The sequence below is a fragment of the Prunus avium genome, chromosome 1 (assembly GCF_965620075.1).
Source record: "Prunus avium chromosome 1, drPruAviu1.hap1.1, whole genome shotgun sequence".
NCBI classification, from domain to species: Eukaryota; Viridiplantae; Streptophyta; class Magnoliopsida; order Rosales; family Rosaceae; genus Prunus; species Prunus avium.
The window spans coordinates 58,772,060-58,882,047 of NC_142284.1; the positions used below are offsets into that span (position 1 = coordinate 58,772,060).

General features: G+C 36.4%; 10 protein-coding genes and 1 long non-coding RNA gene across 15 annotated transcripts; 8 read left to right on the plus strand and 3 right to left on the minus strand.

Moving 5' to 3' along the window:
* Positions 1 to 23,558: 23,558 nt before the first annotated feature.
* Positions 23,559 to 25,036, minus strand: LOC110756004 (ethylene-responsive transcription factor ERF021-like). Its single transcript, XM_021957372.2, has one exon. The coding sequence runs from the start codon at positions 24,700 to 24,702 to the stop codon at positions 24,181 to 24,183; it is 522 nt and encodes a 173-aa protein (XP_021813064.1). The 5' UTR covers positions 24,703 to 25,036; the 3' UTR covers positions 23,559 to 24,180.
* A 5,840-nt stretch (positions 25,037 to 30,876) lies between these two features.
* LOC110755968 (Nuclear transport factor 2 (NTF2) family protein) lies at positions 30,877 to 35,025 on the plus strand. The gene is made up of 5 exons (XM_021957315.2): positions 30,877 to 31,276; positions 31,875 to 31,989; positions 32,095 to 32,176; positions 34,254 to 34,305; positions 34,721 to 35,025. The coding sequence occupies exons 1-5, from the start codon at positions 30,923 to 30,925 to the stop codon at positions 34,781 to 34,783; spliced, it is 666 nt and encodes a 221-aa protein (XP_021813007.2). The 5' UTR covers positions 30,877 to 30,922; the 3' UTR covers positions 34,784 to 35,025.
* Positions 35,026 to 36,604: 1,579 nt separating this feature from the next.
* On the plus strand, positions 36,605 to 41,814 carry LOC110755981 (uncharacterized). Of its 4 annotated transcripts, XM_021957326.2 has the most exons (8): positions 36,605 to 36,986; positions 37,620 to 37,815; positions 37,985 to 38,279; positions 38,429 to 38,470; positions 38,792 to 39,259; positions 39,427 to 39,576; positions 39,882 to 40,330; positions 40,993 to 41,814. In XM_021957326.2, exons 3-8 carry the CDS (start codon positions 38,021 to 38,023, stop codon positions 41,605 to 41,607), a joined length of 1,983 nt encoding a protein of 660 aa, XP_021813018.2. In that variant the 5' UTR covers positions 36,605 to 36,986; positions 37,620 to 37,815; positions 37,985 to 38,020; the 3' UTR covers positions 41,608 to 41,814. The 4 variants fall into 4 exon arrangements, with proteins under 4 accessions (XP_021813018.2, XP_021813019.2, XP_021813020.2 ...); XM_021957327.2 differs by lacking the exon at positions 37,620 to 37,815 and having other exon boundaries at positions 38,014 to 38,279; XM_021957328.2 differs by lacking the exon at positions 37,620 to 37,815 and having other exon boundaries at positions 38,017 to 38,279.
* Positions 41,815 to 42,190: 376 nt separating this feature from the next.
* LOC110755982 (alpha/beta-Hydrolases superfamily protein) lies at positions 42,191 to 48,933 on the plus strand. Its single transcript, XM_021957329.2, has 13 exons — positions 42,191 to 42,492; positions 42,905 to 43,021; positions 43,170 to 43,196; positions 43,840 to 43,930; positions 44,295 to 44,338; positions 45,404 to 45,502; positions 45,839 to 45,896; positions 46,014 to 46,066; positions 46,155 to 46,256; positions 46,739 to 46,804; positions 47,255 to 47,376; positions 47,712 to 47,883; positions 48,484 to 48,933. Exons 1-13 carry the CDS (start codon positions 42,370 to 42,372, stop codon positions 48,538 to 48,540), a joined length of 1,131 nt encoding a protein of 376 aa, XP_021813021.2. The 5' UTR covers positions 42,191 to 42,369; the 3' UTR covers positions 48,541 to 48,933.
* Positions 48,934 to 53,806: 4,873 nt separating this feature from the next.
* On the plus strand, positions 53,807 to 54,497 carry LOC110756005 (ethylene-responsive transcription factor ERF020-like). The gene has a single exon (XM_021957373.2). It carries the CDS (start codon positions 53,863 to 53,865, stop codon positions 54,361 to 54,363), a length of 501 nt encoding a protein of 166 aa, XP_021813065.1. The 5' UTR covers positions 53,807 to 53,862; the 3' UTR covers positions 54,364 to 54,497.
* A 3,602-nt stretch (positions 54,498 to 58,099) lies between these two features.
* Positions 58,100 to 62,053, plus strand: HSD5 (hydroxysteroid dehydrogenase 5). Its single transcript, XM_021957379.2, has 6 exons — positions 58,100 to 58,460; positions 59,292 to 59,484; positions 60,663 to 60,748; positions 60,854 to 60,985; positions 61,220 to 61,384; positions 61,554 to 62,053. The coding sequence occupies exons 1-6, from the start codon at positions 58,278 to 58,280 to the stop codon at positions 61,854 to 61,856; spliced, it is 1,062 nt and encodes a 353-aa protein (XP_021813071.2). The 5' UTR covers positions 58,100 to 58,277; the 3' UTR covers positions 61,857 to 62,053.
* A 3,381-nt stretch (positions 62,054 to 65,434) lies between these two features.
* On the minus strand, positions 65,435 to 68,748 carry LOC110756018 (cyclic nucleotide-gated ion channel 1-like). Its single transcript, XM_021957389.2, has 7 exons — positions 68,498 to 68,748; positions 67,789 to 68,266; positions 67,418 to 67,627; positions 66,987 to 67,270; positions 66,782 to 66,893; positions 66,402 to 66,650; positions 65,435 to 66,149 (listed from the first exon to the last, which is right to left on the minus strand). The coding sequence occupies exons 1-7, from the start codon at positions 68,647 to 68,649 to the stop codon at positions 65,628 to 65,630; spliced, it is 2,007 nt and encodes a 668-aa protein (XP_021813081.2). The 5' UTR covers positions 68,650 to 68,748; the 3' UTR covers positions 65,435 to 65,627.
* A 1,412-nt stretch (positions 68,749 to 70,160) lies between these two features.
* Positions 70,161 to 76,734, plus strand: LOC110755987 (putative serine/threonine-protein kinase At1g09600). Of its 2 annotated transcripts, XM_021957335.2 has the most exons (9): positions 70,161 to 70,725; positions 70,837 to 71,617; positions 71,996 to 72,280; positions 72,900 to 73,217; positions 73,566 to 73,793; positions 74,782 to 74,879; positions 75,435 to 75,549; positions 75,636 to 75,923; positions 76,140 to 76,734. In XM_021957335.2, the coding sequence occupies exons 2-9, from the start codon at positions 71,141 to 71,143 to the stop codon at positions 76,266 to 76,268; spliced, it is 1,938 nt and encodes a 645-aa protein (XP_021813027.1). In that variant the 5' UTR covers positions 70,161 to 70,725; positions 70,837 to 71,140; the 3' UTR covers positions 76,269 to 76,734. The 2 variants fall into 2 exon arrangements, with proteins under 2 accessions (XP_021813027.1, XP_021813028.1); XM_021957336.2 differs by having other exon boundaries at positions 70,161 to 71,617; positions 75,639 to 75,923.
* Positions 76,735 to 77,665: 931 nt separating this feature from the next.
* LOC110755988 (electron transporter, putative (DUF179)) lies at positions 77,666 to 82,372 on the minus strand. Its single transcript, XM_021957337.2, has 3 exons — positions 81,534 to 82,372; positions 79,690 to 79,835; positions 77,666 to 78,577 (listed from the first exon to the last, which is right to left on the minus strand). The coding sequence occupies exons 1-3, from the start codon at positions 81,793 to 81,795 to the stop codon at positions 77,897 to 77,899; spliced, it is 1,089 nt and encodes a 362-aa protein (XP_021813029.1). The 5' UTR covers positions 81,796 to 82,372; the 3' UTR covers positions 77,666 to 77,896.
* A 15,752-nt stretch (positions 82,373 to 98,124) lies between these two features.
* On the plus strand, positions 98,125 to 101,766 carry LOC110756019 (lysine histidine transporter-like 5). The gene is made up of 9 exons (XM_021957390.1): positions 98,125 to 98,163; positions 98,280 to 98,345; positions 98,454 to 98,641; positions 98,913 to 99,296; positions 100,030 to 100,429; positions 100,547 to 100,652; positions 101,096 to 101,187; positions 101,451 to 101,519; positions 101,668 to 101,766. Exons 1-9 carry the CDS (start codon positions 98,125 to 98,127, stop codon positions 101,764 to 101,766), a joined length of 1,443 nt encoding a protein of 480 aa, XP_021813082.1.
* A 2,970-nt stretch (positions 101,767 to 104,736) lies between these two features.
* On the plus strand, positions 104,737 to 106,995 carry LOC148298088 (uncharacterized). Its single transcript, XR_015834733.1, has 4 exons — positions 104,737 to 105,046; positions 105,949 to 106,300; positions 106,630 to 106,674; positions 106,799 to 106,995. It is a non-coding gene; the product is annotated as an uncharacterized LOC148298088 (long non-coding RNA).
* Positions 106,996 to 109,988: the final 2,993 nt, after the last annotated feature.

The following is a 109,988-nucleotide window of genomic DNA, read 5'->3' on the forward strand; positions in this document are numbered from 1 at the left end:
TAACAGTTGATTACAAGACTTTGAATCCTTACGCTTTAGATTTTATTTTTTTTACTTGATCAACTAGACCACAAAGCTTTATGCCTCCATTTATTTTGATTCACACTCCTTTCTTCTATTTGAACAACCATCAATTTATTTTTTAGGCCAATAAAGAAACTTGGACTCGAAATCCGAATCCAATGTCACTTAACCACAACTTTTCTCTTTTCTTTCACTCTTTGAGTGAAGTTCTTCTTTTTTTCTTTTTTTCTTTTTTCTTTTTTTTTAAAAAAAAAATGTAATATCTCTTCCCAAACTTAGCATAAAAAACACATCCAAACTAAAGCTCATGAGTTCCTTAGAAAGGTAAATTCTTGTTTTTCAGGCTAAGGCTAAGACTAATAATTGGTTAAATGAAAGAAAAGGCTTACATGTAGGCTCAAAGTGGTTACAATGGAAAATCATGCTTAAGCATGCATACGGTTAGTTTGAAAGGCACAAACGGTTCAAAGAGGGCCTTAATATCATTTCTCAAATGTCATGTAATCAAATTGCACAAGAATGAATGTTTTTTTAAGTGCTCAACCAAGTCAATGAATAATGAGATCAAACAACAACTTGGATGACAAGAAAATAAGAATATGTGTATAACACTCATGAAATGAAGCACAAGGCTCAAAGCTCACATTATATGGTTATACAAGTCTAATTCATGCTTGATACAATTCTTTGGATCATGCAAGTCCCTTAACTGGAGAATTATGAAACAAATGGCAAGTGCATAGAGTGGTTCAAACATATCATGCTAGAACGATGCCATTCAGTGAATAATTTTTATTTTTATTTTTATATAGACATTTTCAATCAAGTCATGTAAACATTCATCATAATCTCATCTTATGTGTCCGGAAAGTGACTTGAAAACAAAATGACTCAAAACTGAAAAGAAAACAAACTAAAAGAAAGCAAGAAATTAAGTGAAACGAAAATAAGACTCGCTATCCCTTCCCAAACTTAGAAATAAACATTGTCCTCAATGTTGAAAAATTTAGGCATCAGCAAAGTTATAACAAGAAATGAAAGGGATTTAAAGTAATTAAATAAAAGAACAAACAAGAATTAAAACTAAAATTTAGTTGCAAAAACAAAACAAAATCAAACGGAACAAAACCAAACCAAATACAACAGTAAGCCCTAACAACAGTTCTACGCACGCAGAAATCCAACCCATGAGATCGTTCAAATCAATTGAAAACCCAACCCAACCCAAACGAAATCCCAAACACTTCTTTTATTATTATTATTATTATTAAAAATTAAAGAAAACAAAGAAGCGTTGTCAGAAGCGCAAGGAACGAGATTTCTGAAAAGAGAGAAGAGGGGCCGGATGTCTCGTTTACTGATAGGTCACGGGCCAAAAGAGGTGAGGGACGTGTCAGCGTGCAGAGGCCGCTTTTACATCCCCCAAGCCAGAATTATTGGCTTCGTAGGAAGGCGCGGCGACTTTTTATTTCTTGAAAGCGCTGAAAGGCAGAAATACATTTAAGAAGGTTGGGGGACGGGTGCGGCAGAAGGAGATAAGCTGTAGGGGCGTGCGAAACCCAGAAGCGCAGCAGCTAGGGTTTAGAAAAAATTAAGTCTATAAAAGGCAGAGAAAAAATGAAAAACACAAACTCCTAAACACACAAAAGAGAAAAGAAAGAAGAAAAGAGAGTGAAAAATCAAAATGGCCTCTTCCTATCCATTTTCGTTACATCTTAACTTAGCTCCACCAACTCAGACTTGGGGCCAAGCAGTGGCACCAGTATGGGTGCCCTACTTTGCCTCCGCACGGGGGCCTGTAACAGTAAATGACTCAAAACTCCTGGACAACGATGTTGCTATTGGAGTTGCGAGAAATCTAGTGACTCCTAAAGATATACGTGTGCTGGGCACAAGGGATGACAATCGGGTCGTGAGCGACTCCCTGGCACTGAGCGTGCAGAGTACAACATGTGTCGCAAGTTTGGGTCATCGCCTACTTGCGAAGTCCCATGAGGTAGAGGTGCTGAAAGGTCAGTTGGCGGCGGAGCGAAGTATAGTTTAAGATTGTCAGAGTGTTATAAAAAGCTTGAAAAGGGAGAGGTCAAGGATAGTGGAGGTGAATCGACACCAGCTAGAAGTATTGCGGGACGAGAATAAAAACCTATCAAAGATGGTAGAGTTGTACTCTCGAGACATGCGAAAGCAGCTGGAGGACCTAGACCGACCAGGAAAACGCAAGCAATCAGATCGTGAGAGAAGTTTTGCTGAAGCGAAGATTGCGATCTTTGGGAGCTCAAGTGATGAGCCCCAAGAGGCTGTGCGTGAAGACCCTGGAGAGGACATCCAGGGGGCCAAACTCAAATCTCCTATGGTCGAGACACCAAGCACTGTGAAAAAATAATTTCTAATGTTTTATTAGTGTGCTTGTTTGTTTCGCCCTTCCCCTGTATTTTTCATTTTCATTTTGTTTCACTCTTTTTTTTTTTTTTTCAGAAATAAAAGAAATTAAGTTGCAAAAGAAAGAGTAAGCACACTGCCCAAACTTAAAATAAAACAAAGATGACAGCCGAAAGGGAAAACACACTTCCCAAACTTAAAATAAAACAAAGCAAAACACAAAGCACCAGAAAATGAAAGTAACGGGCAAAAACATAAAACACCAGAAAACACGGAGGTAAAAAGAAAAGTAAAGTGAAAGTAGAAATGCTCCCTTCTAAATGCATGTGACCGCAAAATCCTCGTGAAGCGTAAGGATCCGAGAAAAAAGGGCAACGGCTGGATAGCAATCTGGAGATCCGAAGTGGATGTCGGCTCCCTCATCAGTAGATGTCTATTTAAACCGTGCATTGGTTAAGTGTTGGAGTACCCTTCATTTCTTCCTGCTAACTCAAGAAAAACCATCAAATAATTCAGAAACAAAGCAATGGCATCCTCATGCGCTCACCTTGATGATCTCAACCTTGAATTGTCCCTTGCACCTCCGAATGCGCAGATAAGGGCTCCTTCAAACCCTGTCTTCCCAAACTCTACATATCATCACGGCACGGCCTCAAATTTTGCTGAGGCAATACCGAACTGTGCTGAGGCAAGGCCGAACAGAGCAGTGCTGCTGGGAGGCATGATTGGCAGCAAGCTCACACTGGCAGATCATTGGCATATAGCACACAGGTCTGACAATGTGGCAGTGGATGAGTCCCACACTTTTACCGCGCCCCAAGCGGTCTCGGCCACAAATCTGGGCTTGCGCCTACTGGCGAGGACGCGGGAGTGTTCAGCACTGAGTGAGGAGGTGGCCTCCTTGAAAGCTCTGGTGGCGGATTTGCAGAAACGGCTCTACTGTGCCAACCAGAATGTAGAAGCACTGCAGAAGAGAAATAATGATCATGTCGAACTTTTGCAGGTTCTACAAGTAAGAGCAAATAGAGGCAATTAGCATGATGCCTCAGGTGGCTCAGAATCTGGAAACAAACATGTGATTGAGAAATTTATGTATGCATTTTCACATTTGTGTATGTAATCACATGTTTATGAAATGAATAAGTTTTTGAGCCAAATTTCTAAGTGTGCAATCTTGAAGCAATCTACTTCCCAAACTTAACAACAAATTAAATACATAAACAAGTAAAAGAAAGAAAGAATTACAGTAATAAAAACAAAGAGAAACAAGAAATTCGGAATTATCTTAAAAATAAATAAATAACAAAACAAAACTTCTAAACCTTACCCCCGAACCTAAATCAAACATTGTCCTTAATGTTTCAAAATAAAAGCATAGCAAATGTATGAAATAAGAGGGTAAATGATATAGAAAGATAATACCTGGAAAATATGCGTGCCAATCCCTTGGTATTTATCCATTGCAGAATAAAAGACAAAAATAATAAATAAATAAAAAAAATCCAAGCAAAAATAAATAAAGACCCAAAAAGAAAACTAAAATCTATACAAACACGAAAAGAAAAAAAAAAATCACTCATGAAGAAAAAAAAAATTAAAAAAAAAATAACCACACAAATAAATAAGCAAAAATTATATATATATATATATATATATATATATATATATTTTTTTTTTTTAACACTCAGTAAAAAAAAAAAACTAATACTACGTAAAAAAAAAAATTAACTTATTTTAAAAACACACAAATATACAAGCAACTCACGGATGACCAGTTAAGGGCCTCAGAAAACACAGCCAGGGGATCCGGGAAGGTTGGAGGGGTCACAATGGTCCCGCTTAAAACCCAAACTTCTTAAACACCGAAGGTGTCACCTATAGAACTCCTAGACACTGTATTGACGAAGACACTCACTGAAGTTACCAAAAGTCAGCTCATATGAAAAATCTTTTTTTTTTTTTTTAATAAATAAAAAATAAAAAATGTTTAAAATAATAATAATAATAATAATAAAATAATAATAACAATAACAAAACAAGAAAAGAGAAATGATTGGAATGCTCCCTCTTGAAGCGATTAGGTCGAGCATGGATGCATTTGGAGGTCGCGACTTCTCCTACTACTTCATACTTCTCCTCCTTATGATTAGAGTTGTCTTCTTTTCCTTTTTTATTGATACCTGTACAAACAAGCACATAAAGTTCAAGCAATAAGCACACAAATTGACATAAAGAAAAAGAAATGAACTTTCTTAAAATAAAATAAAATAAAATATAAAACTTCTTCCAAGTCCAAGGCTGCACCAAAAGAAGCTTTGATTATATAACTGAAACAAAGAAGTGAAAAATTAATACACAATGATATTACAATATAAACAAGAGAATTAACATTTTCTTTTTTCTTTTTTTTTTAAAATTTAAAAAAAATTAATTTCGTTTTTTTTTTTAAAAATTTTTTTTTAAATAAAAGTTTAATATATATTACAATAGAAACAAGATAATTGAAAAAAAATCTAAATTTTTTTTTTAAAATTTTAAAATTTCGTTTTTTTTAATTTTTAAAGTTTTATATATATTACAAAACTAAATTATAACTAGTGGAAGAATTTAATTAACTAGAATTTGATTAGTTTTCCGTTGCAATCCCCGGCAACGGCGCCAAAAACTTGTTGTTCCTCAAAAGAGGTGTTTTAAAATTTATAAACTCGCAAGCGCACGAATCGAATATAGCATAAGCGTGTAAGAGCGAGATCGTACCCAAGGGATTGCGTGTAAAGATAGAAAACCAATTATACCCAAGTTAATTTCATTGCCAACCTAGTTGATTTAAATGGTGATTTGTTTGTTCATAAAGAAAATTAAATAAAGCATAAAACAAATATGGAAATGAAAATAAACTAAAATTAAGATTTACATTTATGAGAAAAATAACTGAGGTATTAGAATCCACACCATCATTCCATAAGATCCTAATTATTTATCTTTCAATTCCCATGGAGTAGCAATCTAGAAATCAATCTACTGCTTTCTCAAGATTTATCAATTAAGCTTGTAATTTATATCATAAGTAAATTTTCCTTCCCTTCATAAGTACAAATTCTAAGCATAAAATGTAAACAAAATTATTTAACTACAAAGGATCAAAGTTTCCTAAGCATCCTATGTGAAAAAGTTCATTTGAATAACAACATATCAAAGAAATTTGTAAATTAGAAATAAAAACCAAGGGTGAATTAATAGATTAATCCAAACTCTTAACTACCACAAATACATGTTATATGTCACAATACATGATAGAAGTGGTGAAAAGAAGATTAATCTATTAATCATGTGAAGTGAAAATTATAATCATTGAACACCACAATATTTGAGAATTGAAAATAAAAACTAGAATTCTATTTAATAATGGTGTTTCATCCAACCTTAGTTAAGTAATTTAAATAGACATAATTAATATTTAAAACAAAACAAAGAAACTAAAATACATAATTTACATGAGAACTAGGAAAGGAAGAACAAGTTTAAAAGAGTTATTAGCTCTTGGTTCTTTCCTTTCCATCATTGTTCTCTTTCTTCCTCACTCTTTCTCTCTTTCTCTTGCCGTGTGTTTCTCCTGAATTTCTCTACCTTCTATTCTTTGAGTTGCTGCCTATTTATAGAAGCATGAAGTCCCTTTCATTCCAGCTGTATGTGAAATCTGTCCCTCATGAACCTGTCTTGGTGTTTGACAGCCTGTGGATTGAGTTTTTATCCAATTGCTCCAATTTTTGGATATGTTTTAGTCGACATCTTATTGAACAAGTGTCATGAAGGATATTTATTCATTTGAGCATGGGAAAATTTGTTTTTCAGGTCTGCAAATGGACTGTACAGCATGAGCTGTAAAAGGCAAAGTCATCAAATCCAACTTGAGTTCTTCCTCTCTTTTTGCAACACATTGCTTATTCCTCCTCCTCCTCATGCCATTGGTGGAACACACTTAATATCTACAAACAACCACTCATTAAATACAAAAACAAAGATTGGAAATAACCAATACAAATACTCTAATAGAATTACATAATACAAAAGAAAATACTAACAAATATAAATGTAAGGGTAAAACTTGTATTAATTTTGTGCTCATCAACGGCCTGAACTACAAGGCCGTTGAGTGGTGGTGTTGATGATGGGTTTTTGGGCGGTGCTCCGGCGTGCGGCTCAATGAGCGGCGGTCGTATGATATATGGGGTGAGTGAGCGAATAACAAGAATGGTGCTCCGGCGCCTTGAAATTCAAGGGTCGTATGATATATTGATGAATGAATTCTCCTTACAAACTAACACTACTCCTAGGAAAGCAAGTAAAATATTGAAGGTGCATTACAGAAAAATATAAGTTGCTCCGTTGGAGGCTTTTGTTTGGTGTTTGAACCTTTTGAATGTAGCCTTGAGCCTTGTATTTATAGGAGGAGTTCCTGGATGAGTAATCGAGGCTGAAATCCTGCATAGTGGAGTCTGACTAGAGCAAGTGGGCAGTCCAATCGACATTTGGGATCGTGAAGTATGGTGGTGTGACCCCATGAATCCCGGTGAATCTTGGCCGCCGCCCTAATCGTGGTTTCTGCACTTCTGGCCGTGGAGACACATTTATTGCTCTGATAGTTAGCCACCCAATCTCCCAAGCTGCAAGAATTCTTGTGAGAATGTCTGCATCTAATCACTCTGTCTCGTGACGCCAAATCCTGACTTCAGTCACTTCCCACCTTCTCTCGTGCATTAAATGTTTATTCGTGGCCAGTGGGTCTGTTGCAATAAACATGCACTACTTCATTAAATGAAGTATGGGGCCCTGCTATCACGTGATGATCTGAATTTATTGCCTTTGGCTGCGACTTTGTTTCGGCCTCGGCCTCGGCCTCGGCCTACCACACCGTGGTTAGGAAGGCCGCGATGTTTACCAAAGTGTCTGCCGCGCAAATCTCATGGCCTGGGGTTCCGGGCCGAGGGGACATACGTGGACATGCGGCTCCCTGCTTTTTCCTTTGTCTTGAGGGAGGCAAGATATCTGAAAAACGCCAAGTCTTGGTTCGCGAGCAAGTGCTAGGACCGAGGGAGAAAAATCCCCTTCGTCCAATTCATGGCCGTGATTTATTAGGCACAAACACGCATTATTCGTATTACTCCATTCATGTGAGCTTCACTTGGTTGATGCATGAATTGGCTTACCATACTCACAGTATAAGCTATGTCAGGGCGTGTGTGGGATAGATAAATCAATCGCCCAACTAACCTTTGATACCTTTATTTATCAGTAGGAGCTTGATCTGGATACATTCCCAATTTGTGATTCTGTTCAATAGGTGTGTCAGCTGGCTTGCAATCCAGCATTCCTGTTTCTGTCAATAAATCTAACACATACTTTCTTTGAGATAGAAATATGTCATGTTTATATTTAGCAACCTCAATGCCAAGAAAATATTGTAACTCACCCAGTTTCTTCATCTCAAATTCACTTCCAAGGAGCTTATGTAGATTCTGCATCTCTTCATTGTCAGTACCGGTAACCACCATATCATCTACATAGATGATCATGGCCGTAAGCTTTCCACCACGACGCTTTAAGAACAATGTGTGATCTGAGCTACTCGGAGTGTACCCGAATCGCTTCATGGAATCAGTAAAACTCCCAAATCAGGCTCGGGGTGATTGCTTTAGCCCATACAGAGATTTTCTTAGCTTGCATACGGTATTAGGACCTGATGTCATAGGAATTCTTGGTGGTGGATCCATATATACTTATTCTTGTAAGTCCCCATGAAGAAATGCATTCTTTACATCATATTGCAGTAGTGGCTAGTCAAGATTTGCAGCCAAGGATATAAGAACACGTACAATATTGATTTTGGCAACTGGTGCAAACGTCTCATGGTAGTCAATTCCATATGTTTATGTACATCCCTTGGCCATTAATCGAGCTTTGTATCGGTCTATGGATCCATCAGCTTTGTATTTAACAGTGTATATCCACCGACATCCAACTGGTTTCTTCCCATGTGGTAAAGGAACAATTTCCCATGTAGAATTCTTTTTCAAAGCTTCCATTTCAATTGTCATTGCTTCAGTCCATCTAGAATCAGTCACAGCATCCTGCCACTTACTTGGAACATATACAGTAGATAATTGATTGACAAATGATGCATATGACTTTGACAATCTACGAGTGGACACATGGTTATTGATAGGGTATTTAGATTTAGCATTAAGGTCAGGGCAATATTGAGGTTTAGGTTTTCCCCTAGTGGATCTAGGTGGAAGTGTAAATGGTGCAACATTAAGTGGCTCAGTGATTACCTCAAGTACTTCTTCATCACTAGACGAATGATGCTGTGGCAGGACAATATGGGTTGTATTTTGTAGTTGATCATCTGGGGCATCTGGATCACCTTATGGTTCCATAGTCTCAAGGTCTTCACTGAGGTCAGAACTGAGAAGATCAGGATTTTCAGGATTTTCAACTCTGTGAAAACGCGACTGGTCGCTGGATTCTTCGTGACTGGTCGCCTGTGGCACTTCTCCATTTTTTTCAGTATTTTTTTCGATCGTCTCTTCAAATGACGAGTCCTTCTCTTCACTCCCCCTCTCCCCTGAAGAGAAGGGGTCTTGGAAACCACAAAGTAGACCAAATCTTCATGAATAGTGTTAGAAATGTGCCCTAAGAGCCAATACATTTGATGTAATCTCCTTAGAACACATTTCGTATATGATAAATAAAGGGCAATATTATTTTGTTATCTTTTATGTTGCGTAAAGAAACAAAAGTCCAAGGTGTACTAAATAAGAGATAAAGTAATCTAAAGAAGTTTAGATTCAGGAGACCTTTAATCTCTAACTCTAGTATCCCAAAATGTTCCTAATCATAGGGTTATCAAATGGGCATTGATAAACCGTCAAGATTGGCACATACTATGTATGCTCAATAATGAGGATGGTTGGTTTCAAACCATTTGTGTAGTTGACACTAATACAAGTATGTGGGTGCTCATTAGTGAATGAGTACACTGAACGCGATCAATTGCAGTTCTCGTATGGAGTATCTATCTATATGTCAAACGAGAACTCATAGTTGCAATAATGCAAATTAGTCCTTAGACTTGAGCCATCATGGTTGTCTTGTGATGCGTTATTGATCTTTGATAGCTCGCAAAGGCAAGTCGTAAAAGATTTTCCTTATGTGTTATTGGGATCTCTTAATTCATCATGGAGGCATGTGAATGTACAATAAGGAATCTCTACCTTTGATAAGAAAAGAAGAATGTTTCAAGATATGATTCTGTGAATCTTCGGCCGAAGTACTTGAACATGATTAAGAAAGTAGTTTTTAATTATGTTCTATTGAATCACATGAGGTTAATCATATTAGGGGTTTGACATGATCAATCCGTACCCTAACAATATGATTGCAAACATTGTATAAGAGAAGGACCGTATTGCATTGCAATTCCAACTGAATAGGTTCTTCATCTATTCTAATTAGCTTGGGTAGCCATGATATATTGCTAGACGTCACTCTTGGCTTGTGGAAGTCCTAGGATTGATTGTGATCGATCCAAATAAAGGAAGAATTAAAAGGGGGTTTTAATTCCAGTTGGTTAGAAAGAGTTCTAATGTTTTCCCAATGCCTTGCTAACTTAGAACCTAATGGATTGCACACCTTAAATGGTTAACTTTGAGTAATACAAATGAGAATGAGGAAATCAATTTGATTGATTTGATGTGGATGATTTACTACGTGTAAAAATGTATTTGGGCCTCGGTAATAGTTAATGAGAAGCCCAAATGATTGGGTATCAAACCCAAGGACTTAAGACACCTAAATTATGGTTTAAGTGTAATAATGCCCATTTTTGGAAGCCCAATGGGGTTTGGCCGAAAATGCTTAAGTATATGTGTATGGAAATTGTTTCCATAAGCTCATTTACACACAAACACAATCCAACATCAACCAAATAGGTTTGGGAGATCAAAGAGAGATAATTGTGAGTTTTCAAGAGTGAAACACTATCATCTTTCAAAGGGGTTTAGATTGAAACCAATCTTGAGGATCTTGCACTAGCATCCTTGTATTCTCAAGATACTTCTTCTCATCTCAAGGTTCCATTGGTGTGGAGACTTAGAGGTCATATCCTTTTGTGGCTCACAAGGAGGAGAAAGATCAAAGAGGAGATCAACAAAGGGAAATCATCAAGAGAAGACCAAAACACAACTTGGTTCATATTATAGCTTCAAGGGTAATGAGAACTTATCCCTTTCTCTTGTACTTTCACTTTATGAAATCATATCAATGTTCATGGCTTAAGATACTTGGAAGAAGTTTTGTTTTGAATTTAAACAACCACCATATTCTTCCGCTGCGATTAATTTGATTAATTGTATGTTTAATGTTCAAATGAACTTCTTAAAAATGTTTTAAAACCAACAAAAAGTGGCATCCATAGTGACAAAGAGCTTTTGAGTAGGAGGATGATAACACTTGTATCCTATTTTATTCAAGCCATATCCGACAAACACACATCGGAGGGCACACGGATCCAGCTTACTCCGTTGATGAGAAGGAACATGAGCATAAACAACACAACTGAACACACGAGGAGGCAACTTGAGGATGGTAGGAAGAGAGATGTGATTAGCCAAGGTATCTAGTGGAGTTTGGAAATCCAAAATACTACTAGGCACTCGATTAATCACATAGACTGCAGAGAGAAGAGCATGACCCCATAAGTGGTGAGGAACTGATTTATCAAGCATGTAGGCACGGGCAACTTCAAGTAATTGGCGATTCTTCCGTTCGGCGACACCATTTTGTTGTGGAGTGAAGGGTGTGGAGGTTTGATGGATAATGCCTTGGACCTTGAAGAATTGAGCCAAGGCACCATTTACATACTCCCCACCATTGTCGGACCGGAACACTTTGATGGATGCTTGGAACTGAGTGGTGATCATAGCATGAAATTCACAGATTGTGGTAGTAACATCACTTTTATGGGCGAGCAAGTACACACATGTCATGCGGGTGCAGTCATATATAAATGTAACAAATCTTCTTTTGCCATTAGAAGAGATTTTAACAGGACCCCAAACATCAAAGTGAACCAACTCAAAGGAAATTCTGTTTTATTATCACTTGAGGGAAATACGGCACGATGGCTTTTGGCCAATACACACGTTTCACATTGAAATTTTGATCAACTAGACCTCAAAATAAAGATGGAAACAACCGGTGAAGATAAGCAAAAGATGGATGTCCTAAGCGATGATGCCAGAGCCAAATCTGTTGGTGAGCATGTGAGTTTGGAACATGAGTATGAGCGACACGTCGTGGTGGTGGTGGTGAGACTGTCAAGGAATACAACCCCCCCTCTCCATTTACCATGCCCAATCGTCTCGTGAGTCAAAAGATCCTGAAATGTACAATGAGAAGGATAGAAGGTGGCATAACAATTATGTGAATCAAGTAATTTTCCAACTGATAATAAATTGCAATTAATAGACGGAACTAAGAGTGTATGGGGTAAAACTAGAGAAGGGGAAAGTGATATGGTCCCTTCTCCAGCAACATTAAAAGGGACCCCATTGGCACTAGTAATGTAAGAATGACGGGACTGAGTAGACAGTTTAGAGAAAAGGTTAGAGTCAAAAGTCATATGATCAGTGGCACCAGTATCAATTATCCATGTAGAGGGGTGCGTACCTGAGTTAGGGTTAGAGTCGAAGAGCAAGGTAGGAGTGTTTGTGCCTGATAAATCTCGGCCATGAGCTGGCCGAAGGAGCCCTTTCTCTCGGCCTTGGCACTTGTTTGCAGAGGCTGAAACGCAGTGTTTCACCAGGGTATTTCGCCTTCTTAAAAATAAAAGAAGGAAATGCTAATGCATGATCATCTCGGCCTCAAGCATAGGCCGAGGCCGAGGCCGAACAAATTTGCGGCCAAGGCATTAAAAGCAAATCATCACGTGACAGCAGGGTCCCAGGCTTCATTTAATGAAGTAGTGCCTGTTTAAAGCAGCAAAACCCATTGGCCACAAAGTAGCATTTAATGCATGAGGGAAGGTGGGAAGTGACTGAAGTCAGGATTTGGTGATGAAGATCAGAGTGATTAGACGTGGACATTCTCACAAGAATTCTGACAGCTTGAGATGTTGGTTCACCAGCTATCCAGGCCATAAATGCGTCTCCACGGCCAGAGGTTCAGAACCAACGATCGAGAGCGGCGGCCGAGATTCATCGGGATTTCTGGAGTCTTACCACCATACTTCACGATCCCAAATGTCGATTGGACTGCCCACTTGCGCAAATCAGACTCAACTATGCGTAAATTCAGCCTCGATTACTCATCCAGAGACTCTTCCTATAAATACAAGACTCGAGCTACATTCAAAGGGTTCAGCACCAAAACAAGCCTCCCACGGAGCAACTTATTTTTTTCTGTAATGCACTTTCAATATCTTTACTTGCTTTCTTAGGAGTAGTGTTAGATTGTAAACAGAATCCATTCATCAATATATCATACGACCCTTGATTTTCAAGGCGCCGGAGCACCATCCTTGTTGTTCGTTCACTCACCCCATATATCACACGGCCGTCGCTCCCTGAGCAGCGCGCCGGAGCACCGCCCAAAATCCACCACCAACACCATCACTCGACGGCCTTGTAGTTCAGGGCGTGAACCTAACAGCCGAGACCAGTTCCTCTCTCGGCTACAATCGTTTGACTAGGAAGACAGATCAAACAGGCGCACCATTCATCCATCCAAAACTCATCGAAACATCAACGCACGGTAAACCGTGCAGGCACGCCCGCGCACAACCGCACCGCACCCAAAAGCAGGAAACCCCGTGTTAACGCACATCCCCTCGGCCCGGAACTCCAGGCCGTGAGATTTGCGCGGCAGACAAGGAGACGGGGATACATCGGTAGTCATGACATAAGCAGTTTTGGGTGTCATATTGCGGGTCTTGTGTGTATCCCACCACTCAGGATAACCATGAAGTTTAAGGCCGCGATGGGGCAGCACGGAGGAATAACGATGGGGTGCCCGATAGGGCTTGACTGCCATGGCACTGCTACTTCCAAGCATGGAGGATTTGCGACTATCTTCCTCCATCACAAGTGCATAAACTTCAAGGACAGGTGGTATTGGATTCATAGCAAGGATCCGGCTACGGACTGAATTAGGCCTGAGCGCGGATTGGTTTGGAACGGTAGAGGGCTCTTCCGTTAACCAAACCAAAGACTTTGGTAAACCATTTTCTCTTCCGTTAACCAAACCAAAGACTTCAGTAGACTTCGGATCAGTTAACCTAACATTCGGTTCGGAATGGGTCGGTAAGCCGGTACTACCGTAATAAAAACATACTAATAAAAATACAATTTATAATAATTTCACATGGCATAAGTTCTTGAACAAATACACCAAATTATCCTTATCAAATACAAAATCAAATAACTTAATTTTAAAGTTACAAACGAACATTGAAACTACATAATAAAATAGCAAATAACGTTACAAAACAATAAGAAATTAGTTTAAACACTTCAAAGAACCAAAAATTGCAGCGTAGAGGCCTAGAAATCTTCAATCCAAATCTGATTTGTGTACTGTAGCCAAAGAAAAACAGAGTTAAAGAATAAATATCAAGTACATGAGCTTGTTATTTGAGATTAAGGAAGGTTATTAATCACTATACCATTCAATATGTAGTCAAGATGGACTAGCAACCACTTTCTCTTTCATTTGAGAACTAGAATATACCTCTACATCATTAAACAAATTATGAAAGTGAGAAAATAAACATATGTCATATGAATGCAATTGAAAACCAAAAGAAATATAAAAAATTAAAATTACTTACCAGTCTCAATTTTCTCCAAAGCATCATAGAACTCAAGTTCCTCCTTAGTTGGATCCTTGTACAAGGAAAACTCCTCAGCTTTCAACCAATCACTTGTGCAAACCAAGGCTTTCACCATTCTTGGAGTCAAAGAAGCACGAAAAGGATTTACAATTCTACCACCCAAACTAAAAGCAGATTCTGAAGCCACATTAGAGATTGGAATGCCAAATACATCCTTAGCCATTTGGGATATAACTGGAAACCTTGGACTATTTTCTTGCCACCAAGCCAACAAGTTAAAGTTGGGATTTCTAAGATTTTCAGGTGGCTCTAACAAATACTTATCCACTTCATTTCTTATCTCAACAACATCCATCACTTGTCTCAACTTCATAAATTTAGACAATCTTTCCGCTTCAACATCATCTTCATTATTTACCATGCATAATTGTATCCCCAATTCTCTCCAAATTGATATTATTATAACTTTGGGCAGCCAATGGGTCAGCTCCTTTATACACATTATACATGTGGATTAAAAAATCCTTGACTCCTTTTTGTAACTCATTAACCTTGGAGGGATTGGATTCTATATCAGAAAGGCTAAATAAGAGATACTCCATTTTGTATCGTGGATCAAGAACAATTGCAATAAGCAACAATTTGTTAATGTCCTCAACCTTCCCCCAATACTTGTCAAACTTTCTTTTCATTGATGTTGCTACGCTTTTCATGAGAGAATCCTCACTTCTGCAAAACTTTTGCAATTGAACAAAAATAGCACACATTTGATGGAAAGCTTGGTGAGAAGTCACTACCTTTGACCCACTAAATTTCAAAGTGGCTTCGTAGTACAACTTCAAGAACTTGATCAAGACTTTAGCACAATCCCAATCATTTGAGGCAGGAGGCCCCACTCTTTTTTTCTTCTTCTCAACATCATCATCCATAAAATAACCCACAAAGTTGTTAGAAATGTGCCCTAAGAGCCAATATATTTGATGTAATCTCCTTAGAATACATTTCGTATATGATACATAAGGGGCAAACTTATTTGTTATCTTTTACATCGTCTAAAGAAACAAATGTCCAGGGTATGCTAAATAAGAGATAAAGTAATCTAAAGAAGATTAGATTCATGAGACCTTTAATCTCTAACTGTAGCATCCCAAAATGTTCCTAATCATAGGTTATCAAATGGGCATTGATAAACCGTCAAGATTAGCACATATTATGTATGCTCAATTGGGAGGATGGTTAGTCTCAAACCATTTGTGTAGTTGACACTAATACAAGTATGTGGGTGCTCATTAGTGAATGAGTACACTGAACGCGATCAACCGTAGTTCTCATATGGAGTATTTATCTACATGTCAAATGAGAACTCATAGTTGCAATAATGCAAATTAGTCCTTAGACCTGAGGCATCATGGTTGCCCTATGATGCGTTATTGATCTTTGATAGCTCTTAAAGGCAAGCCGTAAAATATTTGTCTTAAGTGTTGTTGGGATCTCTTAATTCATCATAGGGGCATGTGAATGTACAATAAGGAATCTCTACTTTCGATAAAGAAGGAGAATGTTTCAAGATGTGATTCAGTAAATCTTTGGCCAAAGTATTTTGAGCTTGATTTAGAAAGTTGTTCTTAATCATGTTCTTATGAATCACATGAGGTTATAAATCATATTGGGGGTTTGACATAAACAATCCGTACCCTAATAATATGATTCGAAACATTGTATAAGAGAAGGACCGTATTGCATTGCAATTCCAACTGAATAGGTTCTTCATCTATTCTGGTTAGCTTGGGTAGCCTTGATATATTGCTAGATGTCACTCTTAGCTTGTGGAAGTCCTAGGATTGATTGTGATCGATCCAAATAAAGGAAGAATTAAAAAGGGGTTTTAATTCCAGTTGGTTAGAAAGAGTTCTAATATTTTCCCACTGCCTTGCTAATTAGAACCTAATGGATCGCACACCTTAAATGGTTAACTTTGAGTAATACAAATGAGAATGAGGAAATCAATTTGATTGATTTGATGTGGATGATTTACTACGTGTAAAAACATATTTGGGCCTCGGTAATAGTTAACGGGAAGCCCAAATGGTTGGGTATTAAGCCCAAGGGCTTAAGACACCTAAATATTATGGTTTAAGTGTCATAAGGCCCAATTTTGGAAGCCCAATGGGTTTTGGCCGAAAATGCTTAAGTAAGTATGTATGAGAATTGTTTCCATAAGCTCATTAACACATAAACACAATCCAACATCAACCAAATGGGTTTGGGAGATCAAAGAGAGATAAAAGATAGTTTTCAAGAGTGAAACACTTTCACCTTTCAAAGTGGTTTAGATTGAAACCAATCTTGAGAATCTTGCACTAGCATCCAAGTATTCTCAAGATACTTCTTCTCATCTCAAGGTTCCATTGGTGTGGAGACTTAGAGGCCATATACTTTTGTGGCTCACATGGAGGAGAAAGATCAAGGAGCAAAGATCAAAGATCAAAGATCAAAGAGGAGATCAACAAAGAGGAAATCATCAAGAGAAGACCAAACACAAATTGGTTCATATAATTGCTTCAAGGGTAATTAGATCTTATCATTTCTCTTGAATTTTCATTTATGAAAAACATATCAATGTTCATGGCTTAAGATACTTGGAAGAAGTTTTGTTTTTGAATTTAAACAACCACCTTAGACTTCCGCTGCGATTAATTTGATTAAATGCATGTTTAATATTCAAATGAACTTCGGAAAAATGTTTTGAAAATCCTACAAAAGTGTGGGTCTCCATCATCCTCCAACATCCTTTCAAAAGCTTTTTGATACTTTAATGCCCCTTCCAACAATAAATAGGTGGAATTCCATCTTGTACACACATCTAAGGACACAAGCCCTTTGATATCAAGTTTCTCAAAAGCAACACATCTTCTCCAACTCTCCAACCTTGCGGGTGAAGAGTGGATGTACCTCACCGAATTAGTAATAGCCATAATGGAGTTATCCAATTCTTTCATCCCTTCAAACACAATTAAATTCAGAATACGTGCACAACATCGCACATGTAAACAATCACCACCAAACATAAGTGTCTTGCTCTTGGTCAACATACCCTTCATATAACTTATCATTTTATCATTAGGAGTAGCATTATCAACAGTAATAGTAAACACTTTTTCTATACCCCAATCATTCAAACAATAATCCAAAAGTTTTCCAATAGTTTCACCCTTATGGTTTGGAATGACACAAAAGCTTATAATCCTTTTGTGCAAGTGTCAGTCAACATCAATAGAGTGAGCCGTGACAACCATATAATTTATCTTTTGAAGAGATGTCCATGTGTCGGTGGTAATAGACACTCCATGTGATGGGTGACTTAACACACTCTTGAGTTTACCCTTTTCTAATTGAAAAAGTTTCCACACATCTCTAGCAATTGTCCTACAAAATGGTGGATCAAACTTTGGTTGGACTTCTTGCATTAAATCTCTAAACCCCACATTCTCTACATGGCTAAATGGAAGCTCATCACGAATAATCATCCGTGCACATGCAAGTCTAGATCTCTCCTTACTAAAGGACCAACTCACTATACTACTTTTATCCTCCTTGCCAAACGATAAGAGTTTTTGACTTTTGGCATCTCTAAGTGGAGATGTCCTACATGTAGTCTTTAAATGATACCATAAGGAAGAAGTACCATTACGGGAGTCACATCCATAATCTTGCTTACAATACTTACATATGCACCTAGGTTCTTCATCATTTGTACATTCTTCCTTCTTTATCTTATCAAAATGTTCCCACACATTAGACCGAGCTGCAGCTTTTCTTTTTAAGTTATTCTGTGGTGGAAGTGAGGAAATAGCATTTGATGAAATATCCACAGTTTGTGCAGAGGTTGGTGTAGGAGTTGAACTTACGTTTGACATAGGACTAGTAGATGAACTGAAGGTTTTTGCAATTGAAACACAAATTAATTAAATTAAACAAAAAGACATGAATGATATTACATATAGCTTTCTGCAATTGAAACTAAAGATTAAAGCTAAATGATTCATTTCTTACAATATTTAAATACTAAGATTCCTTGTGCACATTTGAATAGTCAACATCTGTTCCAATTCATATAGCTTTAATCATTGTATTTGCCACATTCTGTACCAAAAAAGAAAGAAAAGTTGCAGGTCCCTCTGCAACTTCTCATCTCCTTTTCGTTTTTTTTTTTTTTTTTTTTCTGCTGGGCTAAGAAAAAATAAATACATTTTAAAAAGCAAAGTACCTTTGGGAGCGATTGTAGAAGATAAGATAGCGATGGTTGCTGTAGAAATCAGTGTGAAATGATAAGAGTTCTTCTTATGCCTAATACCCTGTGAATAAAAAATTTAAACAATAAGAGTTCTTCTTATGTTGCCTCTGAAATCAATGTGAAATGAGGCTGGGTCTTACAAAATGCAGAGTCAACATACCTGCTCAGAGAGATGAGAGCGATGGTTGTGCGGCTAAGCTAACAGAGAAAAGAGAAAGTTAAGATGTTTGAGGGTTAGAGGATGGCTGGATGAAACTAAAAGATGGAAAGTCAAATTTTAGGGTTAATGTAGGTAGTGTTTCAGTGTTTCGCAGTCTACAATAACTGAATATCCAGTCACTAATAAATAGATACATATATAAGTACTTAAATAATAAAATAATTATAAATATCGGATTGGTACGGGTTTCTGTCGGATAAGGGATATTGTTAACCGTTAACCAAACCAAACGTTTCGGTACGGATCGGATCGGAATAATTAAAATTAAAAAATAATTCTTTAACCAAACCAAACCAAAGGTACGGTACGGTCGGTATGCGGATAATTCGAATGAGATGCCCACCCCTAGACTGAATCATATTGAGGATCGAGTCCTCCCAAGAAATCGTACACCCGATCAGCATCGAGTGCTTGTTGGTGAAGTGCCACACCATCAGGATTGGTGTGCTTGCAAGGACGAAGGTTAGATGCAATTTTTCATAAATAAAAAACACTCATAGGCTCACCATTCTGAGAGGTGGTAACTGACTGACGGCGGAGCTGGTACAACTTGGAGCTATTCTGAGTAACAATATAGGTTTTCGGAGCTGCTTCCCACACCATACAATAGCTGGGATCATCAATGACAGGGGCAGATTTTTTACCATTGATGAAACCAGCCATACGCCGACTAGTTATGGCCAAACGAACACTACGAGACCATGCAGAGTAGTTGGACCCATCCAACTTATCTGGAGTGATTTGAGAAGGGTAATCGTGAGAGGAGCGGACTAATGGAGTAAAGGAGTTAGCCTTGGAGGAGTCGTTGGCGTCACCCATGAGATAAGTAGGGATAAGTATATGCAGCGGAAGGATAAAATAACAAAGGGAACTCAACACAAGTTTTGTGTTGGAACAATATATGAGTAAAGAAGTAAGGGCAAGATTAAGTAGAGGCAAGGTAAGGCAAGATTAAGTAGAGGCAAGGTAAGGCAAGAACAAGGTACTAAGAACAAGGTAAAACGAGGTTATGTAGAGGCAACCAAAATCGATTGCTCTGATACCATGCCAAACAAAGTGTAGAGATTTGTGTAGAGATTTTCTGGTTTAGAATTCTTTCATATGTCTTACATTACTTACAATCAACACATATATATATACAAGTTCCTAAAACATTAATTACAATAGTCAAGGCTCCCATGTTAGGCAAGCCCCCCAAATATGGTAGGCTACCAACCTAGTCAAGCCTCCCAAATATTGTAGATGCCAAACATTAATTGACTATTACTAGCCACATTAATTGACTAATAGACAACATAATTAACAGAAACGGCCTGGGAAGAAGAAAAGATGAAGGAAGAGGGAAAAAAGAAATGGGCCAGGAAAGAAAAGGAAGAAGAAAAGACACGAGGAAGAAGAAAGAAAAAAGAGAACAAGGAGAAAAGAAAAAAAAAAAAAAAGATAAGATATTTTTAGTCTTTAAAAAATATTAGAATTTTTTTTATTTTATGTCCAAAATCCTTAATTAAAATTAAATATTAAACTAATTATTTTTTAGTCCGACACAACACCAAACATAGGTCTTCATTATTTTTACAATCGAGCTTCTTAGTCCGACGCAGCACCAAACATAGGTCAGTACTTAATCCAGCTTAGTCCAATCCGAGCTAATATAAGACAATCCCAGAATTTAGTCCAGTCCGTCGTACCAAACAACCCCTTAGGGATTAGTAAACATGCCATAATTACTAATTATTAGAAATAACAAATGTTGAAATTACAATTTCTAATAATTAATTAATTTTTTAAATAATAAAAAATTTCATCGCATTTCCAACAAAGGCTTCATCATCATCAATACTTTCCCACAATAATTACTATTTATGACAATATATGGGTCGGAAATAAATTCACATAGTCGTTTTGAAATCCCATTTCCGACAGAAATTTAATCAATATCGATGGCTCACAGTGGTTAGAAACGAAGTATTTACAACGGAGTGGTCGGAAAAGAAGTATTTCCAATAAACAATTACCGACGACTTCCAACATAAGTTTGTCCTTGCAAAAGCGTATTTCCGACGGGAAAAGCCCTTTATCGACCCTAAAGTGCCCTCGTTAAAGGCATTCCGTTTTGCAATGAGAATCAAGCAATCATAAGATCTTCATCAATGTGATGCCATGGATTTAGGAGGTTTCAAAAGGAAGGAATTTCAAAGGAGCTTATCTCGGGCCATTTAATGGCCAACCCATGGGCTGGTGGATGCCTTATATATAAACATCGTCGGACGAAGGGAGAAGACACACAAACCTATTTTTCGTCTCACACTTTTCTTTTCCTACATTTAGGATTTTACTTTTCAAGCACGTAGACTAGACAAGTTCTTCCTTTTTCTTAGTGTAAGTTTACTCTCTCGCAATTTACATGGTCTTGCTTTTAAATTCAAGTTTATTTCAGTTGCTTTACTTTCCATTGCTATCAAATTTTCATTAAGTTTAATTTAGTTTATCATTCTTGTTTTGTTCTTGCTTTATTTTGTGTTTATTTGTCACTTTGATCTATTTTTCTTGCACTTTAATTATTGCTATTAGTTTAAATCACGTTTTAATTTAATTGCACTATTCTTACTAAAAATCACAAAAACATGTCCATACAAAGCCTAACCATTCTCGAGTCGAGCCCGAGAAAGTGAAAGAACCTAGGAAAAGACGAGGTTCCTTGCTTAGCCGATCAATAACTTGATTAGAAGTCACAAGCTCAACATATCCATCATATCCTTTCCATCCAAGCCATTTGATGGCTTTGTGGTGGCACTCCTATGCAACTCAAGAGAAGAACTACCAAAAGTTCATTCCCTCGGCCACCTCAGTCCAAAAGTGGGAAACACCAACAAAAAGAAAATGAAAGAAAGGAAAAATAAAATTAAAAGGGTCTTGGAAGTTTGGAACCTGAACAAGGAAGAAGATTAATCTGAAAGGGAATTCAAATTCCTTGCTCAAGGATCACCTGGGACCCTTTTGCCATACAGAAGGTCAGAGAGTGGAACATAATATTGACTGGTTACTTATCATTTACTTTTTTTTGAACTTTATTATTTCATTTTTGCCAGCATCACAGAGGAACAATTTGCAAGAAATTATAAAAGAAACTTTTTCATGTAATGTGCCATGTAGAAAGGACACATTATTATGTTCATTCCTTTGACAAAAAAAAAAAAAAAAAAAACTGTAGACTCATTAAGTTAAGTCACAAACCAATCAAATTGAACAAACTAGTGGTAGAATGAGGTGAATGGTGTGGTGGGCTTCGCTACAGGACTGAAGGTTTGAGAAATATTTAAACCTTGTAGTTGATGAAATCTTTTGGTACCTAATCGAGCTTTGAATCCTCCGAGGGAGCCCATTAGCTTTGTACTTGATTCAATACACTCATTTGCTACCAATGACATTTTGGTGAGGTTGTAGAGATGGGGTGAGTGTTTAAGGGAGGTTGGGAATGTTTGAGATGAGAAGAGGTATATGTGAAGGGGAGGAGCAATCTTTTTCATTACTGTGAATGTATGAAAGAATAGAAGAAATCGTGGTGTGTGGCATCCGCGTACAGAGGTTTTATCCACTGTACAATGAAGAATATGTCTTATTCCTTCGTACAGTTGGAGAAGGCCAGTTGGCTTTGATTTGGGTGTGCTGATCAATATATTCTTCCTGAAAAATAGTGGCCCTGTGCGGTGGCACCATTGCACCATGCCAGGGCCACACCTGATCAATATTGTCTTCCTCATGCAAGGGTGTGCTGGTCATTTTGTTCGGTCACATTATCTTGGATTCTTGGCTATTACTACTATTAACAAAGTCAGGCTCCACCTTCATTTTTCATGTTATTTCACAAGTGTAAATTGCAGATTGAAGGGCATGTATATATGGGATAGTAATAAACTGTATGGCATCTTGGCCTCAATTGCCGCTTATATGTGTTTACCTCACCAAATCTACTCCAAAATATGTTTCAAAAAGCCAGACACATACAAGTTGCAACAAATTGGTTTTTTTGTTCGGTTCGGTTCGGTTCACCGGTTCACCGGTTGAAATACCTAACCCTACTCCCAATTACTGTTTTCCGGCATTTTAAATACTAAAATGAAAATCTTTCATTGGCATCCCTTAAGGCCCCGTTTGGTAGGCTAGACTAGACTGGTTAGGATTAGGCTTGAAATGTTAGACTGGACTGGCTTGGATTGGGCTAGACTTCAAGTCCTATTGAGTTGTTTGGTAGAGCACTAGACTGAATTGGACTTAAGTCCAGTCCATTGTTTGGTACAAGGCCACATTGGATAACATTGGACTTCATTTTTTTTTTCAAAATTAATTTACTATTTATTAGATTATTTAACATCATAAAAAATTAATTGTTTTTCTGGTTGGAATCATAAATTTTTAATAATTAATTAATTAATTAAAAACGCATCAAATTACATAACCAATATTCATATACAAAAAATTATAGAACCAATACATTCACCGAGATTGGGACTTCAATAAAAAATTTATTTATAAAAAATAAATAAAAAGAAAAGAAAAAACAAGAGATTGGGTCATGAACACACAGAGAAGAAAACTACAATACGAACTGCAACTTAGAAACTTTTTACTATTGCTTATTTCATTTACTAAATTTTCTGAACAAACAAACAGAACCCATCATCTTTGATAGAAAAAATAAATAAAATATAGAACTCATCATCATAAAGAAAAGGGACAATGAATTACATAACCAATATTTATAAATAAAAAAACACAAATCTGAGTTTACAAAATAATAAAATATAGAACCCATCATCATAAAGAAAAGGGACAATGAATTACATAACCAATATTTATAAATAAAAAAACACAAATATGGGATTCTTTCGTAAAGAAAAGGCGAAAATTCTGATTAGATTAACAACACATCACACGAACCATATTATAAATACAAAAATCAATGGAAAGTAAGATCGTACGTACACTCTTATTATTAATTCATTAGTCTGAATGACAAATTATCCATTACATCAAATATATAAACAATGGAGGAAAAAAAAAATTAAATCACACAACACTCTTAAAAAGCTGTTGTAAAAAGTAGCGAAAGAGTTTGTGGTCCTTACACGACACAAAATCAATAACACCTACTACGACACTAGTACTTAGATTTTTTTAGGTCAATTCAGTAGTACTATATATTATTATTTTTATTTTAAAAACAAACAAAATAATGAAACCGTGGAAGACTTATTTGTATAGGTCAAACTACGTCCCACATAATTATAATAATCAAAATAATTGTAATATTATAATTAATTTTTTTAAAAAAGTATTGTCTATCATTTGTCATTTGTATCTTGTAAACGTTACCTAAGGATCCCAGAGAGAATCATTTTGAATATCCTCCCACTGATCCTCAAGGCCACCAGAGAACATCATGGACTCAGACATTTGCATCCACATCTTGGGCGAGTCCAAGGGTGACTCGTTAATGGCCTGAATTTGACTCGGCGACAGCCTCACCGTGACGGGCCCCACGTTCGAGCTGGAGCTCCCAGCCTCATGAGCTTCAGCAGCGGGGCTACTTCTCAACCTCAAGGCTGCTTCATGTGCTGCCATGCGAATGTCCTCCGCATTTGAGCTCGCGGGGCGAGGCAGGCTGTTCACCAGTTCGGGGAAGTTGAGTCTCGCCTCCCGTCCACGGAAATGTAATGCAGCAACATCATAGGCGGCTGCTGCCATCTCCGGGGTCTCGAAGCTGCCTAGCCAGATTCGGGTTTTGGTCCCGGGCTCACGAATTTCGGACACCCATTTGCCCCATTTTCTCTTTCGAACTCCTCTATAGGAGGAAGAGGCAGCTCCATAGGCATTGCTAGAATTGGGTTCTCCCATGCATGCACAAAACTTAATTGGAGAAATATTTTTTGTTTTGTTTGAACTTTGAAGCAATAAAAGACATTGGTGAAAGATTGTGTGATCCAGATGTATTTATAGATGTGAATGCAATGATTTTGACTGGAATTTGGTCACTTAACCTGAAAGAAGTGTGAGCTTCCAAGTAGTTGCCCAAGTGCAAAAGACATGAATATGAGTTTGTGCATGCCTGCAAATTAACATATTTCTCTTCTCTAATTGGTTGAACCCTAAAAAGATTTAATCAGAAATTAAAATTTAAAATTGGGGAATGGAAGTTCATGATCAAAAGACTGGGGATTATTTTATGCCAAAATTGGGGGGGATTGATGCAGAGAACCTAAGAAATTAATGGATAAAGAAACTTGAGGATTTTGTTCCTGTTGAGGACGCGGTTTGAACCCAGGTGGCATGAGATTTGGACCCCACTGATCCTTTGTCATAGAAAGCTCAGCATGGCGACTATGAGATCAACCAGGAGATTTTTTAAAGTTGATTTTCTCAATAAATATAAAGTGATACTGGAATACAACCGCATGATATAATTTATCCACGTGTTTAATAGAGAGGTCCATTTAGTGACTTCTTTAGTGACCAACACGGAAACCTCCCAACCACAAAGTGTACATTTTTTATTGGGTACCAACTCAATGGCATTATATCCAAATGAAACCCATACGTGTGCTAATTTCAGGTAGATTAGAGAGTCTTTCTTTAGAGTAAAACAGCTGGATCAAGCTTCAATAATGATATATTGATAAAGAAAGCCACGTTATACAGTTATATATAATAACTTTCAATAATCAACGTCGTCATCAATCTCTTCTAAACCTTTGTGAGATTAATGCATGCCATGATATTGATGTATACATGTCTATATATAATCTCCGCTACGTGTATATATACTTTACATACATGTTGATTTTTTGGAGTTCTGTTTGACTCAAGAAAAGAGTATTGCTATTCTCACCGTTTATCAAATTTTAAGACCTAATTATCATTTCTTTCCACCCCGTTATGTCTAAAAGACCCTTTTAATGTACCAAGTCAAACAGTTCACTCATCACTATCATCTCTCCCCTTTTTTTGCTTCGCTATTTCCCATAAACCCTATCACGTCTCTCTCACCAAAATCGAAACCCATGATTATTTCGTGCAACAATGTTATTTCGTGTAACAATGTTATTTCTTCAGATTTGATCAAAAGTTTCATTCTTATTGGCTTATGTCTACTGCTGTCGTAGACTTAAAGCAACTTTGATTCTCTATCAAAGCCTGATCAAAGCAAAGCCGCGATCTGCAGTTTCAATTTCAATTTTTATATGAACTTACTGTTAGGACAGAGAGCACATATATGATGTGATTTCAGTTTGCAAAGGAGAAATCAAATATTTTATTATGAAAAACTTGGGTGAAATAAACATATTAAAGTATGGGAGATAAAAAGATGAATTATAGGGCTTAAATGATGTAGGTGGGGTTAGGTAGGGACATGAGTGGGTAGAGTAGGATCATTATGAATGTCTTTAGACTTTTTTTTTGGGAACCTTCTTCCTTGTATGTATGTCACATAATTGTTCATGAATACGATTATATGCATAGTTAGTAAATTCGCATATAATATTCTTAACCTAGGTATGTACACGTCTCAAAGACACAGTAATTATAGTTACATCCTTGTTTCGTCAATAAAAGGGATTTTCCTTGTAGTGTACATTTCTTAAAATCAAATATACAATATACATAATATACACGTACGTATTTATTTTTCACATATTATTAAATGTAAATAATAAAAAATTAATTTTAATTAAAACCAATATTTTTAAATATATTTAGAGTAAGTAATATTGATTATTGATGGGAAAAAGTACAAAGTTCAAGCAACTAAGGTACTGAATGTGGGTAAATCTTCTCTACCGACCAAATGCACATAAAGCTAAATTACTAAAATCCCCGAATGTGGGTAAATCTTCTCCACTAACCAAACGTATTGGCATAAGACATAGATCCGTACCAAAAACTTAAAGCTAAAAAGAAATAAAAACCTGACAAAGAGATACAAAACACAACAAACTATTAAAGAGTTTTTGACAATTATTAGATAAAAACAAACTAAGAAGCAGTGCCACATCTCCACATATTCTCGACATCCCGAAGAGATCCATAGCGCCATATTGGCTAAACCCAAACCCGATGCAACACAACAATGTCCACACCTTGCACCAAACCCATATCAAAGGCTGACAACTTTAGCCAAATGCTTGTGGTGGTTGTGTACGTGGGCCAAAACATAGCAATCAACTATCACGAGGACAACGTTTCACAAAGGTTGCTTTCACACCACAAAACCAAAAAAAAAAAGACGGGAGAGCAGAGGGGAAGGACTGGGAAGGGGAACTGGGAAGGACTGGGAAGGGGAAGGGGTAAGGGTAGGGGGCGGGAGGCTGAGCGGCGTCATAAGTTTCTTTCCTTAAGGTTTTTTCAAGTGATAAATCTATCTATATATATAAAGCAAAAGGCAAAGAATTATGAAACATTCAAAATACCAGAAAATGCCATCGGTTAATGCAAACATTAAGAATTGATATTATTAATTAAATGAGAATAATATGATAAATTCACACCTTTTTATATTTAAAAAAAATTAAAATTAAAGCAAAAATCAGATAATGGATCCTATTTTTATGGAACACAACTACCCATTATTATTTTTAATTCTAATATATATATATATTTTTTTAAAAACCTCTCACAGGCACGAAAGCGCGTGTGGAGAAGCTAATGTTATATAATGGCTGAAATTTTCACTGTATTTGAAAAAAAAATTCAAATACTATATCCATGTCTTTTTTTTTTCTTTTTTTTCCCCATATTTCACTAACTATAATTATATGCGAGCAACATGTGTCTTTTTTTTTTTTTTGGTCAAAGAGATAGCAACATGTGTCTTTGCAATCAAAAAATAAAAAATGACGGAAATCATAATTTGATCATCAACCATTCTTAATTGTTGAAAAAAATATTTAAAATTATAGGACCTAAAGTGGAAAACTGCTCAAACTATGGGGCGAGAAGTTTAGTTTACACAACTACTACATTTGAGGTGGATTATCTAATTGACCAACTATTTAGGTCAAAGCAGAATCTTTAATAATCTTAATATAGCGTGGTTAGGCCAGTCTGTCCCATTTACACCCAAGTTCAATCTCTTTCTAATAAATTAATTTAGAATAATTTAGACCATAACATGTATTTTAAAAATAATAATAAAAATCTTAGTGTAAGAAGCCTCATTATAGCAACAATTCATGACGCCTTTATCTATACTCTACAAAGCATAGAAAATTTCTCTGAATTAAGCTAAAAGCCTACAATTCTTTTGTTTCCATTACCCCCAAAAAATAAAGCCTACAATAACATGTGGGTAGGTCAATTGCTATAGGAGGGTAATTTCGGTGACGTCTCACTCTAAGTAGGTAAGAAAGCAGCTCCACCCGTTTGATCATGGTTTGACTGTTGGTGAATTTTTGACATCAAGATTTTAGATAACCATGCCAATCGAATTGTTTTACCTTCATCTAAATTCCATCACTGAATATAATTAAAAAAAATTGAATTTTATAACTCAAGTGATTAAGAACATTTAACTATGCACTCGAGGAACTGACTTCGATCAGCCTTGAAGGGACGGAATTCGATCAGCCTTCAAGAGATGGTTTATAAGTCAATTCCTGGTCATCATCTTGGTTCACTGAATGAAAGAACAAATGCCAAACACCGACAACTTTGGCTTTACCAAAAACATGGTAATTAACTATACATAAAAAATAAAAATAAACACATGAAAATTAATTAAAGATTGAAGTTTTCAAACATAAATTTGGATTCATAAGCTGCATCCACATCCCGTTTCATTGGAAAGGGAGAAGGGACCAAATTGATTGACCAATGTTTTGGTCATTATTATGTTAAGGACTTAAACTCCTAGGATTAGATTAAAATAATTTAATTAACGAGGTTATAATTGAGTAATGAGGAAAACAGCTGCAACGCATATATCCAATGGGTTGGACTTATATAAATACTTACAAATGACATTATTTTACTTTTGACTCAAATGAATTAAATAGCAAAAGATCGATTGGCAAGTGTTTGCATTGCAATCTTTTGGATTGTGGGACAAAAAAATTGTCAAGTGCCGGTGGCTAAAGTCAAATTGCACTCTTTGACTGCGGTCAGACAGAAATTGATGGAGACATAATCTTTGGAGTGGAAAGGAACTATGGAAGGATCCTGCATGCTGGCCAGTCTGACAAGCATTATACTTCAAATTAGTCACAACACAACTCAGGAAACAATTGAAACTTTAATCATATTGCTTCAGATTTAAGAATGAGACCTAATAGAGTTCAAGGTAATATGTGTAAGCAAGTTTATAGATGGGAGGAGAAAGCCAAAAAAAAAAAGAGGAAAGGTTAAGGCAAGCATGTTTTTTGAAATTATAATGATCAACTCTTGAAGGAAGTTGAGGTTCCATCCTAAAATCAATTGTCAATGAGGGGAGTAGCCCAACTCCTTATAAATTCAGCCTAGGTCCCTTAACTACAAACGCTTTCAACATGCCCCCGCACATTTGACGAACTTTCAAGCCTAACACATGGACAACATATATTGGGTGACGTAGGAGCACGTATGGCCATTGAGCCTAATATGTGAAGCCTTACTCTGATACTATGAAAGAAGTAGAGATTCCACCCCTAAACCAATTGGCAATGGGGGAAGTAGCACAACTCCATTATAAACCCATGCTAGATCCCCTAACTACAAACACTCTCAACAACTCTTCTTAATGCTATAACACATCGGTATGTTTTGACGTTGAATAAAAACTTGGATTTTTTCTTAAGTGGATAACACTATGACTATTAAAAGAACAAACTCATTATGAAAGTACGACTTAGATATCTAAGAATCCACTTCACACCCTTACAATGTTTGCATGAATTACAATTTTTTTTATAAAGAAAACACCATTTACGTGTGTTATGTACTATGATCTTGAGCATACCATAGTATACATTAGACTACCTATGGTTGAGGAATATAGCATCAATCCCCCCCCCTTTTTTTTTTTTTTTTTTTTTAAAATCACTTGTAGGACTTTGATTTGAACGAAGCAAGAAATGACTGGTAAATGAAGTAGAGAATGGCTTTGTTCCATGAACCAAACGATGTCGTTTTGGCACAGTCAAATTTTTTTAACATCACCTAACCAAAATGACGTCGTTTTGAGCCAAGTCATTTAAAAAAATAAGAAAGTTTTCCTTCACCTTTCCCCCGCCCCTCAAAGCCCATCCGATAATCACCCCCCAAAACCCCCAATTTCTATTATTCTCTCTTCAAACCCTAACCCTAACCTCCCTAATACCCACCTACTATAGTGCCGTTGATGTGTTGCCACTGCCATCGGAGTTATGCCGCCGTCCACCACCTATTATTGGGTTTTGGTTAATTGGCATAGGTTTTGTTTGAAATTTTACAAATTGAAATCACTATAAAACATAAATTGAAAAAAATGACAGATTGAAATCATTCAAGTATATTGTCCAAGAAAGGAATAACATTTGGAAAAGAAAAAATAGATATTAAAAAAACCCTCTCTTAAATTTTCTTTGGAACATTTACACCATGACCACATGGGATTCGGATCCTGGATCCATCACTACATACTGTACCAGTACGCCTTCGAACCTGAGACCAATGATCTGTAAATCAAAATCCTTTTTTAGAAGGCTACACCCATAGACTATAACATGCCCTTAATAGATTCAAACAAAACTAGAGCTAAAAGGAAAGTAAACAAATAAAAACTTATTTGGAGTAATGACGTGGTCCATCCATATCAACAACACAAACCAAAGTTTTTTCCATTGGCCTCCATGCGTTTCGTAAAAAAAGCTTACAAAATTGTAGTCTAATAAGTTTTTTTTTTCTTTTAATTTTAGAACAGTATTCTAAATTATTAGCCGGTGCAGTATTCTAGTACTGACTAATAAGACCCTCTATTCCAGTCCAGTCCAAGGTACTACCAAACGTGGGCCTAATCTTTGACCCTAAGAAAACGTGGGCCTAATAATTCTTAATAAGATATTAGCACAATATTTGTGTAGCTGCGGTCATCAGTAAAGTACCAGCCATGCTGCTGACGATAAACTCTTCAGTCTCCTCCCTCCTCACCAAATCTCCTTCCATTCCAATCACCACTTCCAGCTTCCCCAATTCCAACCCAGCAACTGCCGTCAGAACCCCAAGATGGACCCCGCAGGCCCTTCAATTTCGGGTCTCGTCGTCCGCCAATCAGACGGTCGAGGTCGCATCACCGCCGGAAAATGTCGGTGGAGCTGATTGCGCGGCGGAATCTGGAGTGGACATCGTGAGGAAATTCTATGGAGGAATCAACGGCCAGGATTTGGCTTCTGTGGAGGAGCTCATCGCAGAGAAATGTGTGTACGAGGACCTGGTTTTTCCTCGTCCTTTCGTTGGCCGCAAGGTACTCTTCTGTATCTGTCATCTGCTTCTCTCTTTTGGTATGCGCTCACTTTCATGGTTTATATTAGATTGTAGTTTAAATGTTAAAATAAATAAAATAAAATTATGTAATGGCAAAATTCTACCACTGAGTTGGAATCTGCATGTATGTATCTATCTATCACATGCCGGCATGTGGATTATTATGACAACAAACAACTCTATTTGTACTATTTTATTAGATTTTAATTTTAATTTCTTATTAAAAAAAATTTATGTGTAGATTGGGTATGAAATTATGCTCAAATATTTCTAGGAAATGGATACACTTTAAGGATATTATCAACAGTTTTAGCTAGTGCTAATTGAATCAGGAGGGTTGTGTCTGCAAAAGTTAAATTGATATTTGTAAATTTCAAACATTTTTGGTAATAATAATTCTACCAACCCATCTAGCTTGATAGTACGTCTTCTCCATAGATTCAATTCCTACTGGAGTAGGTAATTGAACCAATTTAAGTGTGCTTGTGTAGAAGAAAAAAAAGTGTAAGCAGTTCCACATTTATTGTTTAATTTTGTTTAATTCTCAAGATAAAGTTTTGGCTTCAATCAATTTGCAGGATATACTTCAGTTCTTCAAAAAGTTCAACGATTCTGTTGGCAAAGACCTTCAATTTGTTATTGATGATATATCCACCGAGGATTCCACAGCAGTTGGGGTGACATGGCATTTAGGTATGTTGATGAAAATTACAGTATGTTTTTCATCTCTGCCATAGGATTTTTTTGGTCGAACTCTGCCATACGATTATCCGTACTGAGAATAGGACGTATTTTCAGAATGGAATGGGAAGCCTTTTCCGTTTAGCAAAGGATGTAGCTTTTATCGGTTGGAAGTCGTCAATGGCAAGAGACAAATAATGTAAGGATACCTGATTATATTATTGCATGAACATTCAATTTCGTTCCGATATTTCAGAATTTTTTTCCTGTTACTTCGGTATTTGTTGTTCAGAAATTGGTTGTTATTGCTCTGTTCTTGTACTTTGAGATGATATTCCTGGTCTAACTTTTGAGATTGCATTTAATAAAAGTTTCATTCTTCTCAATTTTTTAAGCAGTTTCTTTCCATGAAGAAAAGAATCCGTAAATATCAAATTCATGCAGTTATGATTAGGAGTTTCAGCATGTTAACTATTTTCTCAGTATAGGAAAGAAGATGTATCTCATCTAATTGAATAGAAATGTACACATTTTTCTCTGAATATACTTAAGTTTCTTCCTTTCATATATGTCCCATTAAACAATCCTATGAAACATGAAGCTCAAACAATTTTAGATTGCACGGAGTATCTGATATGGATATGACCCCGATATGCCTCAACATGTATCTTTGCATACTTTCTAAAAACATGTCCGATTGGCTTTTTGAAAACTCTGGCTTTTGGATATGGAGTGGTGGTTTTTAGTTTCCTTTGAAAGGAGTTTTGAGGGTAAATTAAAAGGTTTATATCAGTATGTGCACCTCACATTCAAGGTCCATAGAATTTTACACCAGCCCAACAACTATTTTTTCTGTTATCTTCTTGGCTTGTGTGAACTATTCTCAACTTATTCAATTGGGTTTATCACAAGTATTTCATTTATTAATATAGTCTTTATGAATTTCAGCATTAGATAAAAAAACACTTACATACTATTTGAGTATAATTTCCACTAAATTTTGTTCTTTCTATTTCTAATTCCTAAAGGAGTAAAAATCTAATCAAGAGATGTACTTCAGTATTAGAAGCATTTTGAATTGTTCCTGCAGTGTTTGAAGGTGTGCTTAGTTCCAATACATCCATATAAGCAATTTAAATCAATAATCACAAACACATGAACACCAATATTTTTACATGGTTTGTCTACCTGTATACATGCATTCAATCCTGCCTTCCTTGGTTGAACCTAAACACTTCGTTATATGAAAATATTATAGGTTAACCCAAAAAATTTACAATCCTAAATGTGAAAATCAATTTTGTTCACATTTGGTCTGAAACCTTCGCTCAATCCTCCTCATAAAACTGAAATCTCAGAAGATGTATGGGTTCTCTAGACTACACTCCTCTAGACTCTAGAGTTATATAGGAGGAGCCTCCGTGCATGTCCAAGTGTGTTTAACTACATATGTGATGGCCAATTGAAAAACGACAATAGAATCACGACAAAGAGGAGAGAAAACCTAACTGAGTTATCTTTTATGTAAGACTCCATTGTCACCAAGTGGGAAGGTGGGTAAAACCCATTAAATCTTGCACACCACCTCACATGGAAGCACTGGGCACTCCACGGCCATAAGGGGAACGGAGATAACCCCCTTTTCTGCTAAAGCCTTTGTGCCTCCCAAAAACAAAGGCTCTGAGACTTACTCTCACAGGAACTCTCTCTAAAAGCTACAGGGGTTTCTATAAGCATGAGAATTACTGTCAACTCAGAAAATGTGTTGAACATTTGATTTCCTACCGTCTAGGTCGATTGGGGTAAGTTCTAAATCGACGCTAATGGTGTAGTTCCTGCAAAACTCGTAATGGGTAGAATGAGGTATTTTGGGGTTTTGGGAGGTTTCAGTCTACTGCCAGGAATTCTCAATCTACTCTGTCATCTTGATATGCTAGGCTAGTCTTAGCCAATTGGGTCTTCATATCATGTTTAGCAAGACTATTGAACTCGAGACAAGCTTACATCTACTAAGTTTTCCTGTTTTGACTCTACTCTTCTTTATTCATAAAAGTTCTAGGTATGATATAACATTTCAAATTATGTTTGGACTGTTGTAGACCTAGGCAAGCTTATACCTACCTTAATCTTAGCAGTACTTCACTAGTAGCGAGCTCATTTACTTTATCAATACTATTTCTTAATTTTGTTAGAACATGCCTGCACAATGCTACATTTTTAAATATGTTGAGTGCAAAGAATTTTGTTGGTAGACTAACTTTGCCTTTGTAAAACAGCTATGGGCGAGATAGTGTTGAGCCTGCTATCAAGCCTGGGGATACTGTGTTGGTAAGCATATTACAAATGCTTTAGATGCTAGGTGCTATCATTTATTGGTTCAAGGTGACTGAAATGAAAAAAGGATAAAAATAAAACAAGAAGGATAAACATAATTTTTTTTCCCTCTCTCTCTTGAGCAATATTTGAACCAAAGACCTTGTTTGCTTTTAATTGATAGATATGTTTTCACTAAATAGTCAAATACTAGACGTGGTGTCCTTATTTGCTTTTAATTGAATGGATATGATGATATCTCTTCCCTGCTCACGTAAACATTTAAATATATCTCCGGTGTGGTTGTCCAATTTCTAAATTTCCTTTTTAACCTAATGGACACAAAAATTAGACATATGCTGAAATTGTAAAATTAGAATTGGTTCAATTACTGGTTCAATTTTCTCTTAAATTCGTATTTGATTTACAGGTTGCCATCAGAGGTGTGGCTTGGCTTCTTCGACAGTTCCCTCAGCTGGCTGACCGGTTTTAAAGTTGTTTTTTCGGCTCACTTTTTCTTATCTTACAGAGATATATACATAATCTACAGTAGTCTTGTATGAGCAAGCAAAAATGTATATACACAGATGCACATATATATAGTATCCACATGTAAGTATGTTCACTTAGTTTGTTGCCGATCCCATTTACATAACAATGGTCTAATTAAAGAAGGCATAATTATTTGAGGAAAAAGAAAGACAAAAATCCTCATATTGGGAAATTTTTTGTTTCTTTTTGGGGTTTCTTTCTCCATCTATTTCTTCTTATTCAGTGCTTTTTTTTTCGGTCGTTTCCTTCCAACTTATTTTCAATTCTATACTTGTGTGCTTTCTTGGTCAGATACTCTGTTTACATACAGGAGAGTTGTGCCAAAGATCAAATCTTGCATTTTCTGTTTATCCCTGGAAATCTTGGTTGGTGTTGAATGTTCAAAGTGTATTTTGGTTAATTGTGATAAAATATGCTAACCAAAAAGAAAAAATTTGTGTGCACTTTTCTTATCATAAACTGTTGGCTGTTGTCTCTCCCACAAGAAACCGATTACAATTATGACATGTTTCCTTGTAAGTAAAAGAAACAAGATAAACAAAGAATATGAATAAGATCAATTATTCATTCCTAGTTAATCTATTTCTTGGTTTTTTGCGTATTTGACTAAGAATTTTAAGTTAATCTACTTCTTGGTTTTTGGTTATTTCTTGTTAATCGATTACAATTATGTGTAAGTAAATGCATGCTAAATCAGGAAGGGAAATTATTTCATTTCTTCTTATTCCCATTACTTGTAAGCAAAACGTGGCCAAAGTTAATATTTGTCAATGGTTGAAGTTGAGAGTGAGAGAGGTGATATGCGTTATCCAAACGGAAAAAAAAAAACGTGAAATGGGATGTTTTGGAATTTGGATTAATTACAGCATACTTGAGTTTCAGGGTCTGTTAATTCAAATTCAATTATGTAGTCCTCATACCTTGCTTCACTATTGTCTTTGCCATAAAATTCTGTCAACTTCTTTGTTAATTTTAATGGTAAATCAGTAATCTGATTTATCATTTTTTTAAAAACAAAAAAATAATGATAAATCATTGCGTCTTCAGCAAGGATGGTGCTTGCGGAGCTTCATACTAGTTCAGCAAAGAAGGTGCCGAACGACGTGTTCGAAGATGCTGATCAAAAGGGTGTCGAATGGCACTGAGGATATGCTGATTGACATAAGGAAATGGAGAACGACAAAGGCTTCTTTGTGCCGATTCATATAAACGGCGCCAAACCCGAAATCGGACATAATATGTGAGATGTGTGTGTCTTCGGCAGGCAAGTGCCTTCAACTTGTTTGTATGTGCTTTTGGCAGGCAAGTGCATTCGGCAGGTGAATATGGATGACAGAGATAAATGAACAACCATTCAGAGGACAACAGATTTACATTGTTCACCCGAATAATTATGATTACATAGTATAAGTGGTAGAGTCCTCACTTGCAATATGGTCGATGTGAGACTTCTTTGCCTTGCCTGTAGTTTCTTGGCCAGTTACGGTACCAACACAAGCAATATTAGGAGAAGAAAATTCGAACACAAAACCTCAAGTGCATGAACAACTGCTCTTAACCAAGTGCTATCAAACCCTTGCTTCATGATTGCAACATTTAGTTAAGGTTTATGGTTGGACCACTTGTTGGGTACCTTTTACTGGAGGGATGATAGAAATTGACAATATCATATCCAATCACGAGATGTGTGGGGTCTACTTCAATAGTCCGCCAAAAGACACATCCCCTTAATTAATGTCCCACAAGGCCTCACCCACAGGACTGAAGAATTTCTCCAAGTCGACACACGTTTTCACCCACCACAGATTTCTTTCTCTATTTTGGCCTGCAGTTGACTTTTTCTTAGACAATGACTTCAGTTGATGCAAGGAACTGGTTTTCTGAATAGTTCAGTCAAAAAAACTCACAAGCACCAGTTTCCAATCCAAACCACTTCCTTTGAACCCATGACATTTTCTGTGACTTCCATTTATCTTGTGTTTCAAAGTAATTCTGTTGACACACCATGAGGATTATTTGCACCCGCAGATAGTGCTTCAATAATCTTGCAGCACTTCCATCGAAAGTACTTTTGGGTTCTGTACTGGCAGATTCTCCAAGGCCCTCGAGCTTGTAGCATCTAACTTGGCTTCAAGTTTTTAGAGGTAAATATATTTTGCAGAACTGGTATATATCATGCATGATTTTGATGTTTGTATTAATAATGCAACAATTAAAGTAGCATTATTTGTGGAGACAAAATTAAGAGTAATTTGTATGTACATAGTTTTAAAATCTAATTCAGCAAAATCACACAGCTTGTTGAGCCATACATTTACATTCATATATTCTATACACGTTTCTTGGTTCACAAATCTTTCTGGAGCTGAAAATTCTTCCTTGCAAAACTATAAAACAAATGAACATAGAAAGGGCTTCTTGAAATTTAGGGGTGACTGTATAGTGTCATCTATGTAAGAATCTTTTGACCGTACGAAAGCTTAGCCAGATTTAGAGATCCTGCCATGGGAGGTGTAAAATGAAAAGCACCAATTGTTGCTGCAATTTACTTTTAGCATTTTGGTAGCATTTTGTTCTTTTACGAAAGATAGTGAAAGAAAATGATAGAAAAGTAAGAAATGAGATGATATATTTGAAAGGAAGAGAAAAGAATGTATAGAATGCAAAATGAAAAATTGTTTTAAAGACATATTTTCTGGGAGCATTTTGTTCTTTCTCATATTCTTCTACTCTATTTCGACTTCTTTAACTAAAATTTGACCACCACATGTTTAAAGGTTACTAAGGGCATGTTTGGCAGTGAGGTAAAAGATCACAAAGTGCTTTTAACAACGTTAAGTACTTTTCTGAGTTTATATAAAGTTTTGGGCTCTCTTTGGGGATACGGTCTTGCAATTTGTTTAATTATGTCAATAAGTTGATGATTGCCTGAAGTGATGAAGCAGATGAATTTTCTTCTCCTATCAATACAAGGTAGGTATTATTAAGTTTTCTTGATCCTATTCTGTGAGCAGTTGCTGGTTAGTTCTTCTCTTTCTGAGCTCTATTATATACTGTCCTTTTTTCAACTCTGATAATTAATGATTATGCCATTTTTCTTGTTATATATAGTTCCCTATTTTTTTTTCTTTCCCCTATTTAGGTTCTACATCTTTTGCTGTGACCAATAAGGAGGATCATGACAGAAGTGGAATCTGCACATGAAACACATGGATCATTTGTGAGCAAGGCTACAGGTCATCCATTGCCACCACCAGACCACGGGACACCAGTTATAGCACTCTTCAATAGTTATCGTCAACCTCAAAATTTACAACCCATACCAGCAATACCACCCAAACTTGGTAAATGGGATCAAAGTGCTCCAGCTCAAGTACATACAAATGTATTCACTGAAGTATTAAGAAAAGATCAACAGGATGCTACAAAGATACTAGGTAAGTGTGAGCCTAATAAAACCTCAATGTTTTGGGTCCATTTCAAGTACGTTAACGTTCTTGTAGTTTTGTTTTGTTTTGGATGTACGAATCTTATCAGTGGCTGTTTTTGCTTTTGTGCCCTGTTGCGCTGCGAAATTGTGCTACAGAAACACCAAGCAAGGACGTAGCCAATAACGTTCCAAATTCAGGTGATCCTCATTCAAACTTCATTTCATGCACGTTAATTAATCTTCCAACTTTTATAAATGTCAAATGATTCTTAGCAGGATTCTTAAATTATGTTGACCGATATTTATTGTCTGCTGAAACACTTTTGGGATGATATTGTTTATTTATACTCTTTTTGGAATTTGTTAGCGTTGTTTGATTATATTGGCAAGGAATGGAATCTGCGTTCTAAAAATATATAGTTGGGCTAGCTAAATTGCTAATAATATGCAGTTTTTTTGGATGAAAATTCACATGGCATGTTTAAAGCTTGTATGTCCTGATTGTTTGGGTCTTGGCAGCGTTGACAAACACCAACCTAGTTCCCTATGTCATCCTACATCTTGCTGCTCTCAGTGGTGACTGGGATATTGCTAGAAAGTTCTTGCAATTAAAGCCACAAGCTGTAAGGGCTAAGATCACAAAGGGTTCAGAAACTGCTCTTCATATTGCAGCTGGGGCCAAACGTACAACATTTGTTGAAGAGCTAGTTAAATGGATGACATCAAATGACCTTGAATTGAAGAATGATGTGGGAAACACCGCTCTTCATTTTGCTGCTGTATCCGGTATAAAAAAAATCGCTGAGGTCATGGTGGACAAGAATCCAACACTACCTCAGATCCGAGGTATCAAAGATTTAACACCTCTACATATGGCCACCTTGCTTGGGCACAGGGAGATTGTTTGGTATCTATACGATAAGACCATTTTGATGGACCGTGACCATATGGGGCTTCTTATTTCTGCCATAACAGCAGATCTTTATGGCAAGTGTAGTATATATATATACCTTTATCTTGGTTCCGATAATCTCTTTCCTATGAATACTGTTTTCTGTTGAAACGAATAGAAAAGGACTTAGTATTAGGGTGACCACTTTTGTCATCTAGGATTTTATTTTGCGTTCCTGACAATTCTTTCATGGTAATAACAGATGTAGCACTGGATATAATTCAAAAGAACCCTCAGATTGCTTTTGCTCGAGATGAAAATGGAGAGACTCCACTTCATGTAATGGCTCGAAAGCCTTCAGCGTGTTATAATGGAAGTCAACTGGGATTCTGGCAACGATGCAAAGATTCATGTGAGTAAATGACATTTTTCTGTTGACATTCTATCCTGCTCTTTTACCATCTAAAATTTGTTGGATGTTTCTTAATAGATCATATGTTTCTTACTGAGATATCAATAATTTATCGACACATTATTGACATGTTATCAGTACGTTATTAATGTGTTACAATATGTTATTCATACGTCTGCCATGCAATGAGAATCTCAACATATGTATGTAATCTGAAAATCCCCGCATCGCATAGCCCCCCAATAAATTATAATCGTCCTTTGCTTATAAAAACATGGTTTGGATACCATTGCTGTTTTATGCAGTACTCCCCCATACAAACGTTCCTTACGAAAAAAAGTTAATGCATATGCAAGCCCTTGAACTTGTGAAGCAGCTCTGGGAGAAAATTCTGACCTTAAACAGTGACTCTGCGATAAGTGATTTAATTAGAAAGCCTTCCAGCTTATTGTTTACTGCTGCAGAATTGGGCAATATTGACTTTCTGATCATACTTATGAGATCATACCCTTGTCTTATTTGGCACGTTGATGAACAAAATCGAAGCATATTCCACACTGCAGTGATTCACCGGCAGGAGAAAGTTTTCACTCTCATTTATGAATTAGGTGGTCTAAAAGAATTAATAGCTTCTTATAAAGATAACGACAATAATAACATGCTTCATTTGGCCGCAAAACTTGCACCTGCGATTCGACTAAATGATGATACCGGGGCGGCTTTGAAGTTGAGAAGAGAGTTGCTTTGGTTTAAGGTGATATTTTTCCCCTCACTGATTGCTTTTTTAGTTAATTTTTCGTAATCTGTCATCTATGTTATTGGAATTTAGTTTGCTCATGCCATGCAGTTATCTAACTCTAAACTTTTTTTTAGGGGAGTGATTGGCTGGTACTAGATACCAATGAACAATGCCTGGTACACTAAAGTTATTGATCATAAACCCACATAATATAAAAATCAATCTTAAAGATCATCAAGTACCAAGTACTGTGTATTGGTTACTAGTTTCAAACAATCTTTATCTTCAAATTTCAAGTAAAAGATCGACTTTACTTTTTTAGTTAACGGGAAGAGAGGATTGAACTTGGGACCTCTTCTAATATTGGGAAGAGAAGTAGCACAAGACTAGCTAATTGCTAGTGGATAAGATGAACTTTATGAAAGAGCGTTGCTCGAATCATAACTTGATTAGTTGTTGTGATGTGAAACAGAGTCCTTGGACTATACATCCATTTATCAATGTCATTAGTCCAATACTAGCATTGGCACATAATGATTTCTTATTCTTTAAAAAATTAAGATTCAAGTTCAAATTTACATAATAGCTTTTACAGAGTTAAGTTCGTATTATTATGTGTTGGATGGTAAATCCAGTTTTTGGTATTTGTCATACTGATACTTCTCAAACAAATTTAGGAAGTGGAGAAAATCGTCCAGCCATTGTATAAAGAAATGAGGAACTCCATTGGGAAAACACCTCAAATTCTATTCACTGAGGAGCACAAGGAATTATTACAAGAAGGAGAAGTGTGGATGAAGGGCACTGCATCATCATGCATGGTTGTTGCAACGCTCATTGCAACTGTAATGTTTGCTGCTTTCTCCACTGTCCCAGGGGGCAACAACAATGACACTGGTATTCCCATATTCCTTCAATCAAGGGCCTTCATCGTTTTTGCCATATCCGATGCTGTTTCGCTCATCTCCTCCGCGGCTTCCATCTTGAGCTTTCTGTCCGTTCTGACGTCGCGCTATGCCGAAGGAGATTTCCTCCATTCGTTACCCAACAGATTGATCGTAGGGCTTGCAACTCTATTCATCTCCATAACTGCCATGATGATCACATTCGTTGCCACAGTATTTATTGTTCTTGGCTCCGAATTTCATGGCATAAAAGTCCCAATTGCTTTGGTTGCTGGCGTCCCAGTTGGTTTCTATGCCTTGCTACAATTTCCCCTTCTTGCAGATATGATCAATCATGCTTACATTTCAAGAGTATCTTTTCGTCCTAGCAACCACCTTTTGCACTAGTTTTCATGTTTAAATTACTGAGCAGCACTAATTATTCAATGCATTTGTCTTAATTTGAGTTTTTGTTTTTACAACTATGAACCGAAATTTATGTTTTGCATTGTAAAATTTTAAGCTGTGCAAGGACTATCAAAGAAAAGTAAATCGACTCTAAATCGATATATATAAAACGAGAAGTAGAGAGTGGTAAAATTTTCAGTTCATAAACGTCCGAATCACTTGTGAGAAGAAGTGCCTCTGTGCTTCTTCCCAAGCTTATTTAAAATCACTCCGAACGAGCTCAGAATCACTTAAAGTGGTTTTAAGTACGAGCTCATAAAAGTGGTTTTAAGTGATTTTATGATGCTTCTTCCCTTAAATAATTTGGGCATTCCCCGAATTACTACCACATTTTTTGTTTTAAAAGTTTGAGAATGTATATGAAATTGCATCTGCGCAAACCACCAACCATACACCAGTTGAGAGTGGACCCAGCATCAGAGGCCCATCCACGTGGCACGATTACAACACTCGGTGGGAAGATCACAGCTCAGCAGAGCCAAATAGGCAGTTTGGTCATTTCCAGAGCACTTGGCAAAAAACTCAAAACCCAAACTTTTGACCCAAAAAATAAAAATAAAAAAACCAAAAACTTGTCCGCGGGACACCGACTTGCTTCCTTCGGTGTCTCCGCCACCAGTTCCCTCTCCTTCTCTTTTCTGGTCCCTTTCTCTCCGCCCAAATTCCTTACATCTCCCATCGCAAAACGCCGTCGTTTCTACAATGGCGGCGATTTCGAATCTTGCCGGTTGTAGTCACGGCGGCAGCTCAGTCAATTTTGGAGAGAGGAGGTTAACGTTTCGATCAACTCCCGCATTGAAGACTCGGATTTCTTGGCCCTCCAAGGTACTTTCCACATTCATATGACTTGAGTTTCAGTACATTTATATGTATATATATTATGATTGTATATTTCATCTCAATTATGTAAATATATATATATACATAAGTATTGTTAGACTTCCCACTTGAACAATGCTACTTTGCCAGACTGTCAATTTGAACAATTGATTGAGCGGATGGTTGTTTCCCAAGTTTCAAGTGTTGCAATTTTTTTATATAAATTTTTTGTGTTTTAATCAGAAAAATTGGATCACATTAAAAACAATTTCAAGCAATGAAGGATTTTTTACTTTGAGCTAGTTTTGGTGTGGACATTCTAGTAATCTTAAGACTTGTCTATATATAAGACCGAAATCTGGTTTAATGGTCGCTTTTTTTTTTTTTTTTAAACTCCTTTACCCTCTTCTTGTTGTAGAATCCATTAGCTGTTGGTCACTTGGGCAAGGGACATAAGAATTCTGGTGTTCGTATGGCATTAGTTGATGAGAAGCTGGCTAGAAGCGGAGCTTTGCCCAAGCCTTCTGACATCCTGGTATCTAGAACTGCTTGTTTCACACAATGAATTCAAATAAGTAGTAAATATTGGTCCTTTTTCGAATGTAGGTTATGTTAGTCTGAACTTTCAGATTACTTCAGAGAACTTTTACCTAATTAACAGTATTTTTTTTTTTTTGGAGCAGGCATTTGATCTTGTTCAAGGAGCACTTGTAAGCCTTTGTATTCCGTAATCTCCTCATAATATGATATGTAGTGAGTTATGATTGAGAACTTGATGCCACTGTTGTTTGAGATTATAAAAATTGGAGTTTGACATTTTGAGGAATAGTTATCAGTGAAGAATTGCATTTTCAGAAAAAATTGGATGTTATAAAAAAGGGAAGTTTTTTAAAATAAAAAATAAAAAAATTCAAACATGAGCCATGAAAGATTGGCTTGTAAGCACAGGAGTAATTTCTGGGGTCTGAACCTCAGCTCTTTTGGAAAGTTTCTTATCCGATTAAATTTATCTTTCCGTTTCACAGCAATGCGCAATGTAGTTTACAGAGGAAATGACATCCCCTCATTCTCCTTGGCAATTTAAATTTTAAAATTACACATCACAGTAATCTATTCTATCATGCTGCATCCTTAAGTTTTCAAATTTATTTAAACTTACATAGTAACCAATAAGAGTCTACCTTTTTCAATTTTAAAAAACAACTAAAAGTTAAGGAGCAATCTCACATGCACTAGGGCTTGTCAGGGAATATAAGAAGTCATGACGAGGACATGGGAAATAGCTTATTTTTCTCAGTATTACTTCAGTGGGCAATGGGCATAATCACATAACTGAATAGTTCCAGTGTGCAGGTAAAATGGAGTTCGGTTTCGGACAGGTCATTACCTGAGCCTCCAACAGCTGTTTTTCTGCATGGTATTCTAGGGTGTAGGAAGAACTGGGGTACGTAGGTTCTTTTCACTTGCTAATACCTCCACACTTCTTCAAAATTAGAAGAGAATGATGGGAGGAACATTTTGGATTCATCTTGGTTACTGGTCAATGCCTTGAAATTGTGAATCTTGTGCATTTTTCTACTCCTTGAAATTGTGAATCTTGGATTCATTTTGGATTCATCTTTGCTTTCTTCTATTGTTCTCCAGTAAAAGCTCCCCTTTTTGTACTCTTCCATAGCCTATTTCTTGAATGTTTCTTTTCCATGCCAGATCTCTATGTTATTAGCAACAAAGGGGTGATAGTGGGATTTTCTATTTGTTTCCTGCACATAAATAGTTTGGGAGTCATTACGTAATTTCTGATATTGCAGGAACCTTTACGAGGAGATTGGCACAAGAATTTCCGACATGGCAGGTATCATCCTTTTGCGTTTGTACTTTCACTTAGATTGAATGGAACATGTTTTATTTGATAAAGCTCATAAAATTTAATTTTCTTACAAAAGTTCTGTTCACAACACTCTGGGATGTTTCCTGTGCAGTATTTTGACCAGTTGATTAACCTAAGTGATGTTAATGATTAAACCATTATGCATTTAATTTTATGTGTATTATTAGTGGTCCCCTAAATCCATTGTGATTCTCTAACGACCCAAAAAAAAAAAAAAAGCACCTGGCTTATTTTTCGAATATTCCAACTCTTAGCTTTTATTTCAGTTGTTTTCTGGTCCCTGTGATAGTTAAAGTCCACCTAAAATCCGAGAGCCAAACCCTTAATCAGAAGCTGTAAAATGGCAATTCTACAGCTCAAAGTATACAGTCCTAATGCTAAGCCCTAAACCATTCTAAACCCTACACTATCAAGTCTCCATAACTCCTAATAATCGTTTAAAAAAAATTTATTTAAGAACAATATTGTAATTTTCTCTTTTGTTTAAAAGCCAAGGGAGATTCACTATTATACCCAATATAGGAGCCCAAATTATAAAAAAAACCCTATATGAAATGGACTTTAGAAACACACCCAAAGCCCATTTACAACATAACAAAAAGGCTTTTAACTTCTTTTAAATTACGAAACTGCCATTGATTTTTTAATACAGACCCAACCCCAAAACCTCATAAAAAAGCCCAAAACACTCAATAGGGCATCAAAGTAATTTAATAATCAAAATTAAATTCAATAGGGCCAGCTATTATTTTTTGGGTTTTTTTTTGGATTTGTTTATAGAAATTAAATGGTGTAGGGTTTATTTATAGTTTTAGTGCTAAGAATGGGTACATGACTAAATATCTCAAAAAAGAAAACCAAAATCCTACTAGTTTTACCAGTGATTCTTTAAGCGTATTTGCTGTTTCATCTATTGTCATTTTCATTATTTCTGCTTGTAAAGCAGGTTTTTAGCTATATTGCACATGGCATTTTGGTATTTGGACATGGTGAGAATCTTACTTGTTCCTCTTTTGTTTGTTGGCAAAGTTTCTGTTAGTGGACCTGCGGTGTCATGGTGATTCAGCATCAATTAAGAAAAGGGGACCCCATACTGTTTCTTCCACTGCTCTTGATGTCTTAAAACTGGTACATGTTTCCTGAGTACCTACCATTATTTTTGAAGAACAAGTTTGTCCCCATGGTCAACATTAAATATATTTTTCTATTTTGAAGTTTCATTTATGGTTGTGAATTAACTTGAACCAAAATTTCAAAGCCTTCATTTGTGATTCTTATGCCTGTATTTCTGTATCATACATACTTGCACACAACTTTATAATTTTAACATGGCTTGCACGAATAGTGTTGTATACACAGCATTTGAACACCTCCAATGTATGTTTGTATATTCCTGTCTTGGACCTTCCCATGCTTGAGACACTATTTATGTCTTCTGTAATTTTGTTTCTTCTTCCTGTCTAGGTTCGACAGCTTAGATTAACACCTCGGGTTTTAGTTGGCCACAGTTTTGGAGGGAAAGGTAACTTTGGTTAATTTGGCACGTTGCATACCTTTGCTGAGAGTGCTAGTACAACAGTAAATCTACACCCGCTTAAAATGGATCTGATTCGTAATAAGCTTTCTAATTGTCATGTAGTTGCCTTGAGCATGGCAGAGCAAGCTGCAAAGCCTCTTGCGCGACCAGTCAGGGTATGTAATGGCAATATTGAATATATCGTGGAATGTGTGTGTGTGTGGACATTATCCTTCTCTTCCTCTTACCAGTTGATTGTTTTAGGTTTGGGTTCTAGATGCTACACCTGGAAAAATTCGTCCTAGTGGGGATGGGGAAGACCATCCAGAAGAATTAATATCTGTCCTAAGCACACTGCCACAAGAGGTGAATCCATAATCAAATGTTGTTTCCTTTTTTCTTAATATTTTTGGTGCCTGTTAGAGTCAGTCCTTTTATTTTATTTATTTTTGAGAGGATTCCTTTATGATTTATGATCTTTTGTATGCTTTCTCAGCCTTTTTTTCTACTCTTTCCTCTCTCCATTTAGAATTCTAACTCTAATTTATATAAGTCAACTTGTTATCAGATCATTGTAAATCGATCTGTTGCTCTTTCTTTGGGTCCTAATGAACTAAAGCTACATATTTTGTCAACATTTTATTGTAGAAAGAGAGGGGAAGGTAAAGGTGGTGTGCACCTCCCCTAGTTTTCCAAAACCCAAATATTGTTTCAATCTCACTGTGTATGTTGTAGAGACAATTGTTAATGTGTATCATGCCAAACCTCATTTGTTGAAAAAATGCTTCTATCTTCATTTCTTTCTTTCTGTGTATGATTTTAATTCTACTAATTTTTCTTCTAAGCAGATTTCCTCAAAGCGGGATGTTGTGGATGTTCTAGTTCGAAAAGGGTTCTCCAAAGATGTGGCACAGGTATGTCGAACTGTGAGACATGCTTGAATGTACTAATTTGAAGTTTGGGCTCTGAAACTTGTATGTATTGATCATTTTGTTTTTTCACCCACAGCGAATTATCGTAACGTGTTGGCTGTTTTGTCATTGCCTCATGTTTCTTTATTGATAGCGCCAATCTAATTTTCATGCTTAGTAGTTGTGCATTTTTTAGTGTTCCGCTGTCTTTAGCTCATTAATTTTGCTGACTTTGGGGAAAAAGATGTTGCTGATCCCATCTAATTCCACTTTTCTCTGTCTCTGCCTCCCAGTGCTTTAGCTCTATCATTTTTCATGTTTAATACAAGATTGTTCACTTGTGCCTTGTGGTACACTTGATTTACTTATTTTCTTTGTTTTTTCTTTCTTCTTTCATGCTTTTGCTGCCTTGAGGATTTTATACTATGTTGTTATATGTTGTTTCATGTGCAGTGGGTGGTTACTAATCTTCGACCAACCGGTCCTCTTGGTTCATCACCATCAACCTTCTCATGGGTGTTCGATCTCAAGGGAATTTCTGAAATGTATAAATCTTATGAAGAGACAAATTTATGGTAATCAGTTCATTTCCTTATTTTCGTGGATTCTTGTCATATGTCACGTGGTAGTCAATACCTAGCTGCTAAATATCTGTTTAGTCGTCATAAATACCACCTACTTGTGCAGCAGAGTCTGCACTGGTGATATTCTGCCATGAGTGTTACATTCGGGTTTTGGTTGAAAAATCAATTATGGATGTACACCAAACTGCATACTTTTCAATCAATATTCAAATATTGAAAGAAAAAAAGGAAATATTCATTCTGAAATTGAATGTACTTCATCTTTTTTTCCAATATTTTGAATGTCAAGTTTGCAACTGGCCCTTATTTGATTTGGATCATTGAAGGAAAATTGTTGAAGATGTGCCTCGAGGTGTCCACGTGAACTTTTTGAAAGCAGAAAGGAGCTTGCACAGATGGGCTCTAGAAGATCTCCAGAGGATTCATGCTGCTGAGGAGCTTGCTGCTGAAGAGGCAGGTGGTGTTGAAATGCATGTCCTTGAGGATGCAGGCCACTGGGTATGTTGGTTTTACTGTTTGAAGTTAATCCACTAGGGAACGAAATTTGTAACACGTGTCTCTGTATGCCGTGCATGCATATATAAGATATTGATCACAAGAGTCAGTATTGGATGCCAATCCATTTTTGGGGTTTCTTATGTGATATTTGGGTTTATTAGGCTGGTGTATGTACGGGTATGGGGTTTAGGATTTTAGAATTTAGGGTTTGTACAGGGCTACATTGGTGTTACTATCATCCAGGAGTGACAATTAGATTGGCGCAATGCCACTGAGTTACAAAGGGACAGCTACGTTGGTCAAACGGTCACTAAGTTTCATTTGGCAGAATTGGCAGGGAGCTTTTATTACAAAAAGTATAGCTGAATGCTTATGGAAATAAAAATATGCATGAGGGAGCCATAATTAAATGCCTCGAACAAAATAGATATAATTTCTATTCGAAACTTAAACAAAATTAGTCACTCTCTTAATCAATTGAAATGTCAAATTGTTCCAGTTCATTAAAGAACTGAGAGACTCTGCTTGAGGGATAATATTAATTACACATTATTTGTAGCACATTCACACAGCTGCTCATGTTCATTCTTCCATTTTCAGGTCCATGCAGACAATCCAGATGGGCTCTTTAGGATTCTTTCCTCTTCTTTCCAGTGAGTCAAAACTTGAGGCAGCTTTAGCATGGTCTTACTTGATCAGTTCAGACATAGCAGCATTCTACTGACGGATCACTACACGTTGTTTCCATATATAGTCGTTAAAAGAAAAGTGTGTCTCCATTAAATGATTGTATACATCTGTTTGTTTCACATTGATTCTTGTATATCATCGCTCCTCTTTTCTTTTTCTTCCTACCTGGTCCTCCGTCCCCTGTTGTCGCGGTTCACAATCAGTAGTGGGAGGAGGGTTTATGTAATTTCAACTTCTTTAGAATTGGAACCAAACTGAAAAGTTGGAAGTTCTTTGGATTGGCTAAATGTAAGTTTGTATCTAAAACAGGTAACTCTTGAGTATAAATCATTACAGAAGACTAGTATTTTTTTTTCTTTATCTTACAAACTTCTGTTTCTATACCAAAACAAGTTTTGCACATTCTGGAATTATTGTCAAGCAAGAATTCTAATGACCGTGTGCCGTACCATATTTCTAAGGCCAAATTACATTTTTGATCCGTCATTTCGGTTACGGTCATTTAATTTTGGTAATTCTAGTAACGGAGTTTTGTTTAGGGAGCAAGTACATAGCACGCCAAGCTTATATATTTTATTCCTTTCAATTTGGTACAAATTTTCAAAATAAGCTGGCACTGTATATCTGTTTAAGCTTTTAAGTAGACAGACTATACAATAAGAACTGATATTTAATGATGAAAAACATGTGTTTGTCGTGTTTAATAGGTCATGTATTTAAGAGTATTAATAATTAAACACAAATTCAAAACACTAATCCACAAAAAGCATAGTTGGATCAATAGTAAATACCACTTTGGTTGAATAATTGGTTGACCTGAACTTAGCATATGCAGCATTTAGTCATTGACCAATTGGTTGACCTGAACTTAGCATATACAGCATTTAGTCATTGACCAATTGGTTGACCTGAACTTAGCATACTTGCTTTCCCATCAACTTCCCATGATTTCAAACAGTTTGCAATTCTCATTAAGTGGGCGACAGCTCAAAAAAATTGGTAAGGATTAATATTGTCATGTGCACAATCTCTACACTTTTAAAAAAAAATAATAATTTCTAAAACACTATTAAAGAAAGATCAATCGACATGAGTATCAATCAGTGTTCACATATAAAGTATACATTGACACTTTCTGAGTACGTAGTAGGACGGAAAAATGGGTCAAGGGATTACAATGGCCAACCCTAATGAGAAAGGAGAAATATTGAAACAAGGAAGCAAACAAGTTCAACGTTTGTGAAACAAGATTGTACTTTTTTTGGGTAACATGTGGTTTTCCACACCAATATGTACACTACATACGTTGTTTTTGCCAACCAACTAAACTCTATGCATCCCCAAAAGCCAAATTCAACACTTGTTCCATGGGTCCCTAGTCAAAACTCTACTTCTTCTTCTTCCTAACAAGTGCCAACTATTTCAATCAATGCAAGATTCAAATTCCTGCAAGCGGCATTGATGGACTTTTTACCAACAGCCAGAAAACGTTGACACAACCAACTCTGAAAAGGTGTTTTTTGTCTACTTGTAGAAATTATTGAGATCGACTTGTTCAAGGGGAGTTCTTAAAATCAAGGCGTTTCCGACATGGTCAACCAGATAATGTAGGCATTTAATGTGACAAGGGAGGCATAGAATTGGTCGAACAAAAAATAAAACATTTTTCAACTCCTTTAACCTTACCTGATAAATGTTATGGGATTCACGATTGTTAAGGGAGTTGAAAATAAAAAGTTGACAAATTTATAGGTATGGTTAAGACTAGGCTTAATGATTGTTTTACCCCTATAATGAACACTCGGTCTCACTTTATACCCTGAAAATGAAATTTTCTCACTTAACCCCCTGAATCTCTAAAATTTCATGAAAATTTCTCACTTTACCACTTCCGTCCATTCTGTCCACAAAATCGTTAAGTTTGCCTCTCTCTCCCTCTTACCCTCACTCTCTTTGCCTCTATCTTCTCTCCCCAACCCAACCTAACCCTCCCTAGAATTACATAACCCCGACCCTAATTTTGTTTGATAGTCTCAATCCACTAGATTCAAGTAAGCTTTTGTATTGAAATTGAAGGAAAGGGAAGAGGAAAGTGGGGTGGTGATAGGGGGAAGGCGAGTAAGGTGGTGGGGCTGGGCTGGGTGCTTTGGGGATGGGGTGACTAGAAAGGGAAGAGGGGAAAGATGGAGGTGAAGGCTGGTGAGCTGATGGGACGGGAAGTAAGGGAAGAAGGGTTTGTTAACCATAAAAAATTTCAAAATATTAAAAATTTATTTATTTTATATATTAAATTTAGATTTTAAAGTTTTTAATATCTAAAATTATTAAAATACTCATGCCACGTCAACACACTTAACGATTTTGTGGACGGAAATGGTAAAGTGAGAAATTTTCATGAATTTTTAGAGATTCATGGGGTTATGTGAGAAAATGTCAGTTTCAGGAGGTAAAGTAAGACCGAACGTCCATTCCAAGGGCAAAATAGTAATTACAATGATGTTATTAATCTTTAATAATAAAAAATTATATCATGTTGCCAACGAGGTGTAGCCTAGTGAAAAAAACATTGACTTGCAAACTAATGGTCTTAGATTCGAACTCCATGACACCTTGGTATAGTGTGTATGTGAAAAACCCAACACCTTTTATAATTTAGACTATTGTTTAAAAAAATATTTTATGTGGTGTTGTAAACTTATTTGTTTACTTATTTATTTATTTATAAATGACATGACCGCTGTGTGCAGGACCACCATATAAGTATGAGGATATTACGACTGGCATATGCTGTTATGCAAGGATGATGCACAACATGATGTTATGAAGTGGTCGCCTCATATAACAGTAAAGTTTAGTTAGGATTTTTCTTATTTAATGTCAAAATTTGAAAGGATTTAAAGTCAAAATTCTGCTATGCTTGCGTAAAAAAGAGTCAATTCTTTTTTTTTTATTTATATAAACGATATTTTAATTTAATTTAATTTAATTAATTTAAATTACTACTTGGACAGCATGTCTGCAAAGAATCACCTCTTCACAAACGTGAATTTTTCTTTGACTAAAAAGTTGAGGCATGCTAAGACCCCGACTTTACTATTTATATTAATGGCACCCTCTATGACTATCACTTTTTCAAGTTTTTAAAAAGAAAAAACAAAGATAAATGATAAAATAATTTATGCTTTCGTAGTTTTCCTCATTGTTTAGAAGTCACAAAGGATTGATGAGCCCTAATCTCAGCGTGGCATGCATTGATTGAACAATTGGTTGACCTGAACTAGCATATATATATTAAGCTTTTCTTGGTTTCGCATCAAATTCTCATACCTGCCCTAATTTACAAGCAGTTCATCTTTATTCCTTGCAATTCTCATTAAGTGGGCGACAGCTTAAAACAATTAGTTTAAGGATAAATATTGTCATGCGCACAATCTTTAATTTTTAATTTATTTCTAAGACACTGCTAAAAGAAAGGTCAATATGGACATCGGTATTTATGTCCGCAATATACTGCACGACACTCCTTTCCTTTAATATATTGGGCGTGAAAAGTCCAATTCAAACTCTATTTGCGGGGCACAAATACCCATCTCTGTTAATACCGAAAGTATACATGACATTTGAAACATCGTATCTGAAATAGAAATCCCAACAAGACTCGTCCAAAAGTATAGTACTACTAGTGGCAAGGAAAAATGGGTCAAGAGATTACAATGGCCAAACCTAATGTGAAAGGAGAAACATTGAGACAAGAAATCAAGCAAAATTTGAAGTTCTAACGTTGTGTTTCACAAAACTAAAACAAGATTCTACTTTTTTTTGGGTGACATCCATTTTTCCACGCCAATGTACACTGCATGCATTGATTTAGTCAACCAACTAAACTCTTATATATACATCCCCAAAAGCCAAATTCAACTCCCCTTCCATGGGTCCTTAGTCAAAAGTTCAAAACTGTATTTGTCTTCTTCTTTCTAATAAGTGCCTAGTATTTCAATCAATGCAAGATTCGAACAGCCAGAAAATTTTGACAGGTTGGATCCAAGCGCAAGAGAGATCCATTTGTAGTCATCATCACCAGCATAGTGGCCCTTTGATCTGATTTTAGTAAATAAAAATTTTCATAAAAGAGTAGATTTGATGTTCTTAAAAGATTCAAGGTTTTTTTTCTTCATATGGAATTTTATGGAATAACAAAATTGGAATGTGTGCAAGAGTTGAAGGATGATAAAAATAAATAAAAATGAAACTCGGATATAAAATAAGAGAATATTGTGCTTAAAAACCCTAATTATTTATAATAATAAAAAATAATAAGTAAGCACATGATTGAATTTGTGTGGTATTGGTCTTTTGCTGTGTCAGCCTCCTTCTTGATGACCCGTTCTTCGGGCACAGCTAATTTTCTTGTCTTCGACTACGTTTCATCTAGAGCACCGACGTGGTAAAATGTCGATGACGTCATTGCTTAGGTAAGCACTTAAAAAAAACAACCCCCTAGCTTACGCGCCCAACTGTCAACCTCCAAATCAAACTCTCCATTTCTAAAATCCCCATGACGTGGGTTTTTCTCTGCCTTCCAAATTTCTTATACCCCCTTGATGTTTTCTGACGTGGCTTTCCACTCTCGACTTCAAACTTGGGTTTTCTGTATTGCCTCTTTGGTGGGACTTCAAATTCCGTAAACACGTGTTTTTCTGTAGACAATAAGATAGAGACTTGAGAAGAATCTTTGGATGTTCAGTGTGTGAGATTTCCCAACTTCCTCAACTTGGACATGTTGTTTTGAGTTGAAACATATATTATTCCTAAAATATTCTAAAAATATACGGGGAATAATTAGGCTATTATATAAAAATTTAAAATAATTTATTCAATTTTTTTTATTTACAGTTTTTTTTTTTTCAAATAGAATGTGCAAAATACATATAAAATACGCAAATAATATGTATATTATTGCAAAATATTCGAAAAACGGTTATTATTAATACATTTTTGTTATAATTTTCTTTTAGGTATTTATTAAATGCTACGTTTGCCTTGCACTCAACTTGCTTAAGATTTTTTCCTCCCCACTTGGAAACCACACCGCCCAATCTATAATTTTGGATGGTGAAACCACGTCTTACTTTGACCATTGAAAATTTTGACCTTCACCTGTACGTCTGACTTTCTCTCTGTTCAACCTATTTAAACACTTCTTCCCACTGCTTTTTTCTTCATCCACAAAAAACAGTCACCACCACGTTTTCAAAATCGTTTTTGCAAACAGACAGGCTTAAGATCATCATGAGTTACAGTTCAGAAGAAAGCAGCAGCAGCCCGGGCACTGGACAAAGGAAGTTCAAGGGGGTGCGCCAAAGAAAATGGGGCAAGTGGGTGTCTGAAATCCGAGTCCCGGGGACGCAAGACCGGCTCTGGTTAGGCTCTTTCTCATCCCCGGAGGCGGCTGCGGTGGCCCGGGACATTGCGTATTATTGCCTACGTAGGCCGTCGACATTGGAAGGGCTTAACTTTCCCTTGGTGTTGCCGTCTTCAGTTCATGCTGATATGTCGCCGAGGTCTATACAGAAGGCAGCTTCGGATGCTGGCATGGCAGTTGATGCTCAGTTCGTGGCTAACAGGTCACCGCAGGCAGGTGGCGGGCAGAGCAACAATGGAAGTCATGGGGTTGAGAGTGAGGTTTGGGAAGACATGGGAGAGAGTTCTAGGTCCAACTGGGGAGGGCATATGGGATTTGGCAATGGCTGTGAGGATTTGAGCATCTCCATTGAAGATTATGATCTCTAAGTCTGGTTTTGGGTTTTGTCATATGTATTAGAGATTAATTTAGCATGAAGCTCTTAGATTTTAAGTTTGATTTCCTCCTCTCTAATTTCACTTGTATAAAGTCTATGCTCAAAGTTCGATTTCCCGCTCTCTAATATCTCTTGTATAAAGTCTATGCTCAGGACATGGGGTGATGATGATTTCACGGAAAGCTAGTTTTGAAATTAACTCAAGGCTTTGACCAAAAAAAGAAGTTTTTACCAATGGCATGGGCAAAGGCACGTGCCTTTATTATGATTTGGAACAACTTTAACACTTCAGCTAGATATTTAATAGATATACTTTGTTATTTTTTTTTTTGTCGGAATATTTCTTATAGTAAATAGTAAATTTTAAGAGTCAGGTTTTAATTATGCAGATTGAATATATGTGATTAGAAATATATATATATATATATAATATTTTTTTATTTAAATGTCTACATGTTATTGTCATATGGATGCCATTATAAATAAAGAGAAAATCAGAGAGGAATAATCGAAAATAGACGGCATCTTAATGGAAGCATAGAAGAAGTACATAACCAGAATGAATTATCAGATAGTACGAACGACAATTAGGATGGAATATGGTGAACCTTTTAAATATCGAAGTCAAGAAAAGCCTGAACCTTAATAAGATGGACTAGCTGACCTGATTATGAGGCTTTTTGACCTCGTCAATCAATCTCTCCAACCAAATTAAATAATCAATACAAGGTGGATTTTCACTTCGATCAGCAACTAAAGGCCCATACGTGTGGCAACCATAAGCGTACCCAGCCTTGAGGCATTCATGAAAACAATAAAATCTAGCCTCATTATGGAAGACTTTCATAAATCTCAAGTGTATATTGAAGGAAGTTGAGGTTTCATTTTAAAAAAATCAATTGATAATAGGGGAGTAGTCCAACTCCTTATAAATCCGTGTAAGGTTTTTTAACTTTCTAATGTGGGACATTTTTACCTTCATATTCTCATACGCCCTCTTGTGTGGTTAATTTTAAAGCCTAACATGTGGACAACATATATTGGATGACGTGTAGCACGTGTGACTATTGGGCTTCCACACGTGGACAAACCTAGTCTGATACCATGAAGTAAGTTGAGGTTCCACCCCAAAATCAATTGGCAATAAGGGGAGTAGCCCAACTCCTTATAAGCCCTTGCAAGGTTCTCTAACTTTCCAATGTAGGACATTTTCACATTCACATTCTCACACATATACTAATATATGGAATCACAAGAATGGAATCTATTTATACCATTTAAGATGATTATATGCCTACAAAATTGAGCGGACAATGGGTTACAAGACTACATTTGGGTGGGCTATTAAGCTTTCATGGGATGAATAACATTAAATACATGTAATATATTGTAATTTTTAAAAAGGCTACATGGGCTAGAGCCCATGGTGGCCCACTACCTAGTTTTGCTAGTAGTTCCAGCTGGTACCATGACACGAATGGCATGTAACGACCCGTCTCGAATTTTAACGTACTTATTGATGCTACAAAACACACATGCCCAGGACTAAAAAAGATTCCATTGTAGAGGGTCTACTTACCGTACATAGGTTGAGCATCTCTTGATTGTCTTAGGCTCATTATCTTCAATCTCTAAAGATTCACACAACTTTCTTCTCTTCCAGGATTCGTTGTGCTTGCTTTGCTCCATTTTCAATTAGAATCACTTGATGGCTAATTTGAAATTCCTAATTTCACTTTAGTTCTCCTTTTTTTTAATTGAATTCGCGAGAGTTAATGTCTCTGATTACCACTAGATGTTAGTTGGATTAGTTTAGGCCTTTGGTATGCTCCCAAATGGGTCCTAGGTTCAAGTCCCCATTATACCCGTGTGTGTTTCAATTAGAATCACTTGATGGCTAATTTGAAATTCCTAATTTCACTTTAGTTCTCCTTTTTTTTATAAATTGAATTCGCGAGAGTTAATGTCTTTGATTACCACTAGGTGTTAGTTGGATTGGTCTAGGCCTTTGGTATGCTCCCAAGTGGGTCCTAGGTTCAAGTCCCATTATACCCGTGTGTGTAAGTCCCCTCCCCCCCCCCCCCCAAAAAAGGCCTTTGAATAAAGGTGGTTTTCACTTTGCCAAGTGACCATCTCAGATTAGTGGGAAATTGGCCACCTGAAATGAAAGGACTAAAATACTCATGCAACGTCATTAATTATGACGGAATTTAGAACGTAGTTGACGACATGGGGCAAAGTGAACCATATAACCTTGGTCAAAAGGACAATATGAGTCACTTTGAGTTTGAGGGAAGAAGATTGAGATATGACTATTGCCATCCACATAAAGAGGGAAAAAAAAAGAAGCCAAAGCAAGAAGCATCTTTTGCAGCAGAAAGAGTTAGAGATTGATTGAAATTTTTGGGGCTTCATAGTTTTTGGTCATTTTGGAGCTTTATAGTTTGATCCGCAATAGTATGACTTTATTTTATCTTCTTTTTCCTTTTCTTTTAAGTTTTTTTTTTAAATTTCTATTTTGTGAAAATGAAGTCTACTCCAAAAAGAAAAACAAAAGTGTTTGACTTTAAGAAAACAAATGAGTATTAGATTAATTTGAATGAAAGATGTATACGTTGACATGCTATATCTGTATCAGTTAATAATTTCTATAATTTAACAGGTGTGAGAAAATTGATTGACAATAAAATTTAATATGAATTTGAGGACCAAAATAAAATTCCAATATAAGTTAAAGGACTATTTCGATAAAGAAAACCCTTTTACAAAAGTTTTCTATATCCAACATCTCCAACTGACCAAACTAAGGTTAAGTTGAAAATAATTAGCTGTAAAGTAAATCAGCTCTATGTTTGGTAAACAATATTTTTAAAGTGCTGTTAGTACAAAAAGTAGTGTCAAAACCGTTTGGTAAATTTTAATATAAAATTGTTGTAACTGTGAATAATGACTAAAATAGATAGGATCTTAAAAGTGCTATGTACTAATCATGTGGTGGTAGTTGTAGTGGTAGTGATGGAGTGAAGGTGGTGGTGGTGATGAATGTGGAGTTGGTTGTTGTGGTAGTGGTAGTGGTGGTGGTGGGGATGGCGGTTGTGGAGGTGGTGGTGGTGGTGGTGGTGGTGTTGGTTGTGGAGTTGGTTGTGGAGGTGGTGGTGGATGTGGAGGTTTTGGAGGAGGAGGAGGTGGTGGTTGTGGATGAGGAGGAGGAGGTGGTGGTGGTGGATAAGGTGGAGGAGGTGGTGGTGGCAGTGGTGGTGGTTGTGGAGGTAGTGAATGTGGTGGTGCAAGTGGTGGAGTTGGATGTGGAAGTAGAGGTGGTGTCATTTTTTAAAATGAATGATGGTATTTTGGGAATTAAAAAAATTCATTAAAGATTCATCTTAGCTTCTTTTGAAAGCAGATTTGAAAAGTAACCCAGAGCCTGTTTTTAAAAGCTGCTATCAAAAGGCCACTACTTTTAAAATAATCGGAATATTTTATTTTTATCAAACACCTTAAAAAAAGGAATCCCAAACGGGCCTAAATAGTAATAAGAAATTGAAATCTAAAGTATACAGGTGTCATCAGAATGGAGGTACATTTCATAAAACAGCAATTGTAGCGGTACAGCAATTCATGCAGGAAAATCCAAAACTTCTTCCATCCGTCAACCCAAGAGCTTGCCACCAACACGTGTGCTCACACCTCTCATTCCATTTAATCGATTGTGGTGTTCATCATCATCATCATCTGCCACTGCGGCACTGCTCTCTCTCTTGATCTTATCTCTTCCTTCATATTAGTTTGGATTATCATCACCAGTTACAAAAGCAAAGCCCTTCTCTTGCATTCATTTGTTGTAGTTAATAGGTTAGAGCTGTTTGGGTGTGGTTTTTGAGGCTTTTTTGGGGAACCAACCAAACAATGGATTTGTTGAACTCGGTGCTGAATTGGGTTGTGCCACCGGCAAGTTTAGTGATGATGGCGTTCGCTTGGCCAGCATTGACCTTCATCTCTGGTTGTGAGTGGCTTTACAATACGTTCAACAGTGAACCTATGGAAGATAAAGTGGTTATAATTACAGGAGCTTCTTCTGGCATTGGGGAGGTAAGTCTCTCTCTCTCTGCCCTCCAACTTTTCTAATTTTGTGTTTTTTTTTTCATTAATCTGGATAATTTTCTAACATTTTTCAAACTGTTATTTATTTGTATATTTAATTTTCTAATTTTATTGCTTGTGAGTGGGATCATTGTATATTGATAATTTTTGCAGTTGAATATATATAACAAGAGTTGGCCACTATTTTTCAAAGCCAACCCAACCTAATTCTTAGCCCAAAGTTAAATGGGCCACTAGGTGAGTCCTAGAAAAAGTTGGCCAAGCTTGGTTCCATTTCATTTAGAGAGTTTTTAAAATTAAGTACTTGAATTTTTCAGTCTAAAAAAAACAAACTTGAATTGTTTAGATTAAAGTTATAATTAGTTACCCCAACTCGGTGTAGCCGAGTGGAAAAAGCAAACCAGTGTTCTCAGGTTTGAACCTCATGACATCTTTGTAGTGTGAGAAACCCCCCTCTTGTAGTTTAGACTATTTCTTCTACGAAAAAATAGAGAGTTATAAATAGTTATTCAATTGGCCAAGGTCCTACAGACTGGCCCCATCCTGGTCTGTGGTAAAAAGTTGATACAATCCATTCTTTAGCCAATTTAGTTATCCTAGGTTTTGTGATAGTAGCTCAAGTGGTAAAAAATATTTACACTCACACACATGAGGTTTTACGTTCTATTTCCTCTCCCCTCCCCCAATATTACTTGTATCATATGAATGTGGTTTTGTTTTAAGAATTACAAAGTTTTAAATCTACGCACTAGATCACAGATTTTGGTAGTTTGATAATAGTGGTTATAACTTCTAAGTGCATGATGCCTATGATTGCAGCAAATTGCATATGAATATGCAAAGAGGAGGGCAAAGCTTGTATTAGTAGCAAGAAGAGAGAACAGACTGCGCCTGATCAGTGAGAATGCAAGGCATATGGGTGCAAAGCATGTCATGATTGTAGCTGCAGATGTTGTCAAGGAAGAGGAATGTAGGCGATTCGTTAATGAAACCATAAACTTCTATGGTCGAGGTACTCAAATTTTTTGGACCTAAGTTTGGTAATTGAAAAAAGCCATATTTCTTACAACCAAAAGTTTTATTCTTGCAATCACAGTAGCAAATTATTATAGATATTCTTGGGTGATATGTACAGTATACAGTGTCAATGCCATAGTATGGAAATAATGATGAATTGAAAACACAGAGGTGGTATAGATTCATAAGCATGAAAACTAATGACTGCATCGTTTCGATAACATTACACAACATTTCAGCACATTTATCTCATTAGCTCACCCACAAACTTCTTATCACACCCAGAACAGCTCATTAGTATACGCCCTCAAAGAGAATGAAGTTAACGGCTAAGATCAATACATTAGCCATCTGCTATTTCTGTAACAGAATTGCATCTTTGAGTTTTCTAGAATAGTCTCTCAATTGTACATGATACTATCTACACAAAATTCAATGAGGAGCCTTTCCTCCCTCTTTCTTTTTCTGTCTATTTCTCTCTGTATTGCTTTTCTGCATAAAATTTAAGCTGTAATTTAGTACAGTACGTTTGTGTATCACATGGACCTACAACTAAGGAAGTTACTGTCACGAATTCCACTAAGATAGAATCAGTTATGGAGCCTTATGGGATACCTGTAATTCACACTTAATTAATTTTGTGGTGCACTAGGGATTGTATATCACATTTGTATATCCAAAGACAGCAACTGTATAGATATACTTCTGGCTATCCAACGTCTATTGGTAAATCTTATGTGTTAAGCACAAGGTAAACGCAGTTGCTTCAATAGCAGTTGTGGTTTTCTAGCAGCCATGGCTGCTGCAACTGCTGCACTATATAATACAGCAGCTGATCATCACTAGCAAGATAAACTACTCTACTGAGCATGATTAATTCAAGGATCAGTTGTCTCGGTTAAGTTAGATAGGAATAGGATTGGATTGAATTGTTGGAAACTGCAAATATAATATTGCATAGTTCAGCTTGTGAAACAAATGCACTCACAGTCTTCTTGGCAGTCACTTTTGTCTCTTTCAATCTTTATAATCAAGTTATAAATTTCTCAGAAAGGTCTAGTGCATTCATGCATGTCTGTTCTGAAAGTAAAAGTCATCCAGGTAGAATCGCGTTTAAAAAAAATATCATCATTTTTCTGTTTCAACCCTTCAAATTTGTGTCCAATTTTGCAGTGGATCATCTGGTGAACACCGTAAGTTTAGGACATACGTTCTACTTTGAGGAAGTTACAGACACCACTGTCTTTCCCCATTTGTTGGTAAGGATTGCAAAACTGAATGCACAGAACTCCACAAATTTGTGCTAAAATTTTAATACAAATTGTTTATTTTATAGCGGTTTTGATTGTCTTTATTGCTCTCAGGATATAAACTTCTGGGGGAATGTTTATCCAACATATGTTGCTCTTCCTCACCTACGTCAAACCAATGGAAAGATAATTGTTAATGCATCAGTTGAGAGCTGGTTACCTCTGCCGAGAATGAGTTTGTATGCAGTGAGTATGCATTAATAAATCAGGCATTGCATGTTATTGTGGGAAAGTTGAATAAGTTATTTTCCACATATTGCTAGAGATATGATTATTGAGTCACAAATATCAAACATCGTATTCACTGTCAAATTAGAATAAATAAAAAAGTGCACGTGTCATACGTACTATAGTAACCCATCAAATGCTCTGTGAAACTAATTTAGTGTCCTTTTGTGTTGTGCTTTGAATGATCACTAGGCGGCAAAGGCAGCTCTGGTAAACTTTTATGAGACACTCAGATTAGAAGTAGACCATGAGATAGGGATAACAATTGCAACTCACGGATGGATAGGGAGTGAAATGACAAGAGGCAAGTTCATGGTAGAGGAGGGTGCCGAAATGCAATGGAAAGAAGAAAGGGAGGTAAGCTGTTAGTTTATGGCTTTGATATTTCATGATGTTGGCCTAATGAATTACACACCCTTAAATTGGACTAGCTAGTTTTAATTCCAGGAGCAGACCTGCTAATTAAAGAAACAGTAGTTTTACTATGGTATCATGTATGATGATAGATATATTTGTATTGACGTAGGTAAATGTGACCGGTGGGCCTGTGGAGGATTTTGCAAGATTGATTGTAGCTGGGGCTTGTCGAGGAGATGCGTATGTTAAGTATCCGAGCTGGTATGACATCTTCCTGCTTTACCGGGTGTTTGCACCAAAGGTTCTCAATTGGACGTTCCGCCTGATTCTTCCAACACATGGCGGAAGGAGGACTTCCCTTGTTGGCACTGGAAGGCCTATTTCAGAAGGGTATGGAAGGCCTTTGTTGGAAGGCACGCCTCCGAGGAAACTTCCCAGCACATTCGCCCCCCAGCAGCTTAAAATGGAATGAAATTCATAACCTTTCAGGGAAGATAGCCATGTTGTTAGCCTCTCTCTGGATATTCAGTTTGTTCAACTTGTGTTCTTTAGCCGTCATGGAGATTTTAGAGAGTAGGAACAAAGTTATTGAATTCAGTAGTTCATGTAATAAACTCTTTCGATCAGCTTAATAAATTCCATAAAGAGCATATCTGATCTTACGACTGATATGAATAGAGTGCTTTCAGCATGTTCTCTTCGTTTTTCAATAATTCTCCTGCTCAGTTGAAGGATGTGACAGAGTAGTCGTTTGTTTTCTGTTTTCTCATTTCTGATAGTAGACGAGAGAGTGCTATATGTTTGCTTAATTGTTCTCTTGTATCAAAAGTATGTTTGCTTAAAAAGAATTCCTTTGTAATGCTTTACATATTTTCTTTTATTACAACTTTTTTTTTTTTGAGGAATAGACTTTCATTAATCAAACAAATGTCAATACAAAGACTTCCAGCATGGATAGAAGTGGCCTCTTTAAAACCTCCCTAAAGAAAACCCAATGGGACAAAACTCTAGAGGAGGAAAAAGAGTGCCACACACGCCAACTTACAACTGAAAACTTAACCAGAAATATTGGTCTCAGACCTATCGTCATACACAGCATCCATGAGCCACAAAGGGCCCTCATCCAACCAGCACGACAAACTTTGATCCCGGAGACTGAAGCGAGCAATGCGATGAGCAGCCTTGTTTGCATGGCGAGAGATATGTGAAACAGAGACTATCACATGATTAGTAAGAAGGCGACGCACTCCATGGCGAGAGATATGTGAAACAGAGACTATCACATGATTAGTAAGAAGGCGACGCACTCCGTCCACCAAACCACCCTCAGCCGCAAGACATTCCTCATCACAATTAACCATATTAACCGCCAATAGAGAGTCTGACTCAATCACAAGAGGCACCAAAGACGCATCCAGCGCAAAGGATATACCAGTCTTAAGAGCGTACAACTTAGTAGCAAGAACAGAGATCCTGCTCGGAGCACACATTGCCAGCGCCCCTACCAGATTTCCTTGAGAGTCACGAACAATTACACCAGCTCCCCTATCTCCCGTCGCTACATCAGCAGCCCCATCCACATTCAGCTTGAAAAAACCATCAGTAGGCGGATGCCACTTAACATCATGAATCGGCGAGGATAAACTTCTATGATTGACAACAAGAGAATGTGTAAACTCTTCATCATAGTCCTTCACACGTTGAACCAAAATTCCGGGAGGGGTGGGTTGGGAACCAAACAGCACCCCATTCCTTTCATTCCACAACACCCATACCGTAAATGCAAAAAGGGACTGCTTAACAGGAGGAATTAGATCCCATGCAGCATCCACCCAAAAACCAGCATCATTCAAATTGAGAAGAAGGAACTCACTAGGAAAATCAAACGCCTCCCACACCTGCATACAAACATCACAGCCCACTAAAGCATGCAGCGTAGATTCACTCACAGCAGCACAACGGAAGCAGGAGGTCTCCTGTGTAACGCGACGCCGGAACAGCACCTCCTTTGAGGGGAGGAGATTGTGAGCCAAACGCCATAACAAATGAAAGATTTTCTGCGGTACCTTGAGCTTCCATAAATGCTTCCAAAGTTTCAAGGAAGGAGAAGAGGGACCAGCAAGACTCCCAACCGACAGCTCCTCCAACCGCTTATACTCCAAAGCTGCCCAGTACGCACTTTTAACAGAATATCTCCCATTTTTAGCAAAATGCCAGATTCTCCGGTCCAGAGTATCACCCATTAAGGGGATAGAAAGAATTGTTTCAGCTTCTGGAAAGGAGAAGTTGTCAAAAATCTTATCAACATCCCACCGACCAGTCGCGGTGATAAGGGCACAAACTCGGGAGTTAGTAAGAAGAGTGGGTACAGATTGAACTGTGAAGCTTCTGTCATTAGGCACCCAAGGATCCCCGTAGATATTAACCAAGCGTCCATCACCAATACGCCATCTGAGGCCCAGCCGGAGCAGGTCCCGTCCCCACAGTAAGGATTGCCAAGTAAACGACGGTAACGACCCAAACGAGGCCTCCAGAAAATCAGAGTGTGGAAAATAGCGAGCCTTTAGCATACGCGCAATCAACGAACCTGGGAATTCCAACAAACGCCATCCTTGTTTACAAAGCAATGCTTGATTAAAACTTGTCAATTCTCTGAAACCAAGCCCCCCTTCAAATTTATGTTGACACAGAGACTTCCACTTTTTCCAGTGAATACCCTTACCGTCACTTTTAGCCCACCAGAAATGGGCGATAATGCCTTCAATCTCACGACATAGTCCCACAGGCAGCCGAAACACACTCATAGAATAAGATGGGATGGCTTGACACACTGCCTTAATAAGGATTTCTTTTCATAAACAAAGAAATATATATATACTAAGAGTATGGCCGCCCGGCTTCACTCTTTAAATGTATCAAGAGTATCGCCGCGCGGTTATACCCTTTATATAAATTCGAATATTTAAAATGTACAGCCGAGCGGCTATACTCTACATAGCCGGGCGGCTATACTCTTTATCTATATTAAAATATTTTAACCGTATAGCCGGGCTGCTATACCTTTTAAATAGATTCGAAAATTTAAAATATATAGCGGGGCGGCTATACTCTTTACATATATTAAAATATTTTAAAAGTATAGCCGCTCGGTTATACGCTTTTAATAAATTTGAATATTTAAATAGCCGAGTGGCTATATGCTTTTAATAAATTCGAATATTTAAAGAGTATAGCCGCGCGGCTATACGCTTTATATATATTAAAATATTTTAAAAGTGTATCATTTTCTTTTTTTAAATATAGAATTAGTTTCTTTAGGTCAATAAATAGTTTTTATATTTATTTAATTACTTTAATTAGTAATTAATATTAATTAACTCCATAAATTATATTTCTTAATAAATAGTAATTAACTTTTTTTTTTTTTTAACTTTAATTTTTCTTAGGAATAGCTAATTGCTTAGTATAACTAGCCTGGTAATTGCTTTTTGGGTGGACTTATTTAAGTGCCTTTAATTCTTATAACTATTAAAAGGTTGGCGATCCAAGTATGGGTTATCTTCTGGAACTTTTGTTGACAAAACTTCGTTACGCAGCTGGTGAAGGCAGTTCCGAATCAAGTAGTAGAGAAAGTTCAGATATGAGCAGTTGTAACGCTGACCCTTCTCATGGTCTGCAAATTGTTGGGATGAGTGCAACTATGCCAAATGTGACAGCAATTGCTAATTGGCTTCAGGTAAGTAGAACTATAAAACATTAACTATGATCCTTCTTGAACAAATGTTTGACTGTAGGCAGTTTATCACTAACACCTGCACATCCCTCAGTGTTGCCTATCTGTGGGTGTTTGGCAATTGATTTAAAATATATAGATACAAAATTCTTTACTTGGATTGTGGAACTTTATATATGGGATCTTGAATTCCACTCTTAATGTAGTTGTTCTGTATATGATGAGTAAAACGTCTCATAAGTTCGGTCTTTCAAGGGAAATTTATGAAATAGTTAAGTCTTGTTGGATCAACTGAGGCTCTCTAGAAACCATATAGTTTACTAAATGACAAATGACGAACTTCCTTCACAACTGATTTCTCTTACCGCAAATCTAAAAGGGATTAATATCACAACACAACAATGTCAATATGGGGATTATTTTCACAGAACAACAATACCAATATGAGGCCAAACTTCTTGTTGAATCAAAGAACAAAAAGTATTGGACGTGTGAGGTGCTAAAGTTAAACTAGAACGGGGTACTAAAATTTTCTGATTTCCCACCTTCATGGATTAACGGGGGAGGATTCACAGCTGACCCCCTCTTTGCTTGGCGACGACGCCACGTTGCTTGAATGGAAGTTGCTGCCAATAACTCCTCTTGAGAGTTTCGCATCTCCTTGTTGAAATGCCACCAAAACTTAGAGACAACAGTCTTCAAGTCGTTGGCCATGAGAGCAAATGCTTCAACTTTTGTGCGAGACTTGACAATTCTGGTCGAGATGGGTAAGTCGGAAAAGGAGGTAAACTTTGATGCCCAATCTAAAAGTTCTTCTCCATAGAAATCATTTTTCCCAAGAAGACGAGTGCTTGAGGGAGCACTACTCTTACTAGATGTGTAGTCCCATACAATGCCTTGCGTGATGAAGAGCATCTTATCAAGTGGTTCCCCTTCTCGAATAATATGGATGTCCTCAGTATACATGACTGGCTTAAGATTCTCACAGATTACTTTCAACACTTGTTCATCCACCGTTTGAAGCATTGGCACCTATGTATGCATGTATAGGTAGTAATCAAATGACTAGGAACATGATTATTATATATACTCGAATTAAAGTCTTTTTGACTGCTTAATCTATTGACATGATTACCAACTAACTCTTAGTCAAGTGATGCTTCTCTTGCCAATGTTGAACGAAGTCTCAATCGTTGTTCAAAATGTTAAAAAACTAGTAACATGGTTTAGATTATCAGTTAGAGGCACTGAATTTTCTGATAGATAGAGGAGTGTATAACTTACTTTCTTTAGGATAGCCAAGCAGAGATGGTACTTGATATTGTTTTTATGTTCCAAAGGAAGAATAGAGAGCATATTCTCCACATGAACATCTTTGCTTTCTTCAAGCTTTCGTTGTAAGTTTTCCATGATCACCGTCTTCATTTCCTTCGGGAGGCCATTTTTAGATAACCATAATTCTATATTGAGATCTTTCATTTTGATCTTCCGTCTAAGCTTCTCTGATCTTGTAGTTGACAACTGCATATAGGTCTGTTCCGCAACAAGAAAGGTAATTCGTTAGTTCATGTCAACACTATTAATGCTAAGACTGATCATCCAATAGAGAAAAAATTTTAACACCAAAGAAAAAGTTTACAATAGAGATTTATTCCAACACCAACCTGTAAATTTCCAATGAGATATAAGAATAGCAGCAAGCCAATTATAGAAATAGACACCGCAAAGAGGTTTTCCCATGCATAGGTACTGGTCTGGAGATTTTGACCAAGAGAACTGCAAAAAAAAAAAAAAAAAAAAAAAATGTATATATATACAGCCCCAACAAACCAGTTAAGAAAATTCTGTTCAGATAAATTTTATGCATACCTTAGATTCCGTAAACCCCACCAGAAACAATTCAAGAACTTTTCTAGATAATCCTTTGACCCCAACACATCAGACTGAATGGCCTCAAGAAATATACCAAAATCAAATGTTGTTGCATTTGGTGGGTTTATAGGGCAAAATTTATTCAGAAATGTTACGTCTCTAGATGTATCGCCATTACAATAAAAAGTACTAGGTTTACATCCATCTTCTCTTCCACAAGCGTAATGCCAGCAAGCTGTTTCTCGTTGAATAGAGAAAAAGTACCAAAAGGCTCCGAGTACCTAATTGACCACCGAACTTTAGCTATAGAAAGTTCAGAAAATTAGGGGTGGGTGGGGAAAGGAGGGAAACAATGTAACTGCAAAGATTTAGGGTTCTTAATAAATATTACTTTAAAGCAAATTTTAGGAAGCAAGACTGAAACTTACATGACTAGCAAGGATGTAGAGAAAGAAATTGAATAAACCTTTAACCCATATTCCAGTCTCCATGCTAGGATTCTTGTTAAGCTTCTTACACGATAGGTAGATGTGAAGAACCCGGGGCGCATATTGCAACAAAACAAGAGAGCTCAAGAACTTCCTTGTATTCAAAGATCCCGAGCCCCTCATTTTGGAAAAGAGAATTAAAATTACAACCTGCACATGTGACAGTAATTTAAGCCAACAGATTAGTTGTGATACATGTTCAATCAATTAAGGTACGTATATAATCTAAAATTTATCACATTTGGTCAACAATTGCTTTGTTCTTGTCATAATCTGAAGCCTCCATGCAGAAAATTTAAGGCTTCTCTTACCTGAGGAAGCGGAAGAAGAGATAAAATGTCAATCAGGATGTAGGATCGCCAAATCTTCTTAGCTATAACCAAACCATCCTTAACTAGTTTCTTTCCTTTTGAAGAAACTACTTTGGATGCCTCAGAAGCCCCAGATGTGTCAACTTCTTTAACTAGTGTTCTAATTTGAAAAAAAATGTGCACTATATAAGATAGGTCGGTGATTGATCGTAAAATAAGAGCAGCTTTCTTCAAATTTTGGTCCAATCCAAGGCACTTGCGATCCTCATGGATGATAGGAATGTAAAAGAACAAAGGATCCAGTGAGACTGCAAAAACACATGATATTATAAATAACTTGTTCCACATTGGAAGGAACGACCCTTGTGGATCAAGAATTTCCTTCATTAAATTTGGCCATTTTTCACAAGGTTCTCCATCTTTCATGGCAGATTTTCCATTTGCAGCCTCTAAAGTCAGAGCAGGTTCTGGATAAATCCTGAAGAAGACATACCCAAAATTCAAAATTTGCAATATTATGATCATATATTTTCATTGTGATCACAAACATGTTGCATATCTTAATGAAAGCTTGACACAACAAGAATTTTCCTTACAACCATCAAGAAAATAATTAGATGTTTGGCATTTCAAATGGTGAAGTCAGATACTTGATACAAAATAAATTCAAAAGAAGACAAATAGTCTTAGAGAGTGAGAAACTAATAACCTCAGGAAAAAGGTTTTCTCCTCTGAGCTCTTCATAACTAAAGTTATTTCAGGGATGTCCACAGTTGAAGCTTCTTTGTGATACAATATCCTCTTCACTGTTTCATACTTATATATCGCCTCTGAACTCTTGATAGAACTAAATTCAAGCATGCAAGGTACAAAAACATTGTTCACAATTTATTTTACATAATTGTTTTCTTATATATACAATTATTCTCTTATGCGGACGTCTGAACGTTATTACCGGACGCCATTGTACACATGGAGGAAAGCAGGGAGGTAGTAGAAAATATGCAGACATCCACATAGAAGAGAAAAAATATATATATATATATATTAATTGTAGGACATGCAATGACAAGTTTTTTATCAATTAAAATTTCATTAGGAAATTAGAAAATGTGTAAGTACTAAGGCTTAGGCAGAAAAACAAATGTAACAATAAGTTAGTGCCGTTTTGATGCTTAGCCTAAATAACAAAAAAAAGAAAAGAAAAAACAACAACAACAACAACAAAAGAAAATTGCGTTGCCTATGGTTGTAATTGCCTTGTCCCCAAGTATCAACAACAACAGCAAATTTAGTTTATTCCTATGTGAAATTTTTGCAAGTACCTCTTTCTACACTAGTGGATGGTAGGAGACTTTGTCAACGAAGTGGTTGTGCCGGCTACAAACACAGTAAACTGATCCCAAAACATATATCCACAAAAGGAGATGCTGATGTCTGAGATAAAAATTTCTGTTTGATTAACTTCATAATTAATTTTGACTGCATTTGAAAAGTCAACAAAAGTTCTGGGCTTCCATATTTTTTTATAAAAAAAAAATTTATGAACTACACTCTTTTGGGAATTCTGGAATTGGTTTGCTACATTAATTCACACACCTTGAATCAGAACAGAACAATTTTTTTTAGTTTATTTCAACCATATGCATTGTAAAGGTTCATATTTGATTCTACATAGAGGAAATTTTTCAAGGAGGACAAGTTTTAAAACGAAGAAAAAAACCTCGTAAGCATCGATATAAAATTTTCGACATCTTATGATTTAACTGTCACCATACCAAAATCATGGGGTCAAGTACTTAGCTTATTCGATGACACAAATTTGTTTAATGTTTAAACCTTTTTACAATAGAAGATTGAGAACTGTGATCAGCAGAGGCCATAGAAGATTGAGAAGAGAACTGATAGATGGCAGCAGTACCTCAAGTTGAGCTTCAATAAGGATGGGGCAAAGTGCTAAGAGGAGTAGCAGAGCAGAATGTGGCACCTCAAACTCGTTTTTTAGTCATTTTGGTCCTCCAACTCTCGCAGTGTTCCAATTTAGTTGACTTTTTAGAGGATAATTATATATAAATCCAACTTAACATTGTTATCCTTCAAATATACCGAAAAATTCACATAATTTGACGGATGTACTAAATTAGAGGTTCGAAAACCCCAGGCACTAACATTCGAATTTGGTACAAGAATTCGGTCCGATTCGACCGGGTTGGCGGTTGGAAATGCTAGCCTAAATACATGCAATACATGTCAAGAGGAAAAATTTGTTATTATAAATTTGCGGCCACGTGGCATGTTAGTAGGTGGAAGCTGCAAAGACATAATGCGACGCACGTCTTGATATACAGCATGCAATGCAAGCAAAGCAAAAACCAAAATCGAACTTACTCCTCCATCACTCTCTTCTTCTCAGCTCAACGTCTCTGAATGGATGCTTCTTCGTCTTTGCAACTCTCTCTCTCTTCCAAAACAGAAACAGAGAGTCAGAGTCAGAGTCAGAGTCAAGAGTTTCCTTCCTGTCAAGTCCTCAAAACCTTCCGTCCCTCGAGTTTCTCGGGGCCATGTACGCCCGCAAATCTCTATCTCTCTCTGCCAACCTCCAAATCACAACACACTACGTTACCCTCATTTTTTTTTCCCTCTGTTTTTTTCTTTTCTTTTTTAATTTTTTTGGATTTTCCATTCATGTCCTCTCCTCCCTCCCGTTCCTACTTTCTGGTTTCACAATCAACAAACCAAAAGCAGTTTAATTTTTATTATTTTTATAGGACATTAATCAATAATTAGAAAGAAAAAAACAGAAATATCTGCAAACCCAGAAACGCCAGGCAGCCCAGCCAGAACTCCTGCAATCCACGAGCACTTCATTTCTTAATTTTCCGGTGCAGGGATTTCTGGTCTGGTTTTTGGGTCTCCTATCCCTCCTATCTCTTTTGGGTACATACAAATTTTTCTGTATTTCCTCCTATACATTAAAGTTTTGACATTTGGTTTTTGAGATTGGATTTTCCACACCTTCTGATTTCTGCGACATTCTTTGATATACAGAGGTTTCTTTCTGCCTTTCCTCTGACATTCCCCGGATTCTGAAATTGCATGGAATTTGGGTATCTGGGTAAGGGTCAATAATCATCAAAAGGCTTTAGCTATGTGAATTCAGGTTATTTATTGGGTGGAAAGAGATACCCAGATTGAGAATTTGAGGAGAAATGATGGATTGAAGGGAAACTCTTGGGTTTCCCCGGTAATGCAGGCAACATATTTGATTAATGATCTCACTCACATATTTTGCAAAAGGGGTGAATAGTTTGGAAGCATTGGAAACAGGGAATTTTGGGAGGTGCAAAAAAATATGGGCTGCATTTGTTCAAAAGGAGCCTCAGAACAGGAAAAGGTGGAGGATTCTGACACGGTAGAACATACTTTGAAAGATTATTCGGTTCAATTGGTTGCTCCTACCCCATCATTGAGGGATGACTTTGTAGCCGAAGTAAGTGGTCTTGGTGGTGGTGGTGCTGATGGGTCAGTGCGCTTGTTATCAAAGACGGCCTCAAGAGCCAATAGGAGAAGCAATGCTGCTAATGATGAAGATCCTAATAAGACCCAAGTCATCTCAAAACCTGGGAATTCTAATCATCAAAGATGGGCAACAATGGATATGGGAGCAAATGAAAAGAAAACGGTGATGTCTAGGATAGTGAGCATGCCACATGGTGCAGAAGGAGAACAAACTGCTGCTGAATGGCCATCATGGCTAACTTCGGTTGCAGGAGATGCCATCAAAGGGTGGGTGCCTCGACGGGCAGACTCGTTTGAGAAGTTAGACAAAGTTAGTTCTAATTGTTGCTTCTCTAATTGCCTTTTATTTAGTGCTATAAATGCCTGCTTCAATTCTGTTGTGGTTTCTATGTCATGATATGTTATGTGATTTCAAAGATAATGTTAATGACTGGTAAATGGATTTCAGCTTGGTCTGAATGTTTAAGATAGAACAGCATCATGTGCATCTTTGTGTGTCTATGTTTGTAGTTGTGTATTTTACATATGATATAAAATAATATGTATTTGGGACGTATGTACATTATTTATGTCAGATTTCGTTTGTATGTGTAGGCAGAATTTTTGTCTCAGGTTGAAATAGCTGTCAATTTGACTATTCATTCAGTCATCTTATGTTTAACATTTCCAATGAATGTTTTCTTTGCAGATTGGACAAGGAACTTATAGCAGTGTATACAAGGCTCGTGACCTGGAAACTGGTAAAATTGTTGCACTGAAGAAAGTACGATTTGTAAATATGGACCCGGAAAGTGTTCGCTTTATGGCTAGAGAAATCCATATTTTACGAAGACTTGATCATCCAAATGTTATGAAACTCGAAGGGCTGGTCACTTCAAGAGTGTCATGCAGTTTATATCTTGTCTTCGAGTATATGGAGCATGACCTTTCTGGTCTTGCAGCAACACGCGGCAACAAGTTTACAGAAGCTCAGGTACGCACTTTTGTTTTGCTTTCAAACATTTAAAGATTTTCATTGTGGCCATTATTTGTTTAATGAATCAGGTTGTATGGTTTGACATGTTTTATCTATGAATTAAGTACTAATTGAGTATAATGAATTCTTTTTTTAATGTTAAAGACTGAAATTATCAAATTCTGTAACCAAACAGAGAAACTATCAAATTCATTTTCTATTTCCTTCCTGGGAAATATTTCAGTGAAATCAAGAGATGGAGGCCCTTCTTCTCTTGTACCTTTCTCGTCTGTCTATTTATTTACTTCAGCTTCTTATCATGAGTAGTCCCTGTACCATTTCAGGCATATCATTTTCGTCCTTTTTCTTTCAAGTCAATCAATGTCATCCCCATCCTCTCATGTCGCACATCAATGTCATCCTCGAAGTCAGTTCTGTCCAATTTTCCGTCAAAGGAATACTATTACAAGCAATACTAATGTTTGGATTTTCCGTGAACTTGTTATGTTGTCTGTACTCTCCTTTTTCTTCCGTTGAAATGCCATTTTGTCTCTGCTTTTTCTGTTATTTTTAAACTGAAGAATACTTGTTTGCAACAAAATATTCTTAAATTATAATTCATGTGATGGAATTGCAGATTAAATGTTATATGCAACAATTGCTTCTTGGACTTGAACACTGTCATAGTCGAGGTGTCCTGCACCGAGATATCAAGGGTTCAAATCTTCTGATTGACAACGACGGAGTCCTTAAGATTGGTGACTTTGGTCTGGCGACCTTTTATGAGCCTGGTCAAAAGGAGCCATTAACTAGTCGTGTTGTAACTCTGTGGTTTAGGGCACCTGAGCTTTTGCTTGGTGCCACTGCGTATGGAGATGCTATAGACCTGTGGAGCACTGGCTGTATCCTTGCGGAAATGTATGCTGGAAAGCCTATCATGCCTGGTAGAACAGAGGTAAAGGAGTTATTCCTATAAATCTAATGGCAATTTGTAATGATAAGTTATGTTTACATTCCTAGTTTCTTGAGTTACTCTTCTCCTTTTGTTTGCTTGGTTTATGATGAAAATTGCCAAAACTTATAGAGCAGTCAATTTATTCTGCATGGGTTTTCTTCGAGAATAAGTTATCAATAAGTTTCAAATCTTCTAGTTTTATATATTTGTGCATACAAATTTTCTGTAAATGTTTTACACATTAACTGAATTTTCTCTTGAGTTTTTATATAACTTACATAAATTTAGTAATAGTTGTAAAATCAAATCTGTTGTATTAAGTGGCAGTTAATATTTGTTATTTTTCAGGTGGAACAAATGCATAAGATTTTTAAGCTTTGTGGTTCACCGTCTGAGGACTTCTGGAAGAAAACAAAATTACCACATGCAACTAGTTTCAAACCTCAACAACCTTACAAGCGTCGTATTGCTGACACTTTCAAAGAGTTACCTTCTTCATCTTTGGCTCTTATTGATAGACTCCTTTCAATAGAACCAGAGAAGCGGGGATCAGCTGCTTCGGCACTTAGCAGTGAGGTAAATTTGAGTTTCTTCTTTTAATACTAAAACCATATATGCCTTCATACTGCTGTTGAATGCTATATATCTTCTGGTTTTGCGTTAGTTTCACCAACTTGAAAATATTATATCATGCAATTGTTCCTATAGTTTCCAGAAATTTCATGTCCTCTGTGTTTTCAGAGGAAAACAATGGTCTTTAGTTCTGGGAATAGCAATTTATTGACTGAATGAAGTTCTGAGAATTGAAGAGATATTGTCTTTAGCTTATTGGATATGGTTTCTGCTACTTGAGAAAAAAAGTACTGTCCCATATCTGACTTTTTCTCATACTTTGCGTAACAGAAAAACTATACTTTGTCAAGAGCTGAGGGAAATGACAAAGGCATAAGGATCACTTATCTTGGCAAGAAATTATTGAAATACATTTAAGTTGTTTCTCTTATGCATATCCGAATTGTATAATTAACTGGGTTATCATACACGCCAATGTAGACCACATTTTGGAGAAATTGTTTGAACTGTAAGAAGGCCTTGGTATAGTTCATTTTTCCATTAAAACCTACGCAACCGATATTACCTCTAGTCAAGAAGAGAAAAGTATATTACTTGTTATAGCTAACCAATTATTTAGAAATCATTCACTGAAAATTTTGTAACTAATTACTGAACCTGATTTCTTTACGGATTATTTCCAAAATCTGTACAAAATTTGATATTGTCAGTATCCCAGCCTTTCTTCTTTCCTCGCAATGTAGGATTAGTTGCTTTTTTAATCCTAATTTTGCCATTGTGGCAGAAGGATTTATACTTGTTTTGTTGTCATAAGTGTCTATTGTACACTGACCTGATGAGATGCATACACAATCTTAAATAAAATTGAAAAAATTGCAAACATGGAAAATGATTTTTTGTTCATTGCTCCTGTCAATATCCTTTTGATATCATTTATGTATGTGGTTCAAGTGTAAATATTGTTAATTTAATTTGGATATGTTTATTTCAGTTCTTCACTACGCAGCCACTACCTTGTAATCCATCAAATTTACCAAAATATCCTCCAAGCAAAGAGTTTGATGCCAAGCTTCGGGATGAGGAAAAAAGGTAAATCTCTAGGAGGCCTCTATTTCTTTGAGTCTCATGTAGACATTGAAGATGAGAAAATATTAACAATCTTATTCATTTTAGTTTCTCACAGTTTTAGTTGTAATATTGTACTTCTCAGTTTATTTTCCTCTTATTATCCTTTCCCTAAACTGATAAGTTGATAGTATATTGGGATAGAATTCATAATTATTGGTAATTATTTTTACTTGAGGCAGGCTGTGTTTGGCACTTAGAATTATAGCTTCTAGGATTACTGACACGCAGGTGTGAATTTTGGATATGTTTACTCAACCCATTTTTGTAATATATGATGATGATATGATGATTTATAACAGAAGAAAGTAACTAAGCTGTCACTATAGATGTATAACTCTACTAGGTTCCAAATCCCTCACAGCTTTTGTTTGGAGATATGTTTTCTGAGTGAAGCTTAAATTAAAAACATCTATCTCCTTTAAGATTAGTAAGAAGAAAATTTTATAACATTTCTCAAAAGGTGATGCTGTCAAAGTTCCTCGACTCTTATATATTCGATCTCTTATTATATTTCAGGCGAAAAGCAGATGCTTTTGAAGGACGTGGTCCTGAATCTGTTAGAAGAGGTTCAAGAGATACCAAGGCAGTGCCAATGCCAGAGTTTAATGCTCAGGAAGATGCATCTTTGCAGGTATTATAAATGGCTCAACACATATACCCATTAATTAATTCTTGTACTTGATATTTTGAGTTTCACTTTGGCTAACATAAATACAGCAGGGACAGAGAAACCTGAAAACCACAGGTCACAAGTACATGCCCCAACGAGATAGTGTCTCTGGCTTTGCAATGGAACCGCCCGGAGGAGCTAGGCAGAATGGATACTCGCATTGTAGTTCAATGATACACCCTAGTGCAGTAGGATCATCATTGAATAAGACAGTTTCTACACTAAATAAGTCAGAGCTAAGGACACAGAAATCTCACAAGCCTCAAGCTGGAGCAGACTTTTTTAATTCTTCCAATAAGAAGGATGAAAGAGTGCATAGCAGAGATTCCAGAATGGTAAGGAATTGATTTTGTTTCTTCTATTGTTGTCAACTAAACAGGGATTAGACAGGACCATTTTAACACAATGTGGCATAGATTACTAAGGAATGTGCAAGCTTTTTTGTAATATTGCCCATATGCTCTTTTCAAATTCCTTTTCCTATTTGTACTCTTGTTTTATGATATAACGGTATTCTTGAATTATGAACCGCCTTATTTGTATGGTTTCAGGGCTATGTACCCAAAAACAGAATCCATTACTCTGGACCATTGGTGCCCCCAGGAGGAAACATTGAAGACATGCTCAAAGAGCATGAGAGGCAAATCCAACAGGCTGTACGTAAAGCACGGGCACGTTGACAGGGGCAGACCCAATAGAGAGCTTTGATAACAACCATGGAAGACATATCGGTGGTCCTGAACAGTCGATATTCTGCTGCCTCTCTTGTAACCATGCTGTCTGCTCACCAAAAACAGCCACTTGCACCTGCCAAGTTTGCTAGTGAACTATAAAAGCCAATGAGAAATGTTAGCATGAAGGCTGAACCAAGATGAACGTAGTTATATATTCAGAAATGAAAAGCAATGTATGGGGTGGATGATATATTCTTTTGTACCGCTGAAGTGAGAAGCGAGAAGGATTTGTGGGTTTTTTGTTGGTTACTCAACAATTATAGGTTTTGGGCTTTCGCCTTGTACAGAGGACGGATGTTGTTGATGTACATTGTAAGATATCGATTTTCTTTTCTTCATGATTCAGTTTTCTTGTAAGTTACGAATACGCTGGATTTTACGCGCTGATATGCATACTGGGCTAATCTGTCAACAGTTTGTACGCAATAATTACCAGTTTTTTAGGCAACATGATCAACTCCAGCGATGCTACTCTTGCTGTGGAAAGCAGCATTAGAAGATGTATTTTTTCCTTTCCTATCTAAAAGGGGAAAAAAATTAACAAAATAGTTAATCTCAAATATATCTTTAATGTGACACTAGACTGTAGGGATAAAATCATTTTTTACCACATTACAAGACAACCTATTAACATCCACAAATAATGAGACAAAAATGGGGCACCGCCGTCGTCCACTCGAAGCTTCCCTCCGCAATCCTTAAAAAGCAATACAACCACAACTGGACGAGGCTCCTATCGTATTTCCCACCATTCATGCAATGGGAAAGACGCCCTTGAGAACAGACGTAAACCGCAAGCAACAAAGCTGACAAAATCCTAGTCGTGAGACTGGCTGCGCTAGAAAAACCCTAACCAATCGGACGATATATTTTGCTATGTATCTTTTGATGAATAGTCTGTTTATTTTCGAGAGAAATGTTAGTTAGGAATTGAAAGGGTTTAGGGAGCTGATGAGAGAGGAGACCAATCCATAAATTAGGGTAACCCAAAAATATAAATATCCTTGGACTGTTAATGGAATAAAACAATGAAACCAAATTGACAAAATTGAAACATCCGAATCAAATGCCTTCTAACATAGTGATTAGAATGTTGTTTACCATTATTATTTGTAGCTAAAATGCATGGGAAGTATATGTAAGAAAGGAGGGGGAGGAGGGTGATGAAGAAATGAAAGCTAATGCATGAAACAAAGACTTGAAAAGAAAAAAGTCAATTAAAACTATTTAAAAAATTTCTAATTGGTTTTTAGTTTGTATGTATGTATCATTCCTAAGACAATTACAGTACTGTCAAAGAGATTCTGCAGTACATCTGTTGAGCTAGATAAGAAGACATAGCATACAAGAACCACACAAATAGCAACTTCTTTATTGAGAAGGAAAATAGAAAACGGAGAGAAAGAAAAGGAAAAAAAACAACAAAAAGGAAGAAATAAAACAAGATGTACTAACTTGAAGAGCCCGCAAACTTTCTGTACAATTGGCTTAACATATACATTAACTGCACGACTCGCCTTATAACTCTAGAACTAGTTTTTGTTTAGTGAGCACCAATGATATCATAAATTAGACTACATATCCTGCTGCTTAGGCTTTCGACTCAATTCAGAATATTGGCCACCCATTAGCTGCAAAATTTCTTCCCACAAACTTTCTGACGAAGACTCTGATGAAGCCCCATAAATCAAATTTGAGCTGCAAGCAGCCACATACCAATAATCCGATTCAATCTCCTCTGTCAACTGATCCAGCTGCCACCCAGCATATCCAACAAAGAATCTGAAATCCTGGGGCTTAACAAGACCCTTCTTTACTAGCCCAGCAGCTTCATCCAGGCTGTTACGAGCACCAAAACAAAGGCCAGGGATCACCTCTTCAAACCCAGGAAGCTTTGTCTTGCCCGCTGTTTTTAACAAAAACATGCTTGCCTCGAGAGGCCCACCAAAATGCAAAGAACAATCAGAAAATGTGGTTGCAAGATCAAGATTAGTGGGCTTCATGTGTTTGATCCTTTTGTGGAGTGGCCTGTTGATAACAACTCCAAATGGCCCCTCTTCTGGGTGTCTGGTTCCTGATCTGAGGAGAAGAACAACCGTTCTTTCAAAAGTGCGAACTCCGTCAAGCTTTTCTGTGGCAACCAGGACACAGCCTGTCTCAGGTACAGAAATAGGATGAGCCCACTTCAGACCAAGAGGTTTCGATTGGTAGGGAGTCCCACCTTGGTTCTGAGCATCAGATTCCGCTTGTTCTCCCTGTTGAAAGTTTCCAGTGTAAACTTGACAATTTATGGAGGATCATCAGAGATTTTATTTGGTAACGATGCTAGAATTACTAACATCCTGTGAGGACCAACATAACTTACAAGCACATTATCTGGATCTGGCCATTAGACTTAATAAATGCTAAGACTTCAGATAAATAAGATCAAAAGAAAGTGCAAGAAAATTTTACGCAGGCAACGTAATGCTGGATCAGGGGGTATTCCAGGAATATCACTTGTTTCTTTCCTCAAAGAAAACTCCCTAAATGTAGAGGGAATGATGCACTAAAAACCAAAAGGTCACAAACCAATACCAGTTGTGGAAAAAAGAAGAAAAAAAGAAAAAGAAATCTACGCTAGGATATCAACACTTCTACAAGGCTCTGCACAATCATCAACTTAGAACAGTAAAGACAATGAAATACATAAGGGGGGAGCAAAGCAAGACCAAAAAAAGTTTATCAAAGGAAAACACGAGAAACACGGAAAAGCAGTCCATCAAGTGAATGGTCCATGTTAATGAAAAGTGGTTAGGTTGGGTCAAATGTTGATTTCTCATTTTGGAAACCTGGAAAAACCAACTGATCTACATAGATTTTCTATCTGTGTATTTGTAAAAACTCAAATCATAAGGTCAACTCAAGCCCATCCATGTTACCTTTGCATACCCACTTCAGCCCTTCAGCCTCCTCCCATATATCTCCTCTCTTTCTCTATCTCTGTCTCTCTTGATTTTTCAATCAGATTTCTTTTACTTAGATTTACAAATAAGTTGGAGATTTTCTTTGTGTATTCGTGTAGTAAGATATTTGTGATATGGTCGGTCTGTGTCAGTGAGTTTTGCTTTATCTAAAAAAACAGGAGTATGGGTATGGGTCATGTGGCTGAGAAACCAAATTTGAGAGGGCAAATAACACATGTAAACTAATCAATAACAAGATGTTTGGAAATTCTATAAGGCTCATAATCACCTTGAAATAAAAAAGATTAACTAAAAGGGGAGAGGAGTGAAACTTCTTATATCTGATGAGTATCCTATAGGACACAATGATTACACATTTTAGTTTCAGAGGACATTAGCCCTTCGGGAAAGTAAAACATCACCTGCCACCCAGTATATAGCTTTGCTCTGAACTCTCTCCAATCCAAGTTTATACGATAATTTTTCTGGGAAGAAGTGTCTCTAAAGTTTTCTGAAGAATCATTTTCTTTTTCACCATCACCTTCTGGAATAGAGCGGTCACCATTTCCTGTATGAAATATCACCACCATCATGACCTCATAAATTAAGTTGTAACAGAAAAACAGTAGTTATTTTTGCATGTCAGGACCCTAGACCATGCTCAATGAAAGTAATATGTGAAAGCTAAGACCTGCCTTCAGGTATACATACATACATACATACGGAGGATATGTATTTTGGATTGATTTAGGATTTTATGAAAAAAATACACAAAGAAAGAAAGAACCATGTAGATAATCACTTTGAAAAAAGCTAGAACCCATAGAGCTGTAAGTGTAAGGGAAAGTAATATTATTTAAAATCTCAGCCACAAGCCGAGGATATTCTCTCAATAGAATAAAGGGAAATAGAATAGATCATTAAGCACTTGGGGTTAGCCCAAGTGATCAAGGAGGGTGGGTGATGAATTAGGATTAGGATAGCTCAAGGGTTCAACTCCCTCCACAACCAATAAAAAAACAGAAAAGATCATTAGCTTCCTGAAAGCAGTGAAGATATATATTAAACTGGACAGAAAATTTCAAATTAAAGACATTTTAACCTTCTGGCCATTCTACACCTGACTATTGGGATCAACAAAATCTAGTAAACCACCACCAAATACATGATCCTTTAAAACAGTAACCATATATACTAAAAATCTACAGCTTGGAAAAGTTTTAAGCTGAGAAGTGATTGGTGAGCTAAACCAATAGAATTAAGTACCCAGAAAAAAACAAAACAAAACAAACATTCGAGTTGGTGTAGGTTACAAAATGGGTTTCTGCAAAGAAATATAAGTTTACAAAGGAACCTTTCTCTATTGTTGGATAGAACATATTCATAGGCTCTTTGAGGTATAGGAAGTGGTGTGTGGAATTGAGAAAAGGATTATATCCTGTAAATTCTAAACAACGAGTTATAGTTGCATCCATTGTCAAGAAAATCTAGATATTAACTCTTCTTCGCAGGAATGCAGTATCTACAGATACTCCAGTCCTTGCACAATTTCCCCTTGTTATTTTAAGCAAGCTCCGATAATGATAGGTCTCAATTTCGACATTTCAAGATCAAACTAATAGCTCTTTGACCAAGAATTGATTTTAAAACAACAAAATGCACCAAACAATCACTGTCTATCACAAGTGGGGACACTTATGTGCCAGACTCTAATTCGTCGAAACAAATGAATCTTTTGTCAATGTTGTCCAAACAGTCATGTAAATTGTATCATGCTGTAAGAGTAGAAAATATAGACACCGCGCCTAATATAAAGCATTACCCATCTCTACCTAGGATGCTAAAATTAAAAATAGAATAGCATCGTTAAAATGACAAATAGATAGGGGACAATGATAAGAAGCTTGGCTTCCTTCTAGGAGTAATCTAGCAATACCACCAACTGTCACTGTGGGCATTCTGTTTTCTTAGGTTCCAAGCCTAAAACTTAGTGTTTAGCTTAAACATCAGAGAATCCAAGTTCAGTAGACGGTAGATTTCGACATCTACATGCTCCAGCTCCCCGAAACCCAAACAGAGCAGAAAGTCAAACTTCACAATTATAAACGTCGAAATTTCCCACGATGCTCATCTATCACCACGATCACAAACCCATAAACACAAATCGAAGCAAGATAAACCAAACCCACCAGCAAATCAAAATCTAAGCAAACAAAATTCATAGCGACCAATCACATGCAATTCAATTCCAGTTCAGAAAGCATACCTGAAGAAGAGGAAGAGTTAGATGAATTTCCATTATTGTTCTTCTTCCCCATGGCTCTGACAACCAAAGAACGAAACCCATTAGAGGAAACCCTGCGCTTCGAATTCAGGACCCCACTCTCAAAGTCCCTCCCATCTTCAACACCAGCCCAAGAAGGCCTCACATTTCCGAAGTTCCAAGAAATGGGTTTCTCAGTAAACGAGTTCCTATGCATAAAAGGGCTTCTGTTGATGCTCTTGACGTGCAGGGAGCACAGATCCATGGCGGCCTCACCAGCAGAACAGTTTTCCGGGCAAAAGAAAATATGGGTCTGCAGAGTTTACTGTTCTTCTCAACGTTGGAAACGATGAGAAAGAGAGTGAGAGAGTGGAGGGTGAGAAAATCGGTAACGGATATATAAAATGGAAAAACAACAAAACAAGACACCAATCAGAAACCAGAAGAGAGCTGAAAACGACGGTATGCAGCAGAGAGAATATGCTTTATTTTAATCGAATTGTGTGTTTGTGAGGCAGTGAGAGACTGCAGTTTCACAGCCTGGTGATTTTAGTGTGGTTACATCTAGGCGAGTTGCGTGTGCGCTGGCGGGTAAAGTTGTAAACTGACGCGCATTTGCAACTGCTTCTTCACCATATCTCCGCAATGAGCAGACTTTTCTCGAGCATGTTTTCTAAAAAGGAACAAGTACAATAAACCCCCCAACCTATTGGGCTATTTTCAAGTACACCCCAACCTATCGAAAATTTACAATTACATACACAACGTCACGAAAAATTACAAGAGAGCCCCCTCCGTCAGTCAGACTGTTAGTCAATCTGTTAAATACTGACGTGTCAAAAGTGTGACTCATTTTTTTCATGATGTGGACTTCCACGTGGACCAAAAATTAATAAAAAATTATTTTCCTGTTTAAATTATTTATTGTTGTTAAATTAATTCAAATTTTAAAATTTAAAAAAATCTGGCAAAAATTTATCTTCCTCTCTCTCTCTCTCTCTCTCAGAACCCCAGAACCAGAACTCTCTTTCTCTCTCTTCCTCCATAGCCTCTACCACCAAACCCTCCTCCATCTCATCTTCCTCTACCAAAAAGTAAAGAAACAACCCAGCTTGCTCCCCCCCAACCCCAACAAAATCTCATCGTCCCCGAGCCTTCAAAGACTTCAACTTTTTTCTCTCCTCCAAAAGAAGTAGAGACCACACCAATCACCCACCCAACCCTCCTTCTTCCCCTTTCATAATTCAATTCAAAATCAAACCCATCAAAACTCTCTGTCTAATCACACGCAGACGCACAGCTTTTCTTGTTTGATTTCTTCTATTTGTACCATAAAGAAAAAGAGCACATCAGTATCTGCAAAAAATCTCTCCCAAGAATAACAGAAAACGAAGGCCCTACAGAGGAGGACCATCACTAACCCACAAAGCCTTTTCCTTTCCCCCACACGCGCAAACCCAAAATGGCTCAGATTCTCAGAGACAGAGTATTTGGAAATTCAAAGAGACACAGCCAACGCTATAATCCAATCCAAACCACCATGCCCGTATACCCAGTTGAAGACCTCCCCAACCCATTTGGTGAACTGGGTCCGAACCTCTCCGACAAGGAGCTTCGAGAAACCGTCTACGAGATCTTAGTCGGAGCCTGCCGGAGCTCTGGAGCCAAACCGCTTACTTACATCCCGCAGTTCGAGAAGACCGACCGGTCCGACCGGATTACTCTGTCTTCGTTGCCATCATCGCTTCAGAGGTCGTTGTGGGGTTTGTGGTTTGGGGAAAACGATCAGATCTGTGGCATGGGGTGGGGGAGGTGATGGGTTGGGCTGGAACAAGAGAGGTGTTAAGGCTGGGATGGGTGGCCTGAGTAAGCTTGGGTGGCTGGGGGCTAGGAGGAGAGGAGAGGAGAGATCGATCGATCGAGAGAGAGGACTTTGATTTTTGAGTTTTTTTTTAAATTTTGCTTTTTAAAATTTGAATTAATTTAACAATAATAAATAATTTAAACAGTAAAATAATTTTTTATTAATTTTTGATCCACGTGGAAGTCCACATCATTAAAAAAAGGGTCCCACTTTTGACACATCAACATTTAACAGACTCACTAACAGTTTGGCTAACGGAGGGGGCTCTCTTGTAATTTTTCGTGACGTTGTGTATGTAATTGTAAATTTTCAATAGGTTGGGGTGTACTTGAAAATGGCCCAATAGGTTGGGGGGTTTACTGTACTTAACCCTAAAATTTTATATTCAAGTGTGGTGTTTTGGGTGAAAATTCATATAAAAATTTAAATTGAAAAGATGTGACTATTTAAGTTTTGAAAAATAATGCATTTTTAAGTGAATGGATGACTTACTTATCTCTTCAAATAAAATCACATATTTTGAGAAATGTTCTTCAAATTCAATGAATAGGCAAGTCCCACACATTTTAGAAGTAACTTTTAATACTTACATATTCAAATGCATACTCCGTGGATGCTAGAAATTATTATAGTTAGTGTCTCATTGAGTACAATCGTGATTCGTTAACTAGGGCCTTATGATTTGGAGTGCAATAGTTGTGAGGACGTGGTCATTCTATTCTGGGAGGCAAGCGTAGGTCAATCATGAGTATCATACAAGGGGGTGTAAATTGTCTTAAAGACATAATGCCAAGCATCTGCCACGACCAATTTTTTAGGTGTTTCCAACTCATATCATGTTAATTTAGAACTGTGTATGCTTGTAATTTTAAGCATGAAATTGTATGATTTTTTTATAAAAAAAACTCTATGCAATTTGACTATATTTCTACAATAATATAACTTTGATGGTTTTGTGTTAAAAATAGAGTTATTTAAACTAACACCCCCTCATATTTTTGAGTTTTTCACAAAACCTCTTGAGGTTTAAAAATTACACAAACACCCCTGAAATTTTAAATTGTTTTCACAAAACCCCTTTTTGTTGATTTTTCGTCCAAATATTTATGATTTTATACAAAAATTTCTCCAAATGAAAAAATTAGTATTTAAAATTATATTACACATGCATTCATTGAGGCTAACTTTGTCATTTGCATAAGGTTTTTTTTTCAAAGAAATCATCAATTCTTGGACGAATAATCAAATAAAAGGGAGTTTGTGTCACGCCCCGAAAGGGTCTCACCACAATAGCCAAGAGATTGAGAATGGAATAGGCGCATCTAAGCAGATGGTGAGGATGATGAGTATGTTCATAGACACAACCTTGCATGAGGCAATGCAAAATAATCACATTAGGGTGGTCGAATTATTGATCACATAAGACTACTTTGGTGTATGAGTAGTGTTGAGAGTGGATAGATCCACTCTCCACCATGTGCCAAAACTGGGCACCAAGAGGAAAGGGCTATCACATTTTCTTCTTTTTGATCATCTTATTCACCTCTACTTTGATGTGGTAAAATATAAGACATTTACTTTGATGTCTCTACGAGAACCTATGAAGCAAGCACAACGAAGGAAGACCTTTCATTAAAGGTTTGAACTTAGAGACCATCCAAGATTAAGCTTCAAGGGTAAAACTCACATATTTCTTCTTCGAGATTTTATGTGGGGTATACACTAGATTACGCCTCTTAAAAACTTTCAGTGAAATTGATTGTTTTAAGATCAAATGATTTTAAAGTTCCGCTTCCAATCATTAGAATGTTTGATTTTTAGTTTTTGTAACTTAATATTGTTATGATTTGATTCTTAAGTATGTTTCCTTCATTGGGGTGGTATGGGCCCCACAAGCGAGACTAGAATGTTCTAGAATACTTTATCCATTGAATTTTAGAGGTCGCTTTGACCTCCGAGAACACTCTAGAATGCTTGTTGGAATTTTTTTGGATGTTGTTCGGATGTCTTAACTTTAGTTCCACATGTAGTTAGTGTTTCCGCAATTAGGGTTCCATGTTACCTTCATATCCTCTTTCGGTTGAATCTGATGGTTTATTCCTCTCGACCTAGGACCCACAGTTGAGTATACTTCCGAGGACACAACTACTCAAGGTTGAACTAGCGTGGGACCATGAGTTAGTTGTAATTTGTTTTTCTAAATATATTTAACGAGTTGATTAAATTATCAATATTTACATCAATTAATTTGAGTACTTTGCCAAGTTTTACGCTTAACGATTTCATAAGTTATTGTGGATGTTAATTTAAAGCTTATATGAAGACTTAAATGTGTACCCTTTTATGATCATAAGTTTAATGCTTCTACATTTATGATTTAATTTGAGAAATAATTGAAAAAAGGCTTGTTAATAGGTTTACGAGTTGAGATTGACCTATCATTATACATATATTTATACTTATTGAGTTTTAGAGACTTGTTTTCAAATAACCACATATGTACCGTTCCTCATCCCATTTCAGATATATTAAGATACAATTAGGTTATATATGTTTTTGATGGTGTGACCAATTTAGATTTCTATGCTCACGTATTGACTAATTTAAATTTGCATGCATGTGTATTGAGATTATGTTGCACATGTGTATGGCCAGGATGTATTGCATGCGCATGTATCAAGATTACTTTTCATGTGTGTTTGACGAGGTTGTTTTTGTCTGCACATGTAATGATGTCACTCTACATGTCTGTTTGGCCAGGATTCCCCAGCTTACCTATTCAATTTGTCTGATTGGATATGGATTTTGCTTTCATGTGATTACACTTAGATAACAGTTTGATGTGAAAAGTAAAACCTCTAGTTTAACTAAATCCTTATAAAGATGGTTTTCTTAGCTTGTATACATGTCTATAGACACATAAAGTTTTCTTGAGGCTTACAAATGGTTTTTTGAAAACTGTGGGGTTCACTACACTTATGTTCAAACTTTATTTTTGTCCACTTACCCGGTTTATCTCACTTATTTTTTTCCTCTGTTTTGCGCCTCCATGACGTACATAGCTGAGCTTGTATTCGCAACATCGATGCATCAATCTTCCGTTACTCATCATCCCTTCAACATTGAGGATTTCTTTTTCCTTATGTTGTTGAGGTTTATGTCTTAAATCTTGTAACTAATTTAAAATGTTTGCTTTGATATGCTATGCTTAGGGTTGTGTAACTCTCTTTGTCACTCACTTCTCTTTGCCCTGGCTTTCTTGTCTTTTCATTTGCTTCCTCCCTCCACTAACATCCTCCTCTCTTAGATCTCATAAAGCTTTCGATCCAAGATTTTTGTCACAAAGTCCAATATGCAACGAATCATAGTCAACTATGAATGAAGATAACATAATGTTTCCAATAATAGGCTATAAGTGCAATTATGTTGATGGTGAAGAGATAGTCAATGGAATGATGTACATAAAGCAAGGGACATCACACAAAGTTACCTTTTATGATAACTGATAGAAGAAGATACATTCTTGTATTCGAAAAGAGTTTAATAGTTGGCCACATTTCGGGTGTTGTTGATTTTGGACTCAATGTTCAACCACAAAGTCATATATTTGATGTTATAACTCTTTGCGGCCAATGAAAAATTACATTGAACTGAAATCTGAAACATCAAAGTGAGTACGTGATTGGTTATACTTCAATGGTATTAACGAGCGTCCTAGTAATATACTTGATGAGGAGTTAAGACTGTGGTGGGAATATAATATAAAGAGGATTTTGAATGATGTTATGTCTTTACATGAGGTTTGACTTAGCCATGACAATTGAGGAGATCAAAACAATTATGTCATAAGTAGAGATTCGATAAATTTGATAGATGTTGGTGGCAATGAGAGGTTTAATTGGGATGATGACGATTGTTAGAAGGTTAATTTTTTGGTGTAAGAGATTTTCTAGATAAAACATTGCCTCGTCACGTCATTTGTGACCGCTTCTACTTAATCTCTTTCTTCAACAAGATAATAGATGATGATTTTGATTATGAAATATGTAGGATCTACTCTCGGTTGAAGTATGCTTATGAACTTGGAGATACAAACGGAAATAGAGATTTTAAGGATATTGCACTTTATCTGTCCAAGCTAGAATTCCAACCTTATGAGAATTGGACTTAGTTAACTGAGGATTTGGATATCCTTATAAAATATGGATACGAGCATATTGATTTGAATTTGGAAATATATCAAATGGTAGTGAAAGCATATCATTATACTAGTTATAAAAAAACAAAAAAATTGTTGAGATTTTTTGAGAAATATGCATACCTTGTATATCACTAGCGAGAATGGAATCGTAATTTATTATTTTGTTAATGTGGCATTGTGTCTAGGGTAATTCAAATGACGGTTGATGATGCATCATACTCTCCAGGTAAAGATTCTATCTCTTCAGTAATGTAAGTTGCAGACTTATATCTTTAGAATTTTAATTATGTGAGTACGAGAAAGTAGACATAGTTTAAAAATATTTTCAAGTTTTTAGAATTTCAATGCTATGATAGAGTGAGATATTTATACAAATTGGTGAAAACTGCCAATCTCTTGTTCTTTTACCGACCTCTTATTTATGTTGCACACTAAGTTTTGACAACACACTTTGAACGTTATTACATCATTATGCTGTGAAATCCTTAATTTTAAAAAAAGAAATTTAACACTATAAATCTTTTTCATCCAAAACATTTTCAAAGTTTGTATCATTCATGTAACACTTTTGTTGAGGCCCAAAACATCTTAAGAGGGCCCAATTATATTTCAAGCCAAATGTGTAAAATGGAGGATTGGGCCAATCCGCATACCAAAAATCAGGCACCATTTAATCAAGATGAAGCCCATTATTAAGATGTAGAATTCTACACCGAGTGCATAAATGCAATAAACAATCCGTCTAGAGCCTTCGGAACATACATATACTCTTAGACTGAGCAACGCAAAACTCATGAAATTGTCAAACGGGAGAGGAAAAGGCATGCTGAACTCAATAGTAGGGCTCGTCAATGGGCCGGGCCGGGCTAACTCGGCCCAAATTTAATGGGTTTGGGCCGGGTTGGGCCGGGCTTTAAAGAGGAGAGAGAAAATAGCGGGCCGGGTTGGGTTTTTTTAGAAAATTCAAAGCCCAAGCCCGACCCATGAGCCGGGCTTGAGAAAGCCCATCGGGCCGGGCCAAAACGGGCCTACTTCAATCGAAAAAAATCATAAACTTAATCATAAGGGCATTTTAGTCCAAATTTGAGATTAAACTCACTTAATTCCAATATTTTCACATCAAACCAAATTCATAAAACACCTAATAAAGTCACACAACTTAATAAGATTTTCTACAAAAATAATAAAACCAAGTATTGTTTTTGAGGTTATTACATAATTAGACCGTAATACGTTTTAAGAAATAATTTTTAAAAATAATAAGTATAAATTTTTTTTTATTTTTAAAGGATGGTATGAATAAATATGCAAATGTTTGGTGATGTGTTCAAAAAGCATGATTATATTTGGTGGTACGATTATGTTTCGTGATATGATTATATTTGGTGATATGATATGTTGTTCATCTTATTTATATATATATAATTGTTGTATTAATAATTGACACAAATTAAATTAATGTGCTAATCATCCAATTATAAAACTAGGAATGAGTAAAGAAAAGTAAATGAAATGAAACAAATTATATATGTGATTTAAGTGATATAATCCTAATCCTAAACTCTTATTTATACATAATTATATATGTATGCGGGCCTAACGGGCCGGGCTTTTGTGGGCGGGCCGGGCCGGGCTTTCTTGGGCCTAATCGGGCCGGGCCTATGGGTCGGGCCGGGCTTCAAACACTAAAGCCCAAGCCCGGCCCGGTCCAAGACGGGCCGGGCCGGGCCATCTCAAAGCCCATAACGGGCCGGGCCGGGCTTTTTTTCGATGGGCCGGGCGGGCCCCCATCGGCCCATGAGCTCGCGGGCCAAATGATGAGGCCTACTCAATAGTCATGCTATACCCAGTCATAATGCTCGAAGATTACACTGCCAGATAGGCATAATATACCACTTATGATGGGTTTGAAGGCCTGACCATGCTGTGTGTCACACTTTGAATGTTGAACTTGTTACTAAACATGTGGTGCAACCAAAAAGAAATTTTCACCCGAAGGTTAAGATGAAATCATGGTAATTCATCAAGCCAATCAAATATCCTACTTCGTTAGCAAATATAATTCATGTGAAAAAAAAGACTAGCTTGATAAGGATATATGTTGATTTTCGGGACCTCAAAAAGGCATGTTGGAAAGATGAATTTCAACTTCCCAACATGGATATTTTGATCGATTCAACTTATGGGCAAGGTCTATTGTTCTTTATTGATGAATTTAATGGGTACAATAAAATTAAGATGTCTCATAGGGATGCTGAAAAGGCAACTTCACCATATTTGAATTTTTGCTATATCGGAACCATTTACCAATGAGGTATGACGGTCGTGTTCCATGATATGATAACCAGGAAAGTAGAAGAGTATTAGGCATGGGCACAGTTCTATAATCGTGCATTGACAGAGATGTCGACCACTAAACCGAATGCCGTCGTTGCGTCGAGGAGATGCAAAATCGACTATAGGATGAAACACAAAATGCGCATTTTTTGGGTGATGTTACCTATAATTGGGCCGAAAAATCATATATGAAAAATCCACTAATATCATCGCAAAATGTAGTAGGTTGTGGGATCCTGAAGATGTAAAAGACGTATTGAGAAGCATATCTGTAAGTACATTCGCAATTTATATTGGATAAAATGCATGTATGTAATAAAAGACAAGTATTTCAGTATCCCGTACATCTAAGAAATTGTGAGCCAGAAATGTGTTAAGAATATATTGCAGGTCGAATGAAAAGAGAAATAAAGCAGAAAAAGGAAATTGTAAGAGGAGAAAATGATTTTTTTTTTTAATGCAAACAATAATGGGGGATGAAGGAATTGAACATAGAACCTCAGATACAGAGGTAAATGCTCTTAACTAATTGAGCTAGAAAGAAACTGATTTGTTGAACTATCTTATATAGTGAAAATATAACACATGCAATGTAAGCTGAATAACACCTAACTAAAGTAGATAGTTGGAAAACACAACCGAAGTGTAAGCACAATTGTATATCTTTGATCAAGAAGTACCGCAACAGCTGATAGTAGATGATAATGCCTCTCTTTCATACTTACAATTCATGGCTTTGGTCATGTGTATAAATCCCTTTTTTTGAACTTAAGTATTTTCATACTTATTTCCTTTTTTTGTCTAACAGGGGATAGAGAAAATTGAATGGCTCACTTTAGATTTGCAAGAATCTAAGCAGGATAGCTTCGGTGCAGAAGCATTATAAGGGATGCAGGGACTGAGATTGCTCAAACTCAAAGGTGTAAATTTCGAAGGACACTGCAAACATCTTTCCAAAAAGTTAAGTTTGTTGTGTTGGCCTAAATGTCCTCTAAAATCCATGCCACAAGATTTCAATCAATCAAACATGGTTGATATCGACCTGAGTCATAGCCGCATAGAAGTTTGGAAGGATTCGGACGTGGTACTATATAATCTCAACCAAATCATTAAGTGTTTTCTATTTCAATTAAATATCAACGACATGCTTTCTCTCATTGAAGTTTCTTAATCTTGGTGGTTGCAATCGCCTGAAAAGATTTCTGGATTTCTCAAAACTCCCAAATATCGAGAAACTGATACTCCAAGACGATATGAGTTTGTCCAAGATTTAGCATTCCATAGTACAACTAAAAACCTTGAATACTTATACCTTACGGACTACAAATTAGCTGGTAGAGCAATTCCTGAAGATCTTGAGGGTCTATCTTCTTTGAGAGTTTAAGATTTAAGAGGAAATGCTTTTAAGGGGCTGCCAACCCTCAGCCACCTTTCCAAGCTTTAAAACTTTACAATTGTCTAATTGCTCAATGCTTCTGGCAATCACTAGCGGGGCATTGATGTTGATCCACAAACGACCAGAGTCATAAGTTCCCTCATATCGCCAACCAATCCAAAAGATTTGAAGAGCTTCATTGGAAGGTTATCATACATCCAACATTTCATTTCTGGTCTAACGGTTGTAACATGTGCTTTTATTGTTTTGCTTAATAAAAGGAATAGTTCATGTGGAGCAAAGAGTGCCAAGAAGAATATCGACAGATGCAACAGTTAATCTCCAAGTTGCATATGAGAACACATTCCACAAAAGTTTTATTTTGCCTCAATAAGCACTAATGTAGGTAGGGGTAATTGCGGTTCGGTAACCGCGAATTTTTTCCCGAACCGCAAACCGACCGACTATTTGCGGTAATGTGAATTTTTTCCCGAAACCGCAAACCGACCGACTATTTGTGGTAAGGTGAATTTTTTCCCAAACCGCAAATATAAGGTGAATTTTTTCCCGAAATCGCAAACCGACCGACTATTTGTGGTAAGCTGAATTTTTTCCCGAAACCGCAAATCGACCGACTATTTGCGGTAAGGTGAATTTTTTTCCCGAAACCGCAAATCGACCGACTATTTGTGGTAAGGTGAAATTTTTTCCGAAACCGCAAATCGACCGACTATTTTTGGTAAGGTGAATTTTTTCCCGAACCACGAATGTAAAGTGAATTTTTCCTCGAAATCGCAAACCGACCGACTATTTGTGGTAAGGTGAATTTTTTCCTGAAATTGCAAACCGATCGACTATTTGCGGTAAGGTGAATTTTTTCCCGAACCGCAAATGTAAAGTGAATTTTTTCCCAAAACCGCAAATCGACCGACTATTTGTGGTAAGGTGAATTTTTTCCCGAAACTGCAAACCGATCGACTATTTGCGGTAAGGTGAATTTTTTCCCGAACCGCAAATGTAAAGTGAATTTTTTCCCGAAACCGCAAACCGACCGACTATTTGTGGTAAGGTGAATTTTTTCCCAAACCGCAAATATAAGGTGAATTTTTTCCCGAAATCGCAAACCGACCGACTATTTGTGGTAAGCTGAATTTTTTCCCGAAACCGCAAATCGACCGACTATTTGCGGTAAGGTGAATTTTTTTCCCGAAACCGCAAATCGACCGACTATTTGTGGTAAGGTGAATTTTTTTCCGAAACCGCAAATCGACCGACTATTTTTGGTAAGGTGAATTTTTTCCCGAACCACGAATGTAAAGTGAATTTTTTCTCGAAATCGCAAACCGACCGACTATTTGTGGTAAGGTGAATTTTTTCCTGAAATTGCAAACCGATCGACTATTTGCGGTAAGGTGAATTTTTTCCCGAACCGCAAATGTAAAGTGAATTTTTTCCCAAAACCGCAAACCGACCGACTATTTGTGGTAAGGTGAATTTTTTCCCGAAACTGCAAACCGATCGACTATTTGTGGTAAGGTGAATTTTTTCCTGAAACTGCAAACCGATCGACTATTTGCGGTAAGGTGAATTTTTTCCCGAACCGCAAATGTAAAGTGAATTTTTTCCCGAAACCGCAAACCGACCGACTATTTGTGGTAAGGTGAATTTTTTCCCGAAACTGCAAACCGATCGACTATTTGCGGTAAGGTGAATTTTTTCCCGAACCGCAAATGTAAAGTGAATTTTTTCCCGAAACCGCAAACCGACCGACTATTTTTGGTAAGGTGAATTTTTTCCCGGTAAAGTGAATTTTTTCCCGAAACTTCAAACCGATCGACTATTTGCGGTAAGGTGAATTTTTTCCCGAAACCACAAACCGACCGACTTTTTGTGGTAAGGTGAATTTTTTCCCGAAACTGCAAACCGATCGACTATTTGTGGTAAGGTGAATTTTTTCCCGAACCGCAAACCGACAGACTATTGACGGTTTAAACCAATTTTAATATTTTGGGCCTAAATTAGAGAATTTTAGATCTTTAAGTGTGGTTTTTTTGTATCATAAAAATTCAATCTTCCACACTTTTAAGCCTAGGTTTGATGCTTCTTTTGAAGTTTTTTGAGTTCATGCATACTTTAACCAAAAAATATAAATTCACAACCTAGAGAAATAAATTCACAACCTTAACTTCTCAAACATATATAAGTTTACAACTAAAGAAATAAGTTCACAACCTCAACTTCTCAAGCATATATAAATTCACAACCTTAACCTCAACTTCTCAAGCATTCACAACCTAAAGAAAAATCCAATTCAAAGTTAATTAAAGTTACAAACCAAAAGGAGAACTCAAGTGTAGGTGGTGGTAAGTGGATTTTATTATAAGAAGAAGCCCTTATTTATGAGTTGGAGTGGAGGTCATGTTTCGGGTGCATCGGTTTGTGTTTGGGGGATTAGAGGCATTAGGTGTGTTAGAGTGGCTAGACTCTATCTATAACACAACACAACACAAAAGCAACAACATAAAAGCATATTAATAACATATTAAACTCAACCAAATTAAAACACAACATCTAACTACTAAAATGCAAGTTTTAAAAAAATATATTTGCAGTTTGCGGTAACTGCGAGTTGCCAAAATACATACCACAACCGCAATTGCGGTTCGGTTTCTAAAACAGCAATTTTCGATCGGTTTTTAGCTATTGCGGTTCCAATGCGGTATAATGTCGATTAGTTTTTGCGATTTTTCAGTCTAAAATGCCACCCCTAAATGTAGGTGCCTTACTTGCCAAGATAACAACAACGATGAGGAAAATCCTATTTACTATATCAGCATGCAGTTAAGAGGATATGATACACAGTATATAAAGGCAAGAAAAGTACAAACTGCGATTAAATCACGATGCATGGTTATACATAAAAGAAGAGAGGTTGTGTGATGATCTATTTTGCGCTTCTAGCACGTTCTCGGCGCCATTGGCAGTAGCTTCTTTTTCGAGTAAAAGTTTGCACAGCTTAACTCATTCTCCGGTTCTTGTTCTTTAAGTCTCAAACCACCAACCACTGTTTTTACCTTAAGGGGTTGAGCACACATCTCGATACTACGATTAGTCCATGCCCCAAAAATAATACGTGTTGACTTTCTCAATAAATCAAGTAGGAAGTTCACGTGAAGCCCTAAGGAAGTGGCATCACAGATCACATCTCCCCAACAACAAAAAAAGCTTATAATTAATTAGTGACATCAAAAAGTTGTGTGATATCTTTGCCAACCTAAGCCACAAGCCTCCCAAACTATTGTAAGACATGCGCAACCCATGTGCAATGCTTCCATTTTTATCATGAGATGCATGTGGCTCTAATTTTGCCTCAATTTGGAGAAGTACCCAATGATTTGACTACCCTTGGAAGTGAAAGAAAGATTCCGCTTCTCGCTTACTGAAATGGTTTTTTCTTCCGATACCAACATTGCATGATGATAAATGGAATGAATCAATCTTTCACAAGAATTCGAGTGAAACATACTAAAGAAGGAAAAGTAACTGTTCTAGTAAGTTTGATAGGCTTTAGAAAAGCAGCAAAATTTCTCTATATCAATTAATGGAAGGAAGCACCTCATCTTGGCTCCAAAATATTTTATGTAGTATGGAAGGATCACAATGGTTAGGTGCCAAGCGAGCACCCTAATCAAGCCTAAACTATCGTTTTACCAGATGAGGTGAATAATGAACGAAGACCTCGGAGTGGTCATCATTAAAAATTGTTGGCGCTAAAACTAAATAGATAGAGATAGAAGAAACTTACAAGTGATTTGGACAGTCAAAAGACCGATTGAGCCTTTGGTATGACCACGTTCTTCCTTGAGATGCTGGATCTGAGGCAAGGAGGAAAAGACAGCAGGTGAGGTCTAAAGTATCGATGTGATACCAGCCGAAGGCCTTCCAATGCTAAAGTAAGTTTAAAGAGCTTTGGCTACTAACAATGTATAAGTCTAAAAGTCGAGTTGAAAGTCTTACCCTTGTCTAGGGCAAGGAAGGCCCTATTTATAGAAAGTGTAAGTTATGCTCTTAGTACTTAGTTTTGATGTGGGACTCGTGGGAGTGCCTCCTGAGCTTGACACGTGTCCGCTCACAAGGTTGGCAAATGCCGATTCACACTCGAATGATCTATCGGTGAGAGTCGCAAGGTTGACCTTAGCTTTGTCCTCTGTCCACGTGGCACGATGTGAGTGGAGGGTCAGATTTTGTACAAACAAAAGTAGGCAATAGAAGACCTACATTCAAAAGTGTGTCCTTTTTTCAATTAACGGGCATGTGTAGGTACCAAATGAGCCTTTACTCCCCCGTTCATGTCTCCATAAAAACCCTTTCGTCACCTACTGTAATGTCAAAAAACAAAGTCTAAATGTTACCATTAACTTGAGGAATTTCAGACAAATTAAGGGCAACCTACTTTATGGCGAATGAATCATGATCAACATAAGAACTTTGCTTTATTTTATGGTATTATGAAATTGAAGTATGAACATGAATAGTTTGTCTTATTTAATATAGGGGCTAAATACTTTTTTGGTCATCACTGGATTTTATACAAAATTTCAATTTGGTCATTGAAAAAAAAAATGTAGCCAAATTGATCACAGTATTATATATCCAAAAGTTACAAATGATTTCATTAACTCCTGTTAAGTGGCCTCACATGAAGTTTTTATTTTTAGTATTTTTAGGAAGCACGTGCAATCTTCTTCCTTCTACTCAATGATTTAGGGTATATTATGCTATTAGGGTTTAACAAATTAGGGGAAGTTTGGGTTCAAATTGAAATTGTAAGGTCTAAGGCTACAGATTGGATGATATATTGAAGCTTGAATTGATTGATTGTGAGCAATATTGTGAGTTCAGATAGCAAAGAGACGTAATCAAGGTGAGGGCTGATGCGCGATGACAATGAAAGTTATTTTGGCGTGTAATTACTTGGGTGAATGGGAAATTGCAGACTCTATGGTTAACTATGTTGAAGAAAATCATGTTGGCATTGATGTTTACTTGGGAACACTGCGATAGATATGTATGGCGACATGGTTTGGCGAATTTGGCCCTGGAAGTATTTGATCGGGTATGCATGAAAGAAACATAGTCTCATGGACTTCCATGACCACTGGTTACTCTCAAGCTAAACATCATGCTGAGGCGGTGAGCATTTTTCAAGAAATGATGGGAGCTAATGTGAGACTAGATAAAATATAACGGTGGCAAGTGTGCTTTCTACTTGTGCGCATATGGGTTCACTTGATGTGGGAGAGGCTGTCCACCCACTACATAAGGAAGCATGGTGTGAAAGCAGATATCTATGTAGGAAACGACTCGGGTGGTTGTCATTTTGATAGAAGATCAACTTTTGGTTTTTGTGTCTTTTTTAGTGCAAATTTGATTTCTTGGACTTAGATGTAACCAATGGTAGCTAGAAGCTGTGCACAAGCATAACATATAGCCTTAGCACAAGCTTCTACATAAGTCATTTTGGTATGCAAATTTCTCAAGGATCTTCCCTTCTATCTCCATGATAACTCAGTGTTACGGTGTGTCAATAAAAATGCCATTAATTTTGGGTTCTAACTCTGTCTTTCGTGCTCAAACAAACCATAGAACTGATCACCAATATTACTATTTTGGTATAGTTTATGCCTTCTACTTCTTATATAACCAACGGTTTCTTTTGCTTAGGTGTGTACACCGTGATCAGCTTATGGGGGCATTGAGACGAATCGTGGTTCCTAGTCACATCAGATTATTTCGTGATTCAGTTGTTTATCACTTCGGTAGATTTTTGTTTTGTTTTGTTTTTTTACAAGCGATTCTTTGGGATGTTAAGTGGAAGGCCCTTAAATTAGTTTAAGGAGAAGGGGATTAAAATCGAGTGCAAGAGGCGGGCACACTTCCTTGACCAATTGTCTGACCCCGCAATTGCTATTTGTTTGCTAGATTATTATTCTTTGTAGTACACCTCTCAGAATTACAACATTTATGCTATGAGCGAATCTAAGAAATACCTCGTGTTGTATTTGTCATATTAGTTAGAATCATGTATAACACCACTTGATTATGTCTTTATATGTTTATTGTGTAAATAATAAATATAATTATTTGCTAGGTCAAATTATCAACGTTTTTTATTACGTGCAGCTGGTGCATGGCTGAGAGATTTCATGACTGGTTCAAGTCCCATAACGTAAGGATCGCCTAGATATTCCAACATCTAAGCCATAAATCTAAACACGTGGCTAAAACATTATCCTCTTGTTATCTCTAAACACGTGGCTAAAACATTGGAAGCTCCTGAACTCCTAGTACAAAGAAAATCCACAAAAAATATATTTTTTTTTCTAGGGTTTTCCTTTTCAATGTTGAAGACCATTAGCTTTGTCTTTTTCTTATTAAAAAAAGAAAAATTAGCTTTGTCTTAGTTGAACGTGTTTATTTAACAATTTTGGAAATTAAACAAATCTTAAAATATGATATTCAAAGGCAAAAATAATGGACAAATTGGTACCAAATAGGAAGGATGTTAGTTTCTTTGTAGATTACTTAATTATAGTTGTTTTACATTGCAGATAAGGCTTATCTGGTTTTTCCTTTATTTTCTCGAATACAATGCTGAGCTCCAACTACCTCACTCTGGTTCCAGGACTAATTCAAGACCCGCCAGCTTAGGATCTCTAGATACAGCAGACTCCATTTTATCCGTAAGTTTTCATATTTAAACCCTACAGAGTTTGGTTCTGAGAAGAACTGTGTTTGGTAACAAATCAAAGGGACAATGACCAACCCAGATCAGTCAAGTAGTGCTGTTCAAGCAGTAAGTGCAGATGTCTGTGATATTATATTCAAACATGTCCATTTTTGTTTCTTACACTGTTTTGAATTTTTCTAATTACAATCAAAATCTAATATTGTTGTGAAATTGAAATCCAGGGAAGCCAGCCAGGGTATACTGGCCCTCAACTCCCGGCAAACAACCCAGAGCCTACTAACCCTCAGGTTCCGAGAAATACCATTAGACCAAGAGCTAATTGGTTGTTTTCTGACTAATTTTGTGTTTGTGTTTCTTAAAGGAATCTAACATTGCAATGCAATTATAAAATCCAGGGAAATGCTGCAAACGCAAATGGAGAAGTGGCTGCAAGAACTACCCAGCAGGAAGCTGACATAAGTAGCTGGCTGCCCATAACTGCTAATAGGAATGCAAAATGGTGGTACTCAGCTTTCCACAATGTTACAGCTGTTGTTGGTGCAGGAGTTCTAGGGCTACCTTTTGCATTATCACAACTTGGCTGGTAAACATATCTTTCTTTCTACGAAGAAATAACTTATAAGATTAGAGTTGCGGATGAAATAGTCAGTGAGACCATATTTAAATAATTGAAATTACACTGTCACATCAGTTGGGATCTAAAGTTTTTGAAATTTGAATGGCGCATGTCATATTAATCAAGTCAATACGGCATGCGCCAAATCAATCAAATCCGAAAGAAACTTGATTTCTTTGTATATTTGAACCTTAATTTCCCCATCTAAACTCATTTCTTATTGTTGATATTTATACAGGACCGCTGGAATTCTAGCCATAGTTATTTCATGGGTGATCACTTTCTACTCATTCTGGCAACTGATTATATTGCATGAAATAGTGCCCGGGAAGCGTTTTGATCGATACCCAGAACTAGGGCAGCATTGCTTTGGACCAAGACTAGGGTATTGGATCATTATGCCACAGCAGTTGATTGTACAAGTGGCTTCATCCATTGTGTATTCAGTGACTGGTGGGAAGTCATTGAAAAAATTCTTCGATCTGGTCATTCCAAGCTGGGCTGATGTTAGACAAACATATTTCATCCTCTTCTTCACTGCTTGCCAATTAGTGATCTCCCAAACTCCGAATTTCAATTCTTTGAAAGGCATTTCTCTCATTGCCGCAGTCATGTCTTGCGGGTATGCTATATTTCATATTCTTTCTTTTTTGTTTTCTAGTTCTTATATTTATTTGTATGAAATAGTTTTTATCTGTTCCATATGGATGTTGTTAATTTCTGGAGGGGAAGGCGTTCAAGCCCTCTTAAAACCTCAGGTTTTAGTTCTAATTTGAAACATAAACTAAAGTTTCATGTTGGCTTTCTTTTTGTTTTTCCCCAAGGAATGTTACATGTTACATATTTACAGATCACATTATAGATTATAGAAAGGTTTCATTTCTGTGAGAGATGCAGTATACCCGTTTACTTTTTAATTATAAATCCAACTCATATGAATACGGGGATGCAAGATTGTATTCAATTTGTTGAGACTCTAAGCAAATATAAAATTTAAAAATATGTTTAAAAAATAGGGAGTTTCACTAAAACACCCAAAATGGGGGTTGAAATTATAAAAAAACCCAACACCCAAAACACTTTATAAACACACCCAAAACCCATCATTACACACACACAAGACCCATTTATAAACACACCCAAAAAATATACAATTGTTGATTTTGGGGTTGCTTTTGGGTGTGTTTCTATGTTTAAATAGTGCGTGGGTTTTTTTATAAATACATGTCTAGGATTGGGTTTATTTATAATAATCTATAAAAAATATGTGTATTATATATAATGGTCCATATATATTAGTTCTTCTTTGGAATATTTAATTGATGGTTGTGTAAATGTGGATTAATTGGATGCAGTTACGCCATGATATCATTTGTGGCATCCACAATCAGGGGCGCCCATCACCATCAACATGTTAATCATGGAGTTCGGTCTCATGCAATCCCTGGAAAAATTTTTGATATGCTGAATGGATTTGGAACAATAGCATTTGCTTTTGCTGGGCATAGTGTGGCCTTGGAGATTCAAGCCACAATCCCTTCAACTCCAGAGAAGCCATCAAAAATTGCCATGTGGAGAGGTGTTGTGGTTGCTTACACCATCGTGATATTTTGCTATCTTGCTGTTGCAATCTCTGGCTTCTGGGCTTTTGGCAATGCTGTAGAAGATGATGTTCTCATCTCACTAGAGAAACCTAATTGGCTCGTTGCATTGGCCAACATTATGGTGTTCTTTCATGTTATAGGAAGCTATCAGGTAAAGCTAAACCGTTACATTAATTCAAATTAATTAGAAGATGTATTATATAGACTAAAGAAATTGTGAAATATTCAATCATTTGCTAATGGTTTTCTTTTTCTGTTTTGTATTCAGATCTTTTCGATGCCTGTGTTTGACGTTATTGAGTCATATTTAGTTGGAAATTTAGGTTTCAAACCCGGACGACCTTTACGCCTCATTGGTCGTAGTTTGTACGTACGTAAGTACCATTTCAATTTATACAAAACTACTGGTATACGTATCACATTCATGGGTAATGCATTGTTAAGTAAGACAAGTTGCATATGTGAGTCTCTCGTACACCTTATCACTACTTGAAAGATATTAATGTGATCGACCATGTAATCAGTAAATGTGATACATACTATATTGTTATTCTTTTATTTTAAAGATTACAATTTCTTTGTTTGTAACTATATTAGTTTTGGAATTCAACTTCAATTTCCTATTGCAACTTGACCAAAATTGATTGTTTTGAATATCCACTTATCTTTGTTAATTAATTCATGTATTTTCTCTTACTACTCATTTTCTAAAATTAAAAACAGGTTTTCTACGACATAAGCAAGTATTGATTATAGCCATTCTTCATAAGCATCTTCCATGTCCTGATATTTTATTTTGTTTGGAATGTTTATCCAGTCTTAGCAGGATTTATTGCAATGTGCATCCCATTTTTTGGAGGATTGCTAGGACTATTTGGAGGCCTAGTGTTCTCTTCGACATCATATTATGTAAGTACGAGATCATGATTTAGTCACTCTACATCTCACATCTGCAATACTCTACTACTCACAAATGAGGAGTGCATGAGATATTTAACGGTGATTTCAAAGTGCCAAAATCATCACCGTGCATATATCATATATACACTTCACAACACAGAGATAATCTACGCTGAAGTTGTTAAGTAATATCACATTTGTTAATGATTGTATTTAGTTATCTTGATCATGATAATTAGTAAATACAATAAAATTTGATGATTTTGGTGCAGATGCCTTGCGTTATGTGGCTTGTCACCCAAAAACCAAAGAGATTTAGCTTTCACTGGATTGCTTCATGGGTATGTTAAGAAATATTGTTCCATCCTAATTACCAAGATTTTCAGTAATTAATCTGTTTGAGCTGCAAGTTATCATTTTCTTTATCATTTTTAGCAAATTGTCAAACTAAGTAAGCATTATACTTATATATTATGTGCTTGATTTCAGATATCGATCATTATAGGAGTGCTGCTGGCAGTTTTTTCACCCATAGGAGGAGCACGTCAAATTATTGTATCAGCCAAAACTTACAAAATCTTTTCTTAGGGCTCAAACATTTGTTTTCTTAGATAGATTGAATAGATAGTCTGTAAGATGTGGTTTGCCAATGCAAAACTCCACAACATGTAATTCTTTTTCTTTTATGTTCTGTATTCTTGTTTTTGTAGTTTTGGAAGACAAAAACAAGAATGCAATGTTGGATTGGAACTCAGTCTTATTTTCAATTAGAATTCATTATTTTATTTCAGCAAAATTTTAAATATTGAGAACTACCCATTATTTTTTTGCTTTTGAAGGGTTTGAAGTATATTCCAGTATTCATGAGTGTATATTTTAGGGTTTGAAGTTTATTTTTGTTACTCTTTTATGTTTTCGAATGGTAACTTTAAAGTTTAGACTTTTGGCATGAGAATTTCTTTGGCCCTACATGGGAGTTGAGGTATAGTGTATGAGCTTGATGTTACCTCTCCGTAATTTTGTGAAGAATTTGTAGTTAGTGTATTTGTATTTTTTTTATTTGCCCTCGGGAATATTGTATTTGTAGCAGTTGTGGTTGACAGCCCTTATACTTGAATTATGAATGCAATATTTCGACATTGACAAAAAATAAAATGATTACTTTAAAGTCTAAGGTACTAAATAACTTTTTTTTTTTAAATTTGACTCGAATCACAAACTTCAGACCTGCAACTCGGAACTATGTAGCATAGATGTTTTAATCTATAATAAAATAAAATAAAGTTTTATTTGAAAATAAATAAATAAGTAAAGTGTTAACTCAAAAGTTCAAGCATTCAGAGCAATTCCACCAGTTGCTCTTAGCCATGGCAAGGGGGGGGCTAGGGCAGCCACTATTCACGTGAATAGTGGCTGCCCTTGCAAAAAGCAATGTTGGTTTTCAACAGTTGCCCTGGTTTAGGGCAAATACTATTCATTTTTTTGTTTTTTTCACATATTTGTTTACCTAAACAATTAATTTGGACAATATTTTTTTAAAAGATTTTTGGTGTGGGAAGTGAAAAATATGACTAAGTATTTATTTTTAAAAAATCTGAATTTTTTTTTAATTTTTTCGATTTTTTTTTTAAATTTTTTTATTGCTGACATCATCGCTGACGTCAGCCCCCTTCGTTTTGGGTCTGGGGCTGAACCTGCCCTCGGGCCAGCCTTAGTTCGTGGGCCCCACATGGAACTTGGGCCAGCCTTAGCTGCTGGAGCCCCTTTTTCTCCCAAACCCCCCCTAGCCTCAGTCCAAAACTAGTTACTGGAAATGCTCTCATGGGAAAGCCCATGCGTTTTTTCAAGATCAATTAGGCTCATTTTTTTGGGGTTATGTCAAAATTTGAATGAATGGCCATGATGATTTGTCAGCTGATTTTCTGAACTAGATGGGTTTCCCAATGCTCATTTTACCCCATATCTCTTTGTTATTTTTTTTTACCAAAAAAAATTTTCTCCATTCATTTTGAAATTAATTGGACAACTACCATTTATAATACAAACCGACCATTTCTTTCCCCAAAGTCTTACACCCTTCCACCAAAAGATAAAATACTCTACACACTACTTAAATTTAAATTTCTTCTCCTTCAACGTTGGTGGTTCTCCTTCTTTTTGCCCCATTTGTGTACCTAGGTTGCAGGGGTTTATGTAAATACGTACCTACCAATTTGGTTTGAGTGTTGAGTTAGTCTACCTATTAAAGGGGAATGATTCGTGAGTTTTTTTGCATATATAAGTATGCTAATTATGTCTTCTTATTAATATTAAGGAAACACAATATTTTATGTCAATGCATGCATGTTTTAGATAAAGATGATAGATTGCATTTATAATTGAGGCACAAAGACCATTTGCCACAAGAGCTAAAAATATAGATAACCACTTAAGGTTATTACACATACAAAGGACTTCACTAGCAACATCAGGCACACAAGTGTACCTCCACAAATAGCCATAGAGGGCTAAAGAAATTCCGACATAAAAGCCGCAAGCCTGCAAACGTCAGACATAGACCACAATGCATATAACTACAACTGCACACTACAATCTTTAAATGGTCACAAGTAAAAAATTACAAGTAGAGACTACGAACACGCAACAAACTCAAAAATATTTGATGCACTTATTACAAACTAAAACTAAAACACACGAAGTAAATCAAGAGTTGGAACTTGAGCGGGAACACAATGCATACATGTTTTTGTCATATATACATGTGTTCTTCATCTTGACCTCATGGTTAGGTAAACAGGTGAACTATATTATGTGCATTTTACCTATAATGCTGTTTTTCTTAATGTATATGAGTTATGATTTTTTATTTTAGCCTTAAATGTTAAAAAGTGAAAATTTAGGAGTAACAATGCCTATTTTACTTTGAGGACATTAAGGTATATTGAGGACTTTAAATTTGTTTTAATTATTTACCTTTGAGGGTAAAATAGACATTGAAAATAAATAATAAATAAAATTTGGGCCTCATTACATAAGTGTAATACATTGGTTTTTCCCAACATTTTTAGCACAAAATGAGTCTATATTAAAACAACGGGAAGCATAGAGAATCCAAATAAAAGAAGTTATAGATATGGCATGTGTATGTTAGATACTACATAAAATGGTATAAACATATCGTATAAAAATATAAAAATGTAATAAGAGTAGCATTTCCAAAAATTTCACCTCTTGAATGTTATTGCAAAAGTACTCAAGTTCCAATGTAGCAGGCATCTGGAGACTAGAGTTGCCAAGTCTTTAACTTCTGTTGAATACCAAGGTTCAGCAACTAACTTCTTGTTGATTGGAAGGTAACAGATGTTTTTATCGTATTCCTGCATTTGTTTCTTTATAGACAAGGAATTTGTTTTAACATTAGTAGAATAATAATAAAAATATAATTTAAAACAGTATAGCCGAGCGGCTATACTATTTATTAGAATAAAATAAAAAAACAGCCCGCCTAGCCCGCCTAGGCGGCTGATTTTTCGAAAACGTGAATGGCGTGTTTTGTTTTCAGATTTCTTTTTTTCCTGGCAGATCTGGCATCTCTGCAAATACTCAAAAATGGAGATCATCCCTCCTGTTGCTGATATGAGATATGAATCATTCTTGGACAAATCAAAGCAGGACATAGCCTCTTCTTCAGGGTTGGTGCTGGGAAGGTCATCGTTCATCAGCTCCAAGCCACTACTTGGTTTCCATAAATTAGGGTGAAACTTGGGAGTTGCCTGCATTCAATCAATATCATCAGAATCAAATGACCAACTATCGCTCCGAATTTCAATTTCGAAAGGAAAGAGAGGAGAAATCTAAGTTACAAGCAGTAAGATTAACTTTTTTCTTTCCTCCTGTTTTTTATTGTTTGGTGAGTTAATGCATTATGTTTTTTTTATTTTATGGTTTTGGCATTGTTAGTTATTCATATAGAATGCAGGCTCAGAGTTAGAGTTTATAAGAAATTATGATTCTTTGCCGTGTTAATAAAATATTAAGCATCTTTGTTCATAATTTTATCTTTTGGCAATATAGGTTTTTTCTTAATTGAAAATAGGTCCCTCTGTAGTTGAGGTGTTGGTAGTCAGTTTATGTGACTTCTGATCTCATGAGTTTGATAAGAGTAGAAATTGCCCTGCTTTACTAATGCTGGTTACGAGAAGTTAATCCTATAGACCAAAAAAATACTATTTGAGGTTTAGCAAGATTTAATTTTGAATCTGGTTATTTCTGCTAAATCCCTTGATTGGCTTTTCAATGCAATCAGTCGTATGGCATACAGTTCATATTCAAATTACATTGGTATTTTATACAAGTATATACATTTGGAATTATATGAACTTGTCTACAAAACAAAATTTCTGAAGCAGATTTTGGGATCCTTTTGCATATTCAAATATACAAACTGAAATTTGGTGCAACCTTAATGGAGACTTGAGAATAAACTTTGAGTTAAAACTGGGGGACTAATGTGATATGATGATGAACCGAAATCAGTAATTAATGGAATTTTAATACTGACCTGATCTGTAAAGAGCCAAATGTATGTAATAACTTAGGAATGCTGCAGCCATTTGACAACCAAAGCAAATAAGCTAATGTTTTGTTAGATGCATCCATGGACCTTGTCTTTTGCTGATTTCATTTACTTTTTGCCTTGCTTTGCATGCCAAATTATTTGATATGTACATCTGATATGCAAGTTAATCACATGATGTATGCATTTTGCAGCTTCAGCAGCAGGACCTTTCTACAAGGAGATCCGTTTCTTGGAATTTTCGGGACTCTTGATCTTTTATCTCCTCTGTTGGTTATGTTGATGGTTCATTTTCTCTATGCAAAGGAGAATTTGCAAGGCATACAAAAACACCACAGCACAATGATGTGCCATGCTCAGTTTCCATGGACCTTGTCTTTTGCTGATTTCATTTACTTTTTGCCTTGCTTTGTATGCCAAATTATTTGATATTTTCATCTGATATGCAAGTTAATCGCATGATGTATGCATTTTGCAGCTTCTGCAGTAGGACCTTTCTGATGTGCCATGCTCAGTTTTGTTTCAGTGGCATGGTTCTCGAAGGAGGTATGCATTCATCTGTTAAAGACATGTAGAGAAGCATTTTGTATTTGATATAGCACATAAGATTTTAGGACATGGCATGCTTTTGCTTATGCTTTCAAATTTTCTTTGTGTTTATTTTTTAAAGCAATCTGTATTCTGTGTGTTGGTTGTGGTTGTGGTGCTTGAAGAAACATAGCCCATATTCAAGGACTATGTTAGATGCATTCTCTGTACAAATATTTGGTTCTAGTCTTGGTAGTTGGGTTAAAGGATTATATGCATATTTTTATCAGAGGATGGATGATTCTGGTCTAAGGGTATTCTAATAATTTGTTTTCCCCCGTGTGCAGTCTTGCAACCGTTGATCCTATTGATGTAGCCAGAAATATTGCAAGGTTACACCCAGAAACGACCCTCGATAATCATTAAGTTTATTTATATCACTAAATATTGACTTTTGTAATCTAAGCTCTCTGTGGGGTTTCTTATCGTTCATTCATATCCTTTTGATATTTGCAGTTGTGGTAGTTTCGGAGACCTTTACAACAGCTGAAACTATGTTGAATGCTCGAACCCTTAGGGAATGGATTTCATCTTCTCTCGGATTAGTGCAGTGCCAACACTTCAAGTATATGAACAAGTTGTTTCAGTTCAGGATTTGCTTAATAATCTTTGAGTTAATTTAAACAAACGTGAATAAGCTTGGGAGCGGGTGGAATGAATCATATTTGGAATAGCTTAGTAATTTTATAATTGAATAATTTAGTAATCAAGATGGTATGATGGAGTGAAGGGTTATTATGTCTTTGTAGTTAATCATTAATTTTTTCAGATAAAATGTAAGTTTTGAAGATCTGCCGGCGTCTCTCTCTTTCTCATGATTGAGCGTGACAATTTCAGGCCTGATGCAGTTGCAAAGCATATGGTAGCAGTCAGCACTAACCTTACCGTATGGCTATTTCCTTTGTTCTCTTGCCTCTAGTTGCAAACCATATACCGTTGAAATATTCTATTTACAGAGTATAGCCGCTCGGCTATACGTGGGAAAAATTCTACTTGCGGCTATTCTTTTGAAAATTTCTATTTATATAGTATAGCCGCTCGGCGGTACTGTTGAAATATTCTATTTACAGAGTATAGCCGGTCGGCTATACTTGGGAAAAATTCTACTTAAAGACTATCGCCTCTCGGCTATACTTTTGAAATTTTCTATTTAGAGAGTATAGCCCCCCGGTTATACGGTTTTAAATTTCTATTTATAAAGTATCGCTGGGACTATATTTGTAGAGTATAGCCGGCTATACTGTTGACATATTCTATTCTTAAAGCTATTTCCACATTGCACCAACAATAAAAATATGAATTTATATTTTCCGGATTAGACCTCTCCCTAAAAAAATTCTTCGGAAGATGTTTCTTTTAAAAATAAATAATATACTTAGTATCCTTAGGTCAATAGATTATTTTTAAAAAAACTTTCTTTTTATTAATTAAATCATATCTTAGCCTTATTTAATTACTTTCATTAGTAATCATGTTTTAATTATTATTTCTTCAGTGAATAATTAGTATTAAATATTTTAATCAACTTCACAAATTATATTACTTCATAAATAGTAATTTATTATTTTTTTCTTTGATAAAATATTTAAATACTAATTATTCACGAGGTAAATAAGAATTAAAACATAACTATTTATTAAAGTAATTAAAGGTGGTCCCAAATACTGAGTTTTGGTACCTGGAATGCATTCCATGTCTGTGATGTCAAATTGATGCGTGAAAAAGGAGCGCACGAAAAATGAAAACGAAAACTGAAAATTGAAAACACTTTCAAATTGTTTTAAAAAATGAGGGTAATTCTGATAATTTGATTTCACTTTTTTGAAAATGGAAAACAAAATATGTTACCAAACATCTTTTCAGTTTTCAAAAGTACCATTTTCAAAAATAGTGAAAATGAAATGGTTATCAAACAACCCATAAGATTATTTATATATATAAATCTTAATTTTTTTCCATTTGGTGTTGGGGAGTTTATTTAGTTACTTACCCATTTATATAGTCCTACATTCCCATTTATTTAGTCCTATTGAAATTGAGATTTATTTAATATTTTATCTCTTTTAAGGTTAACACATCTTTATACTTAATTATAAAACTTCCATTTGAAAGAAACAAATTCTAGTAACAGACGTAAAATTCAATCTAACGTAACAACTCCCATAAATAGCTCGTCCACCACTCACTCTTTGACTATAACCTTGAAGTTCGCAACCAACCATCCATATTATAGCTCCTCGACTAAGACGACAACGCTCGCGAAGATTTCAGCTTGCTGTACTGAGACACCTTTTGCATGATGCATAGCCCACGTGATTGAGAGTAAAGTCCCAACATTGCGCTAGCCCATATATAGAACTATTTTTTGTTGTTATAGATTTAGATTTGTCACCAACGATTTCACTTCGATATCCAGAATCTGGAATTTCTTCATATAATCTTTATGTCAATAATGTAATTAAGTTTTTCTCAAAATTCCCATTGGGTAGAAATTCTACCTTATTGAAACAGCTATGCCGCAAAACAAGAGGTCCGATACATGAGGTATTCCGTATTCTTTAGGAATACAAAGAAAGATCAAAGACTCAACAGAATCACTGGGTTTCAGTAAAGACTCAACAAGAGGTGCGATACATGAGGTATTCAATAGTTTGAACTAAAGTACAATTTTTGTTTTTGACAAGCACATATATATATATAGATGATAATCACGATTTTGCCCTTAGGTTTATTTAATATTTATAGCACACATTGTTAGTGTATTAGTGTTATACCTGTTATAATATAATTAGAAGCTAGCGTTAACTTTTTCTCGTTGACTATAACATATTAGTTGTATATTAATTAAAGAATTGGCCAATTTGTTTCATGAAAGGCTACTTCATATATATATATATATATGTATAAGATATTAAATTTAAATTCTTTTTGTTCTTAAAAAAGCTATATGATTTTTTGTATAGTTAATGGGACAATGTATTGTCATTGTTCCTTTCAAAAGAAAGTATATAATTTCGGTTATAATAGTAAGAAAGACACATTTCCTGAAAAAAGAAAAGGATGGAAATAATGGTTATATATTAGGTATTCCTTCAAAATTATCTATGCAAAAAATCACTTGAATCTGAATCCATTTCATGCATCCTGAGCCTCTATATTTAGCATCCAAGCATTTAAAAGAATCTTAACTATTTGATTAATCTAATGGAAATTAATTAATATACTTAAAGCTTATAGCCGAACGGCTATACTTTTTAAATAATATATTTAATGAGTATAGCCGGGCGGATATACCCTTCAAATAATATATTTAAATGAGAAAATGCTAGATTCTTTATATGGGTAATATGCAAAAAATCAAAAGGGGACAATAGAGACTCGGGTAATGGCCTAATGATAATGGATAATGTTCTAAACCACTCTTAAAGATAAAGGAAAATCAAGGAATTTTATATATATATATATATAAGAGTATAGCCGAGCGGCTATACTATTTATTAGAATAAAATAAAAAACAGACCGCCTAGCCCGCCTAGCCGGCTAGGCGGCCGATTTTTCGAAAACACGAATGGCATGTTTTTTTTTTCAGATTTCTTTTTTTCCTGGCGGGTCTGGCATCTCTGCAAATACTCAAAAATGGAGATCA

Coding starts and splice junctions, on each gene's coding strand:
- LOC110756004 (XM_021957372.2), bottom strand. CDS start 24,702: ATGGGAGAACCCAATTCTAGCAATGCCTATGGAGCTGCCTCTTCCTCC.
- LOC110755968 (XM_021957315.2), top strand. CDS start 30,923: ATGCTGCTGACGATAAACTCTTCAGTCTCCTCCCTCCTCACCAAATCT. Junction 31,990..32,094: donor TGGGGTGACATGGCATTTAG/GTATGTTGATGA, acceptor ACGTATTTTCAG/AATGGAATGGGAAGCCTTTT. Junction 34,306..34,720: donor AGCCTGGGGATACTGTGTTG/GTAAGCATATTA, acceptor TTTGATTTACAG/GTTGCCATCAGAGGTGTGGC.
- LOC110755981 (XM_021957326.2), top strand. CDS start 38,021: ATGACAGAAGTGGAATCTGCACATGAAACACATGGATCATTTGTGAGC. Junction 38,280..38,428: donor GGATGCTACAAAGATACTAG/GTAAGTGTGAGC, acceptor ATTGTGCTACAG/AAACACCAAGCAAGGACGTA. Junction 38,471..38,791: donor CAATAACGTTCCAAATTCAG/GTGATCCTCATT, acceptor GGGTCTTGGCAG/CGTTGACAAACACCAACCTA.
- LOC110755982 (XM_021957329.2), top strand. CDS start 42,370: ATGGCGGCGATTTCGAATCTTGCCGGTTGTAGTCACGGCGGCAGCTCA. Junction 45,897..46,013: donor CCACAGTTTTGGAGGGAAAG/GTAACTTTGGTT, acceptor ATTGTCATGTAG/TTGCCTTGAGCATGGCAGAG. Junction 47,884..48,483: donor TTGAGGATGCAGGCCACTGG/GTATGTTGGTTT, acceptor TTCCATTTTCAG/GTCCATGCAGACAATCCAGA.
- LOC110756005 (XM_021957373.2), top strand. CDS start 53,863: ATGAGTTACAGTTCAGAAGAAAGCAGCAGCAGCCCGGGCACTGGACAA.
- HSD5 (XM_021957379.2), top strand. CDS start 58,278: ATGGATTTGTTGAACTCGGTGCTGAATTGGGTTGTGCCACCGGCAAGT. Junction 58,461..59,291: donor CTTCTTCTGGCATTGGGGAG/GTAAGTCTCTCT, acceptor CTATGATTGCAG/CAAATTGCATATGAATATGC. Junction 60,749..60,853: donor CTGTCTTTCCCCATTTGTTG/GTAAGGATTGCA, acceptor TATTGCTCTCAG/GATATAAACTTCTGGGGGAA.
- LOC110756018 (XM_021957389.2), bottom strand. CDS start 68,649: ATGCTTGAATTTAGTTCTATCAAGAGTTCAGAGGCGATATATAAGTAT. Junction 67,628..67,788: donor CTCTTCTTCCGCTTCCTCAG/GTAAGAGAAGCC, acceptor TCACATGTGCAG/GTTGTAATTTTAATTCTCTT. Junction 67,271..67,417: donor TCTACATCCTTGCTAGTCAT/GTAAGTTTCAGT, acceptor GTGGTCAATTAG/GTACTCGGAGCCTTTTGGTA.
- LOC110755987 (XM_021957335.2), top strand. CDS start 71,141: ATGGGCTGCATTTGTTCAAAAGGAGCCTCAGAACAGGAAAAGGTGGAG. Junction 74,880..75,434: donor CTTCGGGATGAGGAAAAAAG/GTAAATCTCTAG, acceptor ATTATATTTCAG/GCGAAAAGCAGATGCTTTTG. Junction 75,550..75,635: donor AGGAAGATGCATCTTTGCAG/GTATTATAAATG, acceptor ACATAAATACAG/CAGGGACAGAGAAACCTGAA.
- LOC110755988 (XM_021957337.2), bottom strand. CDS start 81,795: ATGGATCTGTGCTCCCTGCACGTCAAGAGCATCAACAGAAGCCCTTTT. Junction 79,836..81,533: donor TAACTCTTCCTCTTCTTCAG/GTATGCTTTCTG, acceptor TATTTCATACAG/GAAATGGTGACCGCTCTATT. Junction 78,578..79,689: donor AGCTATATACTGGGTGGCAG/GTGATGTTTTAC, acceptor AACTTTCAACAG/GGAGAACAAGCGGAATCTGA.
- LOC110756019 (XM_021957390.1), top strand. CDS start 98,125: ATGACCAACCCAGATCAGTCAAGTAGTGCTGTTCAAGCA. Junction 98,164..98,279: donor CAAGTAGTGCTGTTCAAGCA/GTAAGTGCAGAT, acceptor ATTGAAATCCAG/GGAAGCCAGCCAGGGTATAC. Junction 98,642..98,912: donor GCATTATCACAACTTGGCTG/GTAAACATATCT, acceptor ATATTTATACAG/GACCGCTGGAATTCTAGCCA.